At 34.6% G+C, this 144179-nt stretch overlaps 1 pseudogene; it reads right to left on the bottom strand.

Annotated features, from left to right (window-relative positions):
• Window positions 1–87963: 87963 nt before the first annotated feature.
• LOC112628387 lies at window positions 87964–91486 on the bottom strand (annotated as a pseudogene).
• Window positions 91487–144179: the final 52693 nt, after the last annotated feature.

Raw genomic sequence — 144179 nt, 5'->3', positions numbered from 1 at the left:
GTTTCCATTGCTGTGCAATACCATTTGTCTGTTTAATCTTTGGGGTTCCATTCATAACAATAAATTATTGCTCAGAACAAAGTCAAGAAGATTTTCTATTATGCATTCTTCTAGCTTTTTTATAGCTTCAGGTGTTACTTTTAACTCTTTGATACATTTTTGGTTGAATTTTGTATATGACTTGACATAAGTATCCAATTTTATTCTTCTGCATATGAATATCCAGTTTTCCTAACACCGTTTATTGAAGAGAAAGCCCTGACTGTATATTATATTAAAGTATCTTTTTCTATAGTTACTTTTTTTCTATCACTTGCAAGTGCAGAAAGTTTTTCTAATTGTAAATAACTCTCCAAACAGGAAAAAATTGATATATTTGATAACTTATAAAAGGAAGGCTTAAACATGATACAAAGTCAAGTTAAAATGACAAAATATGAAATACAATCAATATTTATTAATGAAATGAAACATATAATACTTGTTATATACATTTTATATTAATAGAGAATAAAAAATAAATAGTCTGGTTGAAACATGGGAAGGAAATAGAAATTATTTACAATAAATAATTGCCAGTAGCCTTAAACCTAGAAAAATATGCTTGAACTCATATAAATAAGATTACAACTACATTGATATTTTATTTGTCACCTAAATCTGGACCTATATTCAAAGTCTGATAAAGTACTCAGTTGATGAGTCACTGTGAGAATACACACTCTTAAATATTGTTGATGATAATACAAGATGGTAACTTCTCCTGTGGAGAGGAATTGACCAATATCTAGAAGACAGACTTAGACATTGACTTTGACCAAGAAATCTTACTGCTGGAATCTATTACAAGGTTACACTGGCAAAAATATATTTTAATCTTTCAAAGTAAGCTTTCTTGTTTGCCAGCATTGTCACAAAAGGCACATCTATTTCACATGTTGATATTTTAAAATATCATTTCTATTTAAAAAAAATAAAATCTCATTTTGGAATTGGTTGAATTTTAAGGCTGAGCCTGGAAATATCCAAGATAAACCTGAAATATTTTTCAGTTGCCAAAAGCAGGGGTGCTATTAAAGACTGTTCCGGCCTTGACAAATTGATTCGGGAAACATTTTGAAATGGTTTTCTGTCCAAAGATGGGGTACTTTTAATACTAATAAGAATAATAAGCATAATGGATTGAATATTTTAATATGCAAAATCCATAAGGCCATAATATATTTTTTTAAAGAAAGAAAGAAACAACTCATATTTATCTGTATATGTTGCTAAGTAGTCAAATCAATATTTTCAAAACTAGTAAATAACGAAAAATAATCAAGCATTTATCTATACATTCATGTAAGAATTTAGTCAATAAGGGAAAATGTCTGTTAGAAAAGTACCTGGTTAATAGATAAAAAAGGAATAATTGAGTTAGAACTTTGCCATTTTTTTTTCACAAGCAATTGAGTGATTAATCTAGGCAATGCTCATCAGTGATTGCTAATGTCTCAAAACATAAACTACCCAGACATTTTGTGTATCCTGTCAGAGGCACAGAATGAATATATTACTGTTATTATTATTATTATTTATTTTATTTTATGTATTTATTTATTTATTTATTTATTTATTTATTTATTTATTTTTTGAGACAGAGTCTCACTCTGTTGCCCAGGCAGGAGTGCAGTGACGCGATCTCCGCTCACTGCAAGCTCTGCTTTCCAGGTTCGTGCTATTCTCCTGCCTCAGCCTCCCGAGTAGCTGGGACTACAGGTGCCCGCCACCACGCCTGGCTAATTTTTTGTATTTTTAGTGGAGACAGGATTTCACCATGTTAGCCAGGATGGTCTCGATCTCCTGACCTCGTGATCTGCCCGCCTCAGCTTCCCAAAGAGCTGGGATTACAGGCGTGAGCCACCGCGCCCGGTGAAAAATATTTTTAACATGAGTCATAATAAGAAAGTAGACATAGCTAGTAAATTGCAAGAAATTTAAGGAACAACAGTGTATGTTACAGTAAAACACAGTCAATTGGTAAAATCCAGATTGTGAAATTGAAGAACAAGTGATTGATAATAATTCAGTAAATAAATTGTAAAGACAGAGGGATAGAGATTCAAGAGTCATATCAGCCAATTGTGATTTATAAGACTGTTTCAATCCTAATTTGAAGAAATAAATTTTAAAAGGTTTATGAGGACATGGAGTGAATTTGAGCAGTACTAGATATTTCAGGAATGAAGTGTTATCATATTTATTTAAGCTTTTTATTTTGAAATAATAATAAACTTGCATGCAGTTATAAGAAATTATTAAGAGAGATACAGTGCTCCGTTTACCCAGTTTTTCCACTGGTAATGTGTTGCAAAACTGGAGGGCAAGTTCACACTAACATATTAACATTGTTAATAAAAAATATTTTCATCACCACCAAGATACCTCTAGTAGCCCTTTTGTGGCCACACTCACTTTTTTCCCTCTCCCACTTATTCCCTAGCACCTGGCATACATTAATATGTTCTTCATTTCTATAACTGTGTCATTTCAAGAATGTTATATAAATGCAGTTACACAACCTATGATCTTTTAGATTGCTTTATTTCATTCAGAATAATTCTCTGCAAATTTACTTAGGTGGTTGCTTGTGTCTATAATTTGTTCATTTGTTGTTATTCATGTACATAATTTGTTTAACCATTGACTCGGAGGACATTTGAGTTGTTTCTGATTTTTGCTATCATGAATACAGCTGTGTGAATATGTGTACAGGTGTTTTTTTGAATGAGAGTTTTTGTCTCATAAAGACAGAGCAAACGTATTTAATGTTGATAACGTTCATTTTATCAATGTTTTTTCTTTCATGAGTCATAGTTTGGGGATTTTACCTAAAGCTCATCACCAAACACAAGGACACACAGACTTTCTCCTACTTTTTTTGAATTTAGATCCATGATCGATTTTGAGTTAATTTTATGAAAGTTATAAGTCTAAGTTTATTTATTATTTTTTATGTGAATATCCAGTTCCAGCATCATTTGTTGAAAAGATACATTTTGTCCATTGAATTGCCTTTTCTGTTTCATCAAAGATCAATTGACTATATTCATGTTGGTCTATTTCTGGACTTTCTATTCTATTCACTGATCTAGGTGTCTTTCATTCACCAATACCATGACTTATGTAGCTACACAGCAACTCTTGAAATTGGGCAATGTGAGTCCTCCATTATTCTTTTGTTCGCTATTTTGTGGGCTATTCTGTATTTCACTTTTTCATGGAAATTTTAAGATTAAGTTATCAATATCTATAGTGTTTTGCCTATTTTTGTTAGGATTTCACAAATATTATAGAACATATTTGGAAGAATCGATGTCTTAACCCTATTGAATCTTTGAATCCATGAATATAGAATGTCTATTTTATTCAGATCTTGTATTTCTTTCAACAATTTGTAGTATTCTGTATATAGGTGAGACTATATGTGAATAGTTAATTGGTTAGATTTGTATCTAAGTACTTAATTTTTGCTGTTATTTATACAGTGTTTTTAAGTGTCCATGTGTTCATTGCTAATATATAGAAATGAAATTGATTTATTTATATTCATATTGTATCTTGAAATGTTTCCAAACGTATTAGTTGTAGATTAATTTTTGTTAGATTCTTTAGGATTTTCTACATAGACAAACATGTCATCTGATAATAAGAACAGATTTTTTATATTTCACATCTGTATGTCTTTTATTTTATTATTTTATTTTTACTGGCTAGAACTACCAGCACTAAGTTGAACAAGAGCAGTGAGAACAGATATATTTGCCATACTTCCAATTTTGAGTAATGCATTCAGTCTTTTCACCATTAAATATAATGCTAGCGGTAGTTTTTTTATAGATGCTTTCTTATCAAATTAAGTTCCACTCTATTTCTATTTTTTTCCCCTGAGGAGTTTATTCTGAATAGATGTTGAATTTTATCAAAGAATTTTTCTGTATCAATTGAAATCATCATATGCTTTTCTGTGGTCTAATAATATAGTGGACTACATTGATTGATTTTCAACTTAAACCAGCATTGCATCACTAGAATAAACACCATTTGGTGATAGTAGAAATTCTATAATTTTTTAAGAACTTCCGTGCATATATTTATGAGAAATATTGGGGTTCATTTTCTAAATGTGTTTCTCTCTCCAGTATCAAGATAATATCAGCTTTGTTAAGATAAATTCAATGTATTTCCTCTTCTTCTATTTTATAACATATTAAATTACATTAATTGTATTTTATTAATTTTATATACAATAGGATATTCTCATACTTCATAAATAATATATTTTGGAGAAACATACTGGACCATTTTAAAATATAAAGGTATGAATTATTGGGCTTGACTCAAAATAATTTAGATTTGGGGGAGGATAGGAAGATAGATGATTGTTTATGAGTTGAAAAACTTTTTTAATTTAGGCAATGGGTGTACTAGGGTTTATATTTTCTGTCTCTCCACTTTTTAATGTATGTAAATTTTCCTTAATGCAGATTTATTAACCAACGCCTCTTTATCATTAATGTATATCGGGTTTATAATTTATTGCTCTAGATTACATTGGGTCACCGAATGTTAAATGACAGTTGTACAATTGTTTAAAACGTAAACTATTTCTGAAACAATTTTCACTTTACTTCCTCTTTTGCTAGTCTTTTCTAAATATATTCAACACAGTTATGGGGGAAAAAAAGCCATATGGTGTCTGTCATATGTGTGTTTTTTTTAAAAGGCCATTTAATTTATTCTCATCTGCTGTCACTTGTTTTGAACAAGAATAAACATGACAGATTCATGGTTGGGGGACACAGGAAAAATAACTTGTCAGTCATTTTCAAAATTCTATCTATCTTGTGTATCAGTACACAGAAGTTGAATTGTTGTGAAGGTTGTTTTGTAATATCATTAAACGTTATTTATGGATGTTTTGTATTTTTAAAAATATATAAAATTATTAATCAGAAGTATTCAAATCATCCTTATAGGAATGTAAATTTTTATTTACACATTACATATAATATTTATCCTATTGCATTTCTCTTTTTCTTTTCTTGTCTTTTGTTGTTTTTTGAGACATGGTCTAACTTTGTAACCCATGCAGAGTTCAGTGGCACAAACACAGCTCACTGAAGCCTCAACTTTCTGGGTTCAAGTGATCCTCCTACCTCAGCCTCTCGAGTAGCTTGGACTATAGGTGTGTGCCACCAAGCCTAGCTAACATAGTTCTCTTCTTTTCTTACTTCTTCTTCTTCTTCTTCTTCTTTTTTTTTTTTTTTTTTTTTTTGTAGAGATAGGAGTTTCGCCATGTTGCAGAGGCTGGTCTTGACCTCCTGGGCTCAAGAAATCCACCTACCTCAACTTCCCAAAGTGCTGAGATTACAGGCATGAGCCACTGTGCCCAACCTACATTTCTCTTTTTCAGAATACTCTTTTGTTCTCTCTCACACACACACACACACAAAACAAAACCTTAGACTAATTAAATAAATATTTAAGGAGAACAAGAAAAGAAAGTTAGGTTGTAGTCTGTAGTCCTACCTGTGCCAAAAAATAAAAAAATCTATACTTGCAAAAATACTTAAACTGAGTTTTCCACGTTTCTTTACCTGACTCTACTCACATATTACAGGGTAGTTATAATAGCTAAATATATAACATTAGAAAACAGGACAATAGAGATTACTTTAAATTAGAAAATACATTGACAGGCCGGGCGCGGTGGCTCAAGCCTGTAATCCCAGCACTTTGGGAGGCGGAGACGGGCGGATCACGAGGTCAGGAGATCGAGACCATGTTAATATGGTGAAACCCCGTCTCTACTAAAAAGTACAAAAAAAAAAACTAGCCGGGCGTGGTGACGGGCGCCTGTAGTCCCAGCTACTTGGGAGGCTGAGGCAGGAGAATGGCGTGAACCCGGGAGGCAGAGCTTGTAGTGAGCTGAGATCTGGCCACTGCACTCCAGCCTGGGCGATAGAGCGAAACTCCGTCTCAAAAAAAAAAAAAAAAAAAGAAAATACATTGACAAAAGGACATAAAATAGATTTTTTTAAACCAATTAGAATAAATGATGAGATTAATAAACGTTTGCATATTAGTTAACATTTGTGAACCTTAAAGCTGTTTTGGTTTACCTGCTCAAACATAAGTTACACATGATTTTCTTTCAAAATAAATATATACAACAGAAAGTTTGAAAATCAGGTCTGTATAGTGGCTTATGTCTGTAATTCCAGCATTTTGGGAGGCCAAGGCTGGAGGATCACTTGAGCCCATGAGTTCAAGACCAGCCTGGGTAACCTGGCAACACCTTATCTCTACAAAAATTTTTTTTAAATTAGCCAAGCATTTTAGCCTCCCTCCCTTAGGTGCGAGGATAGCTTAGGCTGGGGAGGTCGAGTCTGCAGTGATTTGTGTTTGTGCCATTGCACTCCAGCCTGGGGAACAGAATGAGATTCTGTCTCAATAACAGAAAGATACAGTCAGTAGGCCACCACTCTGGTAAGCAGCCATAAACAACAAAATAATAAATAAATGGCCTATCTTTGGGGAAAAATATAAAATTTAAGTTTCTACAAATGTATCAGGAACTGAAATTATGTGACAGGTAACTTTTTCTTCATCTTCGAATATATTATTGCATGCATCTAATAGCCACTATTTTTTGTATGGAATACATAAAATAGAAATCCATGAATAGAATATAAAATAGAAAGCATGCTGTTGACTATCACTTAAGAGGACGGCCAATATTTTTTTTGGAAGGTATTTAAAACAATCTGCTTAGTTTTAACTCTGTGGTGTAGTTATCTGGAATCAAATGTTTCGTCAATATTGCAAGTATATAAAACCAAGTATATAAAACAATAATAATCATTAAAATATAATTTAGATAATTATTTTGTGTACATATCTGTAAAATATTTATTAATATGATTTCACTGGGAGCATTAAACATATATGAATTTAATTTTATGAATTTAAATGCATTACTATTCTAGATTTTAAATTATAAGTTTTATTCTCTCTGATATTCATATTTATTACTGTAATAACAATTTTTGAAAACCCTTTAAGGCTGTGTTCCCAAACCTTTTTGGCACCAGGGATTGGTGTTTTAAAACACAATTTTCCCATAGATATAGGGGTAGATCTGGTTTCCAGATTAAACTGCTCCACCTCAGTTCATCAGGCATTGGAGTCCCAGAAGGAGAGCATAGATCCTTCACATGTGCAGTTTAAAACAGGGTTCTCATTCCTATGAGAATCTAATGCTGCTGCTGATCTGACCAGAGGCAGAGCTCAGGTGGTAAATTTCAGTTGCCAGCTGCTCACGTCTGGTTGTGAGGCCCAGTTTCCTAACAGGCCAATGGACCTGCACCAGTCAGTGGCCCAGGGATTGGGGACCCCTGCTGTGTGGTCCATGTGGGTGGTGGGGATGTGTGTGTGTGTGTATACATATAGATATAGATATACATATACATATACACACACACACAAATACACACACACAGATACGTGTGTATATAAATATAGATAGGTATTTGACGTATCCCTAACAGTATAATACTGCACATTTGTAAAATGTAAATATATCATTCAGTTATAATTACTGTTTTTACATTACATGAAGACCCAGGAATCATTTTTGAAACAAGATCATGTGCATTTGTGTGTGTGTGTGTGTGTGTGTGTAAGACAGACTGTGTGTTTCTGTGAGTTTGGATGTATGGTATAATCTTTTTACTGTACTTCTAGAAAAGTTTACTAAGATTTTTACTCTTCACCCCTTAATATAAAACTAAAGTGATCATTTCAAAATATAAATTATATCATAGTAATCTCATGCGCCAAAGCATTGTTGCCTCTCCATTTCACTTAAAATAAAATCCAGGGTAATTATGGCCAGCATATTCTTGCGTGAAACAATACTCTTTTACTTGGTGAGAATGCAAAAATGGATCAGCTATTTTACAAAGCAGACAATCTCAGAGAAAGATAAACACAACTACCACATGACCCAGCAATTTCATGCATACTAGATATCTACCCCTGGGAAATAAATATGTGCTCATAAGAAGAGTTTGACACAAATGTTTATGACATCTTTATTCTTAATCACTGAAAAATGCAAAAAACACAGATGTCCTTCAACTAGTTAATGGACTAACAACTAAATCAATTCAATAGAATACTAATCAGCAATACCTGAAGAACAAACTGTAAATTCACACATGAATAAACCTTAAAAATAATTTGTTCGAAAGAACCCAGACCTCAAACTCTCAAATATAATACAAAATTGTATTTACTTTCTTTATATGATGTTCTGGAACAGGCAAAAAATAAAGCGATGTATTAAAATATCCTTAATTGTCAGTGTTTGGAATATAGAGGCAGGAACTGACTACAAAGTATCAACACGAGGAAATCTTGCTGTGAAGCAAATATGTTATAAAGTTCTGTAATTGTAGAGGTGGATGTATGGCTCTAAGCATTTTACAAAAACTCACATATATCTTTACACCATAAAAAGTAAATTTTAATTGACATAATTCTTTTTAAGCAATCAAGATGTTGTAGTACTGAACATTGAGTGGAGAAAGAGACAAATAAATCTATATGTATTACAAATAAACCACATACCACCCTTATGGGCCTTGGGAAGAAAAGAGTTGACCAAAGTAACTTTAAAAATGTTTGTTCAAGATTCTGAAGGCTAAGGACAAAAAGACAGGTACACAAGCTCTATACTTAAAAAGTTAAATTTGTTTTCCAGAAGTAAGGATTAGTCATTCTAAAACTAACTTATATCTGTAATATGATTGAACAAACATATACGTATATTATTGCAGGTAAGGAGACCTAGGCCTTTCTGCATAACAGAAGAAAGTTGTGAAATTATAAATAAGAAAAGGAGTGCCACTGCACTCCAGCCTGAACAACAGGGTGAGGCATTGTCTCAATAAATAAATATAAATTAGAAAGGGGAAGGCTAGCTCTGGATTCAAGTGGGAGACGCCAATATAATAATACACATATGCAAACACACCCACATATATCCATATTATACATGTCTGTATGTGTGTGTGCATGTATGTGAAAAATTCTAATTTTCCAGGTCTCTGTGTTAAGAAAACTCTAGAAATATCATGTTGGTAGCAATTTGTATATCTGGTGCCCAGATCTTGGTTTCTAAATATTCTTCTATAAAAGAAACATCAGAGTTCCCTGAAAAGTGGTTACTCCTAGGGCAGGGATAGAGATAAATCAAGATAAATCTAGATCATCTGGTACTGCCAAAAAACAAGGGACTACTCAAAAAAGAAAAAGAATGCAGGCATGCCAAAAGTACACAGGAAATTATCTGTGATGGCAGAAACTGCTGCTGCTGCCTGACTTCTCTTCACTCCTGGTGCCCTATCTGATTTTGTAGCAAATTTGAGGACAAGCCTGGGTTCTGTCACCACCTGGTTGGGTGTGCATGTGTTCAGGGCAGCACTAATAGGCCAGCTCCCTGCTTCCTCGACCCCCTTCAGACCTTGGGTCTCAATAAGCATGGGAGGGAGGCCAAAGTGGCACTGAGGGCTGCTTGGTGTGGGCCTGAAGTGTCTTTCAGCACGAACAGCTTGGATGCTGTGGATAACATGATTGATGGTGGCAGGAGGCAGACAGGCTCCTGGGTAGAAATGGGCGGGTCCCTGGTAAAGATCCACCATCAAGCCAGGGACGACCTGAAGCATGAGTGCTAGTCTGTCAGTTCCCAGTGGAGACTGCAGCCCAGAGTAAGAACTTATGGTGCTTTTTCTAGGCCCATCCATGGCTACCCATGGACCAATTAGCACTCATTTACTCCTTTCAGAAGCCCATAAAAGCCCTGGACACGGCCAGATTCACAGAGACATTGAGACAACCTATACATGGACAGGAGCTATCCACTCTGGGTCTCTTCTCGGCTAAGAGCTGCACTCGTCAGGACTACCTACCTATAGAAAGGAGCTACCAGGCTTGGGTCTCCTGAAAGCTGTACTTTTGCTCAATAAAGCACCTATTCACCCTGCTCACCCTCCAGTTGTCGGAGTACCTCATTTTTCCTGGACACATGACGAGAACTTGGACCCGCCGAATGTCAGAACTGAAAGAGCTGTAACACACAGAGATGAAACACACACTCCTGCTCCCACTTCCTTTCATAATGTTGTGGGCAAGGAAGAAAGAAGAGCTGCAGCCCGTCTGGGAGCCCAGACCTAGGAGCACACCAAGCCAGGGCTGTGACACCCTCTTTGGGGCTCTGTGGCTTCTGGCATCTGAGAGCTTTCAGCCAATGCATTCCCCTCAACCAGATGTGGGTTCCTGCAGCAGAAGTGGCATGCAGTACATCTGGTCCAGCTGCAGACTTGCACAAAGCTGACACCCATGCTGGAACCTGGGGCTGCCCTCTCCACCACAGCAGCCAGCATGCCTGATTTTGCACAGTGGTCAGACCCTGTGCATGCTGACCCACACACCCCTCACCACTCCACACCTGGCTCACCCTTGGCAGGTGTGATGTCTGGACTGGTAGCACCAGCCAAGTACAGCCTGCCAGGCTGAATGGGTGGAATGAGCCCAATGGGTGCAAGCAATACTCAGGCAGAAGGTGTCATCCGCCATAGAAGTTTCTGGCTGATGAAGCAACATCCCAAGGATCCTGTGATATCTGAAGGTCTAAATGGTCAATCCTAGAACAATTTGTGTAGCAAAGTAAATAATCATAGTATTGGATTATAGCTTAATGAGTGAAATGAGTATTTTAAATTCATTCTGATGCATTATGAATCATAGTATTGGATCATAGCTTAATGAGCAAAATGAGTATTTTTAACTCACTCGGATGCATTATGAATGGGGAGAAGGGACAACCCTTTCTTACAGAATAATTCCAATTACTAAATGTAGAAGAAATTAGTAAAACAAAAAAAAGTCCATGTTTAGAACATCACAGTAATGATCACTATAGGCAAGTTCCTGATAGTGGCTAAAAGCAATTGGTGTACAGTTCAAAATAAGTAGAATCTTGTTGCTATGTATTTGATAGAGCAACTCAATGTCATCATTTACTGAGTCTGAAAAATTTAGTCTTTCCACTGGATTATTTAGCTCATTTATGTTTAACATAATTATTAAACTATCTGATTATATATATATCTTCCTATTTGTTTTCTCTATGAAATACTTCTATGTTTCTTTTTTCTGATCTTTATTTGCATTACTTCAATATTGCTTTGTTAGCCCATTTTTTCTCCATTACTTGTTATTGAAGCGTTCTTTTTGTTTTCTACTAAGTACTCTAGAGATAAAAAATGTAACCTTGACTTATTTCAATCTATTACAAAACATTGCTGTTATGATTTCCTTGGTATTACAGAGGTTTACATGTTAAAGTCATGCATTTCCCTCTCATCTTCAACATTATTTTATTCATGAATTTCAGTTAGACTTATATTTCAAACTCCATTACTCATTACTATTATTATTGTTTTATACAGTTAATGTCTGCCCAACATTTATTATATTTATCTAATATTTAGCTTTTTGGTGCTCTTTTTGCCTTCCTACCTGTAATTTATCTCTCCCATTCTAGCCAAAGGGTAAATCGTCCCCTTTCTGAAGGAAGAAAACATTATCTGGAGTCTCATTTTTCAATAGACATGCCAGAAGGCAAAACCACATGTTAAAGAATCTAGAGGAGAGAACACAGCCTTCGAAAGCAGAAACACTGTTATTCAGATAACAGAGATAACTTATATGGAATTTTAAATAATTCTTAACAATATAATACATAAAACACAAGATAAGGTGAATAAAATAGATGAGAACATGGAGTATCTCACTGAAAACTGAAATGTATAGAAGAATTCCACATGTTTACATCTAGAAAGTAAAATATAATGCCTGAAAGTAACATGCCGTTAGATAGACATTTTAACAGAACTGAAAGAGAAGAAAGCATGATTAGAAAATTGGAAGGCAGGTTAAGAGACAATATGTAAACACAAGTGCAGGGAAAAAAGATAATTTAAAAATACAGGAAATGATAAAGTTGAAATCGCTAACATTCATGTAATTGATTTGAGAAGAGAAGAGAGATAGAGTGCCAACAGTTTATCTCAGTGCACATAACGACTGCACTGATTTGAGCGTGGGTATCAGTCCAGGTAAGGCTGGGTCTACCTCACCTTCACCCCTTGTCCTTCAGGTTTGTCAACTAAAAAACTCATTTATTTTCTGTTCCTGGCAGGAGTGCTGTTGCCCTTTGTTTTTCAAAACCTTTTTGATAAAATATTTGGTGTCCAACTTCCTCCATTCTCTGAGGACTAAACAAACATGTGTTTGAGACAGGCCCAGTCTCTGTCAACATTTCTGCTAGTCTGTTACTCAGCAACAGCCCCGTGTAGCACAATATGAATTTCCTCACTCTTGTTTGTGCAATATATTAATCTTCCATTGCTACCATAACAAATTACACGAATTTGCAGCTCAAAACAACATGTGTATTATCTTCTGATTCTGCAGGATGAAATCTGCCATTGGTCTCACTAGGCTAAAATCAAGCTGTCTCAGGGCTGAATTTCCTTGTGGAGAATATAGGGGATAATCCAATTCCAAGATTTTTCCAGCTTCCAGAAGTCCCTTGATTCCTTAACTTGTTGTGCTGTCCTCCATCTTCAGAACCAGCAACATCACACCTTTTTTGATTCTCCTTTCATTTTCCCGTCCCTTGTGACTATATCGAAGACAGGTTCTCTGCTTTTAAGACTCAGGTGAAAAGATTGTGCCCACACTATGTCAGGCCAGTTGATTATCTACCTTATTTACATCTGCAAACTTAATTCCTTTTTACAGGATTTAAATACTATTATTCTGCCTAAAACATGCCTGGAATTACGAAATGTGTCCAAGGTTAAAGTTTTTAAAAGTCAGTTCACCTCATTAAGTGTTGCCTTATCTGCAGTTTTACTTTGTCAAGGTCTCTCTGCCTTTTCAGCTCTCTATTTCCTTGAACTAGTTGATTTATTTGTTTTAAATACACTTTTTTTCCAGTAGTTTTGGTGGGAGCACTGAATATTCACTAGCTAATAAATCTCTCCTGGAAGTTGAAGTCTTCTTTCACCATTTCATGTTTCAACCTAAAGAATTATGTAACACAATCTTTTATATTTGCGGATTAAAAATGAACAAAGAAGCCAACAAAAAGCCCAATAATCTTAGAAAATGATCTATTTATTCCTGCGACATTTAGGTGATAAAACTGGTACATTAGTGTCATGATTTTTATTAGTTTTTTAAGTTTTGTTTGTAATTGGTACATAACAATTGTACTTTTTATGGGGTACAATGTGAATTTTCAATACATATGTATGTTTTATAATAATTGAATTGGTCATTAGCATAATCAGCACCTAAAACATTTGTGATTTCTTGGTGATGAGAACATCAAAAATTCTCTTTAGCTATTTTGAATTATAAAATACAACATTGTTGACTGTAGTCATCTTTTGTGCACTAGAATGACAGAAATTATTTCTATTTATCCACAATCATCAAGAAAATGCAAATCAAAACCAAAATGAGGTATCACCACATTCTAGCTAGAATGACCATTATCAAAAAGAGAAAAAATAACAAATGGTGGTAAGAACATGTAGAAAGTAGAACTTACAATGTTGGTGGGAATGTATAGTACAGTCATTATTATCTATAGTATTGAGGTTCTTCAAAAAAATCAAAAATATAACTACCATACGATCCTGCAATCCTACTATACTACTTGGTATATATTCAAAGAAAATGAAATCAGTATGTCAAAGAGAAATCCGCACTGCCAGGTTTATTGCAGCACTATTCACAACAGACAATTAACAGAATCAACTTCAGTGTTCATCATACAGGAATCTATTAAAAATGTAGTATATATACATAATAGAATACTTTCAGCCATAAAAAAAGAAAATTATGTCATTTCTAACAACATGAGGGACCTAGGGGATACTATGTTAAGTAAAATAAGCCAAGCAAAGAAGCACAAATACCACATGATCTCACTCAAATGTGGAATCTAAAAAAGTGAATCTCACAGTAATAGAGTGGAATAGTGGTTACCAGAGGCTGAGGGTGGGGGTAATGGGAAGAGACTGGTTAATGATATTCTCGTAAATTTTAGGCTACAAATTCTTTTATTTTTATTTTTATTTTTATTTTTTTATTATTATACTTTAAGTTCTAGGGTACATGTGCATAACGTGCAGGTTTGTTACATATGTATACTTGTGCCATGTTGCTGTGCTGCACCCATCAACTCATCAGCACCCAACAACTCATCATTTACATCAGGTATAACTCCCAATGCAATCCCTCCCCCCTCCCCCCTCCCCATGATAGGCCCCAGTGTGTGATGTCCCCCTTCCCGAGTCCAAGTGATCTCATTGTTCAGTTCCCACCTATGAGTGAGAACATGCGGTGTTTGGTTTTCTGTTCTTGTGATAGTTTGCTAAGAATGATGGTTTCCAGCTGCATCCATGTCCCTACAAAGGACACAAACTCATCCTTTTTTATGGCTGCATAGTATTCCATGGTGTATATGTGCCACATTTTCTTAATCCAGTCTGTCACTGATGGACATTTGGGTTGATTCCAGTCTTTGCTATTGTGAATAGTGCCGCAATGAACATACGTGTGTATGTGTCTTTATAGCAGCATGATTTATAATCCTTTGGGTATATGCCCAGTAATGGGATGGCTGGGTCATATGGTACATCTAGTTCTAGGTCCTTGAGGAATCGCCATACTGTTTTCCATAATGGTTGAACCAGTTTACAATCCCACCAACAGTGTAAAAGTGTTCCTATTTCTCCACATCCTCTCCAGCACCTGTTGTTTCCTGACTTTTGAATGATCGCCATTCTAACTGGTGTGAGATGGTATCTCATTGTGGTTTTGATTTGCATTTCTCTGATGGCCAGTGATGATGAGCATTTTTTCATGTGTTTGTTGGCTGTATGAATGTCTTCTTTTGAGAAATGTCTATTCATATCCTTTGCCCACTTTTTGATGGGGTTGTTTGTTTTTTTCTTGTAAATCTGTTTGAGTTCTTTGTAGGTTCTGGATATTAGCCCTTTGTCAGATGAGTAGATTGCAAAAATTTTCTCCCATTCTGTAGGTTGCCTGTTCACTCTGATGGTAGTTTCTTTTGCTGTGCAGAAGCTCTTTAGTTTAATGAGATCCCATTTGTCAATTTTGGCTTTTGCTGCCGTTGCTTTTGGTGTTTTAGACATGAAGTCTTTGCCCATGCCTATGTCCTGAATGGTACTACCTAGGTTTTCCTGTAGGGTTTTTATGGTATTAGGTCTAACATTTAAGTCTCTAATCCATCTTGAATTAATTTTCATATAAGGAGTAAGGAAAGGATCCAGTTTCAGCTTTCTACTTATGGCTAGCCAATTTTCCCAGCACCATTTATTAAATAGGGAATCCTTTCCCCATTTCTTGTTTCTGTCAGGTTTGTCAAAGATCAGATGGCTGTAGATGTGTGTTATTATTTCTGAGGACTCTGTTCTGTTCCATTGGTCTATATCTCTGTTTTGGTACCAGTACCATGCTGTTTTGGTTACTGTAGCCTTGTAGTATAGTTTGAAGTCAGGTAGCGTGATTTCGGCTACAAATTCTTAAATTGCACCCTCTGATGTAAAAAAATATCATTCAGTCTGCTTATATAAAAAGTTCAGAAAATCAAAGAGTACAAGTTAAGTAAATATTTCAACAGTTCAAAACAATAATCAATGAGAAAAGATGGCTTATCATGTAACAAATACCTTAAAATATTTTATTTCTATTTTAAATATTTCATAAGTGGAAATACTCCTTATTGTTAAGTTAACTGTAACATTATTAACTGTAGAAAAAATCTAACATCCTTTAAAAACCTTACATTTGTGTGTGAGGTACATAATAGTAAAAATCATATTGACTTGATAATCAAGTCTCTTGAAATTTCAGTAGTTAAAGGATCAGAGTCATGGTGAGTTTAACTCTTCACAAAAGCACAGTGTTGAATTGTCCAGAAAATGACCCTCAGGAAAGGTTTATTCTCGTAATTTAAGCCTTAGAAATACCATTTGGAATTATCTAATTTCTCTAATTATTTCTATAAGCCCTTCAGATGATCAAAAGTCATTTAAAAGTTTCTATTTTATATATAAAATATATTTATTTTCCATTGCTTAAGGTTGGGCAAGTATGACAGAAAAAGGTTTCTTAAGCAATCATTTGGGATAAAAGCCAGAAAGCTCAATTGTCCCTCTTTATGTTCTGAAATCATTCCTCTATTGTAGATTGCTGAATGCCTTTTAAAAAGGGAAAATCAAGAGCATGTGGCCATAAGATTTCTTTAACAATATTTACTAATTCTTTTCAAAACACGAATTTAGAGATGCACAATCTTTAATTTGTCTGCCACATTTGTAAAAAGAATGCTGATGAAGCTGCTGAAAACCAGAGACAGAGAGCGTGTTTCTGGTTCCTTCTGATGTCATTTTATGGGTTCAAAGTTCAAATTTTTCCATGAAAGTCAATAAAGAGTAACATCTAGGACCACAGATGCTGGAAGCCAGATAGCACTTAATGCAACCCCCATACTCGACCTATTGATTAACGGCCATATGTCTCAATTTCTCTATTTAAAAACAGAGACTAACAATAGTATTGGTGTGTTGATTATAATTGAATTATTTAAACTTTAAATCTCTCAGAATCACACAGAGTAAGTGCTCAATAAGTGATAGCGTTGTTGCTTTCTAGCCTATGGTGCATGCAGTCTCTCTCTCTCTCTCTCTTTCTCTTTCTCTCTCTCTCTCTCTCTCTCTCTCACACACACACACACACACACACAGAGAGAGAGAGAGAGAGAAAAAAAATCCCTCAGTATTCATGGTTTGTTCCAGATCCCCCCTGCAAATACCAAAATCCTCAGATGCTTAAGTACTAAGAAATAAAAATAAAATTCTAAGTCCCCAACTGACTGAATGGACCCTCTCTTGGCCAAAGGAACCCAAGAGACACCTTGGAAGCTGAATTCAAGGCCTTAAAGGGATGGAAGATGTTACATACCTGATTATACATGCGTTTTCCCCAAAACACTCTTCAGGCTTTCTTCCCTATGGGCTAAACAGAAACCAGCCCTTTCAAAAAACTACTTGCTTATCTTCCCATGTACAGAACAAAGACAAGTTGAAATTCATCTTTCCTTCACATCTCTCTGAGAGGTCTGCTTCCTCTATTCCCTTTATCTTCAAATGTTCACCTTATGTTATATAAAATGTAGATTTACTGGGCACTAATTAAAGTCTTTCACAAGTATGTAACCTTTGTGTCACTGCTGCCTCTCCCACTACTTGTAAGAAATATGTATAAATACTAAACCTCCTGAAAACGTCTTTGGGAAAAACAGCCACAGACGCTTCTGTGACTCATGTTTTCCCTGGTCATACCCTCAAGCTGCCTCAATAAACCTCTACAATTTAAGATTTACGCCTCAAACACTCATTTTGCTTGTTAGTCTCCTATATTAAAAAGTATAGTATTTGCACATAACCTACGTAATCCTTCCTTATACTTTAAATCATCTCTAGATTACTTATGTTTTCTAATGCAATGTAAATGCAATGTATATAGTCATACTGTATTGTTTAGGGAGTAATAACAAGAATAAAGCTCTGTATATGTTCAATACAGCCTCAATTATTCTTTTTTTCCTCTTTTTCTGGTATATTTTCAATCCCTGGTTGGTTGCATTCACAGATGAGGAACTCAAGAAATATGAAATATCCACTGTATTGATACCTCCGTGTGGTGTCACTATTTTGTATACAGATATATACACAGGGAAGGGGATAGAGAGAGAGAGCTATAGTGTGACTCATAAACACCTTCATTATATTCACCCTTGTGGACATATGTTGAATGTTTACTATGCTTATCATTTGCTGGCACTGTGATAAAACTTTTACATGAATATATCTTTTTATTATTAAAGCAATTGTTATACGGGAGCTATTATTATATTCTATATTATTGAAAGTATAGAAAACTCAAGAAAATTATTTGTTATACATCTAGAAATCACAAGACAAATATTCAGACTGAGTCCCGCTTGACCCTAAATCCAGTACTTATAACCAGTCGCTGCCTGGGCAAGAGAAAAGTCAATTTATTTAAATAAAAATAGTTGAACTAATTAAGTATAAAGAAAGGTAAAGTAATTGTTAATCTGCAAGTATGAAAAGACATCATATTCTTTCACTGCCAATGAAAATTTTTAAATTTATAATGTTCCAAAGAGCAGAAATATTTTTCTCACTTCCTTTTGACCAATTTGAACAAAAAGTATTTGATAACTAGTCTCTACTTTTACTTTTGCAAGCAGTTTGCCTTTTGACACTTCAACCTCCTTTTACTATATTTAGAATTTTGGACAAATGTCTGATTTCTTTATACCATTTATTCTGTTTAAATCAGTTTCCAGAGTTTCCTAGGTAAAATAAATTGCTTTTTCTCTCACGCACGTTCTCTTCAGCTTTTCACAGCTACTGTCTTTTTAAACTGGTTTTTCTACTCTGAGCAGCGTACTTGACATATATTAGGAAATCAATGTTTTTTTCTTTCTGAAGCAAAAAAACTTACTGGAAGTGTTCTTAAAACCTGCAATTCACCAAAGCACTTAAAAATGTTATACTCTAAAGAGACAGGCTTTGTCTACCCAGTTAATAACATGATATTTTATGGCTCCAATTCCCAAGTAAGAATATTGGTTGGGTTGGATTACATTTTATTGACACTAGCACAGAAAAAGTAAATTTAAAAAAAATGAAGATATCATATTTCATCTTTCAAATCAGTATTTATAGAAAAAATGTAATTGTGCATTTTCTTTATAAAATGACTTTTGTTAAAACTCATTACACTAGTACATTAACATTCTATACTTGAAGAATAAATGATATAGTATGATAAAATGACAGTGATCTACATCTCTTAAATAGTAAAAGAAGGACTGACAGGATTCTTTTAATCATTCACTTACTCATGTACTAACTTATTGTATAATATTTAAAGTTACTTTGGAAAGGATCTAATTATCCTGGGTTGTGTTATTTTTTCTATTAAAATAGACTGCCTTAAAATCTGACCAATACATTTTCTGGTTTTTCTGATTCATACTATTCATGAAACACAAGTGGCATAACATTTTGGTTAAGGAAGTATTATAAGGGCAAGAGACAAAGACATATTTAAGTCCATGTAGGGGATAGGGGCAGAAACTGACAAGAGGCTTTTTTTGTTTGATTTTTGAGATGGAATTTCACTCTTTTTGCCCAAGCTGGAGTGCAATGGTATGATCTTGGCTTATTGCAACCTCCACCTCCTGAGTTCAAGTGATTCTCCTGACTCAGCCTCCCGAGTAGCTGGGATTATGGGTACTTACCAACACAACAGGCTTTTTTATTTTTTTTATTTTTTTTTATTTTTTTGTATTTTTATTAGAGACAGAGTTTCGCCATTTTGGCCAGGCTGGTCTTGAACTCTTCACATCAGGTAATCCACCTGCCTCTGCCTCCCAAAGTGTTGGGATTACAGAAGTGAGCCATTGCTCCCAGCCTAGGCCTTTTTTTTTTTTTTTTAAACATTACTACAATCTTAATATATTACTCACAAGAAGGAACACTCAGAATATGGAATTAAAAATAAACATTTGTGAGAAAAACAAAACTCAAAAGATTATTGATTGTAATAAACATTTCTTAAGACCATTCTAAGAAAAGGCTGGAGAATGTGTGGCAGGTGAGGATTTTAGAAACATTCAAGGTAGTCTACTAAGGTACCGGTTTAGGAATGAACTACAATTCATGGCCCTAAGAGTTTAAGAAGGATGGAATTCGGCATCAAATAGGTTTGGATATAAAACTCAGCACTTTGCCTTATATTTTCATGGAAGGTGAATTTTATCCTGCAGAGTTTTTGCTAGTAGGTTTTGTTCTATTTTTACTGAATTTAGGACACCAGTTTATCACTCACTGCCAGCATGTGCCTGGCCTGGTATACCCCATAAATATCACCTCACCTTCTTTCATGATCCATACATGCTCATTGCCTCACTTCTGAGTCTTCTTGTTACTGATTTAAGAACAACAGAAAAATAACTGAAGTAAATATTGAAGTACATAATATGGTTTCGATGTTTGTCCCTTTCAAATCTCATGCTGAAATGTAATCCCCAATATTGGAGGTAGGACTGAGTGGGAAATATTGGGTAATCGTGATGAATCCTTCATGAATGGCTTAGAGCCATCTCCATGGTGATGAGTGAGTTCTGATGCAGTTCAGTTAATTCACCTGAAATCTGGTTGCTTAAAAGAGTCTTAGAGACCCGCTTCTCTCTCTTGCTCCCACTCTTGCCTTTTGACATGTCTGCTGTCATTCATCTTCTGACTGGAAGCCTTCTGAGACCTCACCATAAGCAGATGCCAGCACCATGCTTCTTGTACAGGCTGAAGAACCATGAGCCAATTAAACCTCTTTTCTTTATAAATTACCCAATCTCATGTATTTATGTCAATGCAAATGGACTAACACAATATTGTTCCCTTTTAACACTATTCTGAAAGATAAACAGATTGAAAAAATATTTTTTCTGTTTATATCATTATGGAATATTCATTTTAATAGGCCAAATGTATTTATAAGGTGTTAGAGAAGGAATATATTATTTGGAGAAAATTTAATACTCTACTCTGAAATTAGTACTTTGCTTGAGCTTCTGGATGACTTTTTGGGACTTGTAAGACCCTTGTAACAGAAACTACACTTACATGTCTTACAATCTTCAACAATAGATGGCAAAATGCCACACACTAATAGGTGCTCAAAAATAAAATAAAAGGTAAATAATTAGTAGTATCATTAAATCATTACCTAATTTTTATATTTCTAATAAGTAATCACATTCCAAAATACTATTTCAGGGATCTATAAAAGTCATAGAACATAAATCTAAAACCCATACTGATAACCAGAGAAAAATCCCTGCAGCCTGAAATAGTCCTTTCAGGATAGAAGTAGTTGATTTGCCTAAGAGTAGACCTGTGTTCTGAAGCACAACTACCAGCTGAGGTGGGAAGTAAAAACAGAGGCAGCATCTTTGAAATAAGTTGGCATTCCCTAAAGATTGTCTGAGAAAATGAACAAAGGACCTAGCAAAATGCATGGCCTCTTATAGCTAATTAGGATAGAGCCATGGGTATTGTAACAAAAAATAGATGGAAAGTGCAAGGGTAATTAGTAGAGGCTGAAGGGTGGGGTTTTAAAAATATATTGATTAAAACATGTAAAAAATTAAGAGAAATAAAGAGATTTATTGTACAACAGACTATAGTTACAAACAATATATTGTATACTTGGAAATTGCTAAGAGAGTAGATTGTAAGTATTTTCAGTACAAAAAAATAAGTATGCAAGGTACTACATAGGTTAATTAGCTTTCTTTAACCATTCCACATGTATATGTGTATCACAATATCATGTTGTGCAGCACAAATATAGACAATTTTATTTGAAAATGTTAAAACAAGTATAAAATAAATAAATCAAAATGTTACATTGCTGGATAGAATAATTATAAAACAACATACTATAAAAGTATACCTCTTTGAAAATGATATAATCATGAGAGAATATGTCAAAATATTTTCTTGTGTATTTTAAATGTTTATGTTACATAAAGAATTATAGAACAATCTTATAGGAGATCAGGAAGGTGTTAAATAAATAACACACAATTACTATGTGCCAGGAACAGCTCTAAATATTTTTACCTATACTTTCTCATTGAATCCTCATAGAAACTTCATAAGGTAAGTACTATTATCTCCCATTTCTATTTTCTCCTCCAGAGGAGGAAGCAAAGACACAGTTAAAAATATACACAATGTCACAGATATTGTTAATGGTGATGCCAGTATCTACTAAAGCTGTGTCTACTAAAGGCAACATTTCCGGCAGCTATTTCACTCTCAAATATATACCAATACATATATACACAATACATGATAAGGCAAAATAACAGAATATCACACAGCAATGAAGGGGAAGCAACTGTTGTCACATGCAATAACATGGATTTGTTAAAACTGGTCGGTGGGTATAAAAACTTTTCTTATGAAATTGTTGATATCTTTATGTTTCCTTTATTCTTACAAGTGATATTATACATCCCTTAAATCACTTTAAATTGACAGAGTAAGTACTAATACCTCTTCCTTTTCTTTGTCTTTAAATCTCCCTATCAATTAATTCTATCAGTTCTCTTTCATGTTCTCAAATTCTCAAAAATGTTTTGGAAGGTCTTTCATCTATGTAACCTATTCATAGGCGAGTATATACATAGCCAATTAGCAACAAGAAATATTTCTAGGTTGAATGATATGTGTTTTTTTTTAATTGTGTCACATTGTTTTCCATGGATGTTGTACCATCAAACAGTAAAGCATGTAGGTAGACTGTGCTATACAGTAATGTATGAGAGAACTTAATTCCCAAATTAATGTGCTACCAAACAATTAGATCTTTGGCTATGCTAATGATTGAAAGGATTTCAGTTTAATTTTAATGTGTATTTCTCTCTTATAAGTGAAATGGAATGTCATCATATATGAGAACCTCTTGTTTTCTTTGTAAGTTTACTACTTAAATTATTTTCAATTGGACATTCACACATTGAGCTATTTGTTTATCTTTTAATAAAATTATCCATTTTAGTATATATTGTGAATATTTTTCCAGTTTTTGTCTTTTAAGTATTGTGCATTTTTTTTTAAGTTTTAAAAACTTACATATTGAGCTTTTTGATCTTAGAGTTTCTGAAATTTTTATTTTAAATAAACAGACAAATTCCATTATATATTTTTATCATGTACAACAGGATGTTCTGAAGCATTATATAAATTGTGAAATGGTGAAATCTAGCTAATTAAAACTGCATTACTTCAAATAGCTATCAGTGAATGAATGGATAAAGAAAATGTGGTATAAATATACAACAGAATCCTATTCAGCCATAAACAAAGAACAAAATTCTGGCATTTACAACTACATGAATGAACCTGGAGAACTTTAGGCTTAATGTAACAAGTCTATTTTTCATGAAAGAAAAATACTAAACAGCTATAAAGAAGTTGATCTCCGAGGACAGGCCAAGATGGTGGAGTAGAAACAGCTCGGGTCTGCAACTCCCAGTGAGACAAACACGAAAAACGAAGTGATTTCTACATTTCCAACTAAGGTACCCAGTTCACGTCATTGTGATTGACTAGGAAGTTGTCTAAACACACGGAGAGCGAGGAAAAGCAGGGTGGGGTGACCGTTCACCTGGGAGCTGCACAGGGCAAAGGGACCTCCTTCTCCCAGCCAATGGAGGCACTGCGGGACTGTGCTCCCTGCCCGGGGTACTGCATTTTTCCCCATGGATTTTTGCAATCCATGGATCAGGATATTTCCTGGTAAATTTACACCACCAGGGCCTTGGGTCTCAAGCATAAAACTAGGCAAACCCATGGCAGCTGTTTTGGTCATTCTGACAGCGGCTGAGCTGCAGGAGTTTTTACACAATCCTGTGGCACCCGGAGCTCCGCTGAGGCAGGAGAACTATCCACTCCAGTGGAACCAGGGCTGAAGTCAGGGAGCCAACAGCCTTGCTCACTCCCACAGAATCCTGCAACCTAAGACACTGGCTTGGAATCTCCGCTGGCCAGCACAGCAGCCTGGAGTCTGCCTAAGACAACTGAGTTCCCAGGCGGGAGGGGCAACCGCCATTACTGTGGAATTAATTGGTGGTTCTCCCCGCCCAGTGCTAGGGAGGCTGGGCAGTTTGGACTGGGTGGTATTCTGCACAGCGCAGCACAGTGGCTGTGGCAGGTCATGGCTAGACTGCTTCTTTAGGTGGGACCCAGATCCATCCCCACTCACTGGGCAAGGCCTCCCTACAGGAAATCCAGCAATGCCAGCCAGGGACAAATATAACTCTCATCTCCCTGGGACAGAGCACCTAGGGAGAGGGCTGGCTGTGGTCTCGGGTTCAGTAGACTTAATCTTTCCTGCCTGTTGACTCTGAAGAGTCTAGGCAATCCAGATGAGGGAGATTCCCCCAGCACAATGCACCAGCTCTGCTAAGGGACAGTCAGACTGCTTCCTTAAGTGGGTCCCTGACCCCAGTGCCTCCTGACTGGGTGAGACCTCCAAACAGAGGTTGCCAGACACCTCATACTAGAGAGTTTCATCTGTCGTCAGGTTGGTGCCCCGCTGGGACAAAGCTTCTGGAGGAAGGAGCTGGCAGCAATCTTTGCTGTTCTGCAGCCTGGTGACACCCAGATAAACAGGGACTGGAATCAACTGCAAGAAAACTGCAGTGGACCTGCAGAAGAGGGGCCTGACTGTTAGAAGAAAAACAGACAAACAGAAAGCAACAACAACATCAACAAAAAAGACCCCACAAAAACCCTATCCAAAGATCAACAGCTTCAAATATCAAAGGTAGATAAATCCACGAAGATGAAGAAAATCCAATGCAAAAACGCTGAAAATACCAAATGCCGGAATGCCTCTTCTCCTCCAAATGACTGCAAGACTTCTCCAGCAAGGACACAGAGCAGGGCTGAAACTGAGAAGGATGAACTGACAGAAGTAGGTTTCAGAAAATGGATAATAATGAACTTTGCTGAGCTAAAGGATTATGTTCGAACCCAATGCAAAAAAAGCTGAGAACCATAATAAAATACTATAGGAGCTGTTAACTAGAATAACCAGTTTAGAGAGGAAATAAATGACCTGATGAGCTGAAAAACACAGCACAAGAACTTCATGATGCAAACACAAGTATCAATAGCTGAATCAACTAAGTGGAAGAGAGAATATTAGAACTTGAAGACTATCTTGCTGAAATAGGAAGGCAAATAAGATTAGAGTAACAGGGATGAAAAAGAATGAATAAAACTCCAAGAACGATGGGACTATATATAAAAACTATAGTTACAACTGATTGGAGTACCTGAAAGAGACAGGGAGAATGGAACCAAGTTGTAAAACACACTTCAGGATATCATCCAGAACCTCTGCAACCTAGTGAGCAAGGCCAACAGTCAAATTCAGAAAATCCAGAGAACCCCAGTAAGATACTCCATGAGAACATCTACCCCAAGGCACATAATCAATCAGATTCTCCAAGGTTGAAATGAGGGAAAAAAAGTTAAGGGCAATCAGAGAGAAAGGCCAAGTCACCTACAAAGGGAAGTTTATCAGACTAACAGTGGACCTTTCAGTGGAAACCCTGCAAGCCAGAAGAGTTTGGGGACCAGTATTTAACATTCTTAAAAGAATTTCCAACTCAGAATTTTATATCTGGCCAAACTAAGGTTAATAAGTGAAGAAGAAACAAAATCATTTTCAGACAAGCATATGCTAAGGGATTTCATCACTACCGGCCTGCTTTGCCAGAGCTCTTGAAGGAAGCACTAAACATGGAAAGGAAAAATCATTCCCAGCCACTACAAAAACACAATGACGTACACAGACCAATGACGCTATGAAGTAACCACATAAACAACCTCGAAGCCATTATCCTCAGCAAAGTAATGCAGGTAGAGAAAACAAACACCGCGTGTTCTCACTTATAAGGGGGAGCTAAACAATGAGAACACGTGGACACAGGGAGGGGAGCAACACACACTGGGGCCTCTCAGGGGAAGGCAGAGATAGTTAGGGAAAAGAGCTAATGCATGCTGGGCTTAATACCTAGGTGATGGGTTGATAGGTGCAGCAAACCACCATGGCACACATTTACCTGTGTAACAAACCTGCACATCCTGCACATGTACCCTGCAACGAAAAAAAAAAAATGTTGATCTCATAAAAGAAAAGAATAATATGGTGGTTACTAGAAGCTGGGGTTTCAAGGGCAAATAAGTTGATGTGAGTTTGGTTAATTGAATTTTTATTCGTTTTTGTCTTAGAAAAGACTCACTAATTCTGAAATTAATTTTCCCATGCCTCCTTAAAAAAAAAAAAATCCTGACCTTTCTTCTTCTCTTTCTCCTGCTTTTCTTCTCCTCCTTTTGTTCCTCCTTATCTTTCTTCTCTTCCCTCCTCCTCCTCCTCTTCTTTTTCCCCCTTCTGGCTCCTCTTCTGGTTCTTCTTCCTCTTCCTCCTCCTTTATTTTCTCTTTCTCTCATTTATTTATAAAATATACTACTTTAGTTTAATTAGAATGTATCTTAGTTTGGGGTTCATGCATAGATCCACATTTTTTTTTTGTTAGATGAATACTTAGATGAGCTTACATCATTTTTTAACATTCTGTCATTTTCTAGTGATCATAAACACTGGAAACACTTTATTAGATATTAAATGTGTTCATGCATCTGCAGATACTTTAAAACTTTCATTTGTAGTTAGTTTGTCATGTGTTCATGTACCAGTACCCTATGATTTATTTTTATAGCATCATAATATATTTTGTTGTCTGTTAGCAGTGCTGTTGCTTTATTATTCTTAATTTTCAAAATTTCTCTGGATATTTTCCCTGTAAAATGTAGAATCAGTTTTGCTAGTTAAAAATTCCTTTTGTCACCTTTATTAAGAGTACATTAGATATATAAATTAACATAAGAAGAATTGGCATTTTGTGACTTTTAATATTTTTGTCTATAAATCTATTTTTTGTTTGCCTTAGTTCATCTCAATTTAAGGAAATTTTAAGTGTTAAAAGTCATTGAAATAATGTATAATTCTAGTTATATTTATTAATATGTCTTTCATGCTTTTTGTTGTTTTACTATTATGAATCAATGTATCTTCTAATTGGTGATTATTTCTATATGAAAAAGTTATTGATTCCTGAATATTGTTATTTTTTTTAACCAGTCAGTTTCCTATAGCCTCCTGATTTTTTCTAGTAAAAAAGGAGGAAGCTATAGGAATTATAGCCTTAGTAGGGTATTATACTACTAATGTAGTATTTATACTTAATTTCCTTGGATTTTCTAATCATCAAGAAATTATCATTAAATAATAATTATTATAGTTCTTTTTTTCCAATTTTTATATCTCTAATTTCCGTTCCCAATGATACTAGCTCTGACTTCCAAGACATTGTTGAATAATAACAACAATGACCAAAAATATATCTAAATTCTGAATTCAATAGCACTGCTTCTAGCATTTCTACTTAAAAATTATTCTAGCATTTCTTTTGTTAAACTAAACATGGTTTTTATTGTTAAAAGTATCCTTATGTTATTACTTTATGTCTTATTATTAACATAATTATGGATATTATCAGAAATCTCTTGCATTATAGAGAGAGATCAGTATGTGCCCTTTTTGTCTTCTCAGAGTATTTGTCATGTCATGTTTTCTGATGACTCATTACTTATTGATGGCTTAGTTTGAGCAAATTCCCATTTTAGTGATATCTATGTCCCACAATGTTAGAATCTAAAAAATGAAATCATTTAGTGGGGACCCATTTTAGGCTTAGATCTAGGTCTAGGTAATGGACCAAGGATTCAGCAATACACTTACTCCTAGAGACTTTCATTCATAGTATTTACAATTTCTATGGAATTCATTTTGCCAGCAAACATGCCCAGATTTCAGTAACAACAGAAGCAAAAGGTTGAATTGTAACACTCAAGTTGCATGGGTGGGGCAGTGTCAGAGGGTGATAATGCCTTTGTCAAGTGATTGAGTGACTTCAGTGGCTGTGGTTATCTTCACATGAAACCAAATTGATAGCATTGTTTTGAACATTGTAGTTGGAAGCTTAACTTGCTGTTTAGTTTGCCAGAACCGATATGTTTTTATTAAAATTAATTACTCTAAAACTTCTATGAATTGGGGGAAGATATAAATAGAAGAAGCTGACCCTCAGGGTGCTATGGGAAGTCTGGGAATGGCTTTATTAAAAGAAAAAAAAAATCTTAGACAAATTAAATTTAACAAAATTTAATTCAGCAAACAATAATTCAGGAATCAATTAGTCCATAGAACAAGAAAAGGTTCAAAAAGCCGTGCTGCACAGCTGTGGGCAAGAAGCATTTATAGACAAAAAATGGAAGTGAACTACATAAAAAGCTTGATTGGTTACAGTTCAGAGTTTCCCTTATTTGGACATATTCTGCTCAGTTGGAAGCTTGTGATTGGGTGAAGCTCACACATTGTGATTGGCTGAGACTCAGCTATTTATTACAAAACTATGCTCTTGTTAGATTGCAGTGGTTTATGTACTAAGGTTGAAGTTTACTATGGAGGAATTCAAGGTTCTGAGGCAACTTTAAGCAAAATGTAATTTATTTTGACAGTTTTCCGGCCTGGTTGGAATTCTGTCATTTAATAGTATAATTAAAACATGTAACACATGGTAGCCTATGGCATGCTTTGGCTAAGTAACTAAATTACCATGTGTGGATAACTGGAATAAAGTTCAACTGACAACATTTTAATAGAAAAAATATATATTTCAAAAAGCATGAAAAATTGGAGCAATGTATAATGAGCTGTTTCCTTTATTTATACTGGTCCTCTTAAAGAAAGAGAATAAAGAGCTTAGAGTGCTAACTTTTTAGTTCCAAGTAAAGGACAGTAAGTCATATCATTTCTATGACTGAATTTAAAGAATTTCTCATCAATTACATTTTTAGGGATAATATACCTAAAAGTTTGAATTAAAATTTGATCCTGTGGATTTATGAATTACAACATTCACTGATCTCTGAGCCTCAGTATAGTTGTAAGGGTTATAAAGCTAGATTACTTTGATGCAGGTTCTAGTTCAGCTATTTCTAGCTTTGTAATTTGGGGCAACTATCCGTCTCTGTAATGCAATTTTCTCATTTAAATAATAATGCCTGCTTTATAAGGTATTGTGAGGAGTAAATTTGTTAATATATGTGATTTCTCAAAACAGTCTCTGAAACGTACTTACATTCCATCATTATTAACTATAAGAGTTATCGCATGCTAAATTTAAATATTTAATGAAGTATATGAAGGGATATGAACATGACAATAAAAGTAGTTGCAAGAGGAGGTAACAAGATTGCTGAAGTTTTCCCTTAACTCTCTGACCACATACTTCCCTGGTCTACAGATGCATCCTCTCCTCTACACGGTCTCAGGAGGCCATTTCTGCCTTGCTAGGAAACTATAAAAACCTCTGGAGCTGTCAATTCTCTCATGAACACCTCCACTAACTTTAAATTTATCATTTTATCCAGATCTATAATGGGACTAAGAATCTAGCATCCCCCAGGGGGCCAATTATAAAGTTACCCGGGGAGAAAAAAAAGAAAGCATTGGAAAGCTTTGCTAATTTATATTGGAAAAAAATCCATGAATGATATTTGTGAGTATAGATTCTGAGAGTATTTGACCAAGTACAAAGAAATGTAATTTTAGTAAGGTGATTTTTAAAGAGCACATTGATTAAAGATTGTGGATTCAATATTATAACTAGATAAAACAGAAATAGTTCTAGTTGTTTGTTGACTAAGCTTTGGACTCAGAGTTCTCTCTCACAAAATAAGGATAAAATGCTGGAAATTTCTTGGTCTAATGTAGTGGAAGAAATGGAAAAAAAATGATATATATGTTAAGTTGATTTAAGATGTGCAATTTACTTTCACTGAGTTCCTCTCTTATGTCCCCAGAGATGGTTCATAAGGTACTGCTTTCATGAAAGCATCAGGAACTGCATTTTTGATGAGAATGAAAACATTGTTGAAATATATTCTGGTGATGTTTCTCTTAAAGTCAGAGATGTTGCTATCAGATTCTACTATTTAAATGGACTCCCTTAATTTTATTTGGGATGATGTAACCACAGGGTCCACAGCAGCCAAATGTCCCTTAAATGTGAAAATGATTAACTGACTATGCAGTTCCTGGGACTGAAGAATCACTAAAATCCAAGTTGGATTGTAGAAAGGTAAAGAGTTATACAAAATGGCCAGGCACAGTGGCTCACACCTGTAATCCCAGCACTCTGAAAGGCCGAGGCGGGCAGATCATGAGGTCAGGAGATCAAGACCGTCCTGGCTAACATGGTGAAACCCCATCTCCAGTAAAAATACAAAAGCTAGCCAGGCATGGTGGCACCACCTGTAGTCCCAGCTACTTGGGAAGCTGAGGCAGAAGAATAGCTGGAATCTGGGAGGCGGAGGTTTCAGTGAGCCAAGATCGCACCACTGCACTCCAGCCTGGGCACAGAGTAAGATGAGTCTCCATCTCAAATAAATAAATAAATAAATACAATTAAAAAAGTTACACGAAATAAAAATTATAGATATGGCAAGCACAGTGCAATCTTAAATCAATATGATGGAAACTTAAAACATCTCACCCAGTTCTTAGAAATGAGCCAGTTCGCAATCACAGGTCTACTTTATGAAGTAGAATCTAGGTGACTGACAAAAACAAAAGATTCTATAATAATATAATAAGTTCATATTATACATATTTATTTTTGCCTTTCCCAAAGATACCTGTCAAATGTATGCCATGATAATTGTTAGAGATTTCAGGGTTTGTTTGGCATAGATCCAAGTGAATGCAAATTCCTGGGGACACATTATGTTTTACGGATAGAGGTAAAGGGTTAGCATGTAATGAATGAGTTTTCATTCACAATTGCTACACAGTTGGTTTATAGGAACTCATATTCATCCTTTGATTAGTTTCCCTGTTCCTGAATACAGAATTTTAATCACTTCATTTAGTAGTTGGTATGTTGTTCATATTAGCTTTCTGATTTGTGAAATAAGGGCTACTGTGCAAGAAAAGATCTTATGCTATATAGGTTACTTGATCCCTAGAAGATCTCCACTTAGTTTACTTTTACACTGTATAGAATAGTGATAGAATTTGCGAAATAACCGTGGATTATAATTCATTTAATCAAGTGATGTATAGCTGAAGCTTCTATTCTGGATGTATTCTTTACTGCAGCCAATCAACACAGCTCATGGTATTTTATTTATTGTTCATGACATTGCCTTATAAATCTCTACCCAAATAAAGTAAGAATGAGATTGATGAATTAATATTTTAGGATCTGAAGCGTGTGTAAACTAGGGGACATGTCTTTTTTTGTTTGTTTGTTTTTTGAGACGGAGTTTCGCTCTGTCGCCCAGGCTGGAGTGCAGTGGCGCCATCTCGGGCTCACTGCAAGCTCTGCCTCCCGGTTTCACGCCATTCTCCTGCCTCAGCCTCCCAGGTAGCTGGGAATACAGGCGCCCGCCACCAGGCCCGGCTAATTTTTTGTATTTTTAGTAGAGAAGGGGTTTCGCCGTGTTAGCCAGGATGGTCTCGATCTGCTGACCTCGTGATCCACCCGCCTCAGCCTCCCAAAATGCTGGGATTACAGGCATGAGCCACCGCGCCCGGCTGACAAAAACACACAGTTGGTAGGTCATCTCTCAGGCAGGACTAGGTAGGGAGCTTTCCAAATCAGACGTCCTGAAATTTAAGCTACATTAGTGTCATGAGTAATCTGTTTCAGAGTGTATCATCACAACTGTTCATTAAAATGCTGCAAACGCTGATGGATGACCTATCATGAAATTCAGTCGAAAAGAACCTTTCTAATCTGAATATTCAATAAAACATGATGGTGGTCTAGTAAAAGTTTGCTTGATTCCATTTTTCTTGATAGGTCCTGAAGAAAATGAAGTTGATGTTTTTCTGAGACACCTGTATGCCAGAGAGTAAAAGGTAATTCCCAACTAAATATTGTGTTTTGGTTTGATATCTTATTTTAATTCTGGAATTCTGTGGTCTGGGCATTTTAAGTACTCCCTCTAGAGGACATTTTAACACAACTACAGATACAAAGTATGCATCGTAGGCATGAGTAAGGAGAAATACAGCAAACTTTTCTCCTCTTCCATCCATTTTGAACGCACATTTAAAGGATGGATATGGTAATTATCTTGATTTAATTATTGTATAACGTACACCTGCATTGAAAAACTGTACTCCATAAATATGTATAATTAGGGGTCAATAATTTAAAGTGATAAAACATACACACTAGCAGGAAAAATACATAAACCTTGAATTTGCCTTCTAGTGGCTAGCAATCTGATAAAGGTAGAATGTCAGCTGTGTTCCCAGGCAACATTGGTTTTAGCAGGAAAAATAAAACAACAACAATAACAACACTGATTACGAAACTGCTTCTGGACTGAAGATACTATTAAAAAAGAATCATACCATAAAAACCATAAAATCCAAAGCCATAGCTTTGGATTTTCCTGAGCTTGGTAACTCTTGTAGTTGAGCATGCTCCTTTTTCGGTAACCTGGAAGCTGTTGTGAAACTGCTAGAAGAGATAATGATTCCTGTATGAAGCTTGGGGCCTCTCTAGAGCTCACAGATACATTCTTGCCTTAAGATTTTTGTTTTAGCTGGTTTCATTGCCAGGATGCTTTTCTTGTGGTTATTTGCTTGGCAAATTCACTAATTCCCTTGACATCTGCAGGCAAATCTTGACTTAATGATACTTCAATCACACTGCCAGTTCCTCATCCTTATCCTGATATACTGACTTTTCCATTTTACTTTGGATATTCTTATATAATATAATATATAACTATAATAATAATTTATATGAATATTATGTTTACTTTTTTATCCAGTCCACCTTCCTTTCATCATATAAAGTCCATGACAATAGGGGTAGTTGTCTGTTTTGTTTCCTGATATAACATACATCTCTCAAATAGTGCCTATCATACATTAGCTTCTCGAAAGTTTTATAATAAATAACATATTTGTTGACAGAATTAAATTCAATTTGTCCTGAGCTCATTCTGTCACATTGTTTTTTCTGTCTCTGTCATTTTACTATTTTTTCTTAAGTTCTTATGCTTCTATTTTGTTCTATTGATTCATACAGGTGATTACTGCATTCAGTATATTATTTTATTTGCATTTCACCAAGATGCAACAAAACATTTCTAATAACTGTTTTGTTGCTGATTAAAAAGATACTTATTTTCCTTGTAGTATCTTTGTACTGTCTTTCATTTTTTTAGGGAATCTGTTTGAAGGAGTTTCATGTTGGAAAACACTTAGTTCCAGATGCTAGTTACTTATAATTTTTTTCTTTTGCTCCCTGGTTTTGAGGGTAAATTTGTTTATTCCTAGTTCTCACTAGTTCTAGAGGATAGCAACTCTTCATTCCCTCCTGATGTAGAGATGGCTTTATCCTGAATATATGACCTGCTTGTATGATTCCTTTATTTTCCATTTCTGGGAAGAGAACTGGTTCCAAAGAAGCCATGCTCACTATATGCTATGCTTTTTCATTACTAAATAAAAGAGATTTACCGGACGCATGGCCAAATCAAGGAGCCTATTTTCTGGTGACTTCTGAGACTAATTTCCATTGTCTTTTCAAGTTCTTAGAGCAATTACTAATATTTGAGCCCCATTGCATCTGGCTGCAGTTTTACCTAATTTTTAATGTGTTTTTCAGGGATTGTTTAGCTGTGTCATAATTTTTCTAAAAATGCAAGTTGTGTTTCAATTTCTCAGCTTTCTTATAATCTTTATGTAATTGTCTACAGAGGAAAAGGAAATGCTGCCTTCTTCAAATCACAGTTTATCTAATTTTTGTGTTGATAAATGCAATGCATTTAATATCTACCTTTTCACTCTTTTTTTAACCACATTTAATTGTTTTTACCTAAGTACTGCTTTGGTATCATTAATAATATTGATATACTGCAAACTGATTTAAAATCATTTCAAAATAGTTTATTAACTTTCCATTTTCTTCACTTACAAGTTACACAAACTTGGTGCCTTAAAACAATACACATTTATTATCTCACAGATCTGGAGGTCTGAAACCCAACACCTTTCTCACCACGTTGAGATCAAAGCATCTACAAAGCTATGTTTCTTTCTGGAGGTTCTAGGGGAGGTTCTATTTCATTGCTTTCTTTGGTTTTGAGAAGCTGTCCGCATCCATTGGCTTTTGGCTCCTTTTTCCATTTCAAAACCAGACAACATCTTTCTGACTTCCTTTCATTTTTACCTGTCTTTCACTGATTCTCACTTCTCTTGTGCCTCTCTTCCACTTTTACTTGTTATGATTGCACTGAGGCCACATAGATAATTCAGGATAATCTCTGTATTTTCAATTGTTTAGAAAAAATTCCATCTGTAAACAATTCCCCATTGCATGTAAACTAACAAATTCACAAAGCTTCAAGCATTAGGAGTTGGGCATCTTCTTGGAGAGGGGACAAAAAAGCTGTTTATCTTAACTACAGAGTTTCTTGTTTTAGTTGAAATTTGCATATTATTCATGCCTTTCTTCAGGGATGTACGTCCTGATTTGTAAGCATACACAGTAGTATTTATTTTCAATTGTTCTAATGTTAAACATCCAACTGAAAATGACCCATATATTCATTTTAAATTAGAAAGTGGTCATTTTTTTGTGATAATTACTTGATACCTTGGAAGTAATACATATCCTCTATGTAAGAGATACATAATTTTCTATATGTTAATAAAATAAATCCATGCATTTTTCTGCTTAAATCCTCCATGTTTTAAAATAATAGGTTAGCCTCTTTATCTCACAGATACTTTGTTTATGTTGAAAATTTAATCTTCTATCTGTTTAGTATCATGTAGTATTTTTTAGTGTTTCTTACACAATATTTTATATTTATATAATTTAATTTTTAACATATCTATTAATTACTTGCTCAAAATTTGTGGCAGAGATTAATGATTGCTCTACAGATCTAGTATGTCTTTTATACAGCAATACAACTCCCACATTGTGGCTGGGCATATGGTCAGCTGGAATGTAGACTATATGTGGCCACATAGCCTGTAGGTAGTTGTGATCTTACCAATATACTCTACCCAATGGGATATGAGGATTGTATCTTTAATGGAAGAAGAAAGGCAAATGCATCTTCTTCCTTTTCTTATGCTGCTACTTGGATCGTTGATGTGATAGCTAGAAAACTATTTTGTATAATGATAATGAGAGCCATGTACTAGTCTAAGAGACTGAAAAACTAGAAGTACCTTAGTTTTCAGAAACCATGCAACTATAACACTAAACTTGATCTGCCTGCAGTTGCACCATGGAGATCCATAAGGTCATGGAAAGGTCATTTCTGAGCTCCTGTCTCAGAACTGGTTGAAGATTTCTCTACTTCAACAATTTATGGTTGAAATGCATCTATGTTCTACTAATGCACCAAAATTAGGACTAGTAGAAGAATTTGAGGCATACTCCTTGAATCTAAAATTTAAGAAAGTGCCAAAAACTCAGTAATCCAGAAAAATATTTAATGCAGCATTTCAAAACTTAAAGTTGATGCAAAATATTTATGAAGAAAATATAAAAATTGTAAATAATGGCAGGGTATTGTTTACTTGTTTTGGTACCTGAAATTATTGTGCATTGTAAACAGTCTGTCCAATAATCTCATAATTCTAAATTTATAAGGGCTGACAGTGACTAGAGAATGGATTGAGCAACAAGGGGCTTTATATGTAATAATGTTTTCGGTTTTCTTTTTTGAGACAGAAACTTGCTCTGTCCACCAGGCTGGTGAGCAGTGGCGCGATCTTGGCTCACTGCAGCCTCCACCTCCTGGGTTCACGCGATTTTCTGCCTCAGCCTCCTGAGTAGCTGGGACTGCAGGCACGCACCACCACGCCCGGCTAATTTTTTGTACTTTTTAGTAGAGACAGTGTTTCACCATATTGGCCAGGCTGGTCTGGAACTCCTGACCTCGTGCTCGGCTTCCCAAAGTTCTGGGATTACAGGCGTGAGCCACCGCACCCAGCCTAATAATGTTTTTTAATTGTGAAATATTAACTCACTTTTTCATCAGGTCCAAAATATAGGACAACGTTTTGCTAAGCGCACATATGGGCACATATTTTTCCTTTTGCTTCAGGTTCTAATGTAGCACTGCAGGATACGGTCCTAGGGCCCCACCCCAGGCCTGCGGGAGTATGGTGCTTTGCAGTATCTGCTTGTTTTTTGTTCCTCTTTCACAAATGGGAACTTTTCTTTCATCTCACTCCCCACCACTTGTTTTCAAATAGTGAGATGAGGTTTTAGTCCTCATTCTCATTGAATTCCCGCATACCTCTACTTCTAGAATGAGAGCAAAGCAGGCATGGCTTCAGCCCTAATCACTGTGAGGTGTTCTGATTCCACGTATTGTCTGCTATTATTCATCTTATATTGTGCCCATGTCTGTCTTTTTATTTTTGTGTATTTTGTTAATCATTTATTTGTGTTTAGAAGTGAAGGGGTACATAAAAAGTGAGGACTTTCTGAGTTACTTTGATCAATATTCCATATTTTAAGCGAAGGATGAAACTAAAGTCTAGAGAGATGACTTTTATAATGAATCAGCCATTAATGATGCTATGTCACATCTTGTACTTGAATATGTGCTTTTCTTTAAGGCTTCTACTGGAGAATTACTTAGAACTAATTAGAAATTACGAAGAAATAATACTGGAGCACATATATCTAGGGCAATTTACTACACCTCTGGCTGTTCTTCTATTATCAAGAATTGAATACCTTTGCCAAGTTATTTTCCCCTTGTGGTGGTTGATCTAATTACACAAACCTATAAGAGAAAATGTTATTTATGAGGTGTACATTTTTTTTTCGCTTTCCTCCTGCAGTGTGATTCCTTCAGTAAAGCTACACTAGCATAAAATTTCTATTATAAGAAACTATTCATTTCTCTGGTTCTTTTATCATTTGCTATAAAAGACTGAAAATAGCTGCTTCCATTTCTAATATTTTCTCTAAGTTGAAAAAAACTGCAAAAGCTTAAAATGCCAGTGATTATCTTAGATAAGTCTTAAATTAATAATCAGCTTATTAGATAAAACATAGTTTGGAACATGTATCATGCATATTTAAACAATATTTTAGTATAAGTTCATGGTAAATCTACTTACTTTCATAGTTTTTAAATTAAAAAAATAATACTTTGAAGAAATCAGGAAATTTTTAAGTAATGCAATATATAGTCTGGATATATTATCATGTCCACTTATGTAAGTATAGCTTGTTGTTCAAACTTTTTTTTAAATACAGGAAGATTTTCTAATTTTATGTAGAATAAGAATAGTCATTGCTTATAAAAGGAATAGACCTAAAGTTACAAAACAGTTGATAAGAACAAAACAAAATATGATTAATATTAGGTTAATATTAATTTTCCCACCATATTATGACCTCTGTGATTTTCTTGAAAATGCTTCAGCATAGATTATGATATTGCATGTTCCTTAGGTTAAGCTATAAACAAAGAGCAATAAGTATTCCAAAGAATACACTTTCCCATCAGATAGTTCATATTGCACATGGTGTGATTAAAAAGGGATTTTGACTACCTTGTTCAGCACTTTCTTACTTAACATGGTAAATATGAGAAATGGGTTTTATTGGTACAAATAGTGGCAGGTTAATAGGTATTTTCTGTATTAAAAATGAGTTCTTATTGATAAAGTCAATAAAAAATGTTGGGTACATTATTTTAGAGATTTTCATTACCATTGGCTGAACAGATTATACAACAGCAAGACCTATAGATACTACCTTTATAGACAATGACTTAGGCTAATCCTTTAAGAAGTTCTTTGCCAGCCTTGATCCTGGGGGTTGCCTAATTTTTTTTCTTTTAAAATTGTGTTTAATGCCTATGTCATGCTGTTCTATACATATATATGTATTATAAAATGATTACTACAATTAAGCAAATTAACCTATTTATCACCTTCCCAGTTACCTTTTTTATGTGGTAAGAGCACCTCAAATCTACTTCTTTGGAAAATGTTCAGAATAAATTACAATATTATTAACTGTAGTCTTCAAAATATATATTTGATCTCTAGACTTACTTGTCCTACACAAGTGCAGGTTTGTATCCTTTGAGCTACATTTCCCCATTTTCTCCTCCTCTCCCACCCCAGATTCCCTGGTAACCACAGTTCTACTCTCTGTTTCCATGTTTTTCACTTATTTGCATTCTCAAAAACAAGTGAGATCACTTATATGTGTTTTTCTTTCTATGTCTGAATTACTTCACTTAGCATAACATGTTCCAGGTTCATTCATATTGTCACAAATAGAAGTTAAATAATATGTCAGTATGTGTGTGTGTGTGTGCACACACACGTACCACAATTTCTTTAGCCATTCTCCTGAGATGAACACTGAACACCTATGTTGTTTCCATACCTTTGCCATTGTGAATAATGCTATAGTAAACATGAGAGTGCAGATATCTGTTTAATATATTGATTTTATTTTATGACTGGGTATATACCCAAAAGTGAGAATTTGGGGTCATATTGTAATTCTATTTTTAATTTTTCAAGAACTCACCATACTGTTTTTATAATGGCTATGCCAATTTACATCCCAACAACAGTGTACACTGTTCCTTTTTCACCACACCCTCACCAACATTTGTTGTCTTTTGCTGCTATCTTAAAAGGTATGAAAAAGAAACAAAATTCCTAGAGGTAGATTTAACCAAGTACTTGAATGATCTGTTCACTGGAAACTATAAAACGTTGATGAAGGACATTGAAGATTGCAAAAGAAAATGGAAATATATCCCATGTTCATAAATTAAAAGATTTAGTATTGTCAAAATGTTTATATATTACCCAGTGATACACAGATTCAATAAAATTCCTATCAAAATTCTAATGGTACTCTTCACAGAAATAGAAAAAAAACTTCTAATATTTGTATGCAACTACAAAAGGACCACTAATAGCTAAAAAAATCTTGAAAAAGAAAATACAAAATTGGAGTATCACAATTTCTGATCTCAAATTATATTGCAAAGCTATGGGCTATAGTAATTAAAACAATATGGTACTTACATAAAAACAGACACATACACAAATGGAACAGAATAGAGAGCCAAGAAATAGAGAGACAAATAGACAAATACACAAATGGAGCAGAATAGAGAGCCAGAATAGAGAGCCAAGAAATAAACTCAAGTGTGTACAGACCTAATTTTCCACAAGGGTACCAAGAAGACAGAATGGGGAAAGGATAGCCTCTTCAGATGACAGGAAAACTGCACATACACATGCAAAATAATAAAACTAAACACTTATATATATATAATTCAAATCAAAATGGATTAAAGACCCAAACACAAGACTTGAAACTGGAAAACTACCAAAAGCAAACATAGTAGAAAATATTTTTAATATTGGTCTTTGTCATTATATTTTTGATATTACACAAAAAGCTCAGGAAACAAAATTAAAAATAGACAAATGGGATTGCATCAAAAAAAAAACTTCTGCACAGTAAAGGAAATAATCAAATGAAAAGGCAGCTAATATTCAAAGTACATAAAGAACTCACACAACTCAATGGCAAAACAAAAACAAGACAAAAAACAAATAATCTAATCACAATATCACCGTGTTAGCCAGAATGGGCTCCATCTCCTGACCTTCTGATCCACCTACCTAGGCCTCCCAAAGTGCTGGGATTACAGGCGTGAGCCACCACGCACAACTATTTTTTTTTTTTGTCATATGTATGATAGGCTGAGAAAATATCATTGTAGATAATTTCTTTAATGTTTGTTAAAGGAAGATATAAACATTATAAAATATTAGTCATTAAAATAAATGTATTCCATTTATCTCCAGGCATGTGTATGAATTTTATTTTACTATCTATTTAATACTAAATAAAATTAACAGTAGTTACTAATGAAAATGAAGATATGTAAATCTTTCATTCCAGCATCATAAACTTTATTTAATAATAGTAATTTGTAATGATAACCTTGACTTTTCCTGGCCAATCTTGCATGCTTTTAATTATATTTTAAGCATATGTTTACAAACAATGAATAACAAATCCTTATCTTTCAGAAAAAAATAGAAAGCTTCCAATAGGTTACAAATAAAATTTGGAAATTAAAATATTGATCCACTTATGGTGCCTGCCAGAATTTCATTTGAATGTATATGCGTTTGTTATTCTTGCAATTTGATTTGCACTATCCTCTCTACTTTGCCCTCATTATTCAAGAGCTTATCGACTTGACATATTATTATTACCCTAATCTAACTGATAAGTGCAAAATCTTTGCCCGTGCTTTGCATTTAATGAACTGTTGGAAATATTGTGTGAATTCCATTAAAAGCCAATATTGATCATACTAGAAAATCTTATTTTTTTACACAAAAAAGTAAGTACATACTTAATCCATGTTGTTAATTATTCCCTCTTCTGTTTTTCATATTAAGAAATTTTCAAAAATTTATTTGAGTCTTGTTTTAACAGTTTATTTATGAACACAATTTCAGTGGAGTCCTCCCAAATTAAAAGATCATTTCATTCTCTCTTTCAACCGTTAGCTACAACATGCAAGATATTTTCTGAAAATGTGCTGTGTAAAGGAGATAAAAACAAGGCTGTCAGTAAGGTTGGCATCAGTCTCTGTCTTGCCACTGTCTAACCGTTGAAGTTATAAAGTTACTTTAACCTATTTAAGATGCCGGTTTCTTACCAGGAAAATAGCTACAGTTCTGCTTTAATAATATAATGTGTAAGGAACATAAGGGCAATATTTGGCATAGAGCTGAGCCTTCAGTACCCATATCTGTTTTCTATAGTAACTTTTCTATATATGGTACCTTTCCCTACATAAGTATTTATTTATATTTATGCCTGAGTGAAAGATCCCAGGCGACAACACCATGAGCAGATTAACTTTGATTGTGTATGCAAACAAGTTAGTATTTTTGTTTACCTTAAATTTACATCTTTTAGTAAAATATTATGAGTTCTGACAAATGCACACATTTGTGTAACGATCACCATAATCGAGGTAGGAGCTGCTGCATTATCCCCAGAAATTCTCTATGTCTCACTGTAGTCAACACCTCCTCATCCAATTGCAGCTCCTAAAAACTCTTTTTTGTTTTCTGCCTCCATAGTTTTGACTTTCAAGAGGCCACAGAAATATAAATTTACAGGTTGTAGCCTTTTATTTGAAACTATTTTGTTGAGGTATGACTGACTTTTAAAAAGGTGTACATATTGAATGTATACAATATGATTAATTAGGAGATAAGTATATACCTATGAAACCACCACCACAATCTATGCCACTTTCAAAAGTTTCCTCCCACCCTATTTATTAAATTTATGATCATTATTATTGATTTATGATAGTGTAAACCACAAATAAAATACTAAGCCCCTGAACAACTAAATGGACATCCTCCGCCTTACCTTAACTCAAGCTGATTTCAACACTTCAGACGGAGATAAAGTCTTTCAACCAATTGCCAATATCCACCTGTGACCTGGAAGCCCACCCTGCCAGACAAATATATGCCATACATGTGTTGATTTTATGTCTTTGAGCATAAGTTCTGTCTCTCTAAAATGTATAGAATCAAGCTGTAACCAAACTAACTTGAGCACATGTTCTCAGGATCTACTGAGGCTGTGTCACAGGCCATGGTCTTTAACCTTGGCAAAAAAACATCTAAATTGATTGAGAACTGCATCAGATATCTTTTGGTTTATAATAGGTACACCTAACATAAGATATACCCTCTTAGTAAATTTTAAGTATACAAAATAATATTACTAACTATAAGCTTTATGGTATACGGTAGATCTCTAGGACTTAATTCATCTTGTGCAACTGAAACCTCATACCCTGTGACTAATCCCTGCATTTCTCTCTTTCGCCAGATCCTGGCAACTACCATTTCACTCTCTGCTTCTATGAGTTCCACTATTTTATATTGCACATATAAGTGGCATCATGTGGTGTTTGTTCTACTGGGTTTAGCTTATTTCACTTAGTGAAAGGTCATTCAGGTTCATCCACGTTGTCACAAACGGAAAGATTGTCTTCTTGTAAGATTCAATAGTATTCTATTGTATATATATACCACAGTTTCTTCATTCATTCATCCATTGGTGAACATTTAGATTGCTTCTGTGTTTTGGCTATTCTAAATCATACCATAATGAACATGGGAGTATAGGTATTTCTTTGATATACTGATTTTATTTCCTTTTGGTTAATACAGAGAAATGGAATTGCTGAATCATATGATAGTTCTAGTTTGTTTGTTTGTTTTTAAATTTTAAGACTCTCCATCATAATAGCTATAACAATTTATACCCCAACCAATAGTATACAAAGGTTTCTTTTTCTCCATAAGGGAGTTGTAGGAGGATCCCTGGAGAACATGAATTTGAGCAACAGAGAAAATATTTTGTTTCTATTAAAAAAAAAATTAAGGCCGGGCGCGGTGGCTCAAGCCTGTAATCCCAGCACTTTGGGAGGCCGAGAAGGGCGGATCACGAGGTCAGGAGATCGAGACCATCCTGGCTAACACAGTGAAACCCCGTCTCTACTAAAAAAAATACAAAAAACTAGCCGGGCGATGTGGCGGGCGCCTGTAGTCCCAGCTACTCGGGAGGCGGAGGCAGGAGAATGGCGTGAACCCGGGAGGCGGAGCTTGCAGTGAGCTGAGATCCGGCCACTGCACTCCAGCCTGGGCGACAGAGCGAGACTCCGACTCAAAAAAAAAAAAAAAAAAAAAAAAATTAAAAAGTAAACCAGGCATGGTGTTGTGCACCTGTGGTCTCAGCTACTAAAAGGCTGAGGTGGGATGTTTGCTTGAGCCTGGGAAGTAAAGGCTGCAGTAAGCTGTGATTGTGCCACTGCACTCCAGCCTGGGTACAGATTAAGATCCTACCTCAAAAATTAAAAACAATTAAAAAACTCTACTGCAGATATCTATCTATCTATTTATTGATCTACACATATATTTGTGTGTACAATTGTGTAAACACAGTTTTAATGATCATGACTGAAGTTTGGGGGAAAAAAAGGCAGTGGCGTTTCATTCTACCTTTTATTATATTTGGTATCTAAAAACCCTGAGAATTTTTTAGTAGTTATCAACATAGTAAGGAAGAGAACAAACTCAATATTGAGGGGTCACAATCAATGTATCTATTTCTTTTGATTCAAATGCTTGAATAAGGAGGGCAGAAATCATTTTATATTAGAAAAATTTTGGACCAAATAAAAAGAACAAGGTTATGTTTCTACACATTTATAATAATTCATTACTACTGATTTTAGTAGAAAGCACATGTTGACAAAAGTTTTTAAGAACTATACTCTTGAAGATCATTACTTGGTATTTTTAACAGGAAGATTCAGCATTTACATAAAATGTTTACATATAATGGCTAGTACCTATATTACTGTAATGTACCTTGATATTTATAGTAATAATGTAGATATGTGTCAACATTTATCATAATTATGCATGCCATTTTGATTTCATTTCTTTGCATATTAGACATTCTAAATAATTGCATAACTGTAAAATAATGAAGAGGTGAAACTAAAAGATAAGAAAGACAAAATGCAAAAATATTTATTCTAGTTAAAAAATTTAGGCAAAATCATAACTATGATATACATTATCAGAGAAGTAATAACTACCCATGAATAGCATAATATTTAAATACTAGGCTAGGAAACCAATGGGATTAAAATATTATATAGCTAATGTTTTCATTCGATGAAAGACAATCCAAAAATCTTACCACTGTTATAAAACTTCAAATTCCATTAGATTTCTTCTGGTTCAGGTTTTATGATAGGAAAAATAATACAAACTTTAATATATTTTCATCTTTGAAGAAGAAAAAAGATGGAATATAGCAGAAAGCATAAAAGTGGCTTTCACATTTTCAGAGCAGTTATGAAGTATAAAAATCTGTGATATATAAGACTTCATAATAAAGAACCCAATGTTTATTAAAAAGAAGTATAATTTTTTCCGAAGTCTAGAGCTTTCCAAAAAATATGTTAAATTTTATTTTGTTTTCTCATTTTCTTTCCATGCCACACTTTACCATTTTTTTAAACAGCTGGAAATAGTCATTTTTTTCTGATTTTTCATTGATGAGGTTACTCTCTTCAGCTTGACAAAGTCGTAGCCATGACACTCTCAAAGGAAGGGCAAGAATTAACAAGAATTAAATACTAACTGAGCTGCTCCTCTTCTCCATATGGAGATGGCTCTGGTAATGGAAGCATGCCTGGGGACAGAACTCCCAGAAATTTAGAGTAGTTGGAGTTATGTGTTTTCTTTTCCTATAAAGCCTGCAATCAAAATGCAGATTGAAAACTAAATTTTCCTTAAAAGTCACTATCATTTTAAAAGTTCTTTTAAATATTCTTTTCAAATTCTGTAAATTACCATAAAGCTCTAAGTCTCACATTTCTGAAATATTTTGCAAAAGTGAAATTGCTTTGTCCAGAATAGCTTTTTTTCAATTTCTTCTGATAAAAAAACTGCAAGATGAAATTCTAAGTAGGCAGTAAGTTATATCATAATCTGCATTGAAGCTTCACTGGCTCCTTATGAATTTCATCTGAAGGTATGGGGTTATTTAGGGTGCAGTAAGGTATGGTGAAATTGCACATGAAACTGCTTCTAACCCTAAATAATAAAGTATAGGAAGAGAAATATTAATTTAGTTTTACCAGAATTAGAAAGTTTAACATGTTGAACACTGAACTTCATCATTTAAGTATTAAAAAAGCGTGGCAATATTACATGAAATCTTTTAATCTGTTGTGCAAATATATGTTCAAATTTAGTATTATACTTGACATGTAGACCTAAGGAATTTAAGAAAGGAAGTAGAGGCATGGTATCTAAGGGACTGTTAAAATTGTTTTACAAGTATACACATTGAAAACCAGAGTTCTATTATTTTATAGGAATGATTCCCTTGTTACCAGTTCATGAATCTGTAAGGTTTTCCTGATATATTTATGTGTGTTACAACACTTTTAGGGATATATTTTCATGTCCATCATTTTTTTCTCCTATTAAAGGAAAACATTAGCTAAATTAAATTTAAAAGGGTTAAATGGAGCAAAGAACAATTTGCGAATCAGGCAACCTCCCGAGCCAGATTAGACTCAGAGACTTCAGCACAGCCAAGTGGTGGAAGATTTATGGACAGAACAAGGAAAGTGGCATACAGAAAATGGAAGTGAGGAACAGAAACAGCTGGATTGGTTACAGCTTGATGTTAGCCTTATTTGAACACAGTTTGAACATTGGCCACCTTTGATTGGATAAAACTCAGTGATCAGCACAAGAGTAGGCTACAGTGTGTTTACAACTCCATTTAGGTTATAGTTCACGATGTAAAGAGAAACCTTTAGGCTGAACTTAAAATATGTAAGGAGGCAGCTTTAGGCTATACTTTAGGCTATACTTGATTTAGTAATTCCCCCGCTTTGGTCAATTTTTTCAACTATGAGAGATTGAACAAAACTTTAATCATTAATGTCACTCTCGCCATTGTAAATGTACTTATTCAATCTTGAAACCCACTGAGAAATAGCAGATCAGTGGATTTGGTAAGGGGAACAAGGACTTCAGGTTATTTTTTTGTAAGGGTTACAGTAAAGGGTAGCTCATTATGCTGGAATGGCCTGTTTACAGGAGAAAACAAAACCTAGTTTGTTCTAGGATATACATGTTTCCTTAAAGTTTTAGCTTGATTATGTCACATTTAGCATGAGTGACTCCATTTTGGTTTGGTCTGGTCTACTGGGGTCTAGTGCCTGTGATTAGTCCAAAACAATGGGCTCCCACTATTTTGTTAAAAAATTCTCCCCTTTCGGTCAGGTTCTCACGTATGTGAGCATGTGATTAAAACTTAGGGCCTTAGCACCACTGTCAGTTACTATCATTTTGGATTTCTGATCTCAGCCTGTCATTCATAGATTACAGTGCCCTCATGATCACACATCTTTTTCAGCTCTTGTCATTTCCATTAAAGAGAGACCATTTGACCTTTTAGAGATTCTGTATGCAAACATTTAATACTTTTGAGAGAATACAGTGCACCAGGAAGATGACTATTATGACTATTGGGAGAATAACACCAAGAGCTTGGAGTATGCTCCTTGCAGTGGGTCCCCATAAACCAAACCAACTAAACTCAAATAGATCAAAGAATAAGCTAAAGAATCTACTCACTTTAATTAAACAGTCTCTTCATTAATCCCATACAACCGAATCTCTATAATATGCACTATGATGTAGTTCTCCATGGGCAACAAGAAGTGCCACCAGCTGCACAGATACTTCTCTGTTTAGCCAGTAAGTAATCTACAGCAACAGAGCAACTCTATTATTTAGCATAACTTTCACAAGATAATTTAAAGTCTGTTGTGTTACCATAACCTTTAGAGTAGAATCTGCTGTAAAGCCTATCATCAGTGGTAAATTTTCAATCATTGCCTCATTTACTCCTAACCGTGGGAAAAAAAACAAAACAAAAACAAATGATGCCCTTCTAGAATAGTGAAGACTTCCTGACAATGTTCTCTTTAACGCATGATGTAGGTTTAGAGAAGTGGAGCAATGTTCTGTTTCTGACTGATTAGGCAACATATGTACTATTAAAGCTTTTCACCTACAATGGGCCTTCATCTTCCATCAAGATATAAAGCTATTCATGCATAAAGCTGGCTGCAAACTCCTTCACTATATATATATAATATATATACGTAATATATATTATATATTCCATGAGTGCACCCAACAGCACCCTTTTTACTTCTATTGCTCACAAATGAAAAAAAAAAAAGGAAAAAAAAAAAAAAAGAAAGATAAGAGTCTCATGATAGTAGAGAAATCTTGATTCTTGATCTTGGGAAAAAGCTGTTCACATCAAGGATGCCACCTTCTTCTGGGGAGAAACTTCCCTGGCTAGCTTTACCTTAAGGTTTTCCAGTGGGTATACAGTTCCAAGAATGTGGAGGGACCCTTCTCAGTTGAGAGATTATGAATCCAAGGTTCAAGGTCCTGAAGTTTTGCTGCAGTGTGAATAGCAAGGGTGGTCATTCTCTGATGTTCTCCAAAGATTCAGTCTTTGCGTTCTAGATTGTGAAGGGGATAATTGTCCTCAGTCAGTAAAACATGAAAAGCTCTCTTTACCTGGTGAAAATACACTGTGGAATAATGAGCTGCTATTATGTCAGTCTTCTTGCATGAGAAAGCTTTAATACAACCAGAAAACATGCATTAAAAATGACAATTGAGGCCAGGCGCGGTGACTCACGCCTGTAATCCCAGCACTTTGGAAGGCGGAGGGGGGCGGATCACAAGGTCAGGAGATAGAGACCATCCTGGCTAACACCGTGAAACCCCGTCTCTACTAAAAATACAAAAAAATTAGCCAAGCGTGGTGGCGGGCGCCTGTAGTCCCAGCTACTCGGGAGGTTGAGGCAGGAGAATGGCCTGAACGCGGGAGGCGGAGCTTGCAGTGAGTCGAGATCGCGCCACTGCACTCCAGCCAGAGCGAGACTCCGTTTCAAAAAAAAAAAAAAAAAAAAAAAAAGACAATTGAATGAAACTCCTCTATATTAATTGTTTAAGTGGCCCATCAGGTAGCAGATTGTACATGAAATCTTGATTGTCTTCCCAGGAATATGAGTTTGACAAACCAAACATTGGTCATAAACTATTTAAACTATTTTAGCAATTTAGAAGTCACTATTTAATTTGGATCATTTTACTTATTCCATGATGAGTCATGAAATGCAGAACTTTTAATAACAAAAGTTTTAAGGACTAAGGAAGGACAAGGCAGCCATCCGGGTCCTCCATGAGTCCATGCTTAACATTGTACTTAGGTCCTCTTGAATACCAGTTGTTTTTCCAATTTAGGGGTATAACACTGATAACTGACGGGTTATCATAGGTAATCTGACTGATACCATGGAGTTCATTCAGACTGTATATCTAAACAATTTCAGTACTGGCTGATTCAGCATGAAAATCTGCCAAAGTATTTTCTCGGTATTCAATTAATTTTTATTCTTCAGTTAGCAGTTTTGTAAACCAGTCAGTCTCTTCATTAAAGTCCTAGGAATTCTTACCCAAACCAAATGATATGATTCTAAAGTTAATAGAAACCTGCACTCAAGAGTGCTTTTTAGGGTTGTTTTCATTCTTTCATGAACCTCCTTAAAGCCTCCATATTCTAGAATTTTGCATGCTTGTGAAGTTTTCAGAAACTGCATAAAAATTAAGCAATTAACTGTGGAAATGACTTTAAACAAGAATTTTAAAGACATAGTTGATAAAAAAAAATTTGGTTATTTCTGTGGTCTACAATAACAACATTATAACCATAAGTATGATTGATAGCATATACTCAGACATACTAGAATTTTAGAAAGCCCATATAATTTTGGAACATATATTAATGACTTTCATTAAATATAACCTGAAGAAGGTTAAACATTATTTCTTATTTGACAATGCTTCCCATGTAACTTAACATGTCAAATAATCCTGTTTACCTCCCTACAGAGGGCTTCAGTGGTGCTTTTTAGCATCCCAAAGTTAGAGGTCAAAGAAGACTTAATTTTGAGGCTGAAATATGATTTTGGGAAGCCTATCAAATATGTTAAAGTTTTAAAACACTTGAACAAAATAGGATCACTGGTTACCATAAAACAATAGTTGTTCATTTAACCAAAGTGATAATGTTAAAGATTTTTAAAGGCAAAAACCTGTACTCTGATAAAAGAGACCCAGTTTTCCAAACAATCAAAAGACCTAAGACAGCATGCGACAGAATCTGTCTCTTCTTTCCTCTGTCTTTTTCACTTTTTTGGCAGTTTACTCAAAAGGTGAATGAAAATATTTTACTATGTGTTATTAAAACTACACAAAATTTTTGTTCAAAAGAGAAAACCAAATTTTCTTTTTGTATTAGTGTATTATCAATACTAAAATTAATTTTAATAAAACCTTATAAATTAATGTATCAAATCTGTTATCTTTTAACCACACAAGATTTCCATAAACCTTTTGTTTTACATTTTCCCCCAACTTTCTTTGTTCATTGTGTTTTATCTATTTTATTACTCTTTCAACTTCAAACTTTTAAGTAATTTTAAACCAGACAATATTTTAAACACACATTTTTATGCCTTTATAACTTTCCCCACTGAACACATATCTTGGTTTTATTTATACACTCTGTATACAGAATTGTCTCATATCTAGTAGTTTCTAACTTTTATTATCTCTCTTTTTTAGTGAAAAACCTAGAAAGTATTTTTGAACGGTTTTATATCAGTATTTGTAGATAAAAACCATTTTATATTTTTTAAGAAAAGTAGTTCCTCAAATTATTGTTTATTGACAAGTCTATTTAACTTTTCTATATCATGTAAAAATAACATGTGAAGGTATATAGACTTAAACTCATGTTTAATATCTATATTTCAATATCAACTTACAGATGACTCAGACATTTTATAATTATCTGCTACTTAATTTTACATAACATGACTCTAAAATTTTAAATTACTGAAAATAATCTTGAAATTGACACAGGTAGCCTTTCTAATGTTCCTCCAGGCATTCTACGTCTCAGGTAGCCACAGGGGACCCAAGAGGATTATGAAATTCAAGGCCTTTCTGAATCCATAAGGACAGAGAACAGAGCCATGAAGACTATACCTGGAGAATCCAACCATCCCAAAATAGCCAGGAGGCAAACAGGAAAAACAGAGGAGGAAGCAGCCATATTGGGCTTGATTCTGGCTGGTATAGGCACTAAGAAAATGTCTTCATACCTCATCATGACTACCTACTCAGATCCCTGAATCCAGAGACTCTAAACCAAAGCCATAAGCTCACAGTAAAATGAAGCCAGTATCTATATTTAACTGATAATTTTGAAGCCATTTTTATTTTACCAACAATTTAAAAACTAGCTTTATTTACTAAATATTATCACATATAGACACACAACATATAGCATAACACATATAGACACACATATATAACACGTATAGACATACAAACATGCAGAAGCTTTCATAAAGGATTTTCATTTGGTGGCTTTTAAATAGTTCCCACGCTTACACCCCATTTGGTCTATCAGTCTTCCAATTACCTGTTTCTTTGCCCTAGGCTATTGTTAACTAGGCAACAATTTGGATTTCTAAAGGGACAGCCCTTAGGTGAAACAAATACATATATATGTAATTTCGAAAGCACAGAGCTAATATTTTAAGCCTAAATATTTTACCATCATTTGCCCAAACCAAAGGAAAACATGGCTCAAACAAATGGTCACTTAAGACAAGATGGCCAGAAAAGCACCTTAAACAAAGATATGACTTATGTAAATTTAAAATAATTTTACAAGTTTCTAATATACTTAGGCAGATATCCTTAAAAGTGGAGATTTCCTTTATAGATGTAAATTTCTTTTACAAAAGTTTTTCAGGATAACCAATTAAATTCAGAAACATGTATTTTACATTAACAGGGTGTTCTTTTAAACTTAGCTACTGTTTTTTATCTAAAATTACTGAGTTCAGGGTGGAGTCCATTAAGGACTAGGGCCAAGGAAGCATTTTCTATGCCTGGACTCAGCATGGATAGATCTGTAAAAGAGGCAAGCCTTCTTCACCTGAGGGACTACATTTTATTAACACTTAGGATAGCTTTCTTTCCACCTTTGTGGTGGGATAGTAATAAGTCAAAAGTTTAGCAGATTTAATTTTTCTTATCAATTAGTCACTTTAGCTTCTTGTTTGTCTTTTACAAAGTCTTTGCATGGGCCGGGCGCGGTGGCTCAAGCCTGTAATCCCAGCACTTTGGGAGGCCGAGACGGGCGGATCACGAGGTCAGGAGATCGAGACCATCCTGGCTAACACGGTGAAACCCCGTCTCTACTAAAAAATACAAAAAACTAGCCGGGCGAGGTGGCGGGCGCCTGTGGTCCCAGCTACTCGGGAGGCTGAGGCAGGAGAATGGCGTAAACCCGGGAGGCGGAGCTTGCAGTGAGCCGAGATCTGGCCACTGCACTCCAGCCTGGGCGGCAGAGCGAGACTCCGTCTCAAAAAAAAAAAATAAATAAATAAATAAAAAATAAAGTCTTTGCATGAAAATGCTGGTATATTTTTAGAAGCTTCTGCATATCAATAGTCATTCTTACATGAGACTAATGTGGGAGCCCTCATTTTCAAATGCATTTCTTTAGTGCAGTGCTGTTCATTTGGAATGTTCCACTGTAACTAATCTTTAGTAAGATTTTGTCATCTCTATAAGACCTTGCTGTATCCAGGGCTTAATACCTATGCATGTATAAGCTGGAAGAAACTTAGTTCTTTAGAAATTAAGGATCCTGTTTTTACCACAAATATTGGCCAATGATCAATTAGCCAAAGCTCAACTTTTCCCTACCCAAGTGTATGAGAAAAAATGAAACAAAGTGGATAGAACACAAAAATTCCTACAAATGTCCAAAAGACAAATTTTACACCCCCTGCAGTATTGCCATTTACTACCAGTTTGTTTGTAATCCAGTCAGACATAAGAGGCTTCTAACTGGATCCAAGCCAGTTAATTATCAGGTCTAATCTGATCCTGGACCCAGTCCAGTTTCTATTACGACTTCCAAACCCAGTTTGGATCAGAATTTTGCTCAAAGAAACTCAGAGAACACACTCAATTCAACCTCAGAATCTGAGAGAGAATTTACCATAATCCCCAGCTGCTCCAAGAGACCAAAGGACACAGTGAGACTAGCGGGTACCTCGGATGGTCACTCAGTGCTCATGGGGGTCATTAGAAACTCTACTTTGGATCCCAATTCTGACGCCATAAAAATAAAAACTTTAGCTGAATTAAATTTTAAAAAGTGTAATTGAGCAAAGCAATATTCACAAATCTGGAACCCCGCTGAGCCAGACGAGGCTCAGAGACTCCAGCACAACCATGTGGTAGAAAAATATTTATGGCCAGAAAAAGGAAAGTGGTGTATGGAAAATGGAAGTGAGGTATTGAAACAGCTAGATTGATTACAGCTCGGCATTGACTTATTTGAATACGTTTTGAATTGTTGGCCACCTTTGATTGATCAATATTCAGTGATTGGTACAAAATTAATCTACAGCGTGTTTGCGACTCCATTTAGCTTTTAGTGCACAATGTACAAAGAAACCTTTAGTCTGAACTTAATATATGTAATGATACAGCTTTAGACTAAACTCTATTTAACACTGCTTACTTTTTTAGTGCCCTTAGACTGTATCATTTTGGACAAAATGTCTCTACTGTTGATAAAAAGAGTCAAACTGTAAAATATTCAAAGAGACTTATTCTGAGCCAAATATGACTGGCCCATGGCCCATGACATAGCCATCAGGAGATACTGAGAACATCTGCCCAAGGTGGCTGGGGCACAGCTTGGCTTTATACATTTTCGGGAGACATGAGACATTAAATAATATGTGTAAGGTGTATATTGATTCAGTCAAGAAAGGCAGGACAACTCAAAGTGGGGCTTCCAGGGAATGGGTAGATAAGAGACAAATGGTTGCATTCTTTTGGCTATTTGATTAGCCTTTCAATGAATATGCAATTTACATGTGACAGTGGGCATTGAGGGGGAGGGTAAAGGAATAGTCATTGATGCCTTAATCCGGCTCAATGAATCTGCATTTTTACATAAACAATAGGGCTGAGAAAGCAATTAGATATGCATTTATCTCAGGTGAGCAGAGGGATGACTTTCTGTCCTAGACCTGTGAAGATAAGCTATCAATTTACTTTACCAGGATGAAATTCAACAAAACTATTTTTAGAGTAAAAATCTTGAGGCTCACAAGAAATTTCCTTAATAAAATGGGAGGAATGTTTGCCTGATGCAGTTCCCAGCTTGATTTTTCTCTGGTTTAGTGATTTTGGGGTCCCAAGAGGTATTATCCTTTCATACTACTATTTTGCATATTAAATTAAAAATACCATTTACCAATGTTAAGTACTAAGTAGATTTTCTTCCTAAAATTTGATTCAAGAAAAATTGGGACAACTAGACCTCAATATAAGGTTACCACATGTTGATGATTATCAGAAGTTCTGCACCCCAGTGATAATCCTTGTTTCTCTGTTCTTACCTAAAACCTGTATGCTCCTTAAACATTACTTTTGTTCACTTAAGTTCTCCTGCATTGTGGATTTGCACTGTAACATTTTTTTCAATTGATTTTCCTGTACATGATACCTTAACTACATATGCCCGTGTCGTTTGTTCAGCTCTCTCCTCCAGGGCTGTTATGATTTTCCTGGGTAATTTTGTTTTATTTTAACCACACTCTCTAGTGACAGCAGATGGCAATGTCAGAGGAAGATTGTGGAGAAAATATGAAACAATTAATTTACAGTGTTTGGAATTATGCCTAATTCAGCTCAGTGTCCCCAAACTTAGGTGAAATCAAAAAGTATAATTACAGTTGATTTATTGAGATTTATGTACAAGTACAACAATAGCAACAATTAAGATATTCGTTTTTTGATCTGTTGAGAAATATGTGTTGTTTTTTAAAAAGATGGATTAAAATATATTCTAGCTGTTATAAACCTGGATTCTGGAAATTCTACTTGGATTTACACTTTGTTATTAATACAATACCAAGAATGTTTCCCTAAAGTAATACTGAGCGATATTTTATGTATAGGTCTGTCAATTAAACTAGGACACATAAATTAAAAACTAAATACTTACAACATACTTTGCCTTTTTGATAGTCTCTATTTTGTTCATTGTTTTAATACTATAAATTGATTTGAAATTAGTTGATTTTTTGGAAAAGTTATTAGGTAAAATATTTAGGTAGAGTACAACCAAAATAAGGCAATGGTTTGATAAAATTACTAAAGCTATATGTCTAATGAAATAACTGTAATATATGACTTATAGGTTGCTATACTATAACATTAACATAAAGTTTCTATAAATTCTAGATCAATGTATTACATTTTTTTTCTACTTCATACACAATTTAATCACAATAAGGACATATTAGGGCAGCTTTGAGCTATAGGAATGTCAAATAAAACTAATAAAATTGATATTTCAGAAAGATTCATTTGTAGCAATTTGCTGGGCAAGATAAACAGAAACTAAGAGAAACAGGGAAGCAAGAGAAAAGACATGACTTTATTATATTAATTCAGGAATAAATTGATAACACTATAATTTTGACCTCCCTTCCAATATTTTCACATCAAAATATACTACCTCTTCATATTTTTCTCTAGTCATAGTTTTCATGAATCTGAGTACTGTTTAAGATCTCCCTAAATTTTCTTGCTCACTATAAAGTTCAGAAATGCTTACAGGTTATATTTTCTTCCACTACCTTAAAATTCTCCCCCAAGCTATGACCTTATTTTTAAAAATTCAAGACCACTTATATCTGTACTCCACAATTCCCAGATTTTAGTACAGTTGACATATGGCAGTTTGTTCCTAAATCATAAAACAAATTATTCAAATATTGCACTTCTTGCAGATGTAGGTAATTATGTCCAACACCAAATCCCCAAAACTAAAGCCCAAAGCAGGCTATTTCTCAATAGCATAATGGAAAGATATGTAGAACAATATTCATTTATATTATATTCAGATTGGAGATTTGATTATGAGTTATAGTGGTACCAAAATGTTATAGGAGTCATGTGAGACAAGGAGTATTTATCTACATACAAATAAAAAAATAGGAAAGAGATCACTAGTGTAATGGCTTATTGGTTAACATCAAATGTATTCACTAAAAAAGAAAAGACTCTACACATCATGCATTGAAAGAAATAAAACATAATCTAAATGTAACAAATCATAAGAAAAAGCCATACTGGGAAACAAACCATGTTATTTAAAGTAAATCCAAACTTAATTTATTTTGATGTACATTTGGTTGAACTCACTTCATACAGACATAGCATCAAATTAGTGAATGCTAGAGCAAATTCTAGTATGAGTTAATATATAAAGACTTTAGGTGCTTGACTTGACACAAGCACAATTACACCAACAAATACAAACTTATTTTTAAAAGAAAATAGCCAATTATAGTGTTTTCCCTGAATATGGTTTACATGATTTTACTGTTTATCAAAGTAGTGACTGATACATTTCTCAATGGAAAGGTAGAAAATCTCATCGCTGTTAAGAAAATATTCCCAGCAAAAGGCGTTCCCAATTTCTTTTCAGTAAAATATGTATTGATGTATGATTTTAAATTTAATGAAGTGTTGAAATTCTTTACCATTGACATCAGAGTGCTGTATTTTATCATTTACTAGCTCCAGGCACAAAAGCAATACCTGCAACCCAATTATCCATTCTTGGCTAACACTGCCTTATGTAAATAAGAACACAAATATGTGCACTTAATATACTTACTTTAAACCAGAACTCCCAATATAAAAATCAACTTTAAATTTGTCAATAATTTTTTTAAGGCAGTGACAAGGTAGACTTTCATTTAAAAATAATAAATAAAACTCTTCTTGTTATGCCAGTTTTTGAGATAGTACAGGTCTACTATCTTTCAGTGTGAATTCCTACGTCCTTCTCTCAGTAGATCTGGTAACACCTCAAGATGTAGTCAGCTCTCATTACTCATGGTAGTTATGTTTTATGAAGTCACCATGAACACAGAATTTAAAAATATTGAATGACTGCTTCTGGGAAAAAGCAGGGTTAAGTTTATGCAAGCCTTGGGTCACAATGTGTTCCTCAACCAAAATGTCATTTGTGTTATACAGGTTAATTTGACTATGTCCTTATTAAACAAGTCAGTATTTAATCATCAGCACTGAAAACCTGATCTTCTACCTAATATTCCTCCTGTATAATATTTAGCAGGCATTCTAAATTATTTTCTGAAGTCTCCAGATCTGTAGAACCCACCCTGTCTGTTAAACCTTCAAGTTTAACATTTTTCAGACCATGCTGCTTTCAAAACATGTAAGACAGTCAGCATTGGCCAAGAAGGATTTAGCGTTTTCCTGACCCTGAGTAACATGACTGTATATATATATATATATATATATATATCTGGCTTTAAGCATGACAACAATGCTGTTCACTACACATTTTTATATGTGTCATCTCATGAATTTACAAATTTGGCAGGTTTTCCATCTTTTCCATGTCTTTATCATGCATTGTAGATGTTATTTTAGCACTTTATGGAGCAGCCTCATGTATAGATGAGCTAATTTCCTCTTTATTTTTCTGGGTGTACATAGTGTTGATTTACTAACATTGAGATCACTGTTAACAGCTTATAACTCATGCCTGAATGAAAACTATCAAACATATATTTTCTCCATATGGCACACATGGATATATATGAACATCAAATAGCACTTTAGCACTATGCTTGGGGGCCATTTTAAACAGCAAAATCACCAACAAAAAGCACAAAATGTAGTACCAGATAGACTGTAGAAGGGACACTTGTTTAAAGTATGAGAACTAAAACAAGAAGGCAGAGTGTTGCCTTGTTCAATTTCAGTTGAGAATAAGCACATTTACTGATTCAAAATTTTTGAGGTTATGAGCATGTCTGCAAAGGACTGAGAAAATTCATGAGTATTGATTTTGAAGTTGCACATAAATTTTAGTGAGTGGGCCAATTCACAGAATCCATGAATAATGAGGATTGACTGCATACAGGTAAAGCAATGCCTATACTAACTAGAACGTCTAATACTCCAGTTGAATTATCTTGGGAGGAAAGCGTTTCGAGTGAATAATAAATATAACATTTATATTATAATTGCCTCTGTCTTAAGCATTTTAAATTCAGTTTTTAATTCAATCTTTATAACAATCCTATACGTAGGCAATATTGCATCCATATTTTTTGAAGAAACTGAGTCACAAAAGTTAACTTTTATAAGACCACCCAGTTCATGAGTGACAGTGCTAGTATTTAAACACATGTGATATAATTTTACAGCCTACAGTATTTACCACACAGGTACAGTGTGTTAAGATTCCTTGAAAACATAAGGACTGATAGAAACATTTAAAGGCAAAATAATAATAATGATAATAAATATATATTACATTAAAATATATATATATTTAATTACATAACTTAAAGGGAATTGGGCCTCATAACGGAAGCAGAGCTGGTCACAGATCAAATTCAATAACCTAATTAATAGGAGATGTCATTAAATAAAAGGAGAAGAAAGCATGGACACTAAAGTCAAAGAGCTAGTCTGAGGTCACGGCTTATGGGACTGACAAATAAGTCAGATCAGGGAGTATGAAACACAATTGTTCTGATGTACCATGTTGTGTTCAGACAAATCATAGTGTTCGCCCTGTAGGAAGGAGTTTCCTTTTGGTACACACCCTCATATCTGATCAATGTGGCTTTGCTAGACTGGCCCAAGTACTTTAAACCTTTGTGACACAAACCATGTTACTTTAATTATACATCAAAAAATCAAATGTACTCATTTTTCATTGCCCCTAGCAAATAATTAACTCAGTGATATTACCATCAAAACTGTCAAGATACCATAACCTGGCATCTGCAGCACCAGATGGTTTTTTGTATTGGGATATGATATTGCTCTTCCAGAGTTGACAAGAAGAGTGTTATCATAAATACTGAACAAGAGATACCCATGTGGTATATGCTATGATTTAATTATGGTCATGGATATCCTTAGAAGAATTCTAAAATTAGTACATGTTTTAGGAGTATGGTCATGGTTATAGATGTGTATATCCTAAACACCAATTTTAACAGCAAAGGGATGGTTACTGTTAACTTGCTTACCAAAGGTCTATTCTGTAGATGATACTGCTCTTGCATAATACATGATTGATTTACCATTACCATCTGGAATAATCTCTTTAATGGATTTAAAGTAGGTTCTATGCTATCATGAACTCCTATACATATATTTTAGCATAGATGAATAATATTTCTGTAGCAAAATTTGTCAGCATATAAAATATAAAGATTTTGCAAGTGGTCAATTTTCTGTATACTTGTCAAATAAAAAAAGGAATGATTTTTCTTTTTTTCTTTTTGTCAAACTAATTATCATTCCAAAATAGTGACTCACAGAATTTGTATACCTGTTTTTATGAATGTGGTGGCACATTTTTTTCATGGTTCATGTTGGGGCTTTGTCTTATGGTTCTGTTTGTCTCGTTTTTCCTAAGGAGATTTTTTTTTTTTTTTTTTTGCTTCCCTTATTGATTTGTAAGAACACTTTATATAATATATTCTGAATATAAGCCATTTTTCTCTTAATTATAAGCCACAGGTTAAAGCAAAGTTCTGAAAGTTAGGGCACGTTGCCGTGGGGAGGAGTATGGCCCTTCCTCTTCCTGTGTGGAACTGGAGATTTGAATGGCCAGGCGGCAAATGCTCTAGCACGGACTCTGGCCTAGCAGGAGTCCCTGTTTCCCTCTTTTCTTCCTTTTCACTCAATAAAACCTTGCTTTACTCACCTTTCAAACCGTCTGCGAGTCTAAATTTTTGTGGTTGTGGGACGGACAAGGACCCTATCTTTAGCTGAACTAAGGAAAAATCCCGCAACCATTACATATAAAAACGTTTGGTAATACCTAAGGAGACTATGACGAAAACTAGCATAATAATGACCTAGTAGCTTACCACTACCCACTTCTATTTATTTTCAACCCAATAACAAATATATTCTATTTGGAAAGTTTGATGTTCTAAACTCTCTCTGTATAAAGCTTTCCAGATGATTTAATCCTTTCAATTTATTCCTCGTTCTGTAATATTGGAGCAGTTGTGTAGTATTAATTATAACATATATCTTGATTAGTTAATTTTTACAAATTGTAAGAATTCTAGTGTGAAGCGTTTACTATGTATAAATATAGCTAGAAATATGTGGTTTCATGGAATGAGAACAAGAGAAAGCACGCACATGTGCTTCTGTTTCCTATGCATAAGATTAATCCTTGATGTCTCCAGGGGACGATGTATAGATAAGAAAAAAAAAAAAAGTCAAGTTAGGGAAGAGGCTACCAGAAAAATATAAATTATTGCTGGTATATCTGTTGAGCCCAGCCAAATGACAATAATTTTTGGAGTGAGAAAGTGTTGAAACAGATGTAGAATATTGTGTTTTTACGTAGAGCTGTAGATACTTACAGCTGTGTGTTTAAACTGATAGGACCTGAGTTCTTAGATCTGAAGCAGACATGTGCCAGCATAAGATAAAAAAAGAATTTTCACTGTAATTGATCTTTGTTTAAATCACAGAAAGGATTTAAAAGGTTCTGAGGTGAACAGAGGAGAAATCACAAGTATTAGGCATTATGACTATTCTGTGTGTAATAAAACATGACAGATAATGAAAACTTACCCTTATCTCATTTTAGCCCATGGATTCATCTGGCATGGAGATTAAGCCACTGCTTTTTCATATCTTACTTCTTTAGAAAAATAAAACTAACGTGAACTTAATTTTGAAAAGGTCATACTACAACCAAAATGCAATAATCTGGATAACTTAGTTTAAGCATAAAATAATGTCACACTTAAGTTTCTATGACCCTACATACTAAATGTAACAAAAGTCAGGCTTGGCATACTTGTGAAAGAATGAAACTAAAATTTTGATTTTAGAAGAGTACAGCTCCAAACACAATATCTTATCCTTGAACCATATATACATTTTAGAAGATCCACAAAAGATAGATAAAACAGTCCTACACAAAATAAGTTTTGACCCCAAACTTTTCCTATTGCTTTATTGGAGTTCCAAACATGCTTATTACGTCACTTTTATAGTATTGTATTTCCTGTATTTTAAAGAAAGCAGAGTTTGAAATTGTACTTGCTGGATTTCTGACCCAGTCAATGTACAGATTACTCTAAAAATCTTAAGAATTATAAGCCTCTATCTTCATTGCTTTTATGTAATATATGTATACAGTTGGCCCTTGAACAACATAGATGTGAACTGGCCAAGTATATTTATATAGAGAGTTCCTTCCACCTCTGCTATCCCCAAAACCTGAGACAGCAGGAACAGCCCCTCCTCTTCCTTCTTCTCAGCCTACTGAATGTGAAGATAAGAGATGAAGCTCTTTATGATAATCCACATCTACTTATTCAATAGTAAATGTGTTTTATCTTCCATATGATTTTTTAGTAGCATTTTCTTTTCTCTAGATTATTTTATTGTAAGAATATAGTTTAAAGTCATACAGAAAATATGTGTTAATTTACTATTTATATTATTGGCAAGTCTTCTGGCCAATAGTAGGTTATTAGTAGTTAAGTATTGTAGGAGTTAAATGTTATACGCAGAGATTAGACTGGGTGGGGGTTGGCATTCCTTAACCCTGTATTGTTCAACAGTCAACTGTAATTTTTTCTCTGGAATATATTAACATGGAAAAATAATCTAATAAATTATTTTCATAATTTAATTATATTCTGTGGTCTTGAACTTACTGTGTTAGTTTTAAAAAGTCACAAATTTTCTGAAACTTTTTTACCTATAAAAGTACATTAATAATCCTCCACAGCTCTTTAACATTTTTTAAAAATTTACTGTTTGCTAGGCATTGTGTTAAATGTTATATACAGATGAATTCATTTAATAGTCACAGTAAGTCTGTGAAATTAAAAACTACTTTTTTACAGATGGAGTAGCTGAAATATTAAACAAAGGTCACATACTAATAAATCATTGAACAGTATTTGAAATAAAAGTGTGACTTCTTTTATATTCTTATATTTTTCACATTATTTTTACACTTCTTAGTATTGGACTATTCTAAGAATCAAGAAATGAAAAATCTTTTGTAAACTTTGAAAATAATTATCTGCTATGTATACTGAGGTTGTTGTTATAAAGGCATCAACTGTTAGCCAATTCCTCTAGAAAAATAAAAGGAAATTTGATTATAAAATAATGACATCCTGTTGTAAAGCATTAGCAAAGATTATGGGATAGAAATATTTAAACTGACAATATACATGGATAATATATATGTATGTGTGTGTGTGTGTGTATAAAAGTTACTGAGTTAGTTGCTAATTACATTTTGGAGTTATTATTATGAAAAATATATTAATGTCCTTGTGATCATGAAATCTGCATTCTAGAGTATAAACAGCAAACACAAATGATGAAAAGTGATAGGCAGATACAATAAATATGTGAATCAGAATATGTAAAAGACCATCAATGGTTATACATCTATAGAGAAATGGAGCAAGCATGGTTGTTAAAATTTGTTCAAATTCAATAAATCAACATTAACAAGAATAAATTCTTGACCAATAAATATAACACATCTATCATCCTAGATTGGCAGTGTAAAGCTTCTGGCTACCTTAAAAGAGTCCATGTCATACAAATCTGTTAAAATAAATAACATATAAATTTAAAATACCTTAACCTAGAAAATTGTTGATGCCACATAAATTAATGCATAGTTTAAAAAGAACTTTTTACCTGAGGAATACAGTTTAATTTTTCTTTTTCAGAAATAATAGTTTATTTGAAAATATGGCACACTTGAGAATTGCTGTACCAGAATTTCATATACATTTTAAAATCTGTAACAGTGAAAATCAACAATTGAAAAGCATGCATATAGGAGAATAATTTTTCTTTACTAATCATACTTTTAAGACTACCAGCTTATATAAAACATGTTTTTTATGACAAGTTATAAAAGAGATATTATTCAGCCTACCGAATCAATAACAAGTCTTTCAAAAGAATATACCCCCATCCAAATAAAACTAGTTTAATACATTTGTTTCTTGATTTAAAAATACTTAAATGCTTATTTGGCATAAAAGAATAAAGTTCCAACAGTCAAAACAAATAAGGTAAAAATATTATTGAGAATAGTATCAATGCCCTAAATGATCAAAGAAGACAATAAGTATATCATATGACTTTAAGAAATAGAATAAACATGATTACAGATACTGGCAAGTTATTTCAAACCCTTTATTCTATGCATTATGATATAAAAATTTTCTCAGGAATATTTTGGAGCTTGTAGCAATGAACACACAAACAGTAATTGTTTTTGAAGTATTATTGCCTTGAATTTATTCCATATGGCTCCTGTGGTTATACCATATTTCCTTTACTATCTCTGAAAAAGATAAATCTTTACATTTAATCTTCGCATTTTGCTATCAATTCTTACACCATAAAAATTATGTAATTAATTATCCTCATTGTCTTTCCAACTGATCCACCCTGGTATCCCAGTTGGTCATATTTCTTTCTTTCTTTTTTTTTTTTTTTTTTGAGACGGAGTCTCGCTCTGTCGCCCAGGCTGGAGTGCAGTGGCGCAATCTAGACTCACTGCAAGTTCTGACTCCCTGGTTCACTCTTCTCCTGCCTCAGCCTCCCGAGTAGTTGGGACTAAAGGTGCCCGCCATCAAGTCTGGCTAATATTTTTGGATTTTTAGTAGAGATGGGGTTTCACCGTGTTAACCAGGATGGTCTTGATCTCCTGACCTTGTGATCCACCCGCCTCAGCCTCCCTATGTATTTCTTTAAATACATAAGTAAAGTGTTAGCTCATGAGCTAACACTTTATTAGGAATGCTTTCATCTCTGCTAATGAGGCATATTGGTCTGCAGTTCTTTTTAAATCTGATATAGTTTTCTGGATTTGATATTACTGTAACACTGGTCTTATGAATCGAGTTGGCAAATGTTCCAACCTATATTATTTTCTGAAAATAAAAAATATATGGTTGGAATTTTTTCTACCCTAAACATTCAACAATTCACCAGTGAAGCCATCTGGGCCTAGAGTTGTCTTAGAAAGTTTCTTATTGTTGATTCAATTCCTTTTGAGTAATAGAAGGTACTTAAAATTTTATATTTCTTCTAGAGTATGTTTGTGTAATTTGTGTGTGATATGGAGGTATTAGTGCAATTTTATTACATGAGGATATTTTCCATAGTGGTGAAGTCTGGGCTTTTGGTGTAATCATCACCCAAATAGTGTACTTTGTACCCATTAGATAATTTCTTATTCTTTAACCCCTCTCCCACCCTACCACCTTTCAGACTCGCCAGTGTCTATTATGCCACTCTCTATGTCTATGTACATATTATATAGCTCCCATTTATAACTGAGAACATGTAGTATTGGATTTTTTGTTTCTGAGTTATTTCACTTAAGCCAATTGTCCCCAGTTTCATCAACATTTCTGCAGAAGACATGATTTCATTCTTTTATGCAGCTGAGTGGAATTCTGTGGTGTATGTGTGTTTGTGTGTTTGTGTTTATGTATGTGCTATATTACATTTCCTTTTTCCAATAATCCATTGATGGATATTTAGGTTGAATCCATATTTTTGGTTAAATGTATACCAAGGTACTTTTGTGCATGTGGTTATTGTAAATGGGATTTAGTTTTGATTTGGTTTTCAGTGTGATTGTTACTGGTATATTAAATGCTACTGAGTTTTGTATGTTGATATTGTAACCTGAAACTTAACTGAAGTCATTTGTCAAATCTAGGCGCCTTTTGGAGGAGTCTTTGTCATCAGCAAACAGAGACAATTTCACTTTTTTTTGTCCAATTTGGATTCCTTTAATTTCTTCTCTTGCCTGATTGCTCTGGCTAGGACTGCCAATATTATGTTGAGCAAGAGTTAAAAAATTGGACATCCTTGTCTTGATACGTTACTTAAAGGAATACTTTCAACTTTGCCTTGTTACATGTGATGTTGGCTGTGAGCTCATCATACATGACTTCTATTATTTTGGGATGTGTTCCTTACATGCTTTGTTGATAGTTTTATCATGAAGAAATGTTAAATTTTATCAAATATTTTTTCTGTATTTATTGAGATGTTCATGTGGTTTTGTTTTTAATAAAACTCTCTTGATCATGGTGAATTACCTTATCAATCTACTGTTAAGTCTGCTAGTATTTGGTTGAGGATTTTGCATCTTTGTTAATCAAGAATATCTGCAATTTTCTTTTTGTTTCATTTTGCCTGGCTTTTGTATCAGGGTGATCTAGCATTTTAGAGTGAGTCAGGGAGAATTCCTTCCCCATTGATTTTTGTCGGATAGTTTCAACAGGATTGATATTAGCTCTTGTTTGTGTGTTTGCTAGAATTATGCTGAGTTCATCCAGTTCTCGGCTTATTTTTTGTTGAGATATTTTTATTACTTATTCAATATCACTTCTTATTACTGTCTGTTCAGGATTTTGATTTCTTCTTGGTTGAATCTTGGGAGCTTTTATGTTTCCAGGAATTTATACATTTCCTCAAGCTTTTCTAGTTTGTAAGTGTAGAGATGCTCATAGCAGTGTCTTATATTCTTTTGTATCTTTCTGGTATCATTTGAAAAGTCTCGGTTTTTATTTCGTATTGTGCTTATTTGGATCTTCTCTCTTCTTAGTTATTCTAGCTCATGGTCTATCACTTTTATTTATCTTTTCAAAAAACCAGCAGTTCATTTCATTGATTCTTCATATCCTTTTTTTTTGGCGCGGGGTCGCGGGGTCACAATTTTATTTAAGTCTATTCTGATCTTTGTTATTTCTCTCCTGCTAGCTTTGGAATTGATTTCCCATTAGGTAATTTTTTCTTTTTCAAATTGCTTGAGGTGCAACATTATGTTGTTAACTTCTAAACTATTTTTTTTATATAGGCACTTAACAATATAAATTTCCCTCTGAATTCTACAGGTTTTGATATGTTGTTTTACATTTTTAATTGTCTCAAACATTTATTTTTAAATTTCTATCTTAAATTAATTGATCCAAAGATCATTCAGGAGGAGAAATTGCTTAATTTCTATGTATTTGTAGAGTTTTAAAGAAAGTTTTGACTGCGGTTTGACTGAAACCCATCATATGAGGTCAGCTGTGAAATTTTTCACTTGTGGCATGATATTAGCACTCAAAAATTTCTATTTTGGAGCATTTTGGATTCATGATTTTCTGATTATGGATGGCCAATCTGTATTGCTCATCCCAGAAGACAATATTTTAGTCATCACTTTAATCAGTTATGTGTTTTAAAAACAATTAAGAAAGCAGTAAGGAAAGGTATATATTTTTTTAATTTACCTAGATATTTACAATGTCTGATACTCTTTTATTCTTATGGAAGAATTTACATTTTTATTTAGTATTTTCCCATGTAGACTGAAAAAGAAATGCTTTTAGCATTTCTCACAATACAAGTTCTCTTTCAGAAAGTTCTGTTAGTTCTTCATTTAATATGTTGTATAATGTCTATATTATTGAATTATTGAGAAAATGTTTAACTGAAATTTATAAATGTTTGGTAGGATAACATTTTTAAAAACATTTTAAAACATCTTAGTCATTTTTAAATGTATGATTCCACTAATTGAGTATAGAATTTTAGATCAACTTTTTCTTTTCTCTCTTTCAGCGTTATAAATGTGTTGCCGCACTTTGTTTAAGGCCTCCATGGTTTTTGTCAAAAATCAAGTCATCATTCAGATTATAATTTAACTGGAATGCTAGTATATTATTTTTCACATGTTCCTTTTAAAATTTACTTTTAGATTTCCACAGTGTATTATAATGTATTTCAGGGTGGGCCTCTTTGGTCTTATTCTGATTGATGTTTAGTACTTTGTGTTATTTCATTTCTTTTTTATGAAATCTGGAGAATTGTGAGTCATTATTTCTTCTATTTTTTTCTTCTTATTTTTCATTCTTTATTTTCTGTCTTCCTGAGATTCGAATCACACTGATTTTAGGCCACATATTATCTAACAACTCTCTGTGTCTCTGTTCAGTTTTTTCAATCTTTTCTCTTTTTATTCTTCACTGTGGACAATTTCTAATTATCTGTCCTCAAGTTTGTTTACTCTCTCTCCTTTTATTTTTCTTGTCTTATCCTTGGATGTTATCCAAATAGCATTTTCATTCGTTTTTAAATTTCAAATATTGTATTTTTCAATTCTAGAATTTTCACTTGATTTCTTTAAAACTCTTCTGTTCCATGACTAAAATTTTTTATTCATTGTGGAATCTTCTTATTCATTGTGCACTACTTTTAAGTTAATTAGGGTTATTAAAATAATACTTAAATTTTTTTAATACTTTAAGATTTTTGAGTGCCACTTCTAACATCTAGCTTATTTTTTATTAAACCCAGCTTTTGTCTTTAATCTAAGACATGCATTCCGTTTTCTTCTTTTTTTGTACTAATTCAGATTGATTCCTGAACATTGTAAGTGCAAATGATTCCTGAATTCATAGTTCATGTGTCAGTCAGAAATGTTGAGGGTATTCCCTCTCTGAATTCCAAGATTTCCTGACTTTTTTCAGCAGACTCAGTTTCTTCAGTAGTGTTTTCCTCTTTTCTTTTCTTTTTTTGTTTGTTTTTTGATTCCCGGACCAGAATTACTCTTTTTTTTTTTGCTTTATTGTCACCCCAATTCCCTAATGCACACAATATACCAGTTGTCCTTAGCCCAATTCTAGAAGACAAAAAACAAATTCACATTTTACAGCCCCTTTTTGCTTCCTCCAATGTGTACCTCCAATGACAGTGTGTCTGTTTCTACTCTGTTTACTCTTCAGTGCCTCTAGGAGGTTTTTTCATTGTGTTCAACATTTATTATCGTTTTATAGGATGACATTTTCTAGCAGAGTCTTAGTTTGCCAATAACAGAGTAGAAATCGAATCGAATATGTTAAAATCAGAACTTCTTTAATGTAGTTAGATTCATTTGAAAATATCTGTCATTGTTTAAATTATGTAAATCGTCATACATGTGTAACATTACATAAATGTACTTAATGGTATAGATTGGTATATAAATTTCACTTTAATAATTTTCTTTCAACCACACTCCTTCATTTTAAAATGCTAAATTTTATTTCACCTTGAACTGTCATTATAAAACTAGTATGTAAAATGTTTCTAAAAATTATAATATTTTATATTGAGGAAAATTAAATACTCCCACCTACACATAAATTAAGTGCAAACGTTTAGTATTAACACTTAAGAACATTCACTAAAAACTTCAAAAATAAATGTCCTAAAGGCAATATAGAAAAAGTGATTGTGCCCTCTATGTTTTCTTGTCCTTTGATTGGGTCTTGAAACTACTTCTGTCTCAATCTTTTTTATCACCTTTTAATTACGGTTTCTTTCCAAAGGGTTTTACCTCATATTATCCATATTAACAAATTACAGATTATAGGGCATTACATTGGTATTTTTCCATCCTGCTCAAGATTGATGTTGTAAAAATTGGCTTATGTTTTCATACGTGAAAGTACCAAACATCAATAAAAATAGTAATTTTTAAAAAAATGAATGTTTTCTTTGGTCAAGCTTTCTACATTTACAATTCTTCTTATTAATTTGTAGGTATCTTAATCTTTGCCTTTAATATTGTTACAAATAGAAACTCAATATCAGTTTTTATTTTGAATATTATTTTATTTTAGAAGTGTTTACATTAAGACTGCTATGTTATTAACCACCCACTTCATATTAACCTCCTGAAGGTAACAATATTTCTCATTTGTCTTTGTGTACTTTTGTTTTTTAACTAAACCTATTTTTCTATTATTTAATTTTTTATTGAATGTTCACAGGCATACTTTCACATCGGGACATCAAGGTTTACTTTATACTGAAGTCCTATAAAGTGTAGCTCCTGCTGAATTTCCCAATGTTTATACTCCTTTAACCATTTTATCCCTGATACAAATTTGTGATAGTTTCAATTTTTGTTTTCTAATAAAAATACTTTATTGATCATCCATTACAAAATCTTTAGCATTTTTGTTAACACTGGCATATGTATAGAATCTCCATGTTACAAAATTAGTCTATTCTCACAAATTATCAGGCAAATATATTAAAGTTGAAGAATTGTCTTTTTCTGAAATACTCTTCAACTTTTTTTCCATATATTAGAAGACCTTCTTTTTCTGTTTTTTCTGCTGTTGCCATTTTTCAATAACTTTTGCTTTTTTCTCCTCATCTATTCTACCAAGTATTAGCCTGTACATGTTTTATTATTTATTGCTTAGTGACCAACTTTTCTCATTGATTTCTGATACTGAAATTTTTCAAATTTATTGCTGTAGCCATATATTTTTCACTGAACCCAAATCAAAATTCTCAATTAGCTATTTAACATCTGCTCTTGGAAGCCTAATAATATTTTTCAAATTTTAACTCTCACATCTACACTCTACCCTCTAATCCTATCCTCACCTACTCATTTTTACATTGTTGCTATTCTTCCTTCATGTTCCATAGGTTAAGTGCTTTAAAATTACCACCAATCTTTGTTTTCTTATGCAGCAAGCAGTCAACCTTCTCAGTATTACAAATCAAATAACAACAATAAAGAATAACTCACAACAAAACAAGAAACAACAATAAAAAAATCAAGAATCCTATATTTTTAGTAGAAAATTATTTTGGTCTATGCTTTCGTAATCAGGGAATTATAGCAATATTCTTATAAACAATTTTTTCTTTTCTGCCCTTTCATCCCTGCAGCCAGTTTCCTAAACTACAGCTAAAATGTATATATATTTTTAAACAACTCTTTTAATTCAATTATGTTAAACTAATTTAGCTAAAGCTGTCTCCATACAAAAGTAATGGCAAACTAACTTGGTATGTAAACAAACTGTTACCTAATTTAAGAGTATATTGTTTTTAACAATCAGAGCAATGGAGATTCAGCCTGTCACAGGCAGCCAATTGATCAGATCATTTCCATGTAAGACAAATCCTGAGCTGGAGCTGTAATCAATGATGCTGTTTCTGTATGTCAGTTTCTTTTCCTGTTGGGTGAAGATCTCTGAACCTCTCCTGGGTGTTTTGTTTGTTTGTTTGTTTGTTTTTTGACACAGTTTCACTGTGTTGATTAGGCTAAAGTGCAGTGGTGCGATTTCAGCTCACCCCAATCTCCACCTCCTGGGTTCAAGCGATTCTCCTGCCTCATTCTCCTGAGTAGTTGAGACTTACAGATGCGTGCCACCATGCCGGTTAATTTTTGTATTATTAATAGAGGCAGGTTTTTGCCATGTTGGCCAGGCTAGTCTTGAATTCCTAATCTTAGGGGATCCACCCACCTCAGCCTCCCAAAGTGCTGGGATTACAGGTGTGAGCTACCCTACCTGGTCCACTTCTGGTTCTGTGTGGCCTGATCCATGAATCATTATTTCCTCACATAAACTGCTCAAATTTATTTGTCTAAAATTTTCCTTTTAACCATCACTTCTTCCAATTTCCAATAGCATCTCACTTCAATCAGAAAAAAAAGGCAAAACCTTACAATAGTCTCAAAATTTTATAATATCTAGCTCCCTATGTCTGTACTATACATGATGCAACTTTCCTATTTTCTCACTCTGCACCAATAACACGGATACGTTCTCTAAACCTTTCACCTTGGGGAATTTGCATTTGTTTTTCTCTCTAGCCAGAATAATACCCAACATCTGCAGTCAGATATTTATTTAGCTGTCTCTATTATTTGTATATTATATTCTCAGAGATGACTTTCCAGCTCATAGCATTGTAAATTGCAAATATACCTCCCTTGACAAACAGAAATAATATTCACTTGCCTACAAAATCGTTTGATCCACCTCATTTTTTCTGAAACATTTATAACAGTCTGGCATAAATTATTTTTCACTCATTTGCTTGTATGTGTTGAGGGGTAGCACTTTATTTATTTATTTATTTATTTTGAGACAGAGTCTCGCTCTGTAGCCCAGCCTGGAGTGCAATGGTTCAACCTCGGCTCGCTGCAACCTCTGCCTCCCAGGTTCAAGCGATTCTCTTGCCTCAGACTCCTGAGTAGCTGGGATTACAGGTGCCCACCACCCCCTTGCAGCTAATGTTTTTGGTTATTTTTTTAGTAAAGATGGGATTTCACCATGTTGGCCAGACTAGTTTCAAACTCCTGACCTCAACTGATCCGCCCACCTAGACCTCCTGAAGTGCTGGGATTACAGATGTGAGCCACTGCACGCGACCCCTGAAACTTCTTTTTAAAGTCAGATTTATAGAGGCATAAATTGCCTACTTTGTATCTGTACTGTACACTGATTTTTGATGAGGTGCATAATCACGTAACAATCATCACCACCGTCAAACATTTGGGTAATTTCAAAACTTCCCTTTCGAAACTATTAACTCACGCCAAACTCCTAACAGCCACTTTTTGGAAGTATTTGTATAAATTTGTGTTTCAGTGAATGGAATTCAACAGAATAATTCAGCATTTAGACTTCTTGTTTCTGTGCCTTTTCGTTTAACATATCTATTTTGAGATTAACAAATGTTCTTGCTCATATATATAGTTCATTTGATTTTGTTGCAGAAAACAATTTCATCGCATAGATATATCACAATATATTTATTAGTTAGTGAACATTTGGGCTGATACCACCTTTGTAAATCAAACTACTATAATCTTTCTTGTACAGGTCTTCGGGTGACAAACAATTTCTATTTTTAATTAATAAATATCTAGGAGTGAAATGACTAAGGTCAATGGGAAATGTAGTTTAACTTAGTACAAAACTGCCAAAACACTTTTTAAAGTAGCCCTACGATTTTGCATCCCACCATATACATACAGAAATTTTAGTTGCTTCATAATTATCCCTATACCTGATAATTTTCATAGTTTAAAGTGTAGCTATCTGGGAGAAGAGTGTACCTGTATTTCCCCATGATTTAAATTTATCTTTTCCTAGAGATGAAATTTTTGAGCATTTTTGTATGCTAATTTACCATCCATATGTTTTGTAGTAAATTTCCTGTTTCAATCTTTCACCCACTTATTTATTTTTATGTTTGAATTAGTATTCAAAATATATTCATATAATCTATATATAATATACTTAATGGAAGTATAATTTCCATACAATAAATGTAACTGTATATAAAAGTATACAGTTTAATGACCTTTCACAGATCTATAAAGTCATGTAACCACCACTATGTTTAACTTGTAGATTATTTCCTACAAAAGTATCCCCACTCCACTTTGCAATCCATTCCCTTTTCCCAGCTCTAGTCTCTGGCAACAACTAATCTTATTTATCTTTATAAAGTGTGCTTTTAGAGAATATTATATAATGGTATCACACAAATGAGGTTATAGTGGCTTTTCTAGCCATTTTATTTTACTCAGCATCAAGTTTTGAGATTTATATTTTTGTACATATGAATAATCCTTTCATTTTTATTGTTGATGTGAAAGTAACATAGCTTTTAGCCTATTAACCACTTAATAGGTACTTGGTTTTTGTTTTTATTGTCATTTAGAAACTTGTGATAAACACTGACTAAGGTATTTGTGAGAAAATGTGCTTTCAGTTCTCTTGGGTAGACATTTAGATAGGGGATTGTTGGGTCATATGATAAGCATGTATACATTTTTACAAGAAATTTATAATTTGTTGTACAAAATGCCTGCACCATTTAGCCTTCCCACTCACAAACATGCAAGTTTTTAATGCTTTTCATCTTGTTGATGTTGCCAAATTTATTTTGTGTTTGTTTGTTAAGTATTTCTTGTTTTCAGCCATTCTGATTGGCATTATTAATCACAAAGTAATGTAGTCTGCATTTTTTGTTGTTGTTGTTTTTGGATTTTTTTGAGACTCACTTTCTCGCCCAGGGTGGAGAGCAATGGAGCAATCTTAGCTCACTGCAAACTCTGCCTTTTGGGTTCAAGGGATTCTCCCACCTCAGCCGCTAGAGTAGCTGGGATTACAGACGTGTGCCACAGCACCCAGCTAATCTTGTAATTTTAGTAGAGACAGGGTTTCACTGTGTTGGCCAGGCTGGTGTCGAACTCCTGACCAGGTGATACACCTGCCTTGGCCTCCTAAAGTTCTGGGATTACAGGCATGAGCCACTGCACCCAGCCTGTAGTCTGTATTTTTAGTGACTAGGGAAGTTTAGCTTATTTTTGTCTTTTATTTTCTATCCATAGCTTTTTTTCAGTAAAGTGTCTGTTTAAATTACTGATTCCCATTTTTATTATCACCTCATTATTAACTTATATCTTATGTCTTTATATATTTGGAACACAGTTTTTTAGAATATATTTGTTTTGCAAATATTTTTACAAAATCTAGGCATATATTTTCATTTTTATAAAAATGTCTTTCAAAAAACAGTTTTAACTTTTAATGAAGTCTACCTTATAATTTCCCCTTATTATTAATAGTTTTGGCGCCTTTCTAAAAACAATGCATGTATAACTCAAGATCACAAAGATTGCTAAATAAAAATATTTCTATAAGTTTTACAGTTTTATACTTTTGTTTTACATTTGTGCTCCTGACTCTTTCAAGTTATTATGTGGTCAAAAATAAGGTCTGACATACTTTTTATGTAGATGTCCGATTTTTTCTATGTTGTTTTTTAAGAGCATTATCCCTATACATCAAATTGCTTTGGGATCATTGTTAAACATCAATGAGTCATATATGTTATGTGTGAATCCATTTCTGGCACCCGATTGGTTTCTTTGATCTGTCTATTCTTATGCTAATATCATGCTCTATTATTATACCTTTACAGTAACTCTTGAAGTTTGCTGGTGTAAGTCCTTCAAACCAAGATAGGTAAGATAAACACAAAACAAATGGTGAAAAGGTAGAAGCCTAATGTATCAATAAATATATTAAATATAAATAGACTAAATAAGCTAATATGTGCAAAAGTATCTGATAAAAGTTTAAAAACTATGTTATTTATAATGGACAAACTGTTCAAGCACATAGACACAAAAAGATTAAGAATACAAGGGTAAGAAAAGTTGTATCAGAAAAAAAGAGGCTAAAATAATGTTGATATGTTTGTATCAGCTAAGGCAAACTTTAAGGTAAGAAAATTTAATATAGATAGATAACATGTTATGATAAAATGGTCTACCTACCACCAAGGTATAAAAGTTTTAAATATTCAGACACTAGTATCAATCACTTATGGCTTCAATAATGTTGTGAAACAACCAAAATTGTAGTGGCACAAAGCAAAATAAAACACCAATAATTTCTTTTGACTCCGTGAATTGGCTGGTGGTTTGAGTACCTGGCTGGGTCAACTCATCTCTAGTGGGTTTACTAATGTATTTGTGGTAAAGTTGAGGAGGCCTAATGGTACAGAATGGACTCTGCTGAGTCAACTCAGCTCTTCTCCATGCATCTCTGACAACCCTCCAGCAAGCTAGTTAATGTATCTGGTCATGGTTGTTTCGCAGGACCGAATGAGGAAGAAAAAAAGCACAACATTTTCAAGCTCCTGCTTATGTCACGTTTGCTAAATACCCATTGGGTAAGTGATGGCCAAGCCAAGAGTCACTGTGGGAGAGCATTACATAATTGTGAGGAGACAGAGAAGTCTGAAAATCTGGGCTCATGAGTGTAATCTATCGAAGCATTTAGTGACATAGCTTAACTTTAACATACAACTTTAATACCTGTGATAATGAGAGAAGAAGATAAGGAATATACCATACAAAATGCAGATAACTTTTAAAATTCTGCAATAAAGCATAATTGAAAGGAACAGAGAAAATTCTTCACAACTTCTTCATACTATAAAAGAGTACAATATAAGTATTAATTTGACAATATTCTATAATACACAAAATGGGCTAAAATGGTTAGGTAGCAAAGAGATTGGAAATAAAATTCTAATAAATATATTATTATGTTCAAATTCAAAGTGTTTTTGAAACAAGTAAACATAACACACTGGATATTTTTGTCCACCCAGGATTATGTTGAAATCCTAACTCCACAATATGATGATATTAGGAGGTGGGATTTTAGGAAGTAATTAGGTCATGAAAGTGGAGTCCTCATGAATGAGATCAGTGCCCTTATAAAAAATATTCTGGGCCGGGCGCGGTGGCTCACGCCTGTAATCCCAGCACTTTGGGAGGCCGAGGTGGACAGATCACGAGGTCAGGAGATCAAGACTATCCTGGCTAACATGGTGAAACCCCCTCTCTACTAAAAATACAAAAAGAAATTAGCTAGGCGTGGTGGTGGGCTCCTGCGGTCTCAGTTACTCCGGAGGCTGAGGCAGGAGAATGGCGTGAACCTGGGAGGCAGAGCTTGAGGTGAGCCGAGACTGCACCACTGCACTCCAGCCCCTGGACAACAGAGTAGACACTGTTTTTTTTTCCCCCCCCCGAAGAGTTCTGCCTTTCAACCATGTGAGGATACAAAACGTTGGCAGTCTGTAACGTGGAAGAGGACCCTGACTAGAACTCCATCATGCTGCCACCTTGATCTCAGACTTCCATCCTCCAAAACAATGAGAAGTAGATTTCTGTTGTTTATAAGCCACACACTGTTACTTTTTTATAGCAGCTGAATTGACTGAACTGCAATCTAAATAAGAGCATGCTCACATAAAAAAATCGGAGTCCATTTATATAAACAAAGATAGAGATACGTACATTTAACATCAATGAGATATATTGGAAAGTCAATGTCTGATTATTTTCGTAGTGATGAGGAGAGAAAACAAATAGTTTGCTCACAATTAACAGAACATAAATAAAGCAGATCAAGAAAGGATTGTGTAAAAGAATCCATCCTATCTATTAAGTATAAACACATGGCAATACAAAGAGATTATTTACAAGCTTAATTTAGGCATGGGATTAGCAACATTCTGATACTTTCCATCAGTGCAACAGATAGCCCCTAAGAAAAAACTAGGTGACAACATGAGTGGTTAAAAATAAATGAAGAATAAAAGGACTTTTAAGGAGGAAATAAACAGCTTTTACCACTGCACCCTATTCAAAGGACTAATAGTTCAGAATCTGGCTGCAAATAAAACAGGTAAAGGGAAGTACAATTTACTTATGGTGAATCTTCTCCAGTGGAAATCAGAAATCCGTATTCCTAAGTGGGAATAGAAAATATCTGGCAGGTGCTCTGTGATTTTTAATGCTTTACATTCCCAGTCGTCTTTATTCTACCCTGGATTAGCTAAATGTCATAAATATATTGGCCCCAAAATGGAAGTTTCCTACTGCTTATACTAAACAAAGATGTTATGTAATAAAGAGAGAAATTAAAAACATATTCATTTACAATTGTTTCTATAATTTTAGTATAAATAATATACAATGGAGGATTGAAGAGCTTCCTGAATCTGTCTGTAGAGGTCATGTAAACTTCCAAGGAGATACCAGTATTGATATGAGATTTAAAAATAAGAATGTACTTTAACTTCAGACAAGTAGGGTCTGCATAATTCAGATAGTGGAAGTATCAAGTTCAGGGCACAGAATCTACAGATATAGAATGTTTTGTTTGTTACAGATACTTAAATATTACTGGAATACATAATGCAAAGAGGCTATAAGCAGCAAAAATGTGATTAGAAGTCAGCAAAGGCTTCCTATACTTCACTTTCCCCATTTGTAAATACGGGAAAAGTAAATACGGGAAAACACTATTCCTTATAGTGTTCAGTGTTAAACCTTAAATGAAGTAACATTTATAAGATAAAACAGTATGTAAAAAATGTTAAGCATTTTTTGTTAATAAAATCAGAATACTTTTGAAATCATATTCTATAAAGGATGCATTTTTCATGTAGTCAGTAAATCTAGCATTTCTGTTCAGCAGAGTAATAAGTTGAGATTTGTTGTATATTAGGCAGTTTTACACTGATAGTTGCCTAGAATTCAACATTTCTTCTTTTCTCATTATGTATGTACATTTTGTTCATTATTAAATAATGCCATTTAAATTGCAAAAATGATGAACAGTTTAAATTCATCATAATTTCTAGTGTGAGGAAAATGCATTCCAGTGCATAATACTAAAAGTGTGATAGGAGAGTAATATAACTAATCAAAATTAAATAATAATTTATGTACTAATTTTTAAATGTTTTAACATTAGAATACATTAAAATTAATGTATTTTTTCTCTAAGCATATCTCACTGTTTAAGATATGCAATGAACCATTAGTGACATATATTGTACATTGATCCAGTAGATTCAGTTAGCATGCAAGATAAATATGCATATAAAACACTATTTATTTATTTATTTAGTTAGTTTTTTGAGACAGAGTCTTGCTCAGTCGCCCAGTCTGGAGTGCAGTGGCGCGATCTCGGCTCACTGCAAGCTCCGCCTCCTGGGTTCACACCATTCTCCTGCCTCAGCCTCCCGAGTAGCTGGGACTACAGGCGCCCGCTGCCACACACGGCTAATTTTTTTGCATTTTTAGTAGAGACGGGGTTTCACCGTGTTAGCCAGGATGGTCTCGATCTCTTGACCTCGTGATCTGCCGGCCTCAGCCTCCCAAAGTGCTGGGATTACAGGCATGAGCCACTGCGCCCGGCCTTAAAACACTATTTAAAACAGTAACTATGGTGAAATTACACTATTATAGCCCTTCAAAATCTTGCCTCTTTTCTAGCGACTAAAGTAGTATGATGTGTGTGTGTGTGTGTGTGTAAAAATGAATAAACATACGAATTAACAAATCATCTGGAAAGTTCCTAGTTTTTTAAAGGGATTTTTGGTCATGTTATAGATTCAATGTAGAATGAGTTTGCTTTTCTTAAAAAAAATGTGAATTGCTGAACATTAAATTTCACTGGTCAATACCAGTTACCAACTAATGTAATGAATCATTTTCTTTAAATATATCATAAAGATAAAATAGACTTAAATAAAACCTTTCAATTAATCCAGAATTATTTTCTTTTCTCTGTAAGATTAACTTTTATTTTCTAAAAATAACAGAATAGATTTTGCATCAGCATTTGGTTGTTTGTAGCCTCTGGGTAATTAGCCATATCATTCCAGAGTATTAGTTTGGAAATAGAAAAGACTATTTTTTTTTGGATCCTGTTAAAATGTAGAGAGCTAAAATGTAAGAAGGGCAGAATATTTAATGCATATGATAAACTCCTCTTTGACACAAAATTAAAGAGTAGAAAAGTTTATTTTAATGAAATTGGCTCTTACTGCCATCTGTTTTTCAAATTACTTTAAAATACACTTTTCAAGATCATACTACAAATTGCAGTGCAATCAATTTGCACTTAATTTTCTTCTTTATTTCTCCCTGCTTTATACATTATCTAAAGTAAAATAGAGTCTAATTCCAAATCTGAACTCCCAAATTTATTTTCTGTTATATATTTTTAAAGTCTCATATATACTCACTTATTTACTTCCAACTCACTTTGATGCAAATATTGTTTCTTTAAATTTTTGATATCTATGAATCTCTGGGAACTTGATCTATTTACTGGAATTTAATAATATATCCTAAAGCTTGCTGATTAACAAAATAAAATCAGTAGGATATGGATAGGTTGTTCCAACCTCTCTATATCATTTTCAACCCCCCTTTTATATTATCTCCTGCCTGTGATAATGTTTTCAATACCCTCCTGCTATTTCATGACTCCCCCAATCTTTTTTTTTTTTTTTTTGCAGTCCAAAGTACTAAACACCAATCTCCATGGCTCTAGTATACACATGCTCTGAACTTTCCACATAGCTGAATCTGGTTAAAATAAAAATAATACAAACTTTTTTTTTAGTGTTATCTGAACAATTTATTTAATATGATTTTCTGGAAACTCTAGAGTGGTGGCACTACTCTGTGGAAACCAGACCTTTCTCATCAAAATAACACTTTGCTAAGGAAAAATAAATAGACTTCCACAACATAATCGACAGGGAGAAAGACAAAGATTATAGTGCAAGGCACAGAAAAGATAACAAAATGGAGACAGTTCTGCAAAATGACATTAAAAACAAGGAGGAAAAACAAACCACTATACGAATTATGGGAAAAAGATGAATAGTTTAAGAAAGAGCAACAACTGATCTGTTTTTATTTGAATAAATAGGTTAGGTTATATGTACACCATTTTTATACATTAAAAGATGTGATAATTACATATAATTCCTTTACATTCTTTTACATTTATGGATAATTCCTGTTACTCTTATGGGTATAATTCTTTCTAACATAGAAAATGATTTGTTCTAAGAAATTTGTTCTAACATAGAAAGTTATTTGTTCTTCAATATTTATAATGCTACTGATTTTTTAAAACTATAGACAACTTAAAAACATTTTAGTGACTTTCATTGTATGCATACAGGTTATATTTATACCTTCATAATCTTATATATAAGAAGTATGATTATAAAAAAAGAAAATAATTTGCTTCAATTTATTTTTACCTTGGAATTCCAATGAAATATTAGAGTTTACCTTAGTTTAGAATCTCACTATCTTCTAGAATCCACTCAGATAAAATAAAAGAATGAGAAGTAACTACATATTTTTCAGTGAAACAAGAAATTAAATATAAAATACAAAAAAAAAAAAATCAAACTGTTGTAAACCCCAAATAGCTGCTGTTTAAGAACAGCAGTAGCTTGAAATATCAGAGTATATATGCAGCCACTAGAGAAAATTATCGTGGGAAGAATAGAGAAGAATGATAACTTGAGATGCATCCTGTATGAGTTAGATGTTTTTTTCTCCACCCCTGTCCATAGGCCCACCAGAAGCAATTTGCCATCAGCTTTCAAAGCCAGCAATACACCTTTACTTTTCTAAATCAGGAGTATGTAAACTCTCCAGCTCTAAGTCATAATCTTGTTTACAGAAATTTTGATCGCTTTTTACTTCTGTAAGATATAAAACTGGTCCATTACATAGGTGACATTATGGTGATTGGACCTAGTAAGCAAGAAGTAGAAACCACCCTGGACTTATTGGTGAGACATTCACATATCAGGGGATAGGAAATAAATATGACTAAAATCCAGGGGCCTTCTACCTCAGTGAAATTTCTAGAGGTCCGGTGGTAGAGGACCTGTTAAGATATTCCTTTTAAGTGAATAAGTTACCGCATCTGGCCACTCCTACAACCAAGAAAGAAACACAATGCCTAGTAGGCCCATTTGGATTTCGAAGACAATGCATTCCTCATTTGTGTGTGTTGCTCTGGCCTATTTATTGAGTGACTCAAAAGGTTGCTAGTTGTGAGTGCAGGAGAAGACTCTGCAACAGGTCTAGGCTGTTGTACAAGCTGTACTGCCACTTGGGCCACATAACCAAGCAGATTCAGTCATGGTTGAGGTGTCAGTGGTAAATAGGGATGCTGTTCGGAGCCTTTGGCAGGTCCCCATAGGTGAATCACAGGGGAGGGTACTAGGATTTTGGAGCAAGGCCCTACCATCTTCTGCAGATAACAATTCTCCTTTGGAAAGACAGCTCTTGGCCTGCTACTGGGCCATTGTAGGAACTGAACATGGGTCACCAAGTTATCAGGAAATCTAAACTGCCTTTTATGAACTGGGTGCTTTCTGACCCACCTAGCAATAAAATTGAACATGCAGAGAAACATTCCGTCATTGCATGGAAGTGGCATATATGTGTTCAGGCTTGAGGAGATGCTGAAGGTACAAGTTACACAAGGAAGTAGCCCAAATGCCCATGGTCCTCATTCCTGCTACCCTGCCTTTTCTTTCTCAGCCTGTACCTATGGCCTCTTTGGGAGTTCCCTATTATTAGTTGACAGAGGAAGAGAAGACCAGGGCCTGTTTTACAGATGGTTCTCTATGACATGCAGGCACCACCTGAAAATGGACAGCTGTAGCTCTATGGTTCCTTTCTGGGACATTCCTGGAGGACAGTGGTGAAGAGAAATCTTCCCAGAGGGCAGAACGTCAAGCACTGCACCTTGTTTTGCACTTTGCCTGGAATGAAGATTGGCCAGACATATGATTATATACTGATCGATGAGCTGTAGCCAATGGTTTGGCTGAATGTTGAGGCACTTGGAAGGAGCATGATTGAAAAATTGGTAACAAAGAAATTTGGGGAAGAGGTATGTGAATGAACCTCTATGAATAGTCAAAAATTGTGAAGATATTTGTGTCTCACGTGAATGGTCACTAACGGGTGACCTCAGCAGAGGAGGATTTTAGTAATCAAATGGATAAGATAACTCATTCCATAGACAGCACTCAACTTCTTTCTTCAGTCACTTCTGTTATTGCTCAGTGGGCTTGTGAGCAAAGTGGCATGGTAGAGGTTATGCATGGGCTTAGCAACATGAAGTTCGACTCAATAAGACTGATCTGGCCCTGGCCACTGCTGATTGCCCAATCTGCTAGCAGCAGAGGCCAACACTGAGTCACAGATATGGCACCATTCATTCTTCTGGGTGATCAACCAGCTACCTGGTGGCAGGTTGATTACATTGGACCACTTCCATCATGGAAGGGGCAGCAGTTTATCTTACTGAATAAACATTTCCTCTGGATATAGATATGCCTTTCCCACATGTAATCCTTTTGCCAAGAGGTGCTTACAAAAGGCAAAGGAAATACAGAATGGATACTAGAAGAAGGTAGTTATTAAATACCAGCTGCAACCATGTGGCTAATTAAAGAAAGGAGGATGGTAATTTTTATAAGTATTTCCTCCTTATTTTGTTAAGAATAAATTTGTGCATATACACAGCTGTATTAAGCAGATATCTTTGTTTTATTACCTTTATTATTTTTTTATTATGTAACAAAAATTTATTGACTTCAAATTAGCATTTAAGTATTGTTAATTTTGGCCGGGCGTGGTGGCTCATGCCTGTAATCCCAGCACTTTGGGAGGCCAAGGTGGGCAAATCATGAGGTCAGGAGATCGAGACCATCCTAACATGGTGAAACCCCGTCTCTACTAAAAATACAAAAAAAATTAGCCAGGCGTGGTGGCAGGCACCTGTGGTCCCAGCTACTTGGGAGGCTGAGGCAGGAGAATGGCATGAACCCGGGAGGCAGAGCTTGCAGTGAACTGAGATGTACCACTGCACTCCAGCCTGGGCAACAGAGCGAGACTCCATCTCAAAAAAAAAAAAAAAGTATTGTTAATTTTATGTAATCATATTTAGGTTAGTGTATTTTTAGTTGTATGAAGGATACTTTTATTATCTTAGCAGAATTATGACCTTATTATTGTCTTTAGTTGGATATTAAGTATGATTTAAGAGGATGTGTACAGGTGCCAAGCTGTCAAGGGACAGACTTGTAATAGTTAATATTAGATATTGACTTGACTGGACTGAGGGATGCCGCGATGGCTTGTGAAGCACTGTTTCTGAATGTGTCTGTGAAGGTGTTGCCAGAGGAAACTGGCATTTGAGTCGGAAGTCTGGGAGAGGAGGACCCACCCTCAATATTGGTGGGCACCATCCAATGGGCTACCAGTGTGTTAGAACAAAGCAGAAGGAAAAAGGAGGTATAAGCTCACTTGCTGAGCCTTCTGGCTCTCTCTGTCTTTTCATGCCAAATGTTTGCTTGCTCTCCTCCTTCTCATGTTATTTGGCCTTTGGACTCTGGGACTTTCACCAGGAGCCTCCTAGGTGCCCTCAGGCCTTTGGCTTCAGACTGAAGGCTGCACTGTTGGTTTCCCTAATTTGTGGGCTTTTGGACTTGGACTGCACCATGCTACTGGCTTCCGCTTTTCCCAGCTTGCAAACAGCCTGTTGTGAGATTTCACCTTGTAATCGTGTAAGCCAGTTCTCCCTAATAAGCTCCCTTTTATATATACGTATATCCTACTGGTTCTTTCCCTCTGGAGAACCCTGACTAATGCAAACCACACATAGCTGGTGTTTAAGAACTGCAGTAGCTTAAAACAGCAGAATTATATATGCAGACACTGTAGAAAATTTTAGTAGGAAGAACAGAGAATGGTGACTTAGATTAGAGTTATGACTAGATTTAGATAACTAATTAAATCTGATTAAAATGATTAAAACTGATTAAATGATTAAAGTTAGGTAACTAAAATACCCAGCAAATATACCTTCCCAGAAGTCTCAACTTATAGTGGAAATTACTTTGATCAGATATACAATTAAACTACATGCAAGCACTTGCCGGGAAGGGGGAAGAAGGGATATAAGCTACTGTGGAGTGCCCAGAGATGGTTAAATTCAAGAACATTAGTAAAATGCACTTTCTAAAAGTGAGAGGATAGTTTTAGAGGCTGGAAATTGGTAGGAGCTAGTAAAGCAAAGATATAGTTAAGGCCTCATGAGATAAGTCATTTGGAACGAGGTTAGATTTCTATAGGTGTAAGAGGTGTGGCCAGGTAGAGGTACACTGTGTGTGTGAATGTATACACACACATATGTGTGTATATGTCTATATCTATATATCTGTATGCATCAGAGTAGCCACCATGGAGGGAGATTTTTAGTTAAAAAAGTTAGAAAGGAACTTTGGACCACTTTTCAGAAGAGGATAACATACATGAAAGTGACTCTTCCGCCTCTACTAAAAAAAATACAAAAAAATTAGCCGGGTGTGGTGGCACATGCTTGTAATCCAGCTACTGGGGAGGCTGAGGCAGGAGAATCTCTTGAACCCCGGAGGCGGAGGTTGCGTGAGCCAAGATGGCGCCACTGCACTCCAGCCTGGGCAACAAGAACAAAACTTCGGGGAAGCAGAAACAAAGAAAGTACCAAGCAAATGGCAGAAGCGGAAGAAAATTTAACCAAAAATTTCATGATGAAATTAAAACCAACAAACTTAATGAAGAGAGCCCATAAAACACACAGAAGAATTCAAAGAGACAACCAAACAAGTGAGGGTGCTGCACATAGGAAACAGCAAATCTTATAAATGAGCACTAGATTAGGAGGCACACAGAGCAAATAGATACCAGACAAAGCACAATAAGAGGCAGAGAGGATAGAAATGAGAAAAAGAAAGAAAATAAGGCAAAATTAAGGAGATGCTTCAAAATCATTTAAAATGCTAGAGGACTCCAGCATAGAAAATGTACTGTAATCACAATTGGAATCACTATAAAATCAAATCAAAGATACAGCCACCTTGTTTTGTCCTTGGTCAGGTTTTAGGAATCTGTTTGAAGCAAAATCTGCCCATTAAAAAGAAAATATAATCTGAGCTTTAACAAGCATATACAGTTTTTAAACCTACACTAACAACATAATTTATACAAGTTCCGTCACCCACAATTAACTCATGACCCCTTGGTGTCAACGTCCTCCCCAATTCCTGGTTTCTGGCAAACACTCATCTATTTTTAATCCCTATAAATTTGCCTGTTTCAGAGGTCATATAAATAGAACTTTATAGCATGTGGTTTTTAGAATCTGGATTCTTTCACTTAGCATAATGCTTTGAAATTCGTCTATGCTGGATGCAAGTATTTGTAGTTCATTTTTTGTTGTTGTTGCTAATTAGAGCTCCATTGTAAGGCTGTATCACTGTTTATCAACTCACTAGATGAAGAATATTTGGATTATTTCCTGTTTTAATTATGTACAAAATCTCTATTATCGTTAGTATACCTGTTTTTCTGTTAACATACGTTTTCATTTTTCTTCAAGAAATAGGTATTTCTTAAGTGAGATGGGTGATTACATTTAACCTAGCAAAAGAGAAAAAAACTGATAGCCAGGATATATAAAGAACCCCACAAATTAGTGTAAGTAAACAAGCCAGAAGTTTAATTAGGCAAATAATATGACTAGACTTTTCAGCAAAGAATGTCTGTGTGTGTGTATATGTATACATACATATATAATAAACACACATATGGGTGCTCATTAGGAGGCTGAGGCAGGAGAATGGCATGAACCCAGGAGGCAGAGCTTACAGTGAGCCAAGATCGTGCCACTGCACTCCAACCTGGGCGACAGAGCAAGACTCTGTCTCACAAAAAAAAAAAAAAAAAAAAGTGTGTGTGTATATATATATAATTTAAAAGACTGAGAATATTAAATGCTTATAAGGATGTAAGCAACCTGAACTCCCATCAACTGATGCTTGAAATGCAAAATGGCACAGTCCCTTCAGAAAACAGTTTGGCAGTTTCTTCTAAAATTAAACATACACTTATTATATACTTTTTGTGATTCAATTGGTTGCACAACCATATAATTTAGAAATTTAAAGAAGGCATCATTTATTATATAACTAAATACAATAAAATTATGAGAAATCTGGCAAAATTGCAAAATCTACATTGATGTGATAAATACATAAAGACTTATGCAATATTTATGGTTAGAAACTCTTATAAAGTTGTCAATTTCTCCCAAGTTGATCTGTAGTTTCTGTGGAACTGTTACTAGCATACCTAAATAAGTTTTCTAGGCCCTAGAATCTGAAATTTAAATTTGACTCAAGATAAGCTAAAATGCATCTGAGGAAGCACAACAGTTTGGAGGTATTGCCCTATTACAGATCGAGACTCACTAAAACATTGTAGAATTGCAAATAATGTGGAATCACACAGAGAAGACAGATCTATCAATTTAGCAGAATAGAGAACCAATCAAACATATATTTACACTTATCTAAATTTTTTATGGCAAATATTGTATTACAGTTCAGTAGGCAAAGAGTTGAATATTCCTGAAAATAATGCTGGTATAATTAGGTGACCATTAAGAAGATCTTGCCTGAAAACTAAACAAAAACAAATCTGTTTAGACTGGTTAAAAAATTAAAATTGGCCAGATGTGGTGGCTCATGCTTGTAATCCCAGCACTTTGGAAGGCTGAGGCAGGCGGATCACCTGAGATCATGAGTTCAAGATCACCCAGGCCAACATGGTGAAACCGCATCTCTACTAAAAATACAAAAAATTAGCCAGGCGTGGTGGTGGGTGCCTGTAATCCTACCTACTCAGGAGGCTGAGGCAGGAGAATTGCTTGAAGCTGGGCGGCTGGGAGGCGGAGGTTGCAGTGAGCCAAGATCGCACCATTGCACTCCAGCCTGGGTAACAAGAGTGAAATTCTGTCTCAAAATAAATAAATAAATAAATAAAGTAAAATAAAATTAAAATTAAAAGTCAAAAAAATAAAGCTCTTAATAGACTACAAGGGACAATAAACTTATTAACTGCAGGTTGGAGCAATTATTCAAGTAAGAAAATATATAATCTATAAATTAAATGATTTAAAAATTTATCTACTTTGATATCAGTAAGTTCTGCTCATCAGAGACCACCTAAAGAATGATACAATTTATAAAAAAAGTTAAGATATAAACAGAGTAAATTCATAAATATCTCCTATGAGTCAATGAAAATTTAAAAAGGAATTATATGAAAAAAGGATTTATATATAGTGCCTATTGAAAAGAAAATAAATTGTGATATTTTAACAAAATGAAATTCTGTATACAACATTAAGAGAAAATGAACTATAGTAACATAAATCAACAGATATTTTCAACAACACAATTTTGAAAAGAGAACATGTTCAAGGACTTCATACACTATATAGAGCTCAAAAAATAAGAAAATATGAAAAATCTGTTTTTTGAGAATATATGCACATATGATAGAATTAAAACTGTAAAAAATAAGGCACAGGCTAATCATATCAACCTGATTAGTAGTTACTTCATGAGTTTTGGAGAGTTGGAAGGTGAAACAATTAGGAAAAAGACATGTAGATTAACAGTATCGGTGATATTGAGAGAAGAGGAAGGAAGAAACCAGTCAGGCAGGCAGTTAGGGTGGCTCCTTGGCAAAAGTCCTTCCAACCAAGAACAGCCTGAAAATCAAGCTGCAGGCCTCAGATAAGAAAGAGCGCGTGTCCTTGAACTGAAAGGCCTATTTTGTGAGCCCAGATGAACAAATTCCACTTCTCTTTTGGACACATTTCTCTCTCTTTGGTTCATCTTTGTCTTGCTTCCTCCATATTGGTCCTTACCTTTCACTCATTTTATATATGTCTGTCTCCTGTGATTGTGGGCCAAATCTTCATTTGCATAAAGCGTAATGTCCCATCAGCCCCTGATTGGTCCCGGGCCAAGACCCTAGGCCACGTCTTCACTTCAGCTACTGACTATTCCTGGGCAAGGTCCCAGGTCAAGCCTTCACCTCTGCCTCCAATTGATTCTTTTCACTATCATGTCTTTTTCTGAGTGCAGGCAGACCAGTCAGCACACTCTTCCCCTGTCCCACTCTGTGAAAACCCCTGAACTTAGCCCTGCAACTGGCAAGCCACTTTTTGCTGAGAGCATTTCTGTCACTTAATAAATTTGACTCTGCCTGACTCACTCTCTGGTGTCTGCCTGCCTTATTCTTCTTGATCTTGGGACAAGAACCTGGAGTTTGCCAGTTGTGAGTGTAACCAAAATCAGGAGTGAAAAAGTTGCCACAACATCCATTAATTTCAGTTGTTGGTGTTTCCCAGGTTACTTCCAATATGTTCTTTTTCTTATTATACTTAACATTTATATAATTATGTAAAGTGATTAAATGAAATATGCTTTGGCTTCATATCATCCTTAGTGAAAATATCAAGGTACAATACACACAAAGGGCATAATTTATTTTTAATACTAGTAGAAGATTACTCAAAAATTTGTATTTCAGATAATCTTTTAATAATGCCAAATGTTGTATCTCATTGCCACTTTTGATATTTCAATTTAGATTGCCATTATTTTTATACGAAAATATGGTTGAGAAGAACACTTTAAAGAGGAGCAATACAACTGTATTAATTTTTTTGCTTCTTTTTATCAGTATCATCGTTACATTGAGGCCTCAGTTTCTAAACAAGAATCATTGAAAACTACTCATCTATTATATAAGGCCAAATTTCAGTATTGTAGACAATGCAACCTATAGTCAATTGAAGCAGCCTTAGTGAGAGAAAAGAAGCATGATAAATTTCCACTGCAATTGTCTATCTTGTAGATCTCTCACTTTACTGTTATTTCATTTCAAATGTTAGCATGGCCGTGGATTCACCTGCTACTATCAATTAATACATTACTCATTTATAAAGTTATTGCCTTTCTTATTCCTTAGATAAAAAGATAACTATAAATAAGATTTTTAACAATTTATTTTTAATCCTCAACAAATCATCTCGAGCACTCTACTCTGGAGACCGTTGATACAGCAGGTTGAACTCTTTCATTTATCAGAATATTTTTACAATTTTATTTTTATTCAGCCTTCCTCTCTGCCTTCTTTTCATGTTTAAGAACTGAGGGTAAATATCAACTCGGTAGATGAACTTGTGTGACGACACTAAGTCTGGGTCTTCCAGTTTTGCTGTGATTTTCATAACACCTTGTTTACTTGTCATCACATTTCAAAATCCCAAATTATTCATTTTTTAAATTTTTACCCATACTTTGTCTTTCTAATTAGATTACATAATATGTGAAGACTAGAACCATGTTTAGTTTATCAACTTTTGTGTCCATAGGATGTAAGTCAATGCTTGCCACATGGAAAACATTTATTACCTATTTCTTGGACATAAATAATTGAACAAAAACTTTATTCCCACTGGGAGTCCACTCAAATTTCTTAAATTAGCTAAATACTCAATGACATAATGGCTGGATTTTTAAAATGAAATTTGACCTTCCTTATGGTCTAAGTAAAATTTGTGATATAGATGAGAAATAACCCAATTTTCTTTAATTAGAGCTCATCTATAAAATTATTTATGGGGCAATTGTATATGCAATACCCTATAGTTATCTTTAACAAAAAGCATAACACACTTTATATTTTTCAAATAACCTTCTTTTTTTTTTTCTATAAGAATGCTTTATTAGGCAAAACCACATACTATGAAAATACTTTAAAATGCAACAAGTTGTGAGGTAAAGACATGAAGAACAAGTGCATAGGGAGACATGGCTATCCCAGAACACACTGTAAGTAAATAGAGAATCCCCATACTCCTACTATTTACCCAGTAACAGAAGGATCTAGGCTACCTCCTCCTCAGCACACTCCTCAAACTCTATCTCCTCCTCAAGTGTGGCATCCTGGTAGTACTCGTGGTACTCAGACATAAGGCTGTTCATGCTCTTCTTGGCCTCGGTGAACTCCATCTTATCCATGCCGTCACTCATATAGCAATGCAGGAAGGCCTTGCACCTGAACATGGCTATGAACTGCTGCGAGATGTGCCTGAACAGCCACTGGATGGTCATGTTATTGCTGATGAAGGTATCAGACATTTTTAGCCCCTGGGGTGGGATGTCACAGACAGCTGTTTTCATATCGCTGGGGGCCAATGAGCAAAGTAGATACTGTTTTTGTTTTGAACATTGAGCATTTGCTCATCCACCTCCCATGTGTACATGTGGCCTCTGAAAATGGCAGGCACTGTTAGGGAGGAGGGTCATACGCAGCTATCATATTCTTGACGTCAAACATCAGCTGAGTGAGCTCAGCCATGGTCAGGGTACTGCTGACTGCCCCGATTGGTCAGTGGGGCAAAGCCGGGCATGAAAAAGTGCAGGTAGGGGAATGGGACGATGTTCATGGCCAACTTCTTCAGGTCAGCATTCAGCTGGCCTAGGAAGCGCAGGCAGGTGGTGAACCCATTTATGGTGGCAGATACCAGGTGGTTTAGGTCACTGTAGGTGGGTATGGGCAGCTTGAGGGTTCTGAAGCAGGTGTCATAGAAAGCTTCATTATCAATGCAAAATGTCTCATCTGCATTTGACATGAGACTTAGAGAGTGGCATTGTGGGGCTCTAGCATGGTGTCTGACACCTTGGGTGAGAGCAGAATGCTGAGTGTGCTTATGATCCTATTTAAATGCTCCAAAAAACTATGATGAATTTACTTGTATAATCAGAATTCAGATAGAAAATTAAGACAGCTGTTTTGTTTTCAACAGAAAGAAAAGTAAAATAAATGAAAAAAGGGAAAAAGGCATTTTTAAACCACCTTTGAAATGTTCTTTGCTCTACGTCGAAATTCTTGTTTTGAGATTACTTAATGACTGATATTTATTGTTTCTTTGGCTTTCATTAATATTGCTATTGTATGTGGGTAAACATTGTCTTGCTATCATATTAAAGAGTAGATAAAGATTACCAAGTATCTGCATTCTATAAACACAGATTTGTATACATAGTGGGTATATATGGAAGTGTAATTGCTCAGGGAACTTGTTAATTATAATTTATTTTTTATGAAGAATTAAGATAAATGTATTGTATCTGTGTTTACATCAAATACCTTGCTATATTTCATAACATTGGCATTATTGATTTCAAAACCAAACAATTTTTTTGGGTGTAGAGCATCTCCTGTATATTGTAATATGTTTGGTAGTAACACTGGGCCCTATCTGTCAGATGCCAGTAGCACTTTTACCCCAAAATGTGACAAGCCAAATTTTCACAGATATTGCCAAATGTGCACTGTGGGGCACAATAGTCCCTAGGTGACAATAGGGGTGTTAATCTATATCTATATTTGTATCTATCTCTGTGTATTCATCTATGTCTGTCTATATATCCATCCATTGGATAAAATTATAAATGTAAAAGCAGCTTACTTTCATTTATTTCTATTTTTAATTTGTCTCTATTTCTTTACTGTGTTCTAATTAATTGTTGGTAAGTGGAGGTCAGCAAAATGTAAAGTTAAATTCCTCATGTCACAAATTTGCTCAGGTTTACTCATCTAGGTACACACTAAAATAAGTTTTGAGCACTAACTCTGCATAAGCCACCATTATAAGTTACAAAGATACTTTAAATATTACTAAGAAGTAGTTGTTCCAGTCCAGGAGTTTTTAACATAGTGCAATTGTTGCTATCACTTGTCTTTCCAGCACCAGTCAAGGTGTATGTAGTCTAACAGAAAGATGAACATTTTAGACATATTTAGATCAATACATTTTAAACTTAGAATAAATGCCAGTACGTAGGGAAACTACCTGAGAAAATATAAAAATATAGCTTTACTTTTTCTGAATATTCGTAATAAAGAATTTAAAAGTTAGACTCCTTGAATATTATCCATGTTGCAATTGTGTTTGCATTGCCTCTGAAATGTGGATAGGCTATTCTACATACTGTAAGATCCACATGAGCAGAGACCACATCTGCAATGTAGTCTCAACATTTTAACTTCAAGATCTGAACCAGGCCTTATACATAGAATATCCTCAAAATTTCTTGAATGATTGAATGCATGGATGAGTGAATGAATAAATTAAAACAATATTCAACTTAAAAGAAACTGAACTGAAAAAGAAAGGAATATTTCTACAGCTCTTAGAAAATATAGTTAAAGATATAATTTCCTGTGAAAATTATTGAAATTCAAACAATTTCAAATCCCCCCAAAAATGTTTTTTTATCTGAGAAAAGATTTTATAAAAAAAGAATTAATGCAAAACAATTGGCAATTTTCTGTAAGTTTTATACAGCTATTTGACTTATACATGAAAGGCTCATAAATGATTTTTTAGTGTACTGTGATATAGTGATTTTCACAAATGAAATAGGTATTATAAAGTGTCAGAATTTTTACTAATTTTGTAGTTTTATTATAATTGACTAATAGTATTTTCCTCTTATTGTTTACCCTTTTAAAAAATATAGTATTTTCATTTGCCAATTTTCATGGGGCTAAAAATACAAAATACAGCTACTGTATCATTCGTAGTCATCAGCTCTATCATCCTCAAAACCAAATTTTATACCAAATGATTAAAAATTTATTGTTGAATTAATAAATTCCTTCCAAACAGAACTAAACTATGTTGAAATGAATTATTTCTTATGCTTCCTTGTTCCTGGAAAATTTACATTAAGTAGATTTTTACTTCTTCTTACTACCCAAATTTCTTCCATTCGTCTCAGCTTCTATTTCAGCATACTCAGTTTATTAACTTCAGCTTGAAATTAATATGTTAGATTGCTTAATTTGGATATTTCTTGCTTTTTTTCCTTGTACTTGAACATATTCATGGTTCTTAGCTCTTCCACTGGGAAACATCAATCTAAGGTCTTATTATTTGAACATTGCAATATCGGTGCAATATTCTGGTCACTTCAGAAGTTAGTTTACAACTGACTTCACATTGCAATCATTATATTTCAGTATCTCTGCATTATATTGTTCACTTTAGAAGTCCGTTTACGACTTTTCCATTGAGAAAAATAAACTGTATTTTCAAGGAGTCAAATAGCCAAAAAGGTAAAACAGCTATAGCTGAAAAGTAATGGAGATAAATAGTCCTTTACATTTTATTCTGTGTAAAAGTGTTCATTCAATTAATTAGAAAAAAAATCAATGTTTACAACATATCAGGATATAGATACAATTTAACTGATTTTATTCCAAATTACCAAGTCTAAAAATATTGTCGTTGTTGCAATTTACCACTAATGAAATAACACATTTTTTACTTTTTTTTTTTTTTTCTATTTTCCCCTTTCCTCCTTTCTTTTCTCTTTTTCTCTGAGTGTATTACCTCATGGGATCACATCCTATAGACATTAGCCACAAGAAAACACCCGTTGTAAAGGACTGCTTCCTCTTGTTGCCCACAGTTCCAACACATGTTGAGTTTGTCTGCAGCGTTAAAGCACTTTGTTAAAAAACATTTAGGACTTTCTTGTGGGCTTCAATAATTTCTTATATAAAAGACTTACTATACTATACTTCAGAGAAATCAGAAAATGAAGCAAATGCATTTAAACCACTTAGCAAGAGTCAGGTTCCTCCCAGCCCTATCAGTATGGCATAAACCAATACAAATTCAGTTCTCACTCTCAAAATGTCTGATGCAATTCTTGTGCCCTTCCTTGATTTATAACTGGATAGTCTGGACCATTTGTGTCTTAAAGGTAGTGCTCCACTAGGAAATAGACAGGGATGAGACATGCACATATTTCTTCAACTTAGATTAACTGGTCACAGTTAAGCCCATGGTTCCAAAACTTCTACAAAGATGACTGAAATACACAGCAATAGCATATCAAATATTTGGCTTGGACTGTCAATGCCATATAGGGTTACCAAATTATGAATAAAATTTATGTATTAGCAAATTTAAAATTGGTTTTAAACTGACAGTAAAGTAAAATAGCATTGTTTTAAAGAAAATATTGATCTCATTTGTATATGTGTTTGTGTATGTAATACAAGGATGCTACTATCATGATGTTTCTCAAAGTTCTTTGGGATCAAGGCTTCTTTCAGCTTATTGCACACTTATCCTTATTACGTGACCAAAATCACCAAGATGGTAGAGAAAAGAACAAAGTAATAGAGAGAAAGGTATGAATGCCAACTAGATTTTAAGAAAGTCTATTCAAACTGTTATATGACATTTGCTTTTCATCCCACTGTTCACTGTCTTCTCACATGACCAAATCAAGAAGCAAAAGGGTTTTGCAAACATTGTTAGCTATAATTTCTATAATTATGTAGAGGTAGAAATAGAAACATAGGAAAAAAGCAATCTCCATCACTATTAATCATAAAGTAGTAGAAAATGCAGGATCAAATTTTAAGAGGCAGGAAAATCAAGATATAAAGTTTTAATTTCTGAAAAGTATGAAACTTATTATAAGATATTCATTAACAAAAAGAATTTTCATATACTATGCAAACAACTAAATATGTTTATTCCTTGTATTTTCTTCTGTGAATGGACCTAGTTTTTCTTTGAGTTAGCTGATAAGTGGTATACATACTTAGAATTCATTAATTATTTTCTCTTAATCTTGAAATTATCAATTTCATCTATGTTTGTATTTCATTTTACTTCTGCATTTTATTTTCTGTACTTACTCTTCAAAATAGGGAAATATATAATGGCAATCTTTCCCTTCATATATTTGTATAAATCTGTTTTTTGAAAATAGTACTGCTTTTAAAATAACATTACAATTCAAAACCATTTGAATGTCAAGTTCTTCTTTTAAATAATGAATGAAAATATTTTTAGTTGTTATTAAAAGGTTACATTTCTGTAAGAGAATAAATAATGTTGATTAGCAGTCCTTTGTTTTACAAACATATGACAGATTGATTACAGAAAATTCACGTAAAAACCTGCTATTTTTGTTATTATAGTTGAAATTATGACAGAAATCCTATTTTGTTGCTTTATTTTCAAAGGACAATAAGTCCAGAAAGTCATAAAATTTGTCAAAGTTGTAAAGTGACATGTGAATGTAGAAATTCTCTTGCCATTACCTAGCACTTATCTGAACCAAGAAAAGATTTAAGCACAAAAATAATAGAGAAAACATAAATGATGATGATGGTAGTAAATACATGGAGCATTTAATTTCCTTTAGGAAATTTTAGGCACTGTGCTAAGCATGTAAAATATATCAATTATTTTAACACATTGCATATGGTGGGGAAATTAAGACTTCTGTTTTATGTATGTTATATTAAAGCATATATAAGTAATTTTTTTCAAATCCCACAGCTAATAATCAAGAAAAAAATGAATAAGTTTGAAGACCAGCTTAGAAAATATGGTGAGACCCCATCTCTATGAAAAATTAAAAAAATAGCCAGCTACTAAGCAGGGCGGGGCAGGAAGATCACTTGAGCCCAGGAGTTCGAGCCAGCAGTGAGAAATTATTGCACCACTGCACTTCAGTCTAGGCAACAAAGCCAGACCCCCATCTCTAACGTGTATGTCTGAATAAGTTTCAGAACACAATGATACTATCTAAGAGACAATAAAAGACCAGAATATGAAATGCACATAAGTTGGGAAAATGGTTCAAAACGTGTACAGCAAAACAAGTGTTTGAGTGTTTGTGCTTGTATACACATATAGTAAAACTTTTAATTTATTATTATTATTACTATTATTGTTTTCTGAGACGGAGTCTTGCTCTGTCACCCAGAGCTGGAGTGCAATGGTGTGATCTTAACTCCCTGCAACCTTCGTCTCCTGGGTTCAAGCAATTCTCCTACTTTAACCTCCCAAGTACCTGGGATTACAGGCACGTGCCACCACGCCTGGCTAATTTTTGTATTTTTAGTAGAGACGGGGTTTCACCATGTTGGCCAGGCTGGTCTCAAGAAACTTTTATTTTAATATTCAAAAATATCATTAAGAATATAAAAAACAATAATTACTTTGGGAAAAAAAGAATTGTATGACAGAAAGAGTGTGATATAAAACAGTTTTAACAAAAAGGTGAAGTTTACCAAATATGTGAAAAGTTTAATTCTCAGAGAAATAAAAAGAGTAAAAATAAGTGAAATTTAAAAATGTTATTGTTAATAAAAAAGTAAATAAAAATAAGATCTTAAAATGTTAAGACAGTAAAATGAAAATAAACAATAGTAATAGATATGATCAGAGACTGGCAACTTCACATACTGCTGGAAGTAAACTGGCTGACAAATCTAGTGACTACATACACCTTTGATTATTAATTTTGTATTCTAGGAATTTAATGTATATAATAACTAAACAGAAACAAAAAGATAAATAATTTTAATTAGCATGTTAATTATAATAATTATATGTAATCTTTTACTTATTCAAAAACACACTAATAAAATTAAGCTTTATTTAAACAATTGATATATAGTATTTCACTTTACCTTTAATAATATGTAAAAATGTTCTAAATCACAAGTGTTCTAAACCACATATTAATATAAAAAGATAATCTTTCAGTTAAGATATCAAAATAAGCCATGTGATTCACACACCACTGGCTAAGTCATAAATAACTAAATGATAGCTAGACATGGAGATAGACATAGATATAGTTAGATAGATAGATATCTAAAGGTTTCTTTTCTTTAAATATGAATCTAGTCCATTGACACTGAATATATGCTATGGTTTATCCTCCTACCAGATGAATCACAAAAAACACATAATACAAATATATGTCCAGAAGAAAAGAAGGCTGCATATGCAAGTAAAAAACATACCTTCCAAGAAAAATAGAGTTCCTAGAAAATAATTTAAGAAGACCCACACTATTAGTAATTGTCCCTTGCATTCAATGATTGAAACATTGTTAATATTACTTATTACAATTTTTTAAATAAGTTATATATTTCCATAAATATTTCCATTGTCTATCTCTATATCCTGCAATTGACTGTATAAAATATATACACATTTTATGTATAGTTATGTGGGAATGTATACGTACATGTACATGCATATGCTCTAGTTTGACTTTCTTTTTATCCCAATAGTGCAACCCTCATCAAGCGTGCTTGATATTCTTTTCAAATATTTCTCTTTTTTTTAACTTAAATATATCATGGCTCCTCATATGTTTCAGTATGTCTTTTGTCTTTATTCATGAAAACCTGTGATTTGTAGCCAGCTTCACTAACGAACACCTATATCTGGTTCTCCTTTTCTTCCTATGCAAAAGGGAAACTTCTCAGCCCTATTACAGTTAGATAGAGCTAATTCATTTTTCTCTGGACAAGGAAATGTATTGGAAGTGCTGCATGTCTTTTGGAGGGTAAAACTATAAAACTCCCTGTGAATAGTCCAGTTCCTTTCTTCTCCATCTTTCATAAGTATGGAGACCATATGTGATGGCTGAACTATTATCAACATAACATGCACTGTATGTAATGCTATGGGACTATTTTCTTTGCCAACTGTCCTAGAATTGCAGTCATGTTTAATTATTTTTAAACACTCACATTAATGGAAAGTCAAGTTCTGTCAAAGTTATCTTACCAATATTCCTTACATTTCCCCTCCTTTTCTCTTCCAGAGGTACTGATCAGATTATTGAAATTATTATTCGCTTTGCAGTAGACTCCTCACTATTCAATTCTTGCAATATATGACTGTGAAAATAAAATTTCTAGACATTGATGTTGAGGTATTTGTCTCATGCTAAAAAACATTTTTATGGCTTCCTGTTGATTATAATATACAACTCAAATTCCCAAGTATTCATGACCATCTCTTCATGGCCCCAGTCTACATTTGTAATCTTATAATAACTCACTCCCCACAAGCCCAGCTACTATAATCTTTATTTTAACTACACAAGAACTGCTTTATATTCTATGGAATTGCTGTGCACTAATACAATTTCAAGCCTTGCTATTTTCTTACCCAGTATGCTCCTGCTTCTTTGATTTACCAGTTATAACTCTCACAGTCACTCATATGTCACTTTCTCTGTTAAGTTTTCAAGGCTCCAACTCCCACTCCAAAAATTAATTTACATAAATTTCCAGCAGTCCACAAATTTAGGAGATGTACATGGTCAAAAGGATAATAAAGCACAGAATTTCATTTATAGTTTATTTTGAAAGATAAAATGAAGTTCTAAATTATTTTTAATAATGTGATGCAATAATTATTAGAACAAACATAATTTCATGTACAAATTCAATGTGTAAAAAGATACAGAGTGAACAAATTGCAACAAAATGAAAGCTATGCCTGGGCCCTTAGTAGAAGGATAAAATAATTTGACTTGTGTTTATAGCATAGAGGATGTTTTATCATAATCTCCAGCATTTTGTCACAAAAATAAGTGAAACACTGAAAAATTTAAAGTACAATTATTCATTCACTTTCAGGAAAATATTGTCAGATAATACTCCATATAATATAAACAACTGTGAATGAGGGTAATAAATCTTCATCCTTGTAAGGAATTCTCACGATATTAAAAGCTGATAGATTAAAATAATATAAATATTTCACTTGTCTTTAAAAATCATTTCAGATCCTGTGATCAAGATGTGGGATGTGGCATACAATATAAAATAATAATGCTATGCGGATGAACAAAATTTGGTGTAATTCCTAGTTTGGCAGCTGTTTCATTTGGTCTCTCTGATCTTATTTTTGTTTCAATCTGACTATCATGAGGTAACCGGTAACTATACCTATCTGTTGTTTTTGTTTTATAAAGCACCACATTTCATTTCTATAACGCAGCAGTGAGTCTAGCTAGCTACTTCAAGTATCTCTGGTTTTACAATTTTTTTTTTTTTAACTTCAGAAGGCTTCTTTGGTGCTATTCCATCTCAGAAGTCCTTGCAATCTTTATAATGTTTTCAAGGAAGAAACAAACAAACAAACTCAAAAAACTTTAAATGCATTTAAGAAAAATGCTTATTCTTAAAAGAATGCAGACTTTTGAATTTGGTTTGTCTTTAAAAATAAGATGAGTTCTTTTTGATATAATAACCTGACTACAAAATTGAATGTAGGTTTATATTGTTGTAAAAAAAATAACTTAAAATGCCTTGTCACTTCTAAGATAATGAAAGGAAAGTTCATGGAAAAGTTTTCTAAAATAAAAAAATCTTTAACAGTTTGCATTTCTCACAGGTACACTCAATGGCGCTCTCTCAAGTATTGCTTTGTCTTAATGTTTGTATACTGGTGAAAATCGTTCTTTTTAGAGGAACTTGTTTTGTCCCCATTGAGCAAGTTTGCCACAGTGAAATAGGTGCAGATAATTGTAATGTAGCACAAGAATCTCTGTCCAATTTGTGGATTTAAGATAATTACATAATTAATGCAGAATCTTAGCTTATTAAAATTTAAAAGATAGTGGGGAAGGTGAATAGAAATGCCAACATTTCAAAAGTTGCTCCCTATATTTATTTTTTTGTACCTTAAGTTATATAAAAAAAAGTCCTTGGTTTACAATTAATTTCAAAAACAAACATCAATACATGAAAATGTATATTAACAAGAAAATATGCATGCTGTTCAATTAGTACATATAAAATGAGATACCAGAGAGAAGATATTATGACCTATTTGAATACTACACTGAGGTTTAATACCTCTATAAGTACTAAAGCTTGTAAGTCATCCATAATTTATTTTCAACAAAGACATTTCTATGTAATTTCATTCCACTATTGCAAACTATAAATGTTCATTTCTACTAAGAAGGTAATGTCATTTATTATTTCTGTAAGTGAAAGAGTATGCTTGATGTCATCTAGGAAATAGATAAGTAAAGGTAGTGCTTTCATGGCACGCTGGTCCTGCATGTTCCCTTTTGAAATAACATCCTTCTTTCCTAAGTTTCAAAGTACTTGACATGATACTCAAAATTTGCAGTGTGGAACACCATTTTATTTTATTTTATTTTTTTGTTTTATTATTTTTTTGAGACGGAGTCTTGCTCTGTCACCCAGGCTGGAGTGCAGCGACAGGATCTCGGCTCACTGCAAGCTCCGCCTCCCAGGTTCACGCCATTCTCCTGTCTCAGCCTCCCTTGTAGCTGGGACTACAGGTGCCCGTCACCGCGCCCGGCTAATTTTTGTATTTTTGGTAGAGACGGGGTTTCATCATGTTAGCCAGGATGGTCTTGATCCCTGACCTCATGCCGCCCGCCTCGGCCTCCCATAGTGCTGGGATTACAGGCGTGAGCCACCGTGCCCTAACATCATTTTATTTTTTATTCTCATAACCTATAATCACTCTACATTGTCCTTGATTCAAAAACAGTGTTGCAATTACGTTATTCAGGTAAGCCAAAATATATTGAACATCTACTATGCTTGCCAGTCGTGTGGATCAAAATAATATATTGTTATCCATTAGAAAGATGTAATTTAACAGGGAGACTGACATCTACTCAAATTATAACTATAAAATTGTATATGTTATAATAAAAATATATTAAAACGGTATAAATGTGAAAAAAAAAAACTTAAACTTCCTGTGGGAGTTTATGTCAGACTTTACAAAAGAAATGGGTTTTGAGTTGCGTATTGAAGTGGCAATTCATGAAGAGCATGAACAGCTGCTTTATCAAGTTGGAATCCCTATGAAGGAGAGATGCTTATACAATGGCTTGACCTTATCAAAGAAATTTCCTTACTGCTGTAATGTTAATTGCATTAAGTGGCACATTTTTAAAGAATAGACTGAAAGGGCAGGGAGCTAACTGCAAGGCCAAACCTCCTAGCCCCCTCCTCTTCCATAAATTAAAAAAAAAAAAAAAAAATTAGTCTGGATAGGTAAACTAAAACAAACATACCTATTAATCATTCAATTAAACTTTGTGGTTTGTGAACACTGTTACATTTGACTTCTACTACTCTTATCCTGGCCAAACTGCCCCTGAAACATATAAAGGTTGTTTCTATCTTAATAATTTGCATTCATACTCTCTGTACCTGTTCTGTTCTTACATCTGAGAGTCATGTGTCTGGCTCTTAATCACCATTAAGGTTTCTCTTGCCAAATATCTTCTGTAGTTTTCCACAGACAAGCATACACCATTGTGTTCATGGTTTGTGTTTTCTTAAGAGTCTCTTACCAACAAATCAATTTTATTCATTTGTGAAATTTTGTATTGTCCACATCTTCGTCCTAAGTGTAGGGAGAAGCATATGCTTAGCGTCAGTAGGTGATTAGTTTACATCATTGTCATGTATATTAGACAGTCAGAAGTTTCTGTTGATGACATCTTTGACAGAATAAATCAATTTTTTCAATTAAATTTTTAAGGTTCATGTAAAGATAAGTATATTGTTCCTTAACCTAATGAGAATAAATTTAAAATAAAAAATATTTTACTTTTAATCTTTTAAAATTACTTTTCAATTCCTAAAGCAATATACTCGAGTTAATGACTTACTGCTACTAAAATTAATAATAGAATATATTACTATTTAAATGATAGTGATGTAAAATGTATATTAATAAAATGTTTTAACATATTGTAAAAGCATTTTAATTCATTTTCAATGCCAATCAGAAATATAATTCTAACAAGCTTTATGTTTCCAAGAAGCACATCATAAATTTTAATATTATTATGTATGAGGAGTCAAATCTGATATCATTTCACACATAAATAATTATAATCAGGAAATCAAAATTAAGAACAAAAATATATCCTCTTCCTTATGCCATTTTAAAGAATAAAATCAAGGAAAATATCATTTATTCCACATATGACCTTTCCTTCATTTATGAATATATATATTGCTTAAAAAGATATTAGGATTATTTACTTTTAAGATTTTTATAAATTATCCTCTGCAATACATATTTACAAAAATTATGCTAAACATATTTTCCTGTAAAATCAGTGATTTTTTTTTAATGATAAAAATATTAGAGGCTATATTTTCCTCCAGAGTGTTAGACTTAGCTGGTTAAATAAATACAATATTTGTATATCAACATGTCATATAAAAGTGTGAGAATAAATTTTAACAAGTATGCTTTGGAATATAAGAAAGTTTGTGAATTTAAAAATCTGTAAGGTTAACTTAACCAGGATCTGTGTAAACACCGTAAATTAAAATCAGAAAAGAACCAGCTGAATGTGATGGTAATGATAAATAAATCCCATAGACTCAACATATTCCTGAAAACTAGGCTTTTCATAGTAGGCAATTTTACAATACATTTTTTTTCTATCTGAAAGCAATGTAGGATTTGAGTGGGTCTCTTCCAAAAATCAGAATTCAAAATACTCTGATCAGCTCAACACTGTCCAGCTCATTCTCTCTGATCATAAGTGGGAAATTTATAACTGAAAGGTGAATTTTTTTCTTATAGAATCCATCTGTTTTATCTATCACTTACTAAACAAAGAGTAGGCAATTATTCTCAACAAACCTGCTTTTCATTCTGCATATCTCATCATAGGGTTTTGAAGTCAAGATATCTAAATGTTGTGAAAGACCATGACATTATCTCATCCATTTCTTTGACTTAAATCAATACTCATTTATATCCATTCCAAGAAAAACAAAAACAGACATTGTCACATGTCTACTCACTGGCAATATCCCTTATTATTCCTTATCATGATTCATTTTTCCTGCTTTATGAACAAAATTCGTCACCCAAGTGTCTGATATTTTCTTCTATTTTTCCTAGTTAAGAAAATCCCTATTGTACTCCCCTTTGTAGAAACACTGTGAAAAGTAATGAACCACATCATTTCTCTTGTTTTAATTTATCACCAAGGTTGTTCACACATATAACAACAACTATAGTCACCATGATTTCACATCATGGGTCCAATGTGCTAGTTATAGAAACATTTATAAAAGAAATGAAAGATAATTAGAATAATAGTTAATGTTTACATAAGTAGCCTTGTAATAGAAATTTTTTCTCTTGCATTGATTCATTGGGCAATTTGATAATTGAATTAATAACCTTAGTAACATTGTTTCTCTATGCACTGGTCCTATTGTTTAGAAAAAAAATCTTAAATAAATTTTAAAATTAAAAATAGACAAATGAACAAAGTATGGCCTATCATTTTTTTCAAATATCAGAATAAAATGCTTAACGTATTATCACAATATAAGTTAAATATTTTTTCTTTATAAAGTGTATATAATTGTTTAATATTTACTAAACATCATTATTTATAACAGCATCAAACAAAAGGCATATCTTGGAGATATTGTGGGTTTGGTTCCAGACCACTGCAATTTATGTGGTTTGGCTCTGTGTCCCCACCCAAATTTCATCTCGATTTGTAGTCCCCATAATCCCCAATGATCAAGGAAGAGACCTGGTGGGAGGTGACAGGATCATGGGGGCAGCTTACCCCATGTTGTTCTCAGGATAGTTAGTTCTTACGAGATCTCATGGTTTTTTAAGTGTTTGATAATTCCTTCTTCAAATGCTCTTTCTCTTTCACCTGCTGCCATGTAAGATGTGCCTACTTCCATTTTTGTCATGATTGTAAGTTTCCTGAGGCCTCATCATGCATGCAGAACTGAGTAAATTAAGCCTCTTTTCTTTATAAATTACCCAATCTTGAGTAGTTCCTTATAGCAGTGTGAGAATGAACAAATATAGTAAATTGGTACCAGTAGAGTGGTGTACTGCTAGATAGATAGCCTGAAAATGTGGGAGCGACTTTGGAACTGGGTAATGGGCAGAGATGAGAAATGTTTGGAGGGCTCAGAAGAAGAGAGGAAAATGTAGAAACTTTGGAACTATCTAGAGACTTGTTGAATGGTTTTGACCAAAATACTGATAGTGATGTGGACAATAAAGTCCAGGCTGAGGTGGTTTCAGAGGAAGATGAGAAACTATTGGAAACTGGAGTAAATATTACTCTTGCTGTGTTTTAGCAAAGAGACTGGCAGCATATTGTCTCTGCCCTAGAGATCTGTGGAAGTTTGAACTTGAGAAGATAATTTAGGGTATCTGGTGGAAGAAATTTCTAAGCAGCAAAATGTTCAAGAGGTGTCAGAGTGTAAAAGTTTGGTAAATTTGCAACCTGAACACGTGGTAGAAAAGAAAAACCCATTTTCTGGGGAGAAATTCAAGCTGGCTACAGAAATTTGCTTAAGTAATGAGGAGTCAAATGTTATATTCACCAAGAAAATGGGGAAAATGTCTCCAGAGTATGTTAGAGGTCTTCAGAGTAGTACTGCCCATCACAAACCTGGAGGACTGGAAGAAAAAAAAATTGTTTTGTAGGCCAGGCCTAGGACCTTGCTGCTGTGTGCAGCCTTGCATCCCAGCCAATCCAGATTCAGCCATAGCTATAAGGGCCCAAGATACAGCTTGGGCTGTTGCTTCAGATGGTGCAAGCCCCAAACCCTGGTGGCTTCCATGTGGTATTTGGTCTTCAGGTGCAGAGGAGTCAAGAATTGAGGTTTGGGAACCTTTGCCTTGATTTCAGGAGAGGTATACAAATACCTGGATGGCCAGGCAGAAGTCTGCTGCAGAGGTGGAGCCCTTAAGGAGAACCTCTGCTAGGGCAGTACAGAAGGGAAATGTGGGGTCAGAGTCCCCACATGGAGTCCCCTATGGAGCACTTCTTAGTGGAGATGGGAGAAGAGGGTCTCTGTCCTCCAGACCCCCGAATTGTAGATCCACAAACAGCTTACACCATACACTTGGAAAAGTTGCAGGAACTCAAAGTCAGCCTGTGAAGAAGGCAGCTGCAGTGGCTACACACTGCAAGGCCACAGAGCTAAAACTGCCCAAGGCTCTGGGAGCCCACCTCTTGCATCAGCGTGCCCTCAATGTAAGACAGTGAGTAAAAGGAGATCATTTTGAAGCTTTAAGATTTAATGGCTGCCATATTGGGTTTTGGACTTGCATAAGGTCTGTAACCCCTTTGTTTTGGCCAATTTCTCCCTTTTGGCATGTGTATTACTCCATTTTCACACCGCTGATAAAGACATACCTGAGACTGTGTAATTTATAAAGAAAAAGAGGTTTAATGGACTCACAGTTCCACATGGCTGGGAAGGCCTCACAATCAAGACAGAAGGTAAAAGGTACATCTTAGGTGGTCAGGCAAGAGAGAATGAACCAAGTGAAAGGGTTTTCCTCTTACAAAGCCATCAAATCTCATTAGGCCTATTCACTACCATGAGAACAGTGTGGGAAAATCCGCTTTCATGATTCAATTATCTCCCACTGGGTATCTCCCACAACCTGTGGCAATTATGTGAGCTACAATTCAAGATAAGATTTTTGTGGGGGCACAGCCAGAAAATGTCAGAATGGAAGTTCTTACCTAATGCCCATACCCCCAATGTACCTTATAAGTACCTAACTTGCTTTTGATTTTACAGGCTCCTACACAGAAGAGACTTGCCTTATCTCAGATGAGACTTTTGACTTGGACTTTGGGTTAATGCTGGAATGAGTTAAGACTTTGTGGGACTGTTGAGAAGGCATGATTGGTTTTAAAATTTTAAAAAGATGAGATTTTAGAGGGGCCAGGAGCAGAATGATACAGTTTGGTTCTGTGTCCTCACCCAAATCTCACCTTAAATTTTAATCCCCATAATCCCCACATGTTGAGGGAGGGACCTGGTGGGAGGTGATTGAATTACAGGAATAGTTTCCCCCATGTTGTTCTCATGATAGTGAGTGAGTTCTCAGGAGATCTAATGGTTTTATAAGTGTTTGATAGTTCCTTCTTCACATGCTCTCTCTTGCTGCCACCATGTAAGATGTGCCTGCTTCTGGTTATGTCATGATTGTTAAGTTTCCTGAGGCTTCCCCAACCGTGTGGAACTGTGAGTCAATTAAACCTCTTTTCTTTATAAATTACTCAGTCTCAGGCAGTTCTTTATAGCAGTGTCTCGATTCATTAATTTTTTTTTCAACAACTATTCAGTAAAATTCAGGTATAATATTAGGCATGGAAATATCAGACTTAATTTCTGCACTCCTAGAGATCACAGACCAGTTTACCAGTTACAAAATAAGTATTAGATGAGTGCAATGGAAGTGTAAAACAAAAATAAAATTCTAAGCCCCCCAACCAACTAAAAGGATCCCCCTTCTCATCCAAGGGGATTCCGAAGAAACCAGAAAAACTAGTTTAGACCATGATGAGAAGGGGTGTTTGGACATATCTCAGTATAGTCTCCTCCCTGTGGAATTCAGGTACAAGTGACCAGCATTAACATTACAAGAGAAATCTTAGGACTGACAAAACAGACTCCTTGTAGCAATAGGAACCAAAGTCCAAACTGACTCTAGTATAGTATCAAATAGCAGACTCTGAAAAAAATTAAGCTATTTTACCCCAAAACATATTTATCTGACATATTTTTAAATGACCCTGCAAAACTGTCTCTTGTGGGGGAAATTTGCATAATAAAGAGAATCCCCTTCCCTTTCCAGATATTTTCCAGGTCCTGAAGAAATTAGCTGACAATCTTGTACCTTTTAAAGATCTGAATAGAAAACGTTGCCATCTATTGCCTCTAAGGGCAGCCACCTATGAGACATTATCTATAAAATAAAAACTTTAGTTTCCACAACCCCTTATCTTAACCCACACACTCTTTTCTATTCATCTCAGGTTTTAGATAATAACTCTTTCAACCAATTGGCAGTCAGAAAGTTTTTGAATCCATCTATGACTGTTAAGTTCCTGCTTTAAGTTGCCCTGCCTTTCCAGACCAAAGTATATCTTACATCTATTATTGACATTTTATGTCTCCCTAAAATGTAACCCAACCATCTGGTACACATGTTCTCAGGACCTCCTGATGAAATGGCCTCATTTGTCTGGGGTGATATCTGAGATTCATTGTCTCATGGCCACAGACAACTAGGACGTGGACACACAAGAGTGAGGTTAAGAGCAGAAGTTTAATAGGCACAAGAAAGAGAAGAGCTCTCTTGCTACAGAGAGGGGTCCTGGAGAATGGGTTGCTGTTTCTGCAATGAAATGCAGGGGGTTTTATAGATGAGCTCGAGGAGGCTGTGTCTGATTTACATAGGGCACAAAAGATTGGTTGGACCAGGTGTGCCATTTGCATAGGGCCTGAAAAACTGGCTGACCCCACCTTAATCTTTTATTATGCAGATGGGTTCTCTGCCTGGCCGGTGCCATATTGCCCATTCCTTTACTGTACACCTGTTAACAAAAAAAGGGCGGATGGAGCCTCCATGTTAGACATATCTGGCCCCCAAGTAGCCCTTTTCTATTGGCACTGCTGCTGGCATTCCCCTGTGCAAGCTACCACTTTGCGTATTTATGTTTGCAGCTGCATTTTTCAGGCTGCTCTTTGTTAGACAAAATAATTTCTTGAGCTGCTTTTTGTTAGAAGGGAAATTCTGCCAAGGATTCTTTTACCCTCAGTATCTGCCTAAATAATTTCTTTCTACCTCCTGTATCACTGTGGCTGTGTCACGGCTCATGGTCCTCACAGTTAGCTCTGAATAGATACACATATAACTTAGTCTAGAAAGGCCAAATAAAGCATTATATAAATTTAGAAAAAAATCTCTAACATAGAGGTATTTGTGGTGGACACTGTTAATAAAATACCCATGAGATCTGTGAAGGCAAGAGGAGAACTTTATTTTCTACAAGTATTCTGCATACTGGAAAGAGGCACTCTTTGGTGTAAAATGAAAGTGCACTTTGATATGGGGAGTAGAGAGTTAAAGATCATAAATGCAAAAACTGCAGGGCAGGGGAGGAGCCAAGGAAGTGATAACAGAGTCTTCATTGCATAACCTTTAAGCCCAAAATCATGAATCTCTATTAATTGGCTGATTTTTACGTAGTCCATCAGTTGGCACCAGGTTGCTTATTGGTGGTTGGCTGGGATATTACCAGCTGTATTACTTGCAGAAACTGTACTTTGACTTGGTTGCAGAAGAACAGGTTTTGCAACTCTTTCTAAGGACACAGCTAGCATGAATTCTTTCTCACCATGTCACAGTCTCTTGGTTCTAATTTTACTTTCTAGTAACAGAAGATCCACTTTGTCTGTTACCTGGAATACAATTTGTCAATACCGAAGTAGATTAGGTGGCTCCTGAGTGAAGCAGAGGCATTAAATAATTTTTTACAAATTTTAATTATGATTATATTTGTATTATCTTCCACTCTGGAAGTAGTATAAAAGATAGACTGGGGTGAGGAAGGGTTAAGGAAAACTACTCAGAAGGCTAGAAGACCAATCAGAATGCCTTATGTTAATAATACTAGTGAGAGAGGATCTACAGCAACTTAATTTGAAATTGGAGTTAAAAAGATTAGTCAACTTTAAGAGACTGTGAGGTATAAAAATCAGAGAGATCATCATCAGTTACATGTGATAATTAAGGAGAATTGAGGAGTCACACTTAACTATCAGGTTTTAGGCAAAAGAATGAATGTGTTGTTTCTATCTCCTCCTGGTGCCATGTAGGTCTTATGTTTTTTCATTTTAGTTTCAATTAAGATGTGTAATATTAAGTGGAACGTCTTATAGGCAAACTGAAGGTCTGAAATTCAGAATAGGAGTGGACTGAAAACAAAGAATTAACAATCACCCATAGATGGTTGAAAGCAAAGGCATTCATTAATTATTCTGTGACAAAATGGAAAGGAAATGAAAAACAAAGAACCTCAGAAAGCATCAAATTTAAGAAATAAATGGAGAAAAAAATTCCAAAATAAAACAATATTGAGCACATAAAATGGGAAAAGGCACACATTCTTGAAGACACCAAAAAAAAAAAAAAAAAAAGCTGTAAGAAGTAAAATTATGGCCTAGTGTGGTGGCTTACACAGAACTTTAGGAGGTCAAGGTGGGCAGATCATGAAATCAGGAGTTCAAGATCAGCCTGACCAACATGGTGAAACCCTGTCTCTACTAAAAGTACAAAAATTAGCTGGTGTGCATGGTGGCACTCACCTGTAATCCCAGCAGCTACTCAGGAGGCTGAAGCAGGAGAATTGCTTGAACCCAGAAGGCACAGGTTGCAGTGAGCCGAGATCATGCCACTGCACTCCAGCCTGGGGGACAGAGCAGGACTCCGTCTCAAAAAAAAAAAAAAAAAAAAAGGTAAAATTATAACGAGAAGGATGTAAACGACAGTATAAATTCATGCAACAAGGTAAAAAAAAAAAGTGAGAAACTAGTTTAGTATTTAGAAGACTATTTGTCATTTTGGAAAAAATTTCTTTGGAGTTATAGAGAACATTTTCTGTAGTCGACAAAGAAATAAATGGAAATAATAGAAATGGAAACAGGTACTTTGGGTTATTTTTGAAGAGGAAGTGTGTGAAAGCACTAGGAGAACACATAGTGTTATAAGAATTTGGAAGTAGTATGTGTGTATGTAATGACGTGTTTATATGGAGAGATGCCGAAGTTCAGCATTATGGCTTTCAATTTACTGTCAAATGATAGGCAAAGTAATCTTAATGGGATGCTTGGATTTTCAATCATTACAAAAAATGATGAAGTATGCTAAGGTGGAGCCACATAACATTTGCCTGGTAGCCTTACAAACTAAGCTGAGATTTAAAAAAAAAAATACAGGTAGGGGATTTATATTGATATGCAGGGCTCGGTTATTTTTTCAAAATTACTTAGCATCCTAAATGCACAATTTGAAAAATCAAAAAGCAGTAATTTAGTAGTGAAATTTTGTGTGGGTTATTTCAAAAGACTAAGTATGTGTGGCTTTATTTCTAGATTCTCAGTTAGATTTCAGTGGTGTGTATGATATCTTTGGTCAGCACCACACTTTCTTGATATTGTTTCTTTGCAGGAAATTTTTATATTGAGAAGTGAGAGTCCTTGACTTAGTTCATGTTGTGCTGCTATAATAAAATATGACAGACTGGGAAATTTATAAAGAACAAACATTTATGTATTTCAGTTCCGGGAAGTTCAAAACCAAGACACCAGCAGTTTCATTTTCTGGTGAGGATTCTGTCCCTGCTTCCAAGATGGCACCTTGAATACTGCATTCTCTGGAGGAGAGAAATGTTATATCCTCAAATGGCAGAAAGCAGAAGGTAAAAAACAAAACACAACAAAAACCTCCTCAGGTAAGCCCTTTTATAATGGCACCTAGTACCAGTCACAAGGGAGGAACTCCTATGGCCTAATTATCTCTTAATGACCTCACCTCTTAGTCACATTAGCGACACCTCCATACTTGGGGGGACACACTCAAAACATAGACGTTCAACTTTATTCTTTTCCTTTCCAATATTACTTTGGTGAGTCTAGGCTCCATTAAATTCCATATATTCTTGGTATTAGCTTTTCCACCTCTGTAAAAGAAACCATTGGAACTTTATAGGTGGCATTGAACCTGTAGATTACTTTGGAGACCATTGCCATCTTGACAATGTTAAGACTTTCGGCCGGGCGCGGTGACTCACGCCTGTAATCTCAGAACTTTAGGAGGCCGAGGCGGGTGGATCATCTGAGGTTAGGAGTTCGAGACCAGCCTGACCAACATGGTGAAACCTCGTCTCTACTAATAAAGTACAAAATTAATCAGGCGTGGTGGCACATGTGCGTAATCTCAGCTACTCCGGAGGCTGAGGCAGGATAATCGCTTGAACCCGCGAGGCGGAGGTCACAGTGAGCTGAGATCTCGCCATTGCACTCCAGCCTGGGCGACAGAGCGAAACTCCTCAAAAATAAAAAATAAAAAATAAGACTTTTAATTTATGAACAGGGAATGCTTTTTCATTAATTTATTTAGGACTTCGTCCAGCAGTGCTTTGTAGTGTTCAGTATACAAGCCTTTCTCCTTCTTGGTTAAATTTATTCATGAATATTTTAACTTTTTGATACTATTATAAATGGAATAATCTCTTCTTGTGATGATTCATTGTTAGTGTATAGAAATGAAATTAGTTTTCACATATTCATCTTATATACTACAATTCTTCTCAATATGTAATTAGTTATAACTTTTTATACATATATATATTATTATTTAGGATTTTTTGAGAAGACAATGTCATACGCTAATATAAATAGTTTTACTTTTTTAATTCAAACTAGGGTGGCTTTACTGTTTTTCTGGCCTAATTACTTTGGGTAGTACTTACATTACAATGTTGAATCGAAATGATATAGACACCCTTGTCTTGTTCTTAGGCAGAACATTTTCAGTCTATCACTGTGAGTATAATGTTAGTTGTAAGGTTTTAATAAATGCCCTTTCGCATGTTGAGAAAATCCCTGCTATTTCTACTTTGTTGGTGTTTTTGTCATGAAAAGGTCTGCCCTTTGGGTGTGTAGAATGGGTGCCAGAATGGGTGTGTAGTATTTTGTTTAAGATTTTCCATCCATATTAATAAGTAGTATTGTTTTCTAGTTTAATTTTTTAGTGACTTCTTTGACTGACAAAAGGGTAATGATGGTCTTGTAGAATAAATTAGGAAGTGTTTTCTTTTATATATTTATTGGAAGACATAGGAAAAAAATTGACATTAATTATTCTTTATATGTTTGTTAGAATTCATCAAAGTAGACATTGAGTCTTGTTTTTTTCTTTTTTTGGGAGGCTTTTAATTACTGATTCAATCTGTACATTTGTTATAGGTCTGTTCACTTTCCCTATTTTTTATTTCAGTTAGTTTCGGTATATTTTCTGCTTTTAGGAATTTGTCTATTTCATTGTGTTATCTAATTTTAGGGTTAAAATTCGTTCATAGCATTCTATTTTAAACCTTTCTATTTCTGTTAGGTCAGTAATAACGTCCTAATATTTATTTCTGATTTTAATAAATGGAGACATACCTATTTTCTAGTCAGTATAAATAAAATGGAGAAGTTACAAACCAAAATGTTAGTGATACTGATTTTAACATTATTTGATGTAGTTACTTTGACCAGTGTTCTTTATTTCTTGACATAGCTTCAAATCACAATGTAATATCCTTTCATTTTATCCTGAAGAACTACTTTTAGAAGGTTTTTTTTTTTTTCAGTTCTATTAGCAATGAACAATCAGCTTTTGTTTATCTAAGAATGTGATAGTTTCTCTTTTATTTTCCAAGAATGGTTTTTGTCAGATATATAATTCTTGATTGGCAGTATTGACTCATTAAAAATCAGGTGTTAGTCTTACTGAATATTTTTGTACATGACAAGTCATTTTCCTGTTGCTGTTTGTAATGTTCTGACTTTGTCTTTTGACAATTTGATTATATAATATGTCTCAAATTGAATCTGAATTTATTTTGTTTGGAGCTTGTTGACTTCTTGAAAATGTAGACTCACGTATTTTATCAAATTTCTTAGGTTTTTAACTCAAATATTCCTTAATTATTTTATCTCTCTCTTTTGACATTGCCATTCTTTATGTTTTTACTGTTGATGGTATTTCATAGGTCTCAATGTCTTTTATTTATTTATTTATTTTTCCTTTTGGCTCCCTAGACTAGATAATTTCATTTTACCTATTTTCAAGTTTGTGATGATTTTTTTGCCTGCTTAACCCTACTGTTAATTTTTTGGGTCTATTATTGTACTATTCAATTTTGTAACTTCCATAAATTTATTTTTATAATGTCTATCTTTGTCTGTTTATTCACTGTTGAAACATTATTTTCCACTTTCCCTGTAGTTCTTCAAACATGGCTTCCTTTAGTTCTTTGATTACATTTAAGAAAATTAGATTAAATTATTTTATCTAGTGAGTCTCTAGTAATGTTTGTGTTTCCCAGGAACCATTTCTGTTAATTTATTTTTCATTTCATGAATCGGTCACATATTTTTATTACGCTGAATAGCAGCTATACCTATGCCACCCTATTCTGTATAGTGTTCAGGAGTTTCCATGGCCTACTAGTTAAATATAAACTGTTAACATTGCAAATAACATTTTCTATTATAGTCCCAGGTTATACACATTTTCTTAGCTATTACTATTAGTTGAGTTCAATGTCTCTTAAAAGTAATCTAATTTAGGTGACACATTATGATAGAAGTTAAAACAATTGTCACAAGGGCCAAATGTAAATGGAGAAGATTGACTGCAAAAAGTCACAAGGGAATTATTGAGGTGATAAATTTTAGATCTTATTTGTGTCCATTACACTAGTGTATAATTGTGTCAAAATTCATAAAATTATATATAAAAAAGAAAATTTTTATAAATTACAAAATCATACTTTAATTTTATACATGTAAATTATACTTAATAAAACTCGCTTTAAAAGATCTTCAATAGGATGTGTAGCAACAATTTCTATTATGATAAAGAGCCAAAATGTTATTCTTTACTTTGAAATATTATTTATAAGTGAAATTAATGAATGATGATAAATATCGGCAATATTTTATCCACTGCTTTCGAAGGACTGATACAACTGAAGTAATTCAGGCTATCTTGTAATCTTTACAGTCACTATGATATCCCTGTTTTTTCTTTTAGTTTCAAGTGTACTCTATTAATATAGGACTTTATTGCACCATGAAAGTTGATTGAAAATAAAAAGTAATAAAATGTTACAGTTTACATAGATACCTTATCTATTAGGATGTTTCCAATGTCTTCATGGTATCTATTTATTATGAACGGTGTCAGTACTCTTGTATTTCACTTTTACCACATATCATACTGTTTTGTATGGTGTAATCATTTGGTAACATGTGAGTGACATTATTATAGATAATAGAGAATCTTTGAAAACATCACAATTTGGGAATGGGCTCTATTTTGATTTGAAATTTAGAAATAATAGATAGTGGATCAAAACCAAAATATGTAAAATTACATTGCAGAGAGGGAGAAAGAGCAAGATAGTCTATTAGAAACCTCTAGAGGGGAGTGTGAGGCAGGAGAATCACTTGAACCCAGGCGGTGGAAGTTGTGGTGAGACGAGATTGCACCATTGCACTCCAGTCTGGGCAACAAGAGCGAAATTCTGTCTAAAAAAAAAAAAAAAAGCCTCTAGTGATTGTACCCCCTTCCTGAGAAGGAATACCAAATTGTACAACTCTCCACACAAAAAAAGCATCTTCATAAGACCCAAAAATCAGGTTGGGTACTAGCTCAGCCACAGTGAGTTAGAGCACCAACTGGGCTCCTGGAGTCCTTGATTCCAGGCCGTGGCACCTGAATGGCATTTCTGGACCTTCCCTGGGTCAGAAAGGATTCCACTGTCCTGAAGAGAAAAACTCAGACTAATAGAATTCACTACAAGCTGACTGTAGAGCTCCCTTGAGACTTGAGTGAGCATCAGCAGTAGCCAGGCAGTACTTGCAGTGGGCCTAGCAGGATGATTGCCAGGAGAGACTCCTCTGCCTGAAGAAAGGAGAAGAAAGAGTGGGAAGGACTTTGTCTTGAAGCTTGGGTAGCCACAGTAGAATTGAGAACCAAGTAGATTCTTAAGTTTCTGACTCCAGGCTCTGGCTCCTGGACGGTATCTCTGAATCTGCTTGTTGCCAGGGGAATATGCTGCCCTGAAAGGAAGAACAAGAACATGGCTGGATTTGCCACTTAATGATTGTAGAGCCCGTGGTCCTTGAGTGAACATAGGTAGTAGCCAGGCAGAGGTTACTGTGGGCCATGGGTGAGACCCAGTGTTGTGCTGCCCTCAGGTCTGACCCAGCACAGTCCCAGTGGTGGTGGTGACAGGGGTAACTTGTTTCATCCCTCCCCCAGTTCCAGGCAACTCAGCACAGGCAGACTCCATTTGTTTGGGAAAAAGCAAGAGACAAGATTAAGAGTCTCTGCCTGGTAATGCAGAGGAATTTTCTGGATCTTACCCAAGACAACCAAGGCGGTAACTCTGTGAGTCTATAGAACCACATTACTGGGCTTGTGATGCCTGTAAAGCAGATATAGCTGCGGTGAGCAAAGACATAGATCACAATACCCAAGTCTCTTTGAGTATGGGGAAAACCTTCCTAAGAAGGATAGGTACACAAAAGCCCAGAATGCAAAGACCATAATACATAAATAAATTTTCAATGCCCAGACACCAACTAATATTCACAATTATTAAGACAATCCAGGAGAACATACCCTCAACAAACAAACTAAATAAGGCAGCAGAGATCACTCTGAGAGAAACACAAATATGTGACCTTTCAGATAGAATTCAATATAACTGTTTTGAGGAAACTCAAAAGAAATTCAAGACAACACAGAGAAGAAATTCAGAATTCTATTGATAACTTTCATAAAGAAATTTAAATAATTAAAAAGAATCAAGTAGAAATTCTGAGCTGGAAAAATTCAATTGCCATACTAAAGAATGCATTAGAGTCTCTGAACAGCACAACTGATCAAGCAAAAGAAAGAATTAGTGAACTTGACAACAGAATATTTGAAAACACGCAGTCAAAGGAGACAGAAGAAAAAGAATTTTAAAAAGTGAAGGATATCTACAAGATCAGGAAAACAGCATTAAGAGGGCAAATCTAAGAGTTATTGGCTTTAAAGAGGAGGTGGAGAAAGAGATCAGGCTAGAAAGCTTATTCAAAGGGACAATCACTGAAAAATCTCCAAACCTAGAGAAATATATCAATGATCTACTATAAGAACATCAAATCCCAAGAAGATTTAACCTAGAGAAGACTATTTCAAGACATTTAATAATCCAATACACAATGATTAAAATAATTTTAAAAGGATCCTAAAAACAGCAAATGAAAAGAAACAAATAACATACAAAGCAGTTCCAATAAATCTGGAAGTACATAGAAAAATACAAAGCAAGAAAATAAAACATACCACCAAAGCATCGCTGTCATGAAAAGGAGTACAGGAAGGAAGGAAGAAAAGAAGAAAGAGTGGACAAAACTACCAGAAAACAAATAACAAAAGGGTATAAGTCCTTACTTACTAATGTTAACACTGATTGTAAATAGACTATAATTTTGAATCAAAATACAGAGTAGCTGAATGGACTAAAAAAAAAGATCAAATTATCTGTGCCTAAAAGAAATACACCTCACCTATAAAAACACATTGATTGAAAGCAACGGGATAAAAAAAAAATTCCATGTAAATAGAAACCAAAAAGAGCAAGAACAACTATATTTATATCAGACAAAATAGATTTCAAGATAAAACCTATCAAAAGAAGCAAAGAAGGTCATTATATAATGATAAAGTAGTCAACTCAGTAAGAGGATACAACAATTTTATATTTATGCACACATCACTGGAATACTCAGATCTATAAAGCAAACATTATTAGAGCTACAGAGAATAGACTAATATAATAATAGTCGGAGACATGAACACCCCACTTGGAGCATTGGACAGATCTTCCAGACAGAAAATCAACAAAGAAATATTGTACTTAATCTGCACTCTGGACTAAATGGATCTAATAAATATTAACAGAACTTTTCATGCAGTGGCTGCAGTATACACATTCTTCTCCTCAGCACATAGATCATTCTCAAGGATAGACCATATGTTAGTCCATATAATAAGTCAGAAAAAAAATCAAAAAAATTAAAGGTGTTCTATTTAATCTGGCCACAATATATTGAAATTAGAAATCAACCACAAGAGGAATTTTGAAATATACAAACCCATTGAAATTAAAAAAACAAATATGCTCCTGAATCACCAGTGGGTCAGTGAAGAAATAAAAAAAAATCAAAAAGGTTATTAAAAGCAATGAAAAAGAAACAAAACATATCAAAACCTATAGGATACAGAAAAAGCATTATTAATAGAAATGTTTATAGCAATAAGTGCCTATGTCAAAAAAGAAAAAAAAAACTTCAAATAAACAACCTAATTATACATCCTAAAGAACTTAAAAAGGAAAAGCAAACAAAACCCAAAATTAGTAGAAGAAAATAAGTAATATATATTAGAGTGGAAATAAATGAAATGGAAACAAAGGAATAAATAAAAGCCAATGAAGTAAAAAGTTTTTCTTTTTGAAAAGATAAACAAAATTAACAAACTTTTAGCCAGACTAATTTGGAAAAAAAAAGAGAAAAGACCCACATAAATAAAATTAGAGATGAAAAAGGAGAGATTACAAATGACACCACAAAAATTCAAAGGATCTTTAGAGGCTACTCTGAGCCATTTGCCAATAAATTGAAAACCTAGAAGAAATGGATACATTCCTAGACATACACAACTTATCAAGATTGAATCTTGATAGGTTAAATCTATCTTGAATCTGTCTCGAATCTACCAATCTTGAATCTATCAAGATTGAATCATGAAGAAATCCAAAACCTGAACAGACCAGTAACAACTAATGAGATTGAAGCCATAACAATAAGTGTCACAGGAAAGAAAAGTCCAAAGCCTGATGACTTCAGTGATTAATTTTACTAAACATTTAAAGAACTAATATGAATTCAACTCAAACTATGCTGAAAAATAGAGGAGGACAGAATATTTCGAAACTCATTCTGTGAGGGCGGTATTACCATAACCTTACCATTTATATCCAGTATGGCTCCACAAGTGTGTGTTTTGTTTCTCTAACATAAGTTGTTTAGAAGTGGGACTATACAATTAAGAATGTTAAAACTTTTTTTAAAAAGAATTGCTGATAAAAAAAAAATCTGAAGAAAACGTGAAGTGGGGCAAACTTTGTTACTGTTCTTGTATCTCTGTCAGTTTTTAAAACATTTTTTGTCTTAGGCATCATGGCCCTCTAGCTGCTGCAGACACACTGAAACATTCCACCTCAGGCGTTCTTTTCTCCCTAGCCTAGTTTATACAAATGAACATGTTTATCATATACCCTGATATGGTTAGGCTTTGTGTCCCCACTCAAATCTCATCTTGAATTGTAATCCCCACGTGTTGAAGTAAATACCTGGTGAGAGGTGATTAGATCATGGGGATGGTTTCCTTGATGCTGTTCTCATGATAGGGAGTGAGTTCTCATGAGATCTTATGATTTTATAAGTATTTGACATTTTCTCCTGCATACCATCTCTCTCTCATCTGTTGACATGCAAGATGCACCTGCTTCCTCTTCCACCATGATTGTAAGTTTCCTGAGGCCTACCACCATGCTGAACTGTGAGTCAACTAAGTCTCTTTTCTTTATACATTACTCAGTCTTGGATAGTATCTTTATAGAAGTGTGAGAATGGACTAATGTACACCCCATTACTTAGGTTTATGTTTTCTGCCAGGGAACTGAGAAACACACTCTTACGCTTCGAATATTCCTTAGTTTACTAATAACTGAGGTCTTATTAGAGTCTACATGTGGTCATAAAAATGCATGTTAAATATATGGATAAAAATAATGTTTACCTGGCATCATAGTAGGAATGGAAAATACATTGATAAAGCGCACATATTCTTGTAGTTATTTTTAAAGTTAGTTTTTCCACATTCTTACATGTAAGAAATTGTTTACAAAACTGCTTAGTATTTTATAACAATTATAATTTCCTATGCCCAGGTTAAATAATAAATAATATGTAGAAAAGTACATTGAATATAAAGTAAAACCAGTCTTAAAATTTAATTGTATTGAGGTTTTTGTTTTTGTTTTTGTTTTGGTTTGTCTATTCTCATAGCTTTTGTGTTATTTGAGAAACTGAGGAATGTTTTATATTTTATTTTATTTTATTTTATTTGACACATAATATTTGTATATATTTGTTGGGTACAATGTGATGGTGCTATATATGTGTACATTGTGGAATGATCAAATCAAGCTAATTTACACATCTATCACCTCAAATACTTTCTACTCTTTGTAGTGTGAACATATAAAATCCACTCTTTTAGCTGTTTTGAAACATGCAATACATTATTCTTAGAAATAGTAATCATGTTGTGCAATAGGTCATTGGAACTTATTCCTCCTGTCTAAATGAGACTTTATACCCTTTGACAAATGTATCTTTGTCCCTATCTACCTTGCACCCCATCACCAGTCTGCTGGCCACAACACAGAGAAAAAGAACACTCTATACTGATGGTGGTATTGTAAATTAGTATAACTATTTTAGACAATGTGGAGGTTTGCTGAATATGTCTGCAATATGCTGAAGAAATATCTGCACTCTCATGTTCATTGCAGCATTATTCACAATAGCAAAAATATTGAAACAACCAAAACACCCATCAACTGATGAACTGATTTTTTAAAATGTGGGATATATACACAATGGAATAATATTCAGTCTTAAAAAGCAGGACATTCTGCCATTTGTGATAACATAAATGAACCTAGATGACATTATGCTAAGTAAAATGAGCAAGGTACAGGGAAACATATACATGATGTCACTTACATGTAGAATATAAAAAAGTCAAACTCATAGAAGGAGAATGAGGAATGCTTTTATTGGAATATTTTCTTTTGTTTGTGTTCTAACAAGTCCTCACTTTTTAAACGTTAGAAATTGCATATACTGGGGAAATAAAATACTTTTAGTCAAAAGTGTTCTTATAGATGACATATTATTTTATCTGATCAGATTATGCTTATATTTCCTCTGCTTCTTTAAATTTTTATAAAAATTAACTAGATGAAAACATTCAAATTAAAAAATATATATTTTCAAAAACTAGATGACTGAAGGATAAGAGGGATAATAAATAATTATTTTACTAGGTATGGATGAATTCTTACTTTTATCTGGATGTACCAAGAAAACATACTATAAGAAAATAGTCTTATCTCTAAAAACCGTGAATAGCAAGTTAACTCAATTAAATTGTTTTTTACGTTTCTTTAAAATTAAGAACAACAATTTTTTTTTTGTCCCAGAACTTTTTCTACAACAACACTCTGTACTCCCTGAGTATAATATGGGTTTGTAAAATTGGATACAGGATACATGCAGAAACTATAAATGAAGCAGGAGTTTACTACCAAATATAGCTCTTATACAACAGAGGATAAAGGGCATATAGTGTGTTTTCCTTCAATGGGTGCAAAAAACCTGTTTCTACTTAATATTTCATTGAGTGGAATGACTTTTGACACACAAGTGCTTTTGACTGTCAACACTCAGCTGTTAGACTTCTTACATTACCCTCAGTTGAAGAGAACTGTCTCATACATACTTCATCCCCCCTTTACAAGGGCAGCATGCATCCAGTGCCTATTCCATGCTTGATCCTATTGGGTCAACTCAGGACAAATGTGTAGCAGCATCCCTGCTTCAGAATTCCCTTTGCTCGTGACTCAGGATTTGTTACTATGTTGCAGTCTGATGTCTCCTCCTGGTGATTTTGCTCTCTTCCCTTTCAGCACAGATGTTGATTCCAAGGTAACTGTAAAAATAACTTTCTTTCTACTAATATATATTTGAATATTCTTTCTGAGAAAACCAAGTCCAAGGGGTCTTCTTAGTATCCCAGGGGGTCTGAGAAAGTAGATACTAAGAAGGAATTTTGGATGTGGATCACCTGCTGCTTGGTTGTGGTAAAGACTATTTTTGGCAGTAGATGAATGATGGATACCCTTTGGCATAAAATAAGAATGCGACTGTTAAACTCTCAAGGTAGTGAGATGAGCTGTTGCATTGGTGAAAAAAATACACTAGTAACTGTACTATATTATGGGCTTTAGATATATGAAGGAAATAGTAATTACAAGTTCAATAGAATGGTATATGGCTGTTGCTGGGGGCAACTGATGTTCCAGGGAAAAAATTTAAAAGGCTGAAGTTGATTATTCATCAAGTGAAACTAAATGTAAAAGCCAGAGAGCCCCTTGGTAGCATATGAAGTGTGTCTCATTTTCTGTAGCCAAAAATTAAGAGAAAGCTGAGTACCCATACCAGGCCTTAATCATAGAAATAGCAAACCTCTAGAGAAGTTTAAATTTTCAAACTAGCAAGGCTACCTATGCGAAATAAAAACCCATGGCTGGGAAAAAGTAAAACCATAATACATGGGATGAGAAAATATAGGATGAGGCAATTGAAAACCTTGAAGCTCCATAATTCTCTGAATGCTTTGTATCTGCAGAAGGAAACTTTCCACATAGGTAAAAGATAGCAAAACCTCCACGATTTATGGAAATGCAGGAGCATGTCTCTGGCTAGAAAACATTCTTCAAGAATGTGTCTCCTTCTCTCCACCTAGGCCATAGGCAAATAAAAAGGGATAAGTCATACTATAATCCAGCCAGTAAAACTTGGGCCTGCTAAGGTAGGAAAGGAAACATACTCTGAGGGAACTGCAGGGGCAGCTCAGTGGGACAGTTTGCATGGAATTCAATAATGAAAGCCCTGGATCTGGGGGAGTGTTTATGGAGGGTTTATGGATATGAAACCTCTCTCCTCAGATTCAGAATCTAACACACTGGCAAGGCCCTTGTGAAATGGTACAAATATCTTGCTATAATTGCTCCTAGAAACCTAGAAAAAATGATGGAAAACAGTAAGTAAAAAAGAGACACCAGAACTGCTATGACATACAGTAAAAAAAAAAAAAGAAATCATAGACTCAGGAATTTGTCACGGATGTGCTCTGTAAGACTATAAACCCTGCCAATAACTACACTCTTTAGGTTATTAAGAATAGTCTATTTATCAAAACAATAAAGAATGTACTTGAGGAGGGCATCAGCGTCACTGGCAAACTAAATGAGTCTTTCACCTATAGGACAGATGGCTTTACACAACTGTTATAGGTTCAGTGACAGAAATGGGAGTGTTGAGAGTCTGCAAAACAGAGGTCAGGTGGCACTTACCTATCCCAAGAAGCTGGATAAAGTTAAAAAAATAAGCATAAAAACCAAGGAGAGACCAGAGGGGTTTGATCTATAGTATTGTGGAGATTATATAAAATGATTTTGATAAGCAACACTTTTTCCTCTGAACTTCATTTCATATGAATTATTTTAAAATATATTTCCATTTATTGATTTAATTATTACATTTTCTTATACAAACCATTTGGTGGTTCTCATAGAAGTTAAACCTGCATTCCTGTTTTATGAAAGTCTAATATGTAATTTTTATGTTATATTTTCTTTTGACAAAATATACATGGCATGTTATGTATTAGTCCATTCTCGCATTGCTATAAAGAACTTCTTGAGACTGGGTAATTTACAAAGAAAAGAGGTTTAATTGGCTCACAGTTTCTCAGGCTATATAGAAACAATGGCTGTGTGGACCTCAGGAAAATTACAACTAAACTCGAAGGTGAAGGGAAAGCAGATACGTGCTATATGACTGGCGCAGGAGGAATAGAGGGAAGGAGGAAGTGCTACACACTTATAAACAACCAGATCTCATGAGAACTCTTTCACTATCATGAAAACAGCAGGGGGAAAATCTGCCCCCATGGTTTACTCACCTCCCACCAGGCCCCTTCTTCAACATTGGGGATTACAATTTGTAATGAGATTTGGGTGGAGACATAGAGATAAACCTTACTATTTCTCCTCTACCCCCACCAATCTCATGTCCTCCCATTTTAAAACATAATCACACCTTCCCAATAGCCCCACCAAAGTCTTAACTTATTCCAGCATTAACTCAAAAGTCCAAGTTCAAAGTCCCATCTGAAACAATGCAAGTTCCTTTCACCTATGAACCTGTAAAATCAAAAACAAATTATTTACTTCCAAGATAAAATGGAGGTACAAGCATTGGGTAATTTTCCTTTCCAGAAATGGAGAAATTGGCTAAAACAAAGGATGACAGGCCCCATGCAAGTTTGAAACCCAGCAGGGCAGTCATTAAATTTTAAAGCTCCAAAATAATCTCTTTTGACTCCATGTCTCACATCCAGTCCACAGTGATGCAAAAGGTACACTCCCAAAGCCTTAAGCCGCTCTGCTCCTGCAGCTCTCCAGGGTGCAGCCCCCATGGCTTCTTTCACGGCTGGTGTTGAGTGCCTGTGGCTTTTGCAGGTGCACAGTGCAAGCTGCTGGTGGAGCTACCATTCTGGGGTCTGGCAGATGGAGCCCCTTTCCTCACAGCTCCACTAGGCAGTGCCCGAGTGGAGACCCTGTTTGGGGGCTCCAAACCCATGTTTCCACTCTGAACTACCCTAATAGAAATTCTATGTGAGGGCTCTGCCCCTGCTGCAGACTTCTGCCTGGATATTCAGGTATTTGCATACATCCTCTGAAGTCCAGGTGGAGGCTCCCAAGTTTTAAATCTTGCACTTTGCACACCTGCAGGCTTAACACCATGTGGAAACTTTGGTGACTTCTGGCTTGCACCCTCTGAAGCAACAGCCTGAGATATATCTGGGGCCCTTTTAGTCAAGACTGCAGCTAAAGTAGCTGGGATATAGGGAACATTTTCCTGGCATTGTGCAGGGCAGCAGGGCCTTGGTCCTGGCCGATGAAACCATTCTTCCCTTTTGGCCTCTGGGCCTGTGATGGGAGATGCTGCTGTGAAGGTCTCTGAAATACCTTGGAGGCCTTTTACCCATTGTCTTGGCTATTAACTTTTGCTCCTCTTTGTTTACACCAATTTCTGAAACAGGATTAAGTTCCTCCCCTGAAAATGAGTATTCCTTTTCCACTACATGGTCAGGGCTGTACATTTTCCAAAACTCTACACTCTGCTTCTCTTTTGAATATAAGTTCCAGTTACCGATTTTCTCTTTGCTCACATGTATAAGCATACATGCTTAGAAGATCTTGAATGCTCTGCTGCTTAGAAATTTCTTCTGCCAGATACCCTAAATCATGTCTTTTAAGTTCAAAGTTCCATAGATCTCTAGAGCAGGGACACAGCAAGAGTGATCTTTATGACAGTTGTCAATAAGTACGTCAACTCCATCTGAGAATAATTCAGCCTGAACTTCACTGTCCTTATCACTATCAGCATTTTGGTCACAACCGTTCAACAAGTCTCTAGAAAGTTCCACACTTTCAGCCAGGCATGGTGGCTCAAGCCTGTAATCCCACCACTTTGGGATTCCGAGGCAGGCAGATCACGAGGTCAGGAGGTCGGGACCATCCTGGCTAACATGGTGAAACCCCTTTTCTACTAAAAATACAAAAAAATTTAGCTGGGCATGGTGGCGGGCACCTGTAGTCCCAGCTACTCTGGAGGCTGAGGCAGGAGAATGAGGCAAGAGAATGAACCTGGGAGGTGGAGCATGCAGTGAGCTGAGATCGTGCCACTGCACTCAAGCCTGGGTGACAGAGCAAGACTCCATCCAAAAAAAAAAAAAATTCCAAACTTTTGTTCATCTTTCTGTCTTCCTCTGTGCCCTTCAAACTGTTCCAACCTCTGCCCATTACCCGGTTCCAAAGCTGTTTCCATATTTTCAGTTATTTTTATTGCAATGCCCCACATCTAGACACCAATTTTCTGTATTATTTTATTCTCACATTGCTGCAAAGAACTACCTGAGACTGTGTAATCATAATGAAAACAGGTTTAGTTGGCTCAGGCCTCCACAAACTGTACAGTAAATAATGCTGCAGAGGCCTCAGGACATTTATAATCATGGTGGAAAGAGAAGAGGAAGGAAGCATATCTTACATGATCAGAACAGGAGAAGAAAAGAGAGAAGGAGGATATGCATACATTTATAAGCGACCAGATCTCACGAGAACTCACTCACTATCATGAGAACAGCAAGGAAGTAGTCTGTCCCCATGATCCAGTCATCTCCCACCAGGCTCCTCCTTCAACATTGGGGATTGCAATTTGACATGAGATTTGGGTGGGAACACAAATCCAAACCATAGCAAATGGTTTGAAGTCCATTTTATCTAATATAAGAATCATCATTCTGAGCAAACTATCACAAGGACAGAAAACCAAACACCATATGTTCTCACTCATAGGTGGGAACTGAACAACGAGAACTCTTAGACAGGGGGGGAACATCACACACCGGGGCCTGTCATGGGGTGGGGAGAGGGAGGAGGGATAGCATTAGGAGATATACCTAATATAAATACAGTATAAATGTAGTATTGCTATATCTTTTTGCTGTGTTGAATGTATACAATGTCCTTTCTTGTCTCTTGTATCTGTCTTTTTAAGGTAAATCAGCACAATTCTGAGAACAACATTTAAAATGGATATAGAGACAAACAACAAAATTTTAGACACGACAGTTAAAATATACTAAGGTGGCATGTGCTACTATTGATGAAACTAGTAAGAAGAAAAATTTTAAGTTATTTGCCTAAATTGAAGAAAAAGTAAACAGAAATTCCAGCAATTTTTAATATAATAAAAGCATTAATATATTTTTATTAATTTCAAAAATATATAGGAATACAAATGGTAGGGTGGGCAGAAATATTTGCATATAATAAATATAATACGACTATAGTTTATTCTCTGTTTTAATAATTTCAATTATTTAATAAAAATTTATAAATCATACATAGGTCATTCACAAAAGTTGAAATGCAAGTGGTCAATAAATCAAGTAACTTATGTTCAAAATCATTAAAATTTAGATGTACACATTCAATATTTTAAAATGTGCTAACAAACAATATGAAAGAATTTTTTTGAAATACTCTGGTAAGGTACAGAAATACAGAAACCCTGATTTGTCACTACTAATTTGTGAATTTGTGAATTACTGTACCACTTTGAAAATTAACTGGCATAGCTAGTAAAATAAAGCATATAACATTTATCTCAACAATAATTTCAGGAATCTCTCTTACATAAATCACATCATTAATATATTAAGAAATAATTCTTTCGATGTCAGTTAAATGTAAAAAATACACATTTTAAAATTAATTTATATTTGTCAGAGCTATATTAACTTTAAAAAGTTAGTCTCTTTATGTGAGCATTTTATCAGGGATAATTTATTTATGTGATAAAGATTCTGGGAAGACCAGAGTAACACTGAGACAGCAGGATTTTAAGGACCTTTGAATCAGTGTTCATAGATTCTTAAACTAAAACTCCGAAGAGTTTCATTATGCTATTTATTTATTTATTTATTTATTTATTTATTTATTTATTTATTTGGCAGAGAGAGCTGAAAAACTTGTACATGTTGAAAATGCAAGTATGTTAATAATGCTACCGAGTCCTGAAGGTCCTCAGGTTAGACATTTCCATAGTTCCCAGTTATTTCGAAGATGGAAAAAGAAAACTTAAAGACTTAAATATAACTGAGCTAACAATTTCAATGGAAATGATTTTACCTACTTGTCATACTGATGCAAGTTAAATTTTTGTTTTTCACAGGATTTTATTACATGCAAATGTTATCCTCCAATTTCAAATAATGACTATCATATTATATATAATTTTCTATGATAAAAATTTGCAAAATGATTTTTTTTTTGGTAGAAACTGATGTTTATTTTTTCCATTAACCTTATTTTCATGTTGTTTAAGAGCCTGTGGAAGAACAACTTAAGACCACTCAGTGGTTGTTCCTATCTATTCAGTGTCCTGAACAGTGGGAGCTGCAGACAAGTCTGTCATGGAAGGCTGAGCAGTCCATTCTTCCGTGGGAACCTACTGAATAGGCACCTAGGTCACCTGCACACCTTCGGGCCAGTATGCAAGCTTGGGCTGAGCAGCAATGAATTCAGGAGCTAGAGCAATTAATTCATCCTAAATTTGCTCCCAGGTCACAGCATTTTCAGTAGCAGCCTACTCTTCCTTTTCAATCTTTTCAGGACCTTATTAGAAGTGGAGTTCAGGCACACCATCCCATGAGTATTTACAGGAAATGGTGCCACACATGCATAAAATTTTCTGGGCCAGCATCCACCACATCAGACCTATTGAGTGAGTGCCCTTGTTGTTGCATGGGATGGTAATGTTCCAAGAAAGGTTGCCTTGGGGCTCTGGCAGCAGGAGAGGTTAAGGTAAAGGAGCAAATGATCACTGTAAATCAAGTCTAGAATGATCTTTATGGCAAAGTCCTACCATGTAGGGAAAAGAAACTTTCCAGAGGGGAATTGTGAAACTAATTCCACCCGGAGAAAGGAAACTTGTCCTAGTGCCATCCTCCTCTATTCCCTCTTTCTCACCTATGAGAAAACAAAAGTAAAAACATAATTAAGAGTCATGGTAATAAAAGGACCAGGCTTTTAAGGAGACCGATTGCAAATATGGCATGTGGGAAAGGAAGCAGAAATATACCACTACAGAAACACTTTTGAAAATCACAGCTGTGAGGCACAGGCCCATTAAAACACTGAGATTTAATCAGGAGTCCATAATATTTTCCCAAACTTTAATCACTTTACCACCACACAGGGTTCAAATGTAATGACAGTGAATGGTAGTGGAAAATACAAGCATTCTCTGTGGTATAGATCATTACACATTGTGTATCTCTATCAAAACATTGCATTGGCCCTATAAATATATACAACTTTTATGAATCCATAACAATTTACTATAAAAAAGAAAAAAACTTAAGTCTAAAGTCAGCCCAAAGACAAAAACAAAGGCGCTAGAAGAATTTGAAGTCCCTGATACCTAAAGTTACAAAAAATATTAAGAAGAGCTGAATTCCTATCTTGATTAATATAAATCTTCACATTATAGGACTATTTAACTGAGTTTCTACTGCCTGCCATAACAAAAATGTGTAAAACATTAAAGCATAACAACAACAAATAAATACAAACACAGTCTAAAGACTCAAAGCAATAATCACAATGAGATTCAGAACTGTAACATAGATGCTGGAATAATCAGACAGGGAATAAAATAACTATGATTAATATATGTCAAAGGCTGTAAGGAAACAGTAGAAAATATCTAAAACAGGTGGATATTTTTAGCAGAGAACTGGACACTCTAAGAAAGATTTTTTAAATGAAAAACACACTAAAAGCAATGAAGATTGTCTGTGATAGTCTCATCACTTGATTCAATACAGTGAGGAAAGAATCAATGGTGTAAATATAGATCAATAGAAATGCCCCAACTGGAAATGCAAACAGAAAGAAGAGTGAGGTAAAGAAAAAAAAAAAAAAAAAAACAAGAACAAAAACAGAACATCCAGGAATTATGAAAAAAAATTAATAAATGTAACATGCATGTAATTGAAATATCAAAACAAAGAGAAAGAGAAAATAATGCAGAAGAAATTATTTAAATTAATGCCCAAGAGGTTTCCAAAATTAATGACAAACACCAAGATACAGAAAACTCAGAGAAAATCAAGTGGGATAAATATCAAAAGAAACAGAAAAAATATACCAGAAATGAAAGAGAAGTCATCTGATCCTATGAACATTAAACAATAAAGGAATACTATAAACAACTCTACAATCACAAATGTAATTATTTCTTTGAAATGAGCAACTATTAATCACTCTGATATAATTTGGCTGTGTCCCCACCCAAATCTCATCTTGAATTCCCATGTGTTGTGGGAGGGACCCAGTGGGAGGTAATTGAATTGCTTGGATGCAGGTCTTTCCTGTGCTGTTCTTGTGAGAGTGAGTAACTCTCACAATGGTTTTACAAATGGGAGTTTCTCTGCACAAGCTCTCTTCTCTTGTCTACCACCATGTGAGACACATCTTTCACTTTCTGCTATGATTGTAAGGCCTCCCCAGCCAGATAGAACTGTAAGTCCATTAAACCTCTATCTTTTGCAAAGAGTCTTGGGTATGTCTTTATCAGCAGCATGAAAATAGACTAATACAACTCATACAAAGAAATTGATAAAATGAATAGTCTCATATTTATTAAGAAATGAAATAAATATTATAAGACTTTCCAAAAAAGGAAGAACCAGGTTTAAACGGTTCACTGGTTAATTCTATCCACATATAAAGAAAAAGTAATTTCGATTTTCCCCAATCTCTCCTAGAATGCAAAGCCAAACAAACACATACCAACCTATTCAATAGAAGGCTAGCATCACAATACAGGTTGAACATCTCTAATTCAAAAATTCAAAATTGGAAATGCACCAAAATTGAAACATTTGAACATTGAAATGATGCCCCAAGTGGAAAATTTTGCACCTGACCTCATGTGACATGTCATAGTCAAAATGTAGGCACACAAGTTTATTTAGCATCATCAAGAGATAAAAGACCCTTTCAGCCTCTTTCAGCTGAGATATATCTCTTCTGTGCACACCCAGATTCCCCATACAAGCACGCCAAGGAGGATGATAAAATGGCATATAAACAGATCAAATGTGCCAATGGAAGATTCCCTATGATGTCCCACCTCAGACCAAGATTGACGTGCAATATTCACTGTGATACTCTGCTTTATTTCTGCTCTGTTGTATAAAGATATTGTTTACAATGTCAAACAAGCCTGAAAATAACTATATAGATAATGGCGACTAGAAAAAGAAGAAGCATTTATGTTTATCTATAGCACAGCATGTCATGCTGCTGGAGAAACTGAACAATGGTGTAAGTGTGAAATATCTCAGAGAAGAGTATGGCATTGGAGTGACCACCATATATAGCCTAAAGAAACAAAAACATAAACTGTTGAAATTTTACACTAAAAGTGATTAGCAGAAATTAACAAAAATAGAAAAACTGCATAGGATTAAACTGAATATCTTAGGTCAAATGATATTTCTGGTTCTAAATCCTTGAGGAGTCACCATACTCTCTTCCACAATGATTGAACTAATTTACACTCCCACCAACAGTGTAAAAGCATTCTTATTTCTCCACATCCTCTCCAGCATCTGTTGCTTCCTGACTTTTTGCTGACATTCTAACTGGTGGGAGATCGTATCTCATTGTGGTTTTGATTTGCATTGCTCTAATGACCAGTGATGATAAGTTTTTTTCATGTTTGTTGGCTGCATAAATGTCTTCTTTTGAGGAGTGTCTGTTCATGTCCTTTGCCCATTTTTTGATAGGGTTGTTTGCTTTTTTCTTGTAAATTAGTTTAAGTTATTTGTAGATTCTGGATATTAGCCCTTTGTAAGACGGATAGATTGCAAAATTTTTCTCCCATTCTGTACATTGTCTGTTCACTCTGAAGATAGTTTCTTTTGCTGTGCAGAAGCTCTTTAGTTTAATTAGATTCCATTTGTCAATTTTGGCTTTTGTTGCCATTGCTTTTGGTGTTCTAGTCATGAAGTCATTGCCTAAGCTTATGTCCTGAATGGTATTGCCTAGGTTTTCTTCTAAGGTTTTTCTTGTCTTAGGTCTTACATTTAAGTCTTTAATCCATCTTAAGTTAATTTTTGTATAAGGTATAAGGAAGGGGTCCAGTTTCAGTTTTCTGCATATGGTTAGCCAGTTTTCCCAACATCATTTATTAAATTAAATAGGAAATCCTTTCCCCCTTGCTGGTTTTTTTCAGGTTTGTCATAGGTCAGATGGTTGTATGTTGGGAGCAAGGCCCCCAACATCTGGCCATAAACTGGCCCCAAAACTGGCCATAAATAAAACCTCTGCAGCACTGGACATGTCCATAAAGGCCCTAACACCCAAGCTGGAAGGTTGTGGGTTTACCGGAATGAGGGCAAAGCCAGGGTGGAAAACTGTGTAAAGGCTTTCTTAAGCCACAAACAATAGCATGAGCGATTTATGACTTAAGGGCATATTCCTGCTGCAGTTAACTAGCCCCACCTATTCCTTTAATTCGACCCATCCCTTCATTTCCCATAAGGGATACTTTTAGTTAATTGTGAGATCCCTGATTTCCCACTTCACACATCTATATTTCTGTGTGTGTGTCTTTAATTCCTCTTGTGCTGCTGGTTTATGGTCTCCCTGACCAAGTTGGTCTTGGCAGTTGTAAATGTGTGGCATTATTTCTGAGGCCTCTGTTCTGCTCCATTGGTCTATATATCTGTTTTGGTACCATTACCATGCTGTTTTGTTTACTGTAGCCTTGTAGTATAGTTTGAAGTCAGGTAGTGTGATGCCTCCAGCTTTGTTCTTTTTATTTGGATTGTCTTGGCTATACAGGCTCTTTTTTTGGTTCCAAATGAAATTTAAAGTAGTTTTTTCTAATTCTGTTAAGAAAGTCAGTGGTAGCCTGATGAGGATAGCATTGAATATATAAATTACTTTGGGCAGTGTGGCCATTTTCACGATATTGATTCTTCCTATCTGTGAGCATGGAATGTTTTTCCATTTGTTTGTGTCCCCTCTTATGTCCTTGAGCAGTGGTTTGTAGTTCTCCTTGAAGAGGTTCTTCACATCCATTGTAAGTAGCATTCCTAGGTATTTTATTCTCTTTGTAGCAATTGTGAATGGGAGATCACTCACGATTTGGCTCTCTGTCTATTATTCGTTTATAAGAATGCTTGTGATTTTTGTACATTGATTTTTTATCATGAGACTTTGCTGAATTTGCTTATCAGTTTAAGGAGATTTGGGGCTGAGACAATGGGGTTTTCTAAATATACAATCACATCATCTGCAAAAAGAGACAATTTGACTATCTCTCTTCCTATTTGAATACCTTTTATTTGTTTCTCTTGCCTGATTGCCCTGGTCAGGACTTCCAATACTATGTTGAATAAGAGTGGTGAGAGAGGGCATCCTTGTCTTGTGCTGGCTTTCAAGGGGAATGCTTCCAGCTTTTGCCCATTCAGTATGATATTGACTGTGGTTTTGTCATAAATAGCTCTTATTATTTTGAGATACATTCCATCAATACCTAGTTTATTGAGAGTTTTTAGCATGAAGGGCTGTTGAATTTTATCAAAGGCTATTTCTGCATCTATTGAGGTAATCATGTGGTTTTTGTCATTGGTTCTGTTTATGTGATGGATTACGTTTATTGATTTGCATATGCTGAACCAGCCTTGCATCCCAGGGATGAACCCAACTTGATCATGGTGGATAAGTTTTTGATGTGCAGCTGGAATTCAGCTTGCCAGTATTTTATTGAGGATTTTTGCACTGATGTTCGTCAGGGATATTGGCTTGAAATTTTCTTTTTCTGTTGTGTTTCTGTCAGGTTTTGGTATCAGGATGACTGTGACCTCATAAAATGTATTGGGGAAGAGTTCCTATTTTCCTTTTGTTTGGAATAGTTTCAGAAGGAATGGTGCCGGTCCTCCTTGTACCCCTGGTACAACTCAGCTGTGAATCCGTCTGGTCCTGAGCTGTTTTGGTTGGTAGGCTATTAATTACCGCCTCAATTTCAGAACTTGTTATTCCATTACTGGGTATATACCCAAATAATTACAAATAATTCTACTGTAAAGACACAGGCATATCTATGTTTATTGCAGAAATATTCACAATAGCAAAGACTTGGATCCAATCCAAATGCCTATTGGTGATAGACTGGATAAAGAAAATGTGGCTCATATACACCATGGAATACTATGCAGCCATAAAAAAGGATGAGTTCATGTCCTTTGCAGGGACATGTATGAAGCTGGAAACCATCACTCTCAGCAAACTAGCACAGGAACAGAAAACCAAATGCCACATGTACTCAGTCATAAATGGGAGTTGAACAATGACAACACATGGACACAGGGAGGGAAGCGTCACACACAGCGGCCTCTTGGGGTGGGGGTTAAGTTAGGAATAGCATTAGGAGAAATACCTAATGTAGATGATGGGTTGATGAGTGCAGCAAACCAATATGGCACTTGTATACCTATGTAGCAAACCTGTATGTTCTGCACATGTGTCCCAGAACTTGAAGTATAATAAAAAAAATGAAGATCTTGATTATGAACTGAAAGAGTAGATTCATCAGTATTATGAAACAAGTGGAGATCATCACAATAAACTGTAAATTGATGGGAACTGTGAAGATTTAACAGACTGGTTGCAGAAATTTAAGAAAATGTGTGGAATTAAATTTTTAAACATTTGTAGTGATAAAGTCTCTGCTGATCCTGAAGCAGCAGAGAAATTCATTGATGATTGCCAAAGTCATCAGTTATAAAAATCTGACACCAGAACAGTCTACAATGCTATTAAAATTATTGTTTTGGTGTTATTTTTCCAGAAAAATATCAAATACAGCTTATTAGATAGCGCCTGCAAAAATTAAAGATACCAAAATGCAATAACTCTGTTGGGACATGCAGCAGGCATGTTTAACTGTAAAATTCATGTTATAGGAAAAATCTGGTGTTCTCATTGTTTGCAAGAAGGGTTTTTCTTTCTCTTTTAAAAATCAGTCCATTATTTTGCTAACAAAAAGCCATGGATCACCAGGACAATCTTTTCTGATTGGTTTTATAAGCATTTTGTACTAGCAGCTCATGCTCACTGCAGGGAAACTTAACTGGAGACAACTGAAAAATTTTCTTATTCGTTAAAAACTGTTCTGATCATTCTTTAGCTGAAATTCTCATCAAAAATATGTTTATGTCATGTACTTTCCTTCAAATGTGACTTCATTAATTCAATCCAATATTCAGTGTATATTTAGACAAATGTGTATCTTCGGAAATAGGAAATTATTTAGTCTACCACAAGATCTGTATTTGTAACACAACAAAATTCTCATTTAAAAACTCAAAGATCCAAATAACTGAAGAATATGCTTTGTTTATAGATTTGAAGACTCAATATTGTTAAGAACTTAATCTATTCTAACTATAAATCAACATAATCCAATCAAAATCTCTGTAAGCTATTTTATAGATGTTCACAAATTGATTCGAAAGTGTATGGCAAAGCAGATAACCAAAACTGAAGAAGAACAAAGTTTTAGTATTCATACTCTCCAATATTAAGACTTTTTATAAAGGTACAATAATCAAGATAGCATGGTGAGTATCAATGCTGTGATACACTGATCAAAAGGATTAACAGAATAGAAAGCTGAGAAATAGACCAGAATAATGATTTAACCTGTTTTTGGTAACAATGTAAGACAATTTAATGGAGAAAATGATAGTATATTTAACAAATGATGCTGAAACAATTAGATGTTCATTGTAGTATTCAGAATAATGCCTGTCCACTCCACCCTACCAGGATATCCACATCTTAACCATTATTTTATATTTGTATAGTTTATATTAAATTGCAAAAATGAGTTTGAAGATGGAATTAAGGTTATATACCTTATTACCCCAGATTTTGAGGTAAGCCTAATGTAATTACATGGACCTTTAAAAGAGAAAGAAGGAAGAATTATCAAGAAGAAGCCATAGAAGAAGAGAAAAGGGAGATTTGAAGCATGAGAGAAACTCAACCTATTGTTGCATGTTTTAAAGAAGAAGCAAGGTGGTCACAAGCCAAGGAATGATGAAGCCTTTAAAGGTGTGAAAAAGCTCTCAAAAGACATCAGCAAGAAAACAGTGATCTTAATCCTAGAACTACGATGAAAAGAATTCTGCTGATATCCTGACTGAAGAAACAAATTATTTTCCAGAGCCTCCAAACATTGGGTAAATACTCCTCTTCCCAAAGGGAGAAATCAGCCCAAAGGAAAAGGCTACAGGCCCCCACAAGTCCAAAACCCAAGAAGGACAGTCCTTAAATCTTAGTTTCCAAAACAATTTATTTTTGACACCATGTCCCATATCCAGGGCGAACTGCTGTGAGGGGTGGGGTCCCAAGGCCTTAGGCAGCATCACCTCTATGGTTTTGCAGAGCTCAGCCCCTGCAGCTTCTCTCACACACTGGCATTGGGTGCCTGTGGCTTTTCCAGGTTGAGGGTGAAAGCTGCCGGTGTATCTATCTTTCTGGGGTCTGGAAGATGGTGGCCCTTTTCTCACAGCTGCACTAGGCACCACCCCAGTAGGGACTCTGGTGAAAGTTCCAACCCCAAATTCCCCCTTTGTGCTGCCTTAGTAGAGGATGTTCTTGAGGGCTCTGTCCATGAAGCAAGCTTCTGACTGCACATTCAGGCTTTTCCATACATCCTCAGAAATCTAGGCAGAGGCTCCCAAGCCTCAAGTCTTGTACTCTGTTCACCCTCAGGCTTAACACTATGTGAGAGCTGTCAAGGATTTTGGCTAGCACCACCTGCTTCAGAGCTAACTAAGCTGTACCTGGGCCCTTTTGGACTACAGATGGAGCTGGAGCAGGTGGACGCACAAAGAAGCGTCCTGAGGCAAAGAAGGGTGGCAGGGCTCTGGGCCTAATCTATGAAACCATACATTTCTCCTAGGCCTCTAGGCCTGCAATGGCAGAGGCTGCTGCTAATGTCTCTGAAATGCCTTAGAGAGCTTTTCCCCATTGCCTTGGCTATTATCTCTTGGCTCCTTTTTAATTATTCAAATTTCTGCAGCCTGCTTAAATTTCTCCCCTGAAAATGAGCTTTTTTATTCTACTATATGACCAGGTTGAAAATTTATAAAACTTTTACTCTCTCTTTCCCCTTTAAATATAAGTTCCAACTTTTGGTTATTTCTTTGCTCATTCGTATTAAAGTAGACTGTTAGAAGCAGCCAGGTAAAAACTTGGACACTTTGCTGCTTAGAAATCTCTTCCACCAGCTACTCAAAATCACCTCTCTCAAGTTCAAAGTTTCACCGATCCCTTGGGCAGAGGCACAATATGGCCAAGTTCTTTGCTACAACATAGCAAAAGTGACCTTTGTTTCAGTTCCCAATAAGTTACTCATCTCCACCTGAGACCTCATCAGCCTGGCCATCTATGTCCATATCACTATCAGCATTTGGGTTAAACCATTTAACCAGTCTCTATAATATTCTAACTTTTCCCTCATCTTCCTGTGTTTTTCTAAGCCCTTCAAACTCTTTCAATCTCTGGCTGTTACCTATTTCCAATGTTGCTTCCACATTTTCAGTTATCTTTGTAGGAATGCCACACATCTTAATATAAATTTTCTGTATTAGTCCATTTTCACACTGCTATAAATAAACCACTGAGACTGGGTAATTTATCAAGAAAAGAGATTTGGCCAGGTACACTGGCTCACACCTGCAATTCCAGCACCTTGCAGGCAGAGGCAGGTGGATCACTTGAGGCCGGGAGTTTGAGACCAGCCTGGCCAACATTGCAAAATCCCATCTCTACTAAAAATACAAAAATTAGTTGGGTCTGGTGGTGGGTGCTTGTAATCTCAGTCAGGAGGCCAAAGCAGGAGAACTGCTTGAACCCACAAGGTAGTGGTCGCAGTGAGCCAAGATTGCATCACTGCACTCCAGCCTGGGTGACAGAGTGAGACTTTGTTTAAAAAAAAATGAGAGATTTAATTGGCTTATGTGTCTGCAGGTTGTACAGAAAGTATTCTGGCTTCTACTTCTGAGGAGGCCTAAGGAAGATTTTAAACATGGCAGATGGCAAAAGAGGAGCACATACATCACATGGCCCAAGTAGGAGCAAGAGAGAGAGTAAGGGGGAAGATGTTGCTCACTTTTAAATAACAAGATCTTGCAAGAACTCACTCACTACATAAGAAAAGCACCAAGGGGATGGTGCTAAACCATTTCTGAGACATCCATCCCCACAATCCAACCACCTCCCATCAAGTCCCATCTCCAACTTTGGGAACTACAATTTGACGTAACATATGATGGACACAAAGATTCAAACCATATCACTGACATTAGTAATTAAATAAACAAATGAGAGAGAATAGATACATTTTCTATAGAGAAAAATTCCAAATAATTTTTGTAGTTATCTTCCACTCAAGAAGATGGAGCATAACTTTCCACAAGTTAAGTATGGATTAACTACAGTAACTTATTTCCCAAAAACACATTGTGAAAAATGGATAAAAAGAGTTACTTTACAATGGAAATACGTGACTAACAGTACTTTAGCCAGGTAACCAAGTTTAACTCAAGTGTAAGTCATGTAAGTAGTATGTACTCTTGATATAATGTGAAGAGAATGACATTCTATCTCCATGTGTTATTTTCCTAAACTATTAGCAAGTCTAATTATATGAAATACATGCATATGTGAAGCACTTAGGAGATATTGGTGCCCTAATGCTGATTAGACAACCAATATATGTTGCTTAACTTTAGCAATAAAACGTTTCCTACTACAGTTGTGTCTGGATTTTAAAATATGTTAACAATTATTTAATCAGTAACATAATAATACATTATTTGTTTAGTCTTCTGGATCTATAAAATGCTGGACTAATAAAAATGGCATTTTAGGAAAATTGATAATCCAGAGAACTAAGGGTGAATAGTTTACTAAATACCCTGGATGCTCACTTGCATTCTGGATTAATGATCAGAATTCTTATTTTAAGTTAAAATCAATATCCACATAATCATCTTTTCTGTTACTTTAAACTTATTTGCTTATATGTTTTCTTCTCCTTTTTATGTCCAAATGACTACCTAGCCACTGATAGAGGTTACTAAAATTATTATACAAGTTTCTCTTTAATAATTAGCTTTTGGAAACAGGATATTTGCTGGCAAGAGTAGAAAAATAATAACTTAAGCTGAAATTGTATCCAGGTTCCAAAGTCAATTATGTGACATATAAGCCATTTTGTATAGATATTAAAAACATCAGTTATTATAATCCCAAGTTAACATTAATAGGATTGTAAAAAAGGAATATTTACAGAAGGTAAGGGCTAGAAGTATTATACAAAAGAAATATTTGGATATTTTCCAAGATTTTATCCCCAGCGTCTGGTATAAAACATTGTTTGTATTAAACACTCAGTAAGTATTACTTGAATAACTAACTGTTCAATGCATAATCCACTATAGTTTTATTATATTTAAATATATTATTTTGTATTTAGTTCCATTGTCTTTACTAGTTTGTTCTTTAGGATTATTAAGAAGGTAATAAAAAATGTCAGAAAAATGCCCCTAAGAAAAACAGAACTGTTTAATAAACATTGCAATTTATCTACTTTTAAATTTTAACAAAATATATTATGACTATTAATACATATACATATCAAAAAATGATAGCAAATGTAATATTTGTTTAAAGCATTTTTCTCATTTTATTTTCTCAGAAATTTTAACTTTATAACTCTTTTTTCTTTTATATATTAAACATGTTATCAATAGTTGGTTCTATATTTTTATATTTAGTATATCTAAAGAATTCATACTTTTTTTAAAAAAATTAATCACCTTTCCCAGATTTTTTCACCTGGTTTTTCTTCCCAGTTTAGAGTAGGCTTTCTTATCTCTAATTAGCAGTGGTTTACTATTTCTACATAATTAATTTAATACATAGATAGGTTTTGATGTAATTACATTTTCTCTTTGATAGCTAGAATTTAACATACATAAGAATAGGGTATGTTTGTGAAGAAAAAAAATCTTGCAAACACTATTCTATTTTTACCAAGATTCTTTAAAGGGTCCATCTTTTTGCTGTATAAAATTATGTATTTTCATAATCCCATTATGCAAGCACATTTAGAGTTTTATCTTTAAACACAACCTTAGGCCGGGCGCGGTGGCTTACGCCTGTAATCCCAGCACTTTGGGAGGCCGAGGCGGGCGGATCACGAGGTTAGGAGATCGAGATCATCCTGTCTAACACGGTGAAACCCCGTCTCTACTAAAAATACAAAAAATTAGCCGGGCATGGTGGCGGGCGCCTGTAGTCCCAGCTACTCGGGAGGCTGAGGCAGAAGAATGGCGTCAACTTGGGCGGCGGAGCTTGCAGTGAGCTGAGATCCCGCCACTGCACTCCAGCCTGGGCAACAGAGCCAGACTCCCTCTCAAAAAAATAAAAAAGAAAAAGAAAACACAACCTTAGCTTCTAATTAATAAAGTGAAGTTTTAAAAACAAAATAACCCACAATATTCTCTTTAGGCAGATATTAACTTATCTGTTCTAATTTCCAGTTGAAATAAACACATTGCTTAATAATACCTTGAGGTATAAATCATACATTGGGAAAGCCATCGGAAGTTTATTGGTTCATATTTTATTTATGTACCATCTCATAAATAATATTTTTGTCATTTCAGCTTTAGTTTAGATTCTTATAATGAAAACTTAATTTCAAGAAAAACAGAATGTACTTCTCATATGAATATAAATAGGTAAATTTCCAGTCTTATTGGAATATGTAATATAAATAGAAAATTAAATATAATGAACTCTAAAATGGAGTTCTATACCAATTTATCACATACAATATTCTAGGATATATACAGCCTGATTTTGAAAAAAAGATCAGAGACAGAACACAAAATAAATGGACTTTTAATGAGGTGGCCATTACTTACACATTCCATGTTAATTTGGGCAATTTTTATTATAATTAGCAACAGATTAGAATGCAGCATTTTTAATACAAGTATACTTAGGAGATACTGTAGATTCTGTTCTGGAGAACTGAAAGAAAGTAAATATAGCAATAGAGGTAGTTATACATAATATTTGTTTTCCCAGTGCATATGCCAACAAATGTGCAGTTACATCCTTCACTGAATTCTTGAATCCATTGAAGGCATTCATGAAGATTGGAATTAACTTCCTTCAAACTCCTATGAATGTTGGTATTTTGACCTCTTTCCTTGAATCATGAATGTCTTTAATGGTATTTAGAATAGTGAATTCTTTCCAGAGAGTTTTCAATTTACTTTGTGAAGATCCATCAGAGGAATCACTGCCTATGACAGTACAGTCTTATAAAATGTATTTCATAAATAATAAGACTTGAAAGTTAAAATTATTCTTTGATCCATGGGCTACAGAATGGATGTTGTGTTAACAGGTATAAAAACAATATTAATTTCCTTGTACATCTCCATGAGAGCTTTTGGGTGACGAGGTGTGTGTCAATGAGCATTCATATTTTGAAACAAATTCTTTTCTGAGCAGTGGGTCATAACAGTGGGCTTAAAATATTTAGTTAACCACACTGTAAACAAAAGCGATGCCATCCAGGCCTTGTTGTTCAATTGCCCAAGAAGAGTTAACTTAACATGATTCTTAAGGACACTAGGATTTTTGCACTGATAAGTGGGCATTGGCATTACCTTACAATCACCATCTCTAATAGTCCCTAATAGGAGAGTCAGTCGCTTCTTTTGAAGTTTTGAAGCCAGGAATTGACTTCTCTCTAGATAAGAAAAATTTTAGATGGCATTTTCTTCCAATAGAAAGTTGTTTCATATACATTGAAAATGTGTTGTTTAGGGGAGCCACCTTCACCGATGATCTTAGCTGGATTTTCTGGATAACTGCCTACAGCTTCTACATCAGAACTTGATGCTTCACTTCACACTTTTATGTTAGTAAGATGGTTTCATTACCTAAATATCACAAAGCAACATCTGTCAGCTTCAAACTCTTCTTCAGCAGCTTATGTCTCTCAGCCTTCATAGAATCGAAGAGAGTTAGGGATTGCTTTTGATTAAGCTTTGTCTTAAAGGAATGTTGTGGTTTATTCGATATTATATCCAGACACTGTGACTATGTTCAGCAATAAGGCTGTTTTGCTTTGTTATCCATTCTTGTGTTCACTGAAGTAGCACTTTATATTTTCTTCAATAATTTTTACTCGGCATTCACAACTGGCCTGTTTGGTGCAAGAGGTCTAGCTTTCAATCTATCTCAGCTTTTAATATTCTTTCCTCACTGAGCATAATTATTTCCAACTTTTGATTTAAAATGTGAGACATGGGATGGAAAAAGATAGCAGAATAGAAGTCTCCACAGATCATCCCCCCCACCTGCCCCACTCCCACATGCAAGGAAACCAAAGAAAGAAAACCTTCATAGGAAACAAAAATCAGATGAACACTGATAGCATCTGGTTTTAACTTTGTATCACTGAAAGAGGCACAGAAGAGATAGAAAAAAAGAGTTCTGAGTTACAGAGGCCACCCCTATTCCTCTACCCCACAAAGCAGCAGCAGTATGGTGTGGAAAGCATCTCTAGGCCCTGGGAGAGAAATAACATAGCAATTGTGAAGCACAGAGCTCAGTACTGTCCTGTCAGAGCAGAAAGGAAAACCAATCCAAACTCAGCTGACACCAACCCATGAAAAATCATTCAAACCAACTCTAGCTAAAAGGGAATCACCAAATCTTAGTAGTCCAAAGTGAAGTTCCATGAAACCTTGCCACTGAGAGCTAAGGTGCTCCAGGTCTCTAAGTAAAATTGAAAAGCAGTCTACGCTATGAAGACTGCAACTTTTAGGTGAGTCTTAGTGCTAAACCAGGCAAGAGGGGACTAGAGGACACACAGGCTACTGAGACAGCAGCTAAGGCAGCTCAGGAGGTTGGCATCATCCCTTATATAACCTCAGGCTGCACAGTTCCTGGCTTCAAAAGAGAACTTTTCTTTCCACTTGAGGGGAGGAGAGAGAAAAATCAGGAGGACTTTGTCTTGCATCTTGGATACCAACTCAGCCACAGCAGGATAGGGCACCTGTTGCAAGGCTCCTGTTCCAAGCCCTAGCTCCTGACATTTCTAGATACTCCCTAGGCCAGAGAAAAGCCCAGTTACTTGAAGGAAAAGACCTAGTCCTGGCAGCATTAATCACCTGCTAAGTGAAGAGCCCTTGGGCCTTGAATACCCAACAGCAATACTCAGGTACTATATCAAGTGCCTTAAGTGAGTCTCTGAGACTTGCTAGCTTCAGGTGAGACTCAACACATTACCAGTTGTGGTGTCTATGGGGCAAAATTCCTTCTGCTTGATACAGGTTTGTGCAAAAGTACTTGCATTTTTTTGCTATTGAAAGTAATGGAAATGCCAATTACTTTTGAACCTAATAAAAGCAGGAAGTAGAGAAAGAGATAGGAGGTGAAAATTTATTCAAATGGGTAATAACAGAGAACTTCCCAACCCTAGAGAAAAATATAATGTCAAAGTACAAGAAGATTATAAAACACCAAGCATATTTAACTGAAGAAGTCTGCTTTAAGATATTTTATAATCAAACTCCAAAAGTCAAGGAAAAAGACAGGATCCTAAAAGCAGCAGGGAGAAAAAGAACAAAATACATACAATGGAATTCCAATACATCTGGCAGCCGTGGAAACCATACAGACCAAGAGAGACTGACATAGTATATTTAAAGTGATGAAGGAAAAAAAAACTTTTATCATACTATAGTATATCTGGGCAAAAATATCATTCAGACCCGAAGAATAAATATAGACTATCCCAGACAAACAAAAGCTGAGGGGTTTCATCAATACCAGACTTATCCTACATGAAATGCTAAAGGAATTAGTTCAATCAGAAAGAAAGGGACATTAATAAGCAATGAATAATCAACTGAATTGCAAAACTCACTGCTAATACTAAGTACACAGAAACACAGCATATTATAACATGGTAGCTGTGGTGTATACACTACTCTTATCCTAAGTAGAAAGACTAAATGATGGATCAATAAAAAATAATAACTACAATGACTTTTTAAGACATAGACAGTACAATAAAATGTAAACATAAAACACAAAAAGTTAAAATGTGAGGAGAAAGGTTAAGGCATAGAGTTATATTAGTTTTATTTTTGTTTGTTTGCTTATAGAAAGGGTGTTAAGGTGTTATCAGGTTAAAATAACAGGTTATAAGATAGTATTTGTAAACCTTACGGTAACTTCAAGCCAAAAAAAAAAAAAAATACAATGAATACACTAAACATAAAAACAAGAAATGAAATCATATCACCACAGCAAATCTCCTTTATTAGAGGATAGAAAAGAAAGACAGAAGAAAGAGAAAATCAGAAAATGCAAAAATGGTAGGAGTAAGTCCTTATTTATCAATAATAACATTGAATGTAAATGTACTCTACCCGCCAATCAAAAAACATAGTGGCTGGATGAATGAATAAACAAGACCCATTGATCTGCTGCCTACAAAGAAAAAATTTTACCTATAAAGACACACATAGTCTGAAAATAAAGGGGTAGAAAAAGATATTCCATGCCAATGGAAACCATAAATGATCAGACTTCTATAATTCTATAAGAAAAAAAAGATTCCAAAACAAACACTGTAAGAAGAAACAAATAAGGTCATTATATAATGATAAAGGAGTCAATTCCGCAAGAGAATATAACAGTTATAAATATATATGCATCCAACACTGGAGTATAAAGATATATAAAGCAAATATTATCAGAGCTTAAGAGAGAGGTAGGCCCAAATACAATAATAGCTAGAGACTTTTACATCCGCTTTCAGCATTGGATAAATTACCCAGACAGAAAATCAACAAGAAACATCAAACTTAGTTTTGGAAAGTATATAAATATATGAAAATTAAGCAATAGGCTCCTGAATGGCTAGTGGGTCATTGAACAATTTTTTGAAACAAATGATGATGGAAACACAATATAACAAAACCTATGGGTTACAGCAATAGCAGTACTAAGAGGGAAGTTTATAGCTATAAGTCCCTACATCAAAAAAGGGGAAAAACTTCAAATAAACAACTTAATAATACATTTTTAAAAACTAGAAAAGCAAGGCAAACTAAACCCAAAACTAGTACAAGAAAAGAAATAGTAAAGATGAGAGAAGAAATAAACAAAATTTAAATAAAAATACAAAAGATTAATAAAACAAAAAGTTGGATTTTCAAAAAGTTAAACAAAATCGAAAAACCTTTAGACAGACTAAGAAAAAAAGAGCGAAGATAGAAGTAAATAAAATCAGAAATGAAAAAACAGACATTACAACAGATACAGCAAAACTCAAAAGATTATTAGTGGCTACTATGAGCAACAGTTTGCTGGTAAATTGGAAAATTTAGAAGAAATAGACAAATTCCTAGTTACAACAACCTACTAAGATTGAACCAAAACCTGAACAGATCAATAACAACCAATGAAAATGAAGCTGTAATAAAAAGTCTCTCAGTAAGGAAAAGCCCAGGACCGAATGGTTTGATTGCTAAATTCTACCAAACGTTTAAAGAATAATACCAGGCCAGGCGCAGTGGCTCAAGCCTGTAATCCCAGCACTTTGGGAGGCTGAGACGGGCAGATCACGAGGGTAGGAGATTGAGACCATCCTGGGTAACACGGTGAAATCCCGTCTCTATTAAAAAATACAAAAAACTAGCCGGGCGAGGTGGCAGTCGCCTGTAGGGAGGCTGAGGCAGGAGAATGGGGTAAATCTGGGAGGCGGAGCTTGCAGTGAGCTGAGATCTGGCCACTGCACTCTAGCCTGGGCCACAGAGTGAGACTCCGTCTCAAAAAAAAAAAAAAAAAAAAAAAAATGCCAATTCTAGTGAAACTATTCTGAAAAATAGAGGGAACACTTCCAATCTCTTACTATGAGACCAGAATTACCCTGATATCAAAACTAGACAAAGACATATAAAAATAAATAATACTACAGCCCAATATCTCTGATGAATGTTGATGCAAAATCCTCAGCAAAATACTAGCAAACTAATTCAGCAAAATACATTAGAAAGATCATATATATGACCAAGTGGAATTTCTCCCTGTGATGCAAGGTTGGTTCATCATATGCAAATCAATGAACATGGTACATTATAGCAAGAAAATGAAGGATAAAAATAATACGATTATTTCAATTGATGCTGACAAAGTATTTGGTATAATTCAACATCCCTTAATGACAAAAACCCTCAAGAAACTGGGTATAGAAGGACTATACCTATACCTCAACATAATAAAAGCCATATGTGACAGACCTACAGCTAGTATCATATTGAATGGGGAAAAACTGAAGGCCTGTCCTTTAAGATTTGGAACACAACAAGAATGCCCGCTGTCATCACTGTTATTCAACATAGTACTGGAAGCCCTAGCTATAGTAATAAGACAAGAGAAAGATATAAAGGGCATCCACACTGGAAAGGAAGAAGTCAAATCATTCTATTTGCTGATGATATAATCTTATATTTGGAGAAACCTAAAAACAAGAAAATTATTAGAACTGATAAACTCAGCAAAGTTGCAAGACACAAAATCAACATACAAAGATCAATAATGTTTCTATATTGCCAACAGTGAGAAATATGAAAAAAGAAATATAAAAATTAATTTCATTTACAATGGCCACACATAAAATTAAATACCTAAACATTAAGTTAACCAAAAAAGTGAAAGATCTCTATAATAAAAACTATAAATCACTGATGAAAGCAATTGAAGAGGACATAAAAAATGTAAAAATATTCCATGCCGATTGACTGGAAGAACAAATATTGTTAAAATGTGCATATTACCTAAGGCAATCTATAGATTCAATGCAATCACTTCAAAATACCAATGACATTTTTCACAAAAACAGAAAATATCCTAAAATGTATATGGAATCAGAAAAGACTCAGAATAGCCAAAGCTATCTTAAGCAAAAAGAACAAAACCAGAGGAATCACAATACCTGACTTCAAATTATACTACAGCTCTGTAATAACTAAAATAGCAGATACTTGCATAAAAATAGACACATAGACCAATGTAACAGAATAGAGAACTCAGAAACAAATCCACAAACCCACAGTGAACTCATTTTGACAAAGGTGCCAAGAACATACATTGAGAAAAAGACAGTCTCTTCAATAAATTCTTCTTGGAAAACTGGATATCCACATGCATAAGAATGAAATTAGGCCCCTATCTCTCACCATATACAAAAATTGTATCAAAATGGATTAAATCTAGAACCACAAACATGAACAACAAAAGCAAAAATTGACAAATGGGATCACATTAAGTAAAAAGTTTCTGCAAAGAAAATGATATAATCAGCAGAGAGATTACCCATAGACTGGGAAATAATATTTGCAAACTATCCATCTAATATGGGATTAACAACCAGAATAAATAAGGAGCTGAAACAGCTCTATCAGAACAAAATCTGATAATCTGATCAAAAAAATGAGCAAAAGATTTGAATAGTTATTTCTCAAAACAAGACATACAAGTGGCAAGCAGGTATATAAAGAAAGGAGTTGTAATAAATCACAAGTAGCTATAGAATATAGTACATTAGCATATATTACATATAGAATATATATAGATGTTTACATATACATATGTACATATATACATATATTTATATGTTTATTTGCTTATTTTTGGATAATTTATAAATTAATAAAAGAAATTATTTCTATATTATTATATGTATTTAAAGACATATGGATATATAGATATATATCTTCAGTGTGTGTTTATGTATATGTAAATATATATTTTCTCTAAAAATATGTAATTTCTCTAAAAATGTATATTTACATATATCTAAAAACTGAAAAAATGCAGCTAGTATTGTAAATAGCTGTTATAATTAATATATATGA

The sequence above is a fragment of the Theropithecus gelada genome, chromosome 7b (genome assembly GCF_003255815.1).
Source record: "Theropithecus gelada isolate Dixy chromosome 7b, Tgel_1.0, whole genome shotgun sequence".
Taxonomy (NCBI): domain Eukaryota; kingdom Metazoa; phylum Chordata; class Mammalia; order Primates; family Cercopithecidae; genus Theropithecus; species Theropithecus gelada.
Note: the sequence above shows the minus strand (reverse complement) of the source record. Positions and strands in the feature narration are given on the sequence as shown.